The sequence below is a fragment of the Urocampus carinirostris genome, chromosome 6 (genome assembly GCF_059441175.1).
Source record: "Urocampus carinirostris isolate Australia breed hairy pipefish chromosome 6, RoL_Ucar_1.0, whole genome shotgun sequence".
Classification (NCBI taxonomy): Eukaryota; Metazoa; Chordata; class Actinopteri; order Syngnathiformes; family Syngnathidae; genus Urocampus; species Urocampus carinirostris.
In genome coordinates this window covers 34886536-35008431 of record NC_142354.1, presented here as the reverse complement: position 1 = coordinate 35008431, position 121896 = coordinate 34886536, and the positions used below count along the sequence as shown (strand labels likewise).

Here is a 121896-nt window from a genome sequence, read left to right as displayed (position 1 = left end):
TGACGTCAATTAAAGGTAAGATCCTAGGTCGGAGCCCGAGCCAGGCCCGACCAAGACCCAAAATCTGGGTCAGGGTCGGGGCTAAAATGACAACCATTGCGTTCGTGTTTGGGCCCGGCTTCTCTCTCGCTGACCTAAAAAAAAAATAATCATCCACCCGTCATTGTTCTCTGTTTCTGTGAAAATAGGAAAATTCAGGTTTGCTTCAGGCTTGGTCCCTCAAATCAAGTTAATTGGTCGGGCTCAGTCTGGGTTTGGTTTTAAGACTCACAGGCCCTGGCTGAGCGTATGGCTGGATTTTTATAGGCCCAATCTTACCTCTAATGCTCATGGCAAAATTGTCAGGTTATTTTATAATGCCTGGGTGAAATCTACCCACTGCCTTATTTCACTATTTCTGTGAAAATGAATTGAAAATAATGTGAATTGTTCTAAAAAGTAGATATAAAACTAAAACAACGTCTGAAACGTAACAAATACTGTACATTTGCAACATAGTAGTCACGTATCAAAATGGTCACCACTAAAACTTTTACAGAAAATCACGATACTTACAGAATTATCACCACTCAGCTACTTTTACGATTACCCACAAAGTATTAATGACACCTGCTGGAGACATACGACATTCAGCCTAAATAAAAAGGCGTTTAATAAGCCAAGTATGCAAATTTCGTGAGCGTGCAAATTCCAATGTAAGGTAGTAGCTGACATTTGAACCTGGAATGTCACATTTCTAAGCATAATACGACCAGTATGTAACCCACTTTTGTGCAGTACAGTATAGGCTTTTCTGCATGTTCTGCATCTTTTTAACACAGTAAACATGCCAGGGACAATCAGCAGTGGAGAAAATCTGTCAAAAAACAGTTGAGTCCTCAGTGGTGACATGACGACCAAGGTGATAAAGGGATCCATGAACCATGCAGCCAGAGTCGGCCCAAGGCATAAGCGAGCAAGGTGGCTGCTTAGGGCCCGCACAACCACTAGGGGGCCCCCAAGAGTGGCTAACCTTTTTGGTCCCCATTGTCACTTTGTGTCCACTCAAAAATACTTCTCTAGAAACACAACAAAAATACTGCTCAATAACTACAAAACTAAATATCAAAAATGTGGATGAAAACAGGGACCTCATTTATAATTTGGCTTACATTCTGAAAAATAAAAAAATAGTATAGACTTACTACAAAAATATTACTACAGTAATACTATATTACAAAATGCTGCTGGAGAATGATTTACTCCAAAAATACTATGAAAGGACAACTACACGAATATTACAAAAAAAACTGCTTTAGAAATACATCAATTATATTTCTACTGAAATACTGAAAAAAATACCAATACATAATAATATAATATATATAACTATGATATAAAAACTACTATAGAAATATAACAAGAATATACAAAAATACTAGAACAAGAGGATTACAACAGAAATACTTAAAATTACACCTTTAGCAATACAGTATTACAAAAAAATCTCAAATGGAAATATCACAAAAATACTAAAAAAATTACTTCAGAAATACTACAGATTTTAAACAAGAATTCTACTTTGGAAATACTACAAAAAATCTCAAATGGAAATATCACAAAAATACTACAAAAAATACTATATAAAAATACTACAGATTTTAAACGAAAATTCTACTTTGGAAATACTGCAAAATACAATATAGATAAAAGGCTAAAAAAATAATACTACAGTAATACTACAAAAATACAATAATTATAAAACTAATGTAATAATACATAAATACTAAGAAAATACAACAGATATACTGTACAACAAAAATATTGACTTTCAAAATACAACAAAAGTACTACAGAAATACTAAAAAAATACTAGTATGTAAATATTACATAAAAAACTACTTCAGAAATACTACAAAAATAGTGGCAAAATAAAACTACAGTAACGCTACAAAAAGCTATAAAAAAATCTGACTTCAGAAATACTAAAAAAAAACCTACAGTAATACTTCAAAACTAAATCACAAAAGTGCTTAAAACAGGAACCTAATTTACTATTTTGCTGAAATGAAAATGAAATGATCTGCATTTATATAGCGCTTTTCAAGTCAATGACTTCCCAAAGCGCTTTACAGTGTGCTTCACATTTCCCAATAGCGGCCGTGATCTGTGCAGCCATGTAAGGCGCTAACCTGCTTATTGGGGGTATTGGGGGTTCAGTGTCTTACCCAAGGACACTTCGACATGTAACACGGACAAGCCGGGATTCGAACTGGGATCCCTTAATCCTAAAACGATCGCTCTACCTCCTGAGCTACTCCCGCTCTAATTGTGGTCGTTTCAAAACCAATTTGATTAAACTAATATTGTTAAAAAGAAGTATAACATGTCACACGCGGCCCCCGACTCCAAATAGTTGCCCACCCCTGGAGTAGTACATGGGATGAGTTCTAGTATGTATAGAACATGGGTGTCAAACTCATTTTAACTCAGGGGCCACACGAGAGAACAAACATTCTGTCGGGAGCTGGACTAGTAGATTAAAGAGAAAGAAAAGGAGGGATAAAGAAATAAGAGAAAGAGGGAGGGAAAAGAATAGAGGGCGGGACAAAGAAAGAAAGAGAGAGAGACAGAGTCAGAGAAAAGGGGTGGAAAAGAGAGAGAGAGAGAGAGAGAGAGAGAGAGAGAGAGAGAGAGAGAGAGAGAGAGAGAGACAGAGAGAGAGAGAGAGAGAGAGAGAGAGAGAGAGAGAGAGAGAGAGAGAGAGAGAGAGAGAGAGAGAGAGAGAGAGAGAGAGAGAGAGAGAGAGAGAGAGAAATACAAGTACAGTGTCTTTGAGAGAGGCACCTGGCTTTGGCAACATCAAGTTGACATATTTTAACCTGCAGCTTGTTTTTCTCTTGCACCTCTCTGAGTGTTGTCTCGCGGGCCGAATTCAATCCCTTAGCGGGCCTGATCTGGCCCGCGGGCCGCCTGTTTGACACCTGTGGTATAGAAAGTAATAGAGGGCCCCTAATCTAATTTTGCTTGGAGCCCCATGAAGGCTTGGGGCGGTCCTGCATGCACCTTCTTAGTCATGTCCGTTTTGTATGTTCTCCAACTAAAAACATGTTAGTGTGGCCCTCTACTGGCAACTTTTTATTTTCTCTCAGCTATTATGCTGTTCACAATTGACTTGTTGGAGGCTAAATAAATGATGTCGTCGCACTGCATCAGTGGCTCATTTGCTGCTGCACCTATATAACATGTCAAATCCAAACTCTCAACCGTCCCTTCATTTTTCCCCCAGGTAGGATCACAAACACTTTTTTCCCCAAATCTGACAAGCAAAGACACCTTCAAAGGACACCAGGCCACATATTGTCACAATATATATGTAACCGCGGGGTACCCGTCCCACCAAAGATCCACATTCACGCTGGACTAGATGATGAGGTTTTTATTACAGTTGCTGCAAATGAATGAGTCACACACAACACGTGGTTAGCTCCTCTGCTGGCTTTCAACACGTTAGCAGCGCGCTGTAGACTGCCTTAAACATATCAAATAGCTTTCCTTTCTCTCTCATCTCATCTCATTAGCTACACCACTTATCCTCAGTAGGGCCGCGGGGGTGCTGGAGCCCATCCCAGCAATCATCGGGCAGTGGGCAGGGGACACCCCGAACTGGTTGCCAGCCAATCGCAGGGCACACGGGGACAGACAACTCACTCGCCCAGTCACACCTAGGGACAATTTGGACCGGCCAATTCAACTGAAATGCATGTCTTTGGAATGTGGGAGGAAACCGGAGTGCCCGGAGGAAACCCACGCAAGCACGGGGAGAACATACAAACTCCGCAGAGTAAGGCCGGGAGCTGGATTTGAACCCACGCAGGAGGTTCCCACGACCTCAGAACTGTGCCGCACACGCGCTAACCACCGCGCCGCCGTGCTGCCCCTAGCTTTCTTTTCAGTTTACATAAAATACATTTTAGAATATCAACCATAACAATACATTTTTACATCCATTTTAACAAGATATCGTATAGTGGTATTTTAACGTTTACAATGAATTCAACGTATTTTTCTTTGAACTGAATTTTAACCAACATCATCCTTTTTATATATATATATGAGAAAATAGAAATAATAACAATAACGAGTATAAAAATGGGTTCAATTTACCTGCAATTGAATGAGTCACACAAAACACGTGGTTAGCTCCTCTGCTGGCTTTCAACACTATAAGGGGAATTAGCATTTTAGCACAACATGCAAGTCCGGCAAAACTAACATAAATGGCGACAGAAACAAAACGAAAATAAATCCAAACAGCTTGACAACATTAATCACATTACTGTGCATGTTGGGAGATTTGTCAGCTGTGGTTTTAATGTTTAAAATTAACTTTTTGCGGAGCACCAAAAGATCGTGCCTTACCGTTAGCAGCGCGCTGTAGACTGCCAACGGCATCCGCCTTTCGGGCACAAGATCAAAAGCCAAACCAAACCTTACCCCATACCAGCATGTGGCACTGTTGGACTCATCAATTGCAGGACACTTACACAAAAACTATACAACATATTTCGGCAGGAATTTCAACAAAACAATAGCTATTATTACACCCGTTACACACAATATATATATATATATATATATATATATATATATATATATATATATATATATATATATATATATATATATATATATATATATATATATATATATATATATATATGTATATATATAAATAAATAAAAATAACCTGTACAGTGGGACCTCGCTACTTCGCGGTTCCACGTTCGCGGGTTCAGAGCTTCGCGGGTCTAAAAAATAATATTGATAAAATAAAATAATAATGTTTTATTCTTTTTTTTAAGCATTTTTGAAGGGGCGTCGCTACTTCGTGGTTCCACGTTCGCGGGTTCAGAGCTTCACAGGTCCCAAAAAATAATAATAATAAAATAAATAAAAACATTTAAAAAAAAGGTTTTTTTGAGCATATTTGAAGGGGCGTCGCTACTTCGCGGAGTTTCATTTTTAGTGGGTGGTTTTGGTCCCCATTAACCGCGATAACCGAGGGATTACTGTATTACATCTTGAGCTACGGTGACCACAATAACAAATCTCAATTTTGCCAGTATTACAAATAAATAAAACAACAAATTATCAATAATGACACTACCTATTTTTAATTAACAGTGTGCCTCGAGATATTTAAATGAAAAATATGTACTTTGGCTCAAAATGTTGAGATACAATGTTCCCGGAGCTCAAGAATGCCAAACAAAGGACTTCTACCAAATCCCAAGAGGCGGGATATATTGACTCCGCCCATATCTCCATTCCACCACAGATTCCATTGGTTTATTCTTCAATGTTCCGTATCGCTTATTGGCTAGCCTGTACGTCAGTTTAACGACACTTTCCATCCAGCTCCTGAGTTCCGCTCGCTTTAGAATCGAGAGAAAAAAGGTAGAGAAAAGTTCATGTCGGACTTTTTACTTTTTACCATGACCACATGAAGGTAAGTTGATGTTTGGATGTCGCCGCGTGTGCCAGCTGCGAGGGTTTTATCGTTTTGTTTCTTTCTGAAAAATTTTTTTGTAAAATGAAGAGAATGTGTGAAGTTGGCCACCCAAGCAGGCGGAATTCGTTTGTTTCTTTTTAAAAACACATTTTTCCCTAAACGCCTAAACTACTGTTTCACCGTTTGAGAACGTGTACCACGGACGTTTTAACTATATAGTTGTTTTTTTCCCATGGGGATGTTAACAAGTAGCCTCGGGAGTTTAAGTCAATTAATGTCTCAATCCAATTTGAGCAGGGAGATACAGTATCTGTGAAGGCCTGCTGCACGCAAACAACCGCAAAAACAACACAAAATGCATGAACACTTCTTGGTATGAGTTCAGTTTATAAGATAATAACTCCAGCGTTTCTCATTTCAACTTCCTGCTGGAATCAAAAGTCAGATGTAACTAATTATAGAGTAACAACTGCATACCTGTCTAACTGTCGTATTTTCCCGTACAAAATACAAAATAATCGTACACCATATATTTTTGGGGGGAATGATGCATGATGGGAAATCCCTAGGCGGCAGACGCATGCGCACAGGAGCATCAAACCGCTCGCTTCGTTTGCAACGAAAAAAAAAAGATACCGAGATAGAGGCTTCCGCGGCAAACTCCTTTGACTTGATGGATTTGCCGTTTCGTGATAGTTGGTGTATACCGACCGGATGGTACCCATAATTGACAAATTAGCATTTTTCTGTACAGATTTCCTTGTACGTCGTACTCGTCTTAAAATGCATAAAAATGTACTTTGTACGGCAAAACCGTACAGGTTGACAGGTATTCAACTGCATTGCATATGTAGATCCATCATATCCCTCAAGAGGGGTGACGGACAGCAAGACAAACTTTGGAAATAAAGTTGAATGGACAGGTGCTGGAAGAAGTTCAAAGCTGTAAAGTTTTTGGGTTGTGATGTGCCTGCAGTTGGTGGATTGGAGTGCGAGGTATTAAACAAAATGAATCAAGGAAGGAAGGTTTTGGATGCTCTGAGGAGAGTGATGAGCAACAAGAGTATGAGTATGGATGTTAAGAGGGGACTGTATGAGATTGTGATTATGCCGACTGTGTTGTATGGTGCAGAGACTTGGAGCCTGAACGCAGAATTGAGAAGGAATTTAAATGTTTTTAAAATGAAGTGTTAGAGGAGTAAGTTAAGAGTGACAAGATTAGATGGATTGAGAAATGAAATTGTGAGAGACAGAACTGGAGTAGTGGTGGAACTGAGCAAGCGTGCAAATAAGAGAGTACTCGTTTAGTTTGGACACATGGAGAGGATGGATGAAGAGCGAATGTTGAAGAGGATCTACATTGCATATGTACCTCCATAAGCACCAGAGTCCATTGCCAGTAGAAGATCATTGGTTACCTTAACCAGGGCTGTCTCAGTAGATTGATTAGCAGTGAATCCTGACTGCATACATTCAAAAAGATTATTCTCAGTCATAAAACAGTTCAACTGCTGTGCCACAACTTTTTCTAGTACTTTAGAAAGAAACGATAGGTTTGACACAGGTCTGTAATAACACAGGTGTTCCGAACTGTTCGGTTGGTTTGTTTAAGTGTTGGTTTAATGAGAGTGGACTTGCTGCTGGAACATCACCCGAGGACAGCAAAATGTTGATAATATTTGAAAATGAAGGTCCAAGGACCCCTAAAAGATCTTTAATCAGTGAGACCGCTAGTGCATCAAACAGGCAAGTAGTCGGTTTGGCCGTACTCACCAGCTATGTAAGATTATTAAGTGACAAATTACTAAAACAGGAAAAAAAACACCGGACAGCCACCATCCCGCAATCTACAATTTCCAGATCTTTGACATGTGACATATTTACATGGTCTTTACAAATCTCTTTCCCGTTGAATCTTCTTACTAAAGAGGACCCTAAAGTCATGAGTTGTGTTGGTAGAACCATCTGGGATAATCTGTTGCCTCCTTAGCAATGCTGCAGTGTCAAAGAAGATTTTGGGGTTATTTTTTGTGCAGCAATCACCTAAGAGAAATAAGCTGTTTTAGCATGGGCAAGGGCTGCTGTCGCACCAGGTCTTACGGAACACCTCAAGCTTGGTAGCGCGCCATTTTCGTTCAAATATCTGCAGTATTGTTTCAGTGATCTTTTTTTTTTTCAGTAAACCAAGGCGTGCACCTTTTTGAGATTTATTTTGTAAGGACGTCACAGAATGCAGGACACTAGCCAGAGCGGTATTAAAATCATTCATAAGTGAGTCAATAGAACCTTTACAACGTAACTACCCCTGGAAGAAGATCGGAGATGTCAAAAACTGTACCAGGGGAAAAATTGAAGCCGCTAAATCCTTTAATTTCTTTATAACAACATTTAGTCAGTACCTCAAATGTAACGAGATAATGCTAGTATATGTTAACGCCATCAGATTTAAGGTCGAAACTCCTCGAGTCAGAACCAAGTCTAGTGTGTTTCAATCCGTATGAGTTGGCATATCAATGAATTGATTTTAGCCAAATGTATCAACTAGAAACGGAAATATAACTAAGCGGGGACCTCATGTGAATGTTAAAATCCCCCATAATTATTATTTTGTTTACATAGATTACTAGATCACACCACAGTTCGGATGATTTATATAAGAACACCGAGTATGGTCTCTACAAAAATCAGCTGTGACGTTCAGATTTAATTGGCTAACCAATGTGTTAATCCTCATTTGAATCGGTGACTACTGGCTTAAGATATTCAGAGCTAAATAAGGTGATCTCTATAGGGGCCTGTATTGATAAAAGAGAACAGATAGTTACGCGGATAGATATTCACTGTATATTCAAATCATAGCCGGAAGTAATCGTGCGTAAATGCAACTCTGGAACCATTTTTATGCACTTTTTTATTATTACGCGCAAGTGTGAACATTAATTCATTGACTTCTGGGGGGAAAAAATCTAACATTTACAACTCTTTCAAAATGTCTAAAAATGGCCAAAGTAAAATGTACAGTTGCAGTTTTTTTTAATATCTTTAAACTTGTCATCTCCAAATGGGCACTTATGGAAACTCCTCAACCTACCCTTAGAAAACTGTGTGAAATACACTGTTTAATTTTTTAGATTGTAATGAAATTTGACATGGTACTAAGGAAGGCTTCATGTTCACTTTTTTTTCCAGTTAAGATGCCCGTGCTACACAGGAATTTGACTGAAAAATAATTAGTAAATCAGGAGAAAAGAAAAACTTTCTATTTCAGTGATATGTTCATAGTGTTAACAGGGATTTATTAAGTTTGGGAAAACTTTAAGAGACCAATACCATCCATATTCTCCAATTGGTTCAATCTACTTTGGGCACGTCTTGGATTAGGATTTTAGGTGAATTTTACAGGAAGGTTTAGCGGTTAAAGCAACAAATATTTCTGTGCAGAATATTCGTTGCATCACTAGTTTATTGAACTGATTTTCTGTTTTACACATATAGAATGACACAATCTTTTTTAGTTTATTGGGCTAATCAACAAAATAATTGACTACTGAACTGATTCTCAAAATAGAGGTTTGTTACAGCCAGGGTTGGGTAGGGTTACTTTAACTTGATTACTTTCAATTACCTTTGGATTACTCCAATACCAAATATGCTAATAAAAGACAAAAGAAACTAAATATGAATACAATTACTACATTTTGTGCAGGCTTGGGGAGTAACGGAATACATGGAATGGCAAAAATGATGAAAAATTTATTTTCATTTTGTTTCTGTCGCATTTTATGTTAGTTTTGCCAGAGATCAAAGAGATCAAAGCCAGGAGAGAAAGCTTACCACGTGTTGTGAGTCATAATTTTATTCATATTTAGTTTCTTTTGTCTTTTATTAGCATATTTGGTATTGGAGTAATCCAAAAGTTATTGAAAGTAATCAAGTTAAAGTAACCCTACCCAACCCTGGTTACAGCCCTAGTTTGTTGTCATTATTTAAGAGTTAGTGGCGACCAATCCAGGTTGCACAGCATCACAATTCTCTTCTTGGCTAAATAACAGAATGCTCATCCTTTAGAAAAAGCATTTGCATGTTTTTAGAAACTCCACGATGTGTCTTGAAAGCCATGATCAGGTACGCCAGTAAAAATAGCAAACGGGTCACAATTCCAGCCTAAGTAGCTGAGCTGATGTGCAAGTTTCCATCTTTTGCCCTGCGGTTGATCATGAGTGATGGCGAGAACACTGCGGGCCTTCTTCTCTTTTGATGTGTAAAAGACGACTCGCAGATGGAGTGTCACTCATCGCTTTAAAGCAACTTTATGCAGTCATCCGGGCTTAGACCAACAGCCTGCTAATCATCTCCATGCTACGGTTGTTTGTAGTTAGGTGCAGCTATGTCATTGCCATGTTGGTCACGGTTTGCTCAGAAAATAAATGTGTCAGCTGAGACGTCTCACACAGTCTTCTCCTAAATTTAGTTTGAAGTTTGAAGATTTTAAAGAAAAACAAAATATCTGTGGAGGATCTCACTAATGTGTGTTGAAATAGTGTACCAAAATGCAACTTGATTCCAGTTATAAATAAGTTTATAGATAAATAAAATGGCATGGAAAATGAAATAAATATTTGGAAAACAAGAAGGAAAATGATTGAGTCAAAGAAGTATTCCTACTATTTTTGATGAATAAGAACATCAATAAAAATGTGAGATATCAACAAATACTTCAACTTGAAATTTTCGAGAGAAAAAAGTTTGGGATTTTTTTATCGAGGAAAAACGGGGCTCAAAGATTTGAAGATCAAAAGGAATTACACTTTAAGCTTTGGGAGTGATTATTTTTTTAAAATCTTAAATTTTGTGATGAGATAAACTTAATTTTTCTGATTTGCTGGAAGTAAAAAACATTAATTTGTGTTTAATAAAAAAATAAATGACTGACTATAAATATGTAGACTTAAAGTGACAAAAGTGCACAATTTTAACCTACGTGTATATAAACCAATGAACTTTTATGTGATCATCATCAGTTCATTTATTTGCTTCTTATTCAATTTTTTTTCTTATTCAAATGATTTTTACCAGTAAGGTTGCTAAATCATACACATGGTCTCTTTAAGACTCTCTATAAAGCAGAGTTGTTGAACCAGGGTTGATATAAAATATGCCTGGGAACTCTTGCAGATTTGGTCTGATGCGGGCTTGATGGCCACTTCTGTCTCTCATTATACAACGCCCCCCTTTCCCCAGATGGCTTCATGATTTGTAAAGTTATGGAAAAGAGCTTCAGCTGCTTGTCAACCGCACCATTATGCGTCATAATCTGACTTTTTGAACTCGAGACACCTGTGTTACAGGTGTAATCCGCAGGCGGTCAAATTTTAGTCATCGGGAAATGGTTTTCTGCTCCTTAGATACACAAAAATGTGTTTGCCGGACTTGGAAGCGCGGCAGGACATTTGCCCTGCAGAAGCAACACAGCTGTGAGATTACAGCTCGGCTTTGCTACAAAGAGACCACACGGCATTTTCACAGACGCACGCAAAATTGTTACTTTAACCATAAGCGAGCAAGAAAGACTGAAATGATTTGATACACAATGTTTTAGCCTAGATGGTAGTGTGCCCGCTTTGAGACTGGGAGGTCGCTGGTTCGCGCCTCGACCGAGACATACCTAATTGGTATAATGGCGGCGCCCTCTGGCTGCGGCTGCATCGACTCGCTACAACGGGTCAGGTGTATCGACATTTCGTTCTGTGTACATTGTTACAAAGAATGACAATACAAAGGAAATTATTATTATTATTATTATTATTCTCGTACGATGGTTGAGAGCCGTTCATTTTCGCTAAAGCACCTTGTGCAGCCTTTTGGGGTAAGTTAGAGGATTGTTGTAATAGTTTGGTACTTTTAATAATGAATTACAGTATTTTCCGCACTATAAGGCGCACCTAAAAGCCTTTCTTTTTTTCAAAAGCTGACCATGCGCCTTATAATACAGTGCGCCTTATATATGGATCAATATTAAGTCGCAAAGTCTTGCAACTAAGGCAAGCAGCCGCCGACTAGATTTTCCCCCGATGGCGAAGTAGTCCGCGGTGTATGCTGAGATTTATATACCGGCGTTTCATTTCCTAACCAATGTGTCAATCATCATTTGAATCAGTCACTATTGGCTAAAGTTATTCGGAGGTAACGGGGGCGGATCATTTTTATCATGTACAGGCTCGCATAGACTAAAGGGGCGAAACAAAGCCTGCAATTGGCTGAAAAAGATGAATGTGAATCAAACGTTGGGTTGCACTACGGCATAGAGAAAACATTTTTTACTATTCTGTAGTTGTAAATATTTTACCCTCCTGGATTCACTACACTCACGGTTGTAAGAAGACCATGGTTACGTATTATTATTGAACGTGATGGCTGCAAGAGAACTTAGGTGAGCTATGCGGCTTTATATTTTCCCGGTATCTTGTTTTAGAACAATCTTGATGTTTCTGTGATGAGTCTATTTTTAAACTAAATCCAATTCAAAGTGTTTATCGTCATATGCACGGTAAAGAACCCCGTTTCCCTGCACAATACAATGCTTACTTTGCTGTCCACACAGTTGCCAGCAAAAAATAAAATGGAAACTAAGAATTGTTTGGCATTTTTTGAATCCCAAGACTTTAACCTTCCGAATGATATGTGGAACGATGCATTTAAGTGATTGGTGACATCGTACAGACACTGTTTCCGTACATGTATGAGACATGTATTTGCTTCTTTGCAAGCTTTCGGAATGTTAAGGGGGTAATAAGTTTGACTGAACCATCTGACTGTTTTGTCGACGTTCCCATTGTAGCGCCTTGTAATCCGGTGCGCCTTATGTATGGAAAATATAGGACCAAAAACTATTTTTTTGGGGGTGCTCCCTATAACCCGGTGCGCCTTATAGTGCGAAAACGGTAAATGTTTTGAGTGTGACTTGTTCGGCATTGTGTGTTGTAAAACTGATGGTCATAGATTGATTGTGGGGCTGTATTTTGATGTTTTTTAAACTCTTTCCCATTTTCCCACTTATTGAAGCGAGTTTCTTTACTCAACAGTCCAAACTGAACATGGAAAATTTGACCAAGCCAGAGCTGCTGATGCTCTTCAGCGTTCTGGAGGGAGAGCTGGAAGCCCGAGACATGGTCATTGATGCTCTCAAGGTACTTGCGCTCGCATTCCATAACATCTGAAATGAATGAATGAATGAATTTCTTGACTGAAATATGATTTTAATCAGAGATGCAACAATATCCATTCACATCAAGTTATGATACTGCTACGATATGAACATTACAATACCACAATTTTCTGGGTCTGGGGTGGTTGGCCGGATTGAAAAAGCAGTATAAAAACTTGAACTGATGTTGCTAAAGAAATAAAGCACCATATTGTGTTTTTGCACGTATCATTAGATACAAAGGATTCTGCTTGTTGGGTTGAGCAAATTTCCAATTCTTGGGACGTGAACGAATCTTAATTGTTTCATCTCTGTCTATATGTCAATTACTCAAATATCTTTTTGACATCAAATGTTTTTCTGCTGAAAACGACCAAAAGTATATTTTTAGTTTTTGTTGTGAAATCGGGCGACGCGGCTGATGAGCTCTTAAAATCTTTTACCAACATGACATTTTCCCAAAAGTTCATGTTTCCCTCTGCTTCCACGTTTTTGTTTACATGTTAGTACCAGCTAACCATCTACAGTTCAGCAGTTTTAATCCGTAAACAAGTACCTTATGTTTGACATTCAATCAGTTTGTCCCAAAATTTGATTGGCTGGGGCTAAGCTAGGTGCGAAGAGAATTTAATTTACTATTGTGACTAATTAACAATGTGAAATATGCGTGTGTGACTGTTGTATATGATAAGGTGTTAGAATGAACCTGCTTGTGTTATTTTTATTGTAGATCTCTCAGCATTTACTTCTTCCGTTGAACTATGTTGTCCGATCGTATTTTTTGAAGCACTCAAATGGTCTTTTTTTTTTTTTAACAAAAATATTTTAAATCGGCATGTAGTTAATAAGGTAGCACAGCGGCGCAGTGGTTAGCGCCTGTGCGACACAGTTTTGAGGTCATGAGATCAAACCTCCTGTGTGGAGTTTGCATGTTCTCCCCGTGCTTGCGTGGGTTTTCTTCCGGGCACTCTGGCTTCCTCCCACATTCCAAAAACATGCATGTCAGGTTAATTGGCCGGTCCAAATTGTCCTTAGATGTGAAAGAGAGAGTGAATTGTCTGTCCCTGTGTGCCCTGCGACTGGCTGGCAACCAGTTAGGGGTGTCCCCTGCCCACTGCCCGAAAGACAGCTGGGATGGGCGCCAGCACCCCCACGACCCTCCCAAGGATAAGCGGTGTAGATAATGGATGGATGTAGTTAATAACAAATAAATGCTTTTAATTGATATTTTTTGTGGAGGGTAATTTGTTTCTGTTACGCTGTTTCTGTATTTTGCCCATTTGACAGTTTCATTTCTGTGAATCCCTACATAGAATATGTTTTATTTTCGGTGTGTGACAGTTAAGTTCATTAAGCATAATGTTAATGGGCCTGTTTCAAAGGTTTCGAATGCTTGTTCAAATCTGTTTCAACACTTGCGTCCGGTTTATGCTCAGCTCGGGGCCAAGGCAATTAGGATAAGTAGCTGTATCTACTGCCCCACTTCCTGTTGTTCCCTGTCTATCTGTGCTTGTGTGCATCTTTGGGGATTTTTTTCTCATAACCGCAAAAGTCATCCTTCTTAGAGCTTTAATGTGGAGACGTGGGCCGGCCGAGTGCAACAAATCCTGTCATATTTGACACACAATGGCCCGCCCTGACCTTGCTGGGTTTTACTTGAGCGGGATTAATGCTGCGTTTCAATTAAAAGATTCTCTGGTTGTTTCCCACAGTCCGGTTCACACTCTTGCATACTTGAGGTGATGTTACCTAATACAAGGAGCAACACGGCGAGTATAGGAGAGGGATGGAAATTCCACCAAACTTGCCTGCACTTCTGCAGAAACGTTTCTTCTAATCTGCCGCCACGCTCTGCGAAAGTGTTTTGAACACTCTGGAGGCCTCTTGCAAAAGTGTCCAGTGTTATGTCTAGACCTCCATACCGCATTCTTGCCTCCCCGGTGACGTGGCCATCTAAGGCAAGAAGAGATCCAGCGCAGCGGGTGTCCGATGACTCCGAGCGAACAAATAAACATTGCAAAAACTGTTAACTCATTCAAAGCCTTGCTGGCATCAATGCACCACTGTTGACTCTATGAAGAGTCTAATCACTTCCAAGAAATGCTCTCTTGAGAAAAAGTAGTCAGCACTTAGCCTGTGGTATGCCGTGAGTGTGAAGCTAGGAGGGTCCTAGGGTTCATGTATATACTGTTAAGTTAACATCAAACAACTAAGCGTTGTTGTTCACGAAACGGAGCAGCGTTTACTTAAAGGCACAGTGTGTAATACTTCTAGTAGTAGGAAAGAACCTGAATTCATATAATCAAAGTACAATATTGATTTTAAAAATAAGCTAATTACATGAACTATCATGTAAATCTTTGTTATTGTTGTGTTTGTCTTGCTGTCGGTCACCCCTCTTGAGGGATTTGACCAAGGTAGATAGATAGATGAATAAATCATGTGAATGTCTATTTTCTGTAACTCGAGATTTTTTTTTGCATAAGACGATGCGCACTTCAATGCGGACATGATTGTCAGTCATCTTGCTGCTATGGGTACCAAAAGCAAAAACCTGTCTTTGTCTTACTTTTTTCTTTGTCATTATTTCTTTTTTTTTTTTTTCTGTTTTTTTTTAGCTATTTATTTTGCTTTTCCTCTTAATTGTTCCTCTTTTGTTTCTTTAATAATTTTTCCTTTCTTTTTTCCCCTTTTCTTCTTATTTTTTTCTTTTCTTGCTTTTTCCCTTTTCGTCTTTTTTTTCTTCCTTTTTCAATTTTTCTAGTCTTTTGTATCCTTTTTTTCCATCTCTTCTCCTTTTCTTTTTCTCATTTTTATTCTTTCTTAATGATGAAAGGCATTGCATTTTGGTCACTTTGAATCTTAATAGTTTGTATTCTTCCCTGTGCTTTTACACACCCGTGTTCGGTTTCATGACACAACACAGCCACATATCGTGGTCAAATATTACACACTGTCACTTTAAACACGGCTAAGGGCTCTTACACTATCTGCATTCACATTCAAGGTAGGATCAGGCCTAAAATATCTGACCTGGGCCCTGCGGGCATTAAAGCCAGAACCAGCCTGTGCCTGACCAAATTAACTTGATTTGACGGACCGAGCCCTCAAGCAAACCTGAATTTTCACATTTAATTTTGTGAGAACTAGGAGGAGGGGTCATTTTGGCCAGAATTCCGGCAGGGGCACAAGATTTTACCTTTAATTATCCTCTTTGTAATTGAATTACTTTTAATCTACTTTACTTGTGTGGTGATTTTTAAAAAAGTACTGCACAAACTTCCTTTCCTAGGAAGCTAGGTTCAGACTGCTGGGAAATCAGATTTTTCTGAAAGGACACCACCTGTATCCGATCTGTTAATGTCTGTCTGAAGGGCACGTATCCGTTTTTTTTTCACACTGCACCCAGGCCATCGTTAATACGTTGGTCCTAAATTCAATATTAATCAGATTATTTGGAATTCATCTGCTATGTGAACGGTCAAGGTGTATACATGCAACCCGCACGTCACTCTTCTGCCTTTAACCAGGCGGGAGAAAGTGGCGGACAAAAACACGAAGTAACATTAAATCAAACATTCATAGAAGATGAAAACTTGTTTATTTTGTCACTCACGGAACAGCCAGCATCGCGGATTCACAACATGTAGCTCGAGTTCATTCTTAAACCGATAGTATCCTCTCGTGGATATACCGTAAATTCCGGACTATAGAGCGCACCTGATTATAAGCCGCACCCACCACTTTTTAAGTGATTTTACACTTTTGTTCTTAAACAAGCCGCACCTGTGTATAAACTGCGTGCGGCCGCATTAAAACTTATGACACGATCACAAGTTTAACCCAGACCAGGCTGTAATTTCTACGATTGTGACTTTGTAGAGATTAATTGATCTATATTTTTTACCAATTATCTATCATCCGTCAAACCATGATACACTACAAAGCCAATAGGCCGAGACACTTGCTCCCAGCCAATAGACTGAGACGAGGTCCTAGCCTCCTACCGACACATTCTAAAAGTCAATAGTGCTCGATTCTAGACCCACAGTTGTCATCATGAATGGAAAATGATACCCGTAATTAACGTATGATGCAGACTTGTAAAGTCCGGGTCCCGTTGAAAGTAATCCAAGGAAACAAAATGTTTATTTCCAAAGTTAAGAGTGGGAAAAATATAAATCCACTATTGTCCGCTGCGACAACAGACAGATCTACCGGTAACTCATCTTTACCCCAATTCCCATCAGCCTGCGTTTGCTCCGCCCCTTCTTTTTGAATGGCCCGTAGAACACATAACAGAATAAATCTCTAAAATAAATACATTACAAAAATATACAGTTGCAAATATATATTATACATGGTTACACATATTTACGAAGAAAGACGGTACACCGAGAGTTTTCAAAGCTTTAATAATAATAATAATATTTTTAACTTTCATCCCAAACCGTGCCTTTGAAAGGTTCCAACACGCTAGTTGGATCACGCTCGCAATGCATCAAACGTGCCTGTCAAAAAAAAAGCATCCCGCAATTGTGAAATTCACGGTAGATCGTCCTCAACTTCCTCCTCATAACTATCGCCGTCAAGGGCGTCTTCCTCATTATCGGAACGTACCTTTACTTAACAGACAATGTATGCATGAACTTAAAGGTTGCAGTCTTTCTTGGCGCACATATTCTTAATCTTACCTTTTATACTCCAGCGCCGCTGGTGGCTGTTAGAAAAATTACATAAATTGGCCGCTTCTTAGAATAAGCCGCAGGGCTGAACATTTGGGAAAAACGTAGCGGCTTATAGTCCGGAATTTACGGTATTTAAATTCAAATCCCATCACACAGCCAGTATTCAATGGGGGGAAGCGAGGTTTGGGATTTGAATTATATTTGGGGGGACAACACCACTGTTGACATCCATGAGTACTTTTTCAAACATGAGTGAATTGCATGTGATATGTCCTCTTGTGCCCATGCAAGACATTGTGGCACATTCACGCAGGAATATCTGATTTCACTACAAAATTGGAATTAAGCATTAGGCTCTGCAGTGTGAACAGTGTGAATGTTCGCAGCTTGTTTGTACTCAAAGGATGAGTATCAGGAGAAAAAAATATTTTGGCCATACCACACAGTTAAGAAAAAAATCTGTAAAGGTAATCCCAGCCTAGGCCATGCATGGAATATAATCTTTAAATTGCAACAAAGACAAAAGCTCATTAAGTGCTTCTTTTCTTTGAACATAAAACGTTCAGTATTAAGTGAAAGTTATGGGGTTAATAGAAGCCCCTCTATTTCTAATATTTCATCTCAACTATCATTGGAATCGTAAAACTAACGCTGCATTTTCTTTTCCCCTTTTTCATGAGTCACTCCTGCAGCTGCTCTCCTTTGAAAGGGAAGTTGTTGGGTTTTTTTTTCATGCCTCCTGGCAACTCTCGTCTGTGGCCCACGAATCCACAGGAGCAAGAGGCCGGAATTTTGGACTCGTTTGTGCAGACGGCCAAACATGCATATGAAATTTAACGTGTTGGATATTGCGATGAGTGAGCCTCTGACCCTGAAACAGTTTTGTTGTGTTTTCAAACGAATATTTGTATTCAAACTTGACATCATAAATTAGTTTCTGAAAGTTTTTGAGTTGCAATCGAGCAGACCAAGCCATTTTTTTCTCACTTTTTATTCATGCTTAAATCATCCACCGCAGCAGTAATGTACACTGAGTGACTAAAATTGTCCTTGTGCAACACAAGCCTCCTTAATGGAAAGTCTGATCTAAGCTCTTTGCTAAAATGACATACACACACTGACAGGAATGAGAACAAAATGTAGGCTGCGTTTGCGAAAATAAAAACACTTTGAAATTAGTCATCTTCCTTTTTTTCCATCTTTGACTAATTGCAAGAAGAAATCAAAGGAAGCACTTTTGATGAATTTGTAGAAAGTGTGGTATGAAGTATGGATCGACCGATATGGGGTTTTCAGGGCCGATACAGATAAAAGGTAAATGGTCTGCATTTATATAGCGCTTTTCAAAAGGAGGCCGATAACCGATATTTTGACCCGATTTTCATTTGCTGTAAAAGCTTAAAAATTGGCGTAAATATTTTTTAATAATCCCAAAAGACATTAATAATATTGGTTATATATTCAGGGATCAGAATTTTCCGCGGATCCGCGGATTTCCGCTGTTTTTGAACCCCAAAGGCATTCCGACTTTTTCACTTTTTCTCTAGCGTAGCAAACAAATTCAAAATCCGACTGTCTCACTCTTTCCTTTATTGCTCTGGCGCACCCTGGCGGCCGTTAGAAAAATTGGCCGCATTGTTGGGGAGTTGGGGGGGGGGGGCTCCGCCCTGCTTTATTCCTGGACCCTGGCTATTTCAGCTGAAAATGAAAATCTCCATTCTGATCCCTGTATATTGAAATAAAACTTTAACAGTGCTCTGAAATGTTTTACAGTAAATACATTTGAAATTCAACACAACCAACAGGCCCAAGACGTCGTTGTTGTCATGTACTTTCTCGACAAATTTCCACATCTATCTTTTATTGATGTTTACTATGTTTTGTGTACTGTTAACCAATCCTAAATATGTTGCACCCTGGTCATTACTACTTGTGAGGCCCCTTCTCAAGGTTTCTTATTTCCTTGTGCTGAGGTTTTGAGTTTTTGCTTACCCGCATGTTCGTTTAAGATCAGGGAATTTTGTAATTGTAAACTGTGGATTCCTTTGAGACATTTTGTGATTAAGGGCTAAACAAATAAAAGTGACTTGACTTGAACATGATTAATAAGTGTGTTTTTTCTCTCTAGTCTCCCAAAACAACTCAACTCAATATGTTTGAAATGTGTTTCACTCTGCAAACAGTAGTCAGATTTTAAAATCAATTGAAACATTTATTTGCATGCGAAAGTCTAATGAAACCAGGGTCTCCTCACAATGGTTCTCTGGTTACAGCGATCAATGCACATTTACATTCAATAAAAATGCTTTACAAAAAGGCTACCAAAGCTCACTATAAACATGCTATATAAAGCCTACTTGTGTACAACGTGGTAGTAATTATTATAGCGTTTATCTATATTGGGTCACCTCCAATGTTGGTGACGTTTGCAGAAATCTCATTAACACATTATACAGAATACGATCATGACATTCATTCTTTCGGAAGAGCGACGCCCAGAAGCATAGGAAAATCAGAGTTTGCGTTCACGTGAATGGGAGTGATACACCGGTAGTGTCTGCTTCCATCTGTGCGTCCTTGTCAATTTTTTCCTGTCCTTGTCATTTCAGTCAAGGATAGTCATAAATAGGGATGGAGAGAAAAAGAGACAGTAAACGTGAATGTCAAAAATATTCGCAAATGTGAAATATATTCTCTAACCGGGTCCTCGGTGCACACTCGGTTCCGTTCCCAAGACACCTGGCAGTCTTGCCCTAGGCAACCTCTGTCCAATTGTATGTCCCTTTTCCAAAACACTGTACTGGTCTTCCTTGCCTCGCCTCGCCCAGCCTTTTTTGGTTATCCATTTTGAAAAAGTAACCGGTTCTTAGTTCCTGGGAGCCTTAAATACCCTCTCTTTTTAGGTTCTATACCCCGGACTGGGGACTCAAGCGTCACTGCTGTCCACTGATTGGTGCGCTACGTTGGTGCACTGCAGACCACTGATTGGTGCGCTACATTTGGGGCACTGCTGACCCATTGTCACTTGTTTGAGCGTGAATGTGCTTCCGGTTCGCGCCTAAAAATCCACCAAATATGTCACCGAAAGGATGTCAAGATGCAGTATCGATCTCAACTTTAAAAGGTACCTGGGGAGAGGCAAGGCGAGGTGAGGAAGGCCAGAACCGGTTCGTGGAAAAGGTGTTTTAGTCCAGGTTTGGCTTCGACCAGGTCGGGGGCCAGTCTCCCCTTGGTGCCACCGCGGTCCAGCCTCCCTTGCAAACTAATGTCAGCCTGCTGATTTGTGGGCCACAGACAAGGGTTGCCCGTTTTCCTAATTTAAAACAACACAAAGCAGATCAAAACCCTGGTTAGTTCATTTTAGATATGTACGTTTCTAACATGAAACAATACCATAGTCTTTTGATGTAGCAGTAAAAGAACAGCACCTGCAAGATCATCCTGACGGCATTTATCGAATAATCTGGCCATCAGTCATGGGGCGCACTGTCGTCACTCTGCCAAATTGGATGCCGTTCTCCTCTTTAATCTCTTGATCCTCTTTTGTCGAACCTCCCCAGCCTCACTCACCCTTTCCTTTTTATGCCGCCGAGCATCTTTGCGCTGCGTTACTCGCTCGGAGATATTTCCGCTGGCTGCCAGCCCAGAAAAGGACCTTCACCATCACTTCTTCTGTGCATCGCCACAGCCCTTTAATCATCACATCTTCTGTCATTATCAGGCTCAGCGCAAAGAGTTCTTCGTGCAAGAGCGCTATGGCCGCTACGACCTGAGCGATCCTTTCCTGGCCCTGCAGAGAGATGGTGAAGTCTTGGGGGCTCACCGGGGCAACGACCATCCAGCTACCTCCAACCCGCTAGTGGTGCTAAAGCTGGTGGTGAGCCATTGCAGAAGAATGCAGGAGAAGATGTTGGCCCAGCTGGCGGCCGCAGAGAGCAGGCACAGAATGGTGTGTGAGTCTGAGAAACGGTACACTACAACACAAGAGAATAAAGGAATCAGACGGGAAAAAATTGGCACATCCGCCTGTTGAAAAATAGTAATCAGTTAACAGTATTATTACTTAACCTCTTAATATCAGTCACTGAAATACGTCATTGGAAAGCTTAAACTCTTGGGATTCAAGCCAAAATGACCATTTTAAAATATACTCATCACAGATCAGTCTGAAACAAGATACCCGGAAACTATAAAAACTGGAAAGCTCACCCAAAGGCGCTGGGAACTTTTTCACATGACACGATTCCCCGCAAATAGTGTGTGGTTACATTCTCAAACTTCGGGGGCATTAGGGATTCAGTGTCTTGTCAAGACACGTAGACATATAACACAGAGGAGCCGGGAATCAACCCTGCGACCTCTGCCTCCTGACTGCCGCACTTCTACCCACATGCTGCCTACCATTCTCTACCGGTGACGCACAAACACATTAGTCCATTTAAGCTGACCCCTGGTTTTAGTTGTAAATACAGCTTAGATGCAAATATATATGGTAGGAAGAATATCAGTCGGGAGAAATTATTGTACCCTGTGCTTGAGATGGTGCCACCGTAACTGTATTCAGTGTGTTTGGTAGAACAGTTGAAACATGCCAACTCCACTTGGTTATTGTAACTAGTTGTGTGATGCTGGCGGACATAGGGTTAATTAAAATGTCCTGAGCGAAGAGGGGACAAATACCAATTTGATGGCGTTGAAGTGGAGTAACACCATGTTGTAACTAGCGTTACTGGGCTCATTACCGAGAACAGTAACCGCATTCCAGGAATGAGTTACAAAGTAACATGTTACTCTCAATCAGAGGTAGGTAGTAACAAGTTACATTTACTCAGTTACATTTACTTGACTAAGTTTTGGGATATTTGTACTCCTGGCAGTATTTTTAAATAATTATACTTTACTTTTACTTGATTTAAATTCGCGAAGAAGAAACTGTACTCTTACTCCGCTACTTTCAGCCTACATTGAGCCTGTTTCTATGTAAATTAAATCCCCTCCATGTAAGTCCGCACACTTTTACGAATCCCTCGCTTGCTTTTTTTCTCTCCGGTGAGAGCCATTGTGCGACCCAAGCCCTGCCCCTTTTAAAAAGACAGCATCACATACCAAGTCGGTGGCCGTTTCAACGCAAACCGGCGAGTATGATTGGCCATGGAGCCTACAGGTAAAAAGAGAAAAATAACTTCACAGAAGTCAGACTTAAACTGTATTAATGTGATTTCATTTACTTAACCTTTTCAAAAGGTTGCTATTTTATTTTTATAAATGCATGCTACGTTTTAACGCACTCTTTTCAGAAAAGGGGCACATTATACTGTTTTGCTGTTGATCTTCCCAATCTTAAAAATTAAACCAAAAAAAAATTGGATTCCTTGATTGCGTTTCTTTAATTTATCAAAACAATTAAACATTATGAAGTTTATCAATAAACTTGAGATCGTATCATACAACAGAGTATTCACATCGTTCTAAACAGAATGTGCTGCATCCAACATAGTAACTTTGACCATAGGCAGATATTGATACATACAGAATGTTTTGCGTTAATCATAAGGCTTATAAGACTTTTCCATCCCCTGAAAAATTTGTTTTTGTTTTTTTAGTCCAAAATGGGCTAGCATGTTGTTCTGCCTACAGAGCCTGTTAAAAAAAATACTTGAGCTTTAAATGTGCTACTTTTGCCTAGTTTATTTATTTGATTTATACTACTGTAATTGTATTGTTTATTCAAGTACTTGAAATTACCTTGATAACTTTGTGTATTTATTTTATTTGATCTATTTTTATATTCAATTTATTGTTGATTGGATCCATTTTGATGATTCGATGATCTTATTTAAATGATTGTTTAGAAAAAAATCAATAAATAAGAGTGCTTATATTCAAGTAATTTTTTTGTGTGACTACTTTTTACTTTTACTAGAGTCATATAATGCTGAAGTAGCAATAGATTTTACATTTCTGGCTACACTTCCTACCTCTGCTCTCAACACTGGTCGTCACGTGGTGTTGGTCTCACTGAATGAGTCAGGTATGCTGTTAAGAAGAGAGGTAGTCAAGCCTGCTTGATCGTTGTCTCCTCTTTTTTAGGTGATAATGGATCTGGAGGATGAGAAGAGAAAACATGCTGAGGACACAGCCGAGGGTGATGATGTCACCTACATCCTGGAAAAGGAGCGAGAGCGGTTACAACAGCAGGTCAGATGTCTATCCTTCTGTATTAAAGCACACAAGCTTTGTCCCGTTTCAAAACATCTCAAAGTGATTCTGAAATTCTCCTGTTCAAATAAAGATCATCTTTTGTGAAATGAATGACATTTTGTGAAATAATGAAGTTATGGCTTACCTTCACTGATTTTTAGAGGATATGTCCCAATCCAACATGATTTGTGGCATATCTAATCATTAGATGTCAAGCTACTGATCTGTTTTTATCCTTTTTGTTAGCTGTGCAATTATTTTTGGCTCTTGTCATTTTTCTCAGAAACAATGGTTTCACTGCCATTTAGTGGCCTGAGTTAGTGAGCACAATTGTAATAATTTAAATCATGAAAAAATACCTAAGAGCATACAGCTATCAACTGCACGCAATGCTCTGGGTGCTCCCTGCTGGCTAAATGACGTCAATGCCTTTGAAAATGTTAGTACAGTCGTACCTCTTCTTACGAATTCAATTTGTTCTGGGAGTAGATTTGTAACCTAAAAAAATTGTAAGTAGAGGCGCCTTTTCAATGTAAATTCGCTAATCCGTTCCAAGAAATGCAAAAGTATGATACATTTTTTAAAATAAATCATAAAAAAGCATCAGAACATGAAACGAATACATGTTAAAATTACAATACCCAACAAAAAACCTAAGACAAGAGGCGGACAATGTAAAAAAATAAAAGAATTAAGGAAATAATAAAGATATTCTCTTACTTTTTAGTAAGCCTCTTTGTTTACTGGTCCTCAGCATTGTTTTTTTGCGTCCTGTTTCTTGAAGATGCATTACGGCCATATATTTTGGCGACGTCACAAATACGCATCCCCTTTTCATACCGTTCAATTATTTCCTGCTTTGTTGCAATGTCCAGAAAAACTATTATCCGTTTCTCTTCTCATTCGGAGGTAGAGGTGTGGCTGTAATATAATATGATCAATATATTCCAATCCAGTACATTGATATACAGTGGATGCCTTCCTGCTCCTTAGTTCTTATGTAATTGAAATTCTGCAAAGTGCTATTGTGCTCGTATCTTTTTTTTAATTATTAAGTCTATGTATTATCTATTTATCTATTCTAGTTTAAAATATTGCATAAACCAACTGTACAGTACTGATACGTTTGATTTTCTTGACATAGTGTCTGCATAAAATGTCTTGTGTGCAAATACTCTGTATTGTTATAACAATAGACTCACTGTTCACGGATTCCTTAACCACATGTCATGGGCAAGTACAGCCTTGTTGGCACCCATTCGTCTCCAGACCAGTTTTTCGGGTAGGGATTTGCTCTTCCACATGAAACAGTACTGGTTTCTATGGTTACCAGTATCAGGAAAAGCCTCCTGATCTGACGCAAGTACAGCACCTTTATCCGAATATGTCTGTCAAAAAAGTAGGTTCCCTGCCACAAAACTGCAATCAGTAGAATTACTCACTTGCATGAAATACGAATGTGAATTGGACTTTTTAGTAGCTTTTGTGCATCAAATGCAGGGAAACGAACCTGGTTGTAATTGCGAGGAAATTCACACCTGCATTCTATGCCAGGTTATTCTTATGTGGCCGGCAGTTTTGGTCACAATACAATGCCACGTTACAAAGTGTGTCTAATTTAGTTTGACCCTAACCTCCCTCTCTGGCTTGAAGGAGAGTCATTTCGATGCAACTGGCATCAAAACACCGTTAAACCACTCATTACTTCACTCTGCAAAAGATCAAGTTGTGCAAACTTTTAATTTGCCCTGTATGAAAAAAGTGTACTCATTCATTAATGGTGACAGGCGGTATTAGCTGCAACTTCAAACTTGGCACTTAAACACTGCGGTAATTAGTAAAAACAGTTATCAGCCTGGGCATGTTCTTGATACAATAGACAAGAACAGTAATGTGTGTTTTTTTTTTATTATTGTTTTATATTTTGAGCAACCCACTAAAAACAACCGTTAGCATTTTTTTAAAAAAAAATCAATGTTCATTTATAGTAGTGATGGCAAAATAAAGCCCCATAAAGCAGTGAAGCCTTGGAGGGAATTGCCACACACACACACACACACACACACACACACACACACACACACACACGGGCTTCAAGATGACTATTTCCCTCAACTACGCCATCATGTGGACAAAAAAATACAGGATATGCTTGGTGCATGCAATGAGTGGCGTAATGGTAAGATCTTAAACCCGACCAGGCTCTGAAATCTCAATCATTTGTTCGGGCTGGGCTACGCTCTCGCTGCAAAATATACATTTAATATTATTTTGATTTAGATTTTTTTATCCAGCGCCTCTCTCGCTCTGTTTTTTTTTTTAATCCACAGCTGCTCTCCAGCTGCTTTTAATTTTATCCACCAATTTCGATTTTTTTTACATTTTAAATTTTGCGGCACACCACGAACCAAAAAGTTGCTGGCAGCTGCCTTTTTTTTTTTTTAAATTCACCTCTCCGTTCCTCTCTCTTGGCCATCCATCGTGCCCTGTGAAGCGCTCCCGGTTGTTGGAAGGCCACAATACACATCCAGAAACACAAGACACAGCTGCACAAACTTTCAATATTCATTTCAATTGTAGCCTATTACTTCTTTTGCGCACCTGACAAGTTCAGCATGTAACCAGCCCAGGAGTGGTTGCTCTGTGTTTCCAGTAATGTAGTGAGACCATTGGTTGCTCAATTGTGGCAACAAGTTCCAGTTCTTTCACTTATGCGAACAAGGTAAACTCTGGTGAGAGTAATGACTCGACCATCAGGGCTGTAGAAAACCACTTCAGGATAACCTCACCAATGTTGTGTTGACACCCAGACCAAAGCAGTGGTCGGCCCAGTGAGAGCTATATACCAATGCAGGTTGCTGTGAGATGGCCAGTGTTTCATGCAGTGGTGTCAAATGCCACATTGACAACCTGGTCAGCACAGCACCAGACCTGCAGCAACTTGCATGTCAACCACGAAACTACATAACACCTATGAATTTGACTACATTTCATTAAAAGTATGCAAACCTACAAATACACAACTACAAATATGGTAGAAATATGTACTAAGAGTCTACATAACACAAACACATAAAATCACCTGTGTTTCTGAGCTGCGATATATGCTTACCTGGATCTCAATGGCAACTGTGGTAAAAAAATATCGGAATAATATTTTGCATGTGTTGTTTAACAAATATTGGAACACTTTAAAAAATCACCCAGCCATATCAAAATTCAAGAATTGCGTTTTTTGCTGCACCCTAATTATATGTTTATGTATATGTGTGTATATATGTATGTCTGTGTGTGTGTGTGATTTGTTCGATCACCGAAATCATTTTTCCCATTAAAAATAATGTAAATCGTTTTAATCCGTTCCAACACACTGAATGTTTTTCAAATCAAACGTTTGCTTTATTCTGATTTTGAATTCTGCGTTCGGTTTGGAATTTTCAGAATTTCCGTTCGTTTAGCAATTTGCATACCCGGCAGCCGATCAGAAGACATCGAATAACTTCGTGCTTTTGGACTTTCCCGAGCGATATAAGGTCGCGCATTTGCATATCATTTTCCAAAGTTGTTCAGGATATATCAGAGTGTGCAGTTTCCTTATGTGTGAGAAGATAAGCAGGACATTGTGGTTCAACCTTTAAGCATATTTATTCCTCAACAGCAACCAAAACAAGAACACGGCTCCATTCAATACAACATGGCAATCCACAATAGCAAAACGAAATATGGTGCCTGCGTAATGACGTCACACAATGGAAAACGTCTTACCGCAATATCACGAGTAAAAGCCTTATTAAATTGACAAATCTTAACAAAAGTAGACGCACATAGAACACAAGAAAATTGGAGAAGTGGTTAGAAATCAAGCCAAAACCTCAGCCCCGGAATAAATATTCAAAGGAAGCCAAATGTATGACGCTACAAAACGTAAACATACATTAAAAGCATCGCGGAAAGAGGAGTTCACGTGGCTTGTAGCAACCGTTGCATGAATGAAGATGAGTAAACACAGGTACATACTGATGGCAGATGGAAAACAGCTTTGTCATATCCATGCAATGAATGTTATAAGTAGATTTATAATAAACTTGATTTTAAAGTGTTGTTCTGTTATATATTCTGATTATCCATCCTTAATACTTTGCAACAATGTTTTGTTTTGTTTTTAGATTAGTCGTCTTATTGTGTTTCAAGTTGTGAAAAATGGAGCAGGCAACTTTTCAGAGTTGTCTGCCCGGGTGTCCCGTAACCTTTTGTCACGGGTTTCAGACACTGCCATATCACTTGATTTTGATTGTAGCTCATTGTTGTATGAAGAATAGTTGAAGTCATGGATGTCTACAGGCCTTTCCACTCGTTATTTAAATTTAATTTTTTAGTTTATTGATGAACAACAATAGTGCTAGATAAATAGGTCAGTTATACGATTTCAATGTCTATCCATGTTGTATATTTGGACTGGTGCAAAATGACAGCTCTGTTGGGTATAAAAAAATAGTTGTGCGAGTCATTAATCTTGGTGTGGCACACTGATTTACAAGAAAATTTGAAAGTGGCACTCCACAAAGAAAAGGTTGCTGACCCCTGTTCTAGACCAACCTACTTGTCATTTACATTTTTCATGCCAATTGCAGGTTTGTTTTACCCTGCTTAAGCCTCTACAAGCCTGTAAATGCTAAAAAGGACGCACCTCCACCAAATAACTTCAGCTAATAGTGAGCTGTTCAAATGATGATTTACACATTGGTTAGGAAATGAAATGCTGGTTTATATATCCCAGCATGCACCGCACACTACTTCTACGTGGGGGAGATTGAGTCTGCGGCTGCTTACCGTTGTTGCTAGACCTGTTGCGACTCAATATGAATCCATTTGTAAGGCGCATGACCAGCTTCTAAAAAAATATGAAGGCCTTTAGGTGAACCTTTATAGTGTGGAAAATATGGTACTTATCGCTACTCCAACTAATCAGACGTTCCTTTAATTGACCCTTGTGTCCCCGTAGGTTGAATTTGAACGCTGCCAGGTGCGCCGCATGGAAAAAGAACAACGGCGTGTCACGGATCAGCTCGAGGAGGAGCGGTTGCAGCACAAGCAGCTCTCCTGTGCATTGGCCAAAGAGTGCAAGTGGGCCAGCGCCAGAGCCCTGGAGGAGGGCCAACGTCTCGCTGAGGTCGGCCGCAAACTGGAAAAGGTGACCGATCGCTGTTTTCTGCGAGTCGTCGAACGATATGAGCACTTTTCAAAGAATGCCGACTTCACGCTTGACTTAGGAGCGGGAGGCTTGCCAGGCACTGAAGGAGGAACTGGAGGAGGAGAGGAGGCGAGCACTGAGGATGGAGGCCAGGGTGGAGGAGCAGCTGGCGGAGTTTGACACGGAGCGAGAGCAGCTACGTTCGCGTCTCAAGAAGGAGGAGGCGCACTGCGCCAGACTGCAGAAACAGGTGTGACAGCATTTTCATACACAATGGCATTTCTACATACAATCTTAAGCCGTTCCAGAATCGCTGGTGTAATTAGCAAATATCCCAGATTAATAATAATTGAAAGACTAATTTATCAGTTCCAGCCTCCCAAAACCATTAAAGTTACCCTAAATAGCCATAAAACCCATCTTTCTGATCCCTCAAACCACATTCAAATTGTAATTAAACATAAAAAACAAGCATAAGTCATTATCTCATTTATTTACATAGCCCTTAATCACAAAAACGTCTCAAAGGACTGCACAGGATTACAATTACACAATCACCTGATCTTAAACCAACATGCGGGCAAGGAACAACTCAAAACCTCAGCGTCAGGAAAAAGAGAAACGTTGAGAAGTGACCTCACAAGTGGTAATCCCCCTTTCAGGATGAACAGGCTTAATTAGATTCTGCATTTCAGTACACAAACATCGTAAACGCTAGGTAAAATGTTGAAAGTTTGTCCGGAAAGTGCATGACCGCAACGACGCCCCCAGCCTGTAAACTAGTCCAGAAAGTATGACGGCCACGACGCAGCTTCCCATCTCTGCCAGCTGGTCAATGCAGGCGTTGACATGCTTCAGGTCAGACGCTATTCCGCTGACTCGTCTCAAATTGTCCTTGTCCTTCGTATCACTACCAGGCAGGCAGTCGGAAAAAGACAGGACAATACAAAATATGAGGTGGGCATCAATCATAAGCTTTGGAATAGAAGTGTGTATTAAGTCTTGATTTAAAAACTTCCATTGAGGTTGCGGATCTTATCTCCGGAGACAGGGCATTCCATAGCACCGGGGCCCGGATGGAGAACGTTCTCAAGCCTGCAGACTTCTTGGCTCTGGGAGTCACAAGTAGACCGGCATTTTCCGAGCGGGGACTCCGTGCAGGAAGATAGGGGGAAATCAATTCAGAGAGATAACAGGGTGCAAGTCTATGCAAACATTTGTATGTTAATAAGAGAACCTTAAAGTCACATCTTAAATGGACTGGGAGCCAGTGCAAGTTGGTCAATACAGGAGTAATATGCTAAAACTTTTTTGTCTTAGTCAAAAGTCTAGCTGCCGCATTCCGAACCAGCTGCAAACTTTTAAAGCGAGACATCAGGAGACCAGAAAGCAATTCATTACAGTAATCAAGCCGAGAAGTAATGAACCCATGAATTAAAACCTCTGCATCCGATTGGGACAGCATCGAACGAATCTTCGCAATATTACGGAGGTGGTAGAAAGCTATTCTAGTAATACTTTTCACGTGTGACTGAAACGACAGATTAGGATCAAATATAACACCTAGATTTTTGACCGAATATGTTGATGGTCCACAAGCGTTCACTGTACACTTAAAAAAACACAATTTTTTTTTAGAGTATACTGTCTTTTCTTTCTTTTATTTTGTTAAAGCGAAGCTCTGCGAAAATCTCTTATGCGACTTTGTAGCATGCGCTCACGTCTCACTAATGCCAAACCACAGTGCCACTGAGCCAGTCCTCTTCTTGAAGCTCTCTAACCAGCTAGGGCTGTTCTTGAAATCCATTAGGATTTTACCCAACGCTGCCTCCAGTTGTAGGTCCTAGAAAACAACTTCTGATCTCCATGACAGTATTTCCCGCTAGCCTCTTGTCGCGTACCCACCTCGTCATGAAAAGTGGTTAACAATTTTGAAAGAACGGTCATGCCCTGGTCGGTTTTAAAGCCTTGATGACGTCATTCTGATTTAATAGCGTACGAATAAATGTTGACCAATCGTACTTCTGAGCTAGGTCACTCACACAACAATCACGCTTTTGATTCCCTATCATTCCCCGTTTAGTTTCAAGTGAAATCATTCTTCTTTCTTTCTCGTCAAATACATTACCATTTCCCTTTCCGGAACTCATGGCTGGGGTCACAAAAAGGAGATTCAATATGATAAAAGTTCCTGCGTAATATAAGCAAGCCCGCTGGATCATGGGTCTGTTGGTAGTAGAGGTAAGATCCTAGGCCTGCAGCCCAAACACGACCCGAGACAATTAAAATATACAAATTTGGGTTTTTTTCAGGCTTGGTCGCTCAAATCAAGTTCATTTGTCGGGCTTTACTACCTGTGGGCCGGGCTGGGCTGGATTTCTTGATGCCTGATTTTACCTGTAGTTGCCAGGAGGCGCATGCTCATACTGAGATGATGCTGGCAGTGAGCAGTCTTGAGCGGTGAGCGGTTTCTCATAGCAGCCTCTGGGAATGCTTGTAGCTTGTATTTTCTCCCGTACGTTGAGCAAGATTTTTGTTCCAAATTCATCTCATCTCATTAGCTGTACCGCTTATCCTTATTAGGGTTGTGGGGGGGCTGGAGCCCATCCCAGCCATCTCCGGGCAGTGGGCAGGGGACACCCTGAACTGGTTACCAGCCAATCGCAGGGCACACGGGGACATACAACTCACTCGCTCAGTCACACCTAGGGACAATTTGGACCGGCCATTTCACCTGAAATGCATATCTTTGGAATGTGGGAGGAAACTGGAGTGCCCGGGGGAGAACATACAAACTCCGCACAGTAAGGCCGGAAGCTGGATTTGAACCCATGCAGGAGGTTCCCACGACCTCAGAACTGTGCCGCACACGCGCTAACCACTGCGCCGGGCTGCCCCCAAATTATTCTTGTTTATTGAAATTCTCTTGCCAAAAGGTGCTCGTATATAAAGGTATGAAGTCCAATGTAAAACTGCAAAGTATAACCTCCATATTGTCTTATTATAGGTGAAGGAGCTTCAACAAAAGCTGAGTGATGTCAGCGCTGTGTCGGACGTTCAAGAAGAGGTTGAAGAGTGGGCCACTAAAGTTCCTTCAAAGAATCCGAAAGAGGCCAAACTGGAAAAAGAGGACGAAGCTCCCCAGGAGGCTGTGGATACTAAAATCAACGGGCACCATTTCACAACAGAGGCCAATGATCTTCCTAATGGAAGACTCCAGGATGGAAACCTTCCAGCACAGCAGGCGCTGAGTTCCTCTCCGTGTGCTTCCCCTCTACTTACTAAAGGTCCCAATGCTCCCACTGCGAATAAGTCTTCCTACCAGACTGGAATCAACCAGCGCTTTCACGCAGCCCGCCATAAGTTTCAAGCAGCACCCCCTGAGCCAGAGACAACCCAACCCGCCCCAGGGACATCCCCAACTCCCCCTTTGGCCGAGTCCAGCAAGCAGATGGCCCGCAGCACTGTCACGCAAGCCCTGTCCCGCTTCACCACTACTCAGCAGACGCCAAAACTCTCCTCTGCCAACCACTCTCCTTTTGGGACTGACTACCGCTGCTTAGCGGGCCCCTCGTCCCCAGTGGCGGGCAGGGCGGGGGCCCCTCTGCCGGGTATCCGCTCTCCCATCATACCCAGGGTGGAAAGGGGGATCCCGCCACCTATCCCGCCCAAGAAACCTGGCCTGGCTCAAGGCCCAACTTCACCAGCCCCCGTTCCTAAGTCGGGTGGCCATTGTATAGAGGGCCCCTCCCTCTCTGCGAGCTGCGGGCTCACGTCCGCCCAAGACGGCGTCAAGGAGTTGGACGTGGTGCTTTCGTCCAATTGACATGTAACACTGTTTTATTACTTGCTTATTTATTAAATTTCTATTAAAAAAAATGCCTCGGGCTCACATGGTGGTCCGAAAGCAATACAATCATCCCTAGGGGACTAAAAGGGTTTGACGCCCGAATGACAAGCTGGAGTTAACAAATTGCCACAGATTTTTGGCAGAAAAATTGCCTTTCATGAATTTTAGGGTAAAAAAAGGTACACATGGACAATGCGTCATTCTCAGTGTAGTTTTCTCATTTTAACATGCGTTCTTGGGAACCTCCTGTGTGGGTGCAAATCCAGCTACCGGACTTACTGTGCGGAGTTTGTATGTTCTCCCCGTGCTTGCGTGGGTTTCCTCCGGGCACTCCGGTTTCCTCCCACATTCCAAAGACATGCATTTCAGGTAGATTGGCCGGTCCAAATTGTCCCTAGGTGTGAATGAGCGAGCGAGTTGTCTGTCCCTGTGTGCCCTGCGATTGGCTGGAAACCAGTTCAGGGTGTCCCCTGCCCACTGCCCGATGATTGCTGGGATGGGCTCCAGCACCCCCGCGACCCTACTGAGGATAAGCGGTGCAGCTAATGAGATGATATATATATATAATTAGAGCACAGACTATGATGTGTTTTTACATTTTAGGATTTTATAAGAACAGAAAAGGTTGATTTATTTGAATTATCAATTTGAGGGATTGCTGTTTTGTATACACTTGTAAAATGGCATCATGTACATTGATTGGTCTCTGTATTCTTCATACTAAATTTGAATTGTTACTTTTGTAATTGTGAAACTATGCAGTTTATTTTTTTGTTACTACCGTATTACCTAATACATTTTTTGTTATTATGTGAATTTAATGTACATTGAGTTAAGAAGATATCTCCCACAAGCACGGTATCATTTTTTATACAGTATGTATTTTTATCGACAGCAAAGTTGATATTTTTATCAATTCCTATATCACATTCCTCTTCTGTATATGCAGGAAGATTTTAATAAATGATGACACAAAATTTGGAAAAAGAGTTGTTGAGCATCTATTTTCTCAAGTCAATCGTGTAATATTCATACCTTTTTAAGAATGCAAAATGTTCTTTCATTTAAAACAATCCAAATAACTATACTTTATTCATCAAATGTAAAAACTTAAGATCCGATTTAACTTAAGAATATGTTATGTTTATGCATGTAAATCCAAACTCTACATATATTCAGGGTTGTGTAGGGTTACTTTAACTTGATTACTTTCAATTACTTTTGGATTACTCCAATACCAAATATGCTAATAAAAGACAAAAGAAAGTAAATATGAATAAGATTATGACTCACAACACGTGGTAAGCTTTCTCTCCTGGGTTTGATCTCCGGCAAAACTAACATAAAATGCGACAGAAACAAAATGAAAATAAATCCAAACAGCTTGCCAACATCATTTTTGCCGTTCCATGTGTTCCGTTACTCCCCAAGCCTGCACAAAATTTAGGAATTGTATTCATACTTAAAGTAACCCTACCCAACCCGGCATATATTCATATAATTTAGAAAATATAAGGGGGCTACTGCCTCTGGTTTTTATTCACTGTACCTCTAGAGAACGGCCTCTAGAGGTCAGTATTGCATTTGGTCAATCGGGCATCTTCAATACGGGCCTCAACAGAACTCTAGATTTCTATTCAGGGGGTCAAATGTTAGAAAGAGACAATCACAAGGGGCACGTACAATAAATACAATCATTCATTTCTGTAGACCAACTTTCAATACACGTTTTGCATGCACATGCATAATTCACTAATAGATCACATTATGAATGTGATAGGTCAATCTGAGTATACCCGCACTCTAATTTAGGAAACGGTTATTAAAGCTCGAAAAAGCACAATTAAGTTTCATTTCCCCTTCCCCTAAAAATCTTTTTAATAGATTGTTAAGGTTATAAATCACATTTACAGTGTTCTCGTTTGCCACAAAATTGTCATTATTACCCGATTACTTTTTTTTTAACAGATTTATCGGACTCCAAACTTTTCTTCAGGCAGTTCCACCATTGTTGTTTTGGTCTCGCGGTTCGAGTTTTCGTCTGCACCCGATCTCGGCCAACGAGATCTCGTGTAGTGAAAGGAAGTCCGTCTTTTTTTAGAGAATCGGCTTTTTTGGCTCAACTCATTAAAAAGAGCCGGCTTTCAAACGGCTCACTTTTGATGATTGATATATTATGTTGTATAAAGAAGTTAAGAAAAAAAATGAAGTATAAAAGGATAAAACAAAAAAAGACAGGTTTGTGGTTATCCCTTTAATCGGTATATGACCAACAATAATTTGATGCAGAAAATGAATTAATAATCTGATGATTAAAACTGATTTAATGTATAGATTTATATAATATATTTGTCGCCGATTTACGATTTCAACCTCGATAACACTAAATTTTGGGGACCCATAGATTTTTGAGCATGCCCATCACTTTTCACAGGTAAAATGAACACTGTATACCAGGGGTGTCAAACTCATTTTAACTTGGGGGCCACACGATAGAACAAACATTCTGTCGGGGGCCAGACTTGTAGATTAAAGAGAAAGAAAAAAAGAGATAAAGAAATAAGAGAAAGAGGGGTGGAAAAGAAGAGAGAGGGTGGGACAAAGAAAGAGAGAGAGGGAGAGAGCGTGAAAAAAAAGAGATAAAAAGATAAGTCGTGAGAAAGGGGGAAAGAAAGGGAGAGGAAGAAAGAAATCCAAAGAGAAATAGAAAGACAGAAGGAGAGAAAAGAGAAAAGAAAGCGCGAAGGGTAGGAAGAGAGAAAGAGAAAAGAGAGAAAAAGAAAAAATGAAGTTAGAGCAAAATAAGTTAAAAAGATACAGAGAGAGAAAGAGACAAAGAGCAACAAAGGAAGAGAAAAAGAGAGACACAGAGAGTGAAAGAGACAGAGACAGAGAGTGGGAGAAAAGGTGTGGAAGAGAGACAGAGAGAGAGAAATAAATACAAGTAGAGTGTCTTTGTGAGAGGCACCTGGCTTTGGCAACATCAAGTTGACATATTTTAACCTGCAGCTTGTTTTTCTCTTGCGCTTCTCTGAGTGTTGTCTCGCGGGCCGGATTCAATCCCTTAGCGGGCCTGATCTGGCCCGCGGGCCGCCTGTTTGACACCTGTGCTGTATACCCACACTCTAATTTAGGAAACCGTTATTAAAGCTCGAAAAGCACAATTAAGTTTTATTTCCCCTTCCCCTGAAAATTGTTTTTAATAGATTGTTAAGGTTGTAAATCACATTCATGTTCTGCTTTTTACTAAACTAAACTTTATCAAGGGCGTGTAGGATTTTTTCCACTGTAGAAAAAATCCCCATGCAATCATGGGAAGCACTGTTATAAATACAGAAGAGCAACACTGTCACCATTTTGCTTTATGACTTTGCACAATGAAGATACATGATAACACGGCGGCGAGTTCAAGGAGGGGCGGGTAGGGATGCTTGTCATTACCGCCCCCCCATCTTCTACCCCATCCGTCTAACATTCCCAGCATCCGACGAGTCTCCCTCCGCCCCCCAAATTTAGCTCAGGGCCATGAGAGCAGCCCAGAATAGGTGCTCCGGACCCCCCGCTTGCCTCTGGGAGCCCCTGGTAGAGCGCAGCTGGCCAGCAGGATGACACTAACATGATGTCGAGCACAGGTGTTAAACTCACGGCCCGCGGGCCACATCCGGCCCGGCGTACAATTATATCCGGCCCGTGAAATCCTTTTTTATATACATCTACTAGGGTTGGGTAGGGTTACTTTAACTGGATTACTTTCAATTACTTCTGGATTACTCCAATACCAAATGTGCTAATAAAAGACAAAATAAATTAAATATGAATAAAATTACTAAATTTTGTGCAGGCTTAGGGAGTAACGGAATACATGGAACGGCAAAAATGATGTTGGCAAGCTGTTTGGATTTATTTTCATTTTGTTTCTGTCGCATTTTATGTTAGTTTTGCCGGAGATCAAAGCCAGGAGAGAAAGCTTACCACGTGTTGTGAGACATAATTTTATTCATATTTAGTTTATTTTGCCTTTTATTGGCATATTTGGTAATGGAGTAATCCAAAGGTAATTGAAAGTAATCAAGTTAAAGTAACCCTACCCAACCCTGTCTACTATCATGGCCCGGGTCTATGAAACCCTGATAACTTTCAAATTATACTCGGATACTAAAAACCACAATGGCCGAGAAAATGATGTTAACTGACATTGCCGGTAAACCCGTGTGTCTTATTTTTGTGGCCGTAATTAAGGAATTTAATGTAAAACGGCACTACAAGACAAAACTTTGGAGTAAGATTAAAAACCTTGAATCCAGAGAAAAGACACAGAAAGTTGAAGAGTTAAAGAAGAATATGAAGATGTTTTTCACAAAAGCAAATTCCCAAAGTGAAAAGCACAAATTTTATTTATATTTTCCGTTTTTTCATATTTTCATTTTTTTAGTTTTGACAGGAGATCTTTTTATGGATAGCAACGATTTTTATTTCATGTAATGTTTAATGTATCCTGGAATAATATTTCTGACTGTTTTAAATTCATATCTATTCATTTATTTATTTTTAAAAAGGAAAGTGTATACAATGAATACCGTAAATTCCGGACTATAGAGCGCACCGGATTATAAGCCGCACCCACCACATTTTCAGAGGAAAACCGATTTTGTACTTACACGAGCCGCACCTGTATATAAGCCGCATGCGCCCATATTAAAAGAATGTATCACAAACACAAAATTAACCCAGACCGGACTGTAAGTCCCGCAATTGAAACTAAATGTCCTGCATTAAAGTACACAGTCCAAAAATCACAACCGGCAAATTGAATGGAAAATGATACCGGTACTTAAGGTTTGATGCAGACCGGCAGAGTCCGGGTCCCGTTGAAAGTAATCCAAGGAAAAAAGTGTATATTTCCAAAGCTAAGGGTGGGAAAAATATATATCCACTATTGTGCGCCGTGTCCACAAACACTCACCTTTACCGGTCCCCACTTCCCGTCACCCCTCGTTTGTTACGCCCCTTCTTTTTAATTGGCCCGTGCAAGACATATAAGAATAAGTGTCCAAAATAAATACAAATAAATACATTACAAACATATACAGTTGCAAATACATATTATACATGGTTACACATATTTACAAAGAAAGACGATACACCGAGAGAGTTTTCAAAGCTTTAATAATAATAATATAACTTTCATCCCAAACCGTGCCTGACAGGGCAGTTAATGGTAGCAACACGCTAGCAACAGGCTCGCAACACAGTAAAGGGGTCTGTTAAAAAAAACATACCGTACTTGTAAAAATCACGGTAAACCGTCCTCATCTTCCTCCTTAGAACTGAAGCCATCAAAGTCGTCTTCCTCAGTGTCAGAAAGAAACAGTGTGATATAGACGTCGTCCCACGCAGTTTTAGTGAAAGATTTCTCGCCGCTAGTCAAGCCAAGAAGTTGCAGTCTTCCTCGGCGCATATATTCCACCGGTCTAAATCTTACCTTTGGTACTCGAGTGCCGCTGGCGGCCATTAGAAAATTCACATAAATTGGCCGCATCACTGAATAAGCCGCAGGGTTGAAAGTTTGGGGAAAAAGTAGCGGCTTATAGTCCGGAATTTACGGTATTTATCCTGTTCCGCCCGCGACCTAAGGTGTGGTTTGAGATCTAGCCCTCTGTATAATTGAGTTTGACACCCCTGTTCTATCGTGTGGCCCCTGAGTTAAAAGGAGTTTGACACCTCTGCCTGAGAAGCAGGTGGATAAGCATGTCAGCTCTCTGTAGGTGAGTCTATTTTTTTGTAAAATAAATATATATTTGTTAACCTACAAGTACTTAAAAACATGCACAGTTTATATGGTTATGGTTCAAATCAATATTGTTCTTTTTTCAATGACTATATTTTTTTACCGCTAGGAGGTGCTAAACAGTACACAATGTCCCTTTAAGTCTTTTCAAATCATGAGATAAAACGAGGTGATGGTTGGTGGGCTCGGTTGCAATGTGGGGAGGGTGCAGGGGGGCGGGGACGGTGAAAGGGTGTGTCACGTCCAATCTCGCACGTTTGGGGTGCAAGAGACTTGTGCGCGCGTGTACTCTGAATGTTTGCGCATCCTCCACTGCGCACGCCAGATTTACGTGTGTTTATTATTATTTTTAAAGAAAAGTCCAGAGACATATCTTAGAAATGAGGATTTCACTCATTTGAATGGATCGATGATATTTTAATTCAAAATTAGAGGTTATATTGGTGGAATCCTACCTGAGCTTTATACATTTACAGGACGGGTGCTGTGCAGGACGTGGGGACTCGCATTTGGAGCTCGGAACCTTTTTGGATGCGTTTTGCTTTTTGGGTTCTTAAGGATGGGCGTCGAACGAACCCCGATCCGCGACCAAACATGAGGGTGCAATCTCCGGACTGGACCATGGGCAGAAGGACTCGGCGCGCAAACTCCAAAGCCAAAGTTTATATCCTCACTTGGCTTCTGCTCGTCTGCACACCGAGAGTCGATTCGTCCTGGTGGTGAGCGGAACACGACGTTTTCTGCACGTCCATTACACTCTTCAGCCTATTATCATTATTATTTCTAATCAGGGTTGGGTAGGGTTACTTTAACTTGATTACTTTCAATTACTTTTGGATTACTCCAATACCAAATATGCTAATAAAAGACAAAATAAACTAAATATGAATAAAGTTACTAAATTCTGTGCAGACTTGGGGAGTAACGGAATACATGGAACAGCAAAAATGATGTTGGCAAGCTGTCGCATTTTATGTTAGTTTTGCTGGAGATCAAAGAGATCAAAGCCAGGAGAGAAAGCTTACCACGTGTTGTGAGTCATCATTTTATTCATATTTGGGGCGGCAGTAGCTCAGGAGGTAGAGCGCTCGTCTTGGGATCAAGGGATCCCAGTTCGAACCCCGGCTCGTCCGTGTTACATGTCGAAGTGTCCTTGGGTAAGACACTGAACCCCTAATACCCTCAATAAGCAGGTTAGCGCCTTACATGGCTGCAAGGCCGCTATTGGGAAATGTGGAGCACATTGTAAAGCGCTTTGGGAAGTCATTGACTTGAAAAGCGCTATATAAATGCAAATCATTTCATTTTCATTTCATTTAGTTTCTTTTGTCTTTTATTAGCATATTTGGTATCGGAGTAATCCAAGAGTAATTGAAAGTAATCCAGTTAAAGTAACCCTACCCAACCCTGTTTCTAATGCATTTGGTCACGAGAGATACAAATACATAACTATTTCAGTTTGTTCAATTGTTCAATAATATTGCAGAAATCAAGGTGACAAAATACGACACAAACCAACCCAATACATACCTCTACTGCACTAGAACCTTAAATTGCAAAATTGGAACACTGACGTCATCTTATATACAGGCTGATAAGTCAACTACAGTTGAAAAAACGAGAGTGAATTAGATGAAATCCTTGTTATTTACCATATTGTGAAGGGATACTGAAAAAATGTACTAAATATAGGGTTACTTTAACTTGATTACTTTCAATTACTTTTGGATTACTCCAATACCAAATATACTAAAAAAGACAAAAGAAACTAAATATGAATAAAATCACTAAATTTTGTGCAGGCTTGGGGAGTAACAGAATACATGGAACGGAAAAAATGATGTTGGGAAGCTGTTTTTATTTTGTTTCTGTTGCATTTTATGTTAGTTTTGCCGGAGATCAAAGAGATCAAAGCCAGGAGAGAAAGCTTACCACGTGTTGTGAGTCATCATTTTATTCATATTTAGTTTATTTTGTCTTTTATTAGCATCTTTGGTATCGGAGTAATCCAAAAGTAATTGAAAGTAATCAAGTTAAAGTAATCCTACCCAACCCTGCTGATAAGTCAACTACAGTTGAAAAAAACAGAGTGAATTAAATGACATCATCGTTATTTACCATATTGTGAAGGGATACTGAAAAAAAATGTACTAAATATAGCACTGCTACTAAAACAACAATGTACTCCAAGGGTGTCAAAGTCAAATAAATGGAAGGCTGAGACTGATATCATGTTAAGAATGTTTTAAAAGTATGCATTTAGTCATGAATAAAATTATGACTCACAACACGTGGTAAGCTTTCTCTCCTGGCTTTGATCTCTTTGATCTCCGGCAAAACTAACATAAAATGCGACAGAAAGAAAATGAAAATACATTTTTGCCGTTCAATGTTTTTCATTACTCCCCAAGCCTGCACAAAATTTAGTCATTTTATTCATATTTAGTTTCTTTTGTCTTTTATTAGCATATTTGGTATTGAAGTAATCCAAAAGTAATTGAAAGTAATCAAGTTAAAGTAACCCTACCCAACCCTGCATATAGTCTAGTCAGTGAACCCATTGAAATCCCAACTGTAAAGTTAATACTTTAGTAGATACTCAAAATAAGGAGAGAAGAGGTTAATTGATTTTGGACATGCAAGGAGGGACGGGAGAGAAACCTTCAGATGAGAGAATTCCATGCCGTCCAAAATACCAACTTAAAGCCCCCTCTTTTTATTAAATTTCGAAGGTTACAAAAACAGATCAGTCCTAAAGGGTTACCAAAGAACAGCAACGAACAATAGTGGACAATAATAGTCAAAATAAAACTGGGATCCTATTAAATTATTCTCAACATTTGTCCAATTTTAAAAACAATAAACATATCACAGACATATGTATTCCAATATGCTCAGATAAATAAAGCATTGTTATCCCCTGCCTCTGACAGTCATTTTTAATTCTCAAATGGTACAAAAGTAGATTTCCCTCGATATGAAAATCCCCTTAATATTATGAGCATGGAATAAAAGTGAGTGCTACTGTTCAGGCACCATCAGTAGTAAAAAGTTTCTATTTTAGCAAAAGTGGGCTAAATTGACTTCAAAAAAGAAAAAAAAGGTAATTTTCTATCATTCATTCAACTGATTTTTATTTTTGAATAGAAACGGATTGATTTACAAAAAATAAAGTGCAAACATTTATTAACTCAAAAACAACTTTCTTCAAGGAGAATTAAAGTCCAGTAGGAATAAAAAGAAATGAAACAATAATTCTTGTGTTTTAATACAATAGTTTACAGTGTTATTGTTACTTTACAGTGTTATTGTTACTACAGTGTTATTGTTATTTACAGTGTTATTGTTACTGTTTACCTGACTTGTTTACCTGACTGCCCATTTTGCACATAATAATAATAATAATTTCCTTGTATTGTCATTCTGTGTAACAATGTACACAGAACGAAATGTCGATTGCACCTGACCCGTTGTAGCGAGCCGATGCAGCCGCAGCCAACAGAGGGCGCCGCCGACCACTTTTTAAGTCTTAGGAATGACTCGGCCGGGGCGCGAACCCGAACCTCCCAGTCTCAAAGCGGGCGCCTTACCATCTAGGCTACTGAGCTGGTTATCTGGTTAGCTGCTCCTCTTGCACTATTTGCGCTACTGTAAAATACTATACATAGCCATAATTATTTAGTATATTATTAGTACTCAATACTCCAACTCAATACAACATTTTATTTATATCTGTACATTCAAGGAAACTGTGCGGGTCAGATGTATCGACATTTCGTTCTGTATACACGTGTACAAGAATGACAATAAAGTAGATCTGAATCTGAATCTGAATCTGAATCAAGAAAAACATCTTGTGGGCCAAATGTGGCACGGGACTTGATTTTGGCCATAGTGATGTACTGAATGGTAATAAAAACATCCCCAACCTTAAATAAACATATACATTTTATATATATGAATAACAAAAAAGCAAACATTAATTTAAAAAGTTGCATTTATTGTTGTTATTATAAAAACAGACACATATAAAAGATAAGTTAATACACCCTTAGAAAGTGTTGTGTCAAAAATAACCCAATTTGGGTCAAGCATTGACCGATTCTGATCAGTTGACCCAATTTCCTGCGTTTTTGTGAAAAATATATACATTTTTAATCAGGGAAAAAAAAAATATATGTATCTATTTAAAACGTGTCACTCCAACTTAGTTTTTTAAAAAAAGAAAAAAAAATTGGGGTTACATTGTGCAAAAATGGGATCATTTTATCAACAAATAGATCGATCGTTGTCAAAGCAACCAGGATGTTTTGTACACAAGCACCGAACAAAAACTGGCTTTTCAGTTTGTCTGTTTTTTAATTGTTATTGTTATATGAACAAACAGTTGTGAAATAGTTTCTTAAAGTTGGAGTTTTAAATCAAGGTAAAGGTTTAATGTATTATTAATCCTAGAAAAAAAGGCAAAAAGAAAAAAAATGAATAAGAAGGAGAGTGTAAGAAAGCAATTTAGAGAGAGGCTGGCTATCTGCACGATAGCAATTTTTTTTTTTTTAAATTAAAAGAGCTTTTTTTTGGAAGTGTTTGGCCAATCACTGAACACACCCGTATTCAAAAAACGCGGGCCAAAGAAGAGACTGGCCAATAAATTGGTGCACCACTAAGACAAAAACCAATGTATATGTTTTCTTAAAAATAAAAACACACCCTAAGACACAGGTGTCAAACAGGCGGCCGCGGGCCAGATCAGGCCCGCTAAGGGATTGAATCCGGCCCGCGAGACCACACTCAGAGAAGCGCAAGAGAAAAAACAAGCTGCAGGTTGAAATATGTCCACTTGATGTTGCCAAAGAAAGGTGCCTTGACAAAGACACTGTACTTATATTTTATTTCTCTCTCTCTCTCTCTCTCTCTCTCTCTCTCTCTCTCTCTCTCTCTCTCTCTCTCTCTCTCTCTCTCTCTTTCTTTCTTTTCCACCCCTTTTCTCCCACTCTCTGTCTCTGTCTCTTTCACTCTCTGTGTCTCTCTTTTTCTCTTCCTTTGTTGCACTTTGTCTCTTTTCTCTCTTTTTAACTCATTTAGCTCTAACTTCCTTTTTTTTCCTTTTCTCTCTTTTCTCTTTCTCTTTTCTACCTTTCGCGCTTTTTTTTCCGTCTCTCTCCTTCTGTCTTTCTATTTCTCTTTGGATTTATTTCTTCCTCTCCCTTTCTTTTCCCCCTCCTCACGACTTTTTATCTCTTTTGTTTCTCAACCCGTCACCCACTCTCTCTTTTTCTTTCTTTGTCCCGCCCTCTCTCCTTTTCCCTCCCTCTTTCTCTTATTTCTTTATCTCTCTTTTTCTTTCTCTTTAATCTACTAGTCCGGCCCCCGAGAGAATGTTTGTTCTATCGTGTGGCCCCCGAGTTAAAATGAGTTGACACCCCTGCCCTAAGATAACAAATAGAAACAAAATCAAATACTGTAGATGAATACAGGATACATTCTTAACTATTACCGTAAATAGATATATACACACACACACACACACAAAACAACAGAAAAAGATGTTATTGAAACGGACAAAAAAGAATGATTAAAGAATGTCTAGTATTTGTATTCAGCTTGAAGTTGACACTCACACATAACAAACACATTCATAATCCTCAAAGCGCTTTCAGCCTATGGAATATTTTGACCCGAACCTTGATGAAGATGGATGCTTTGGGTGGGGGTAGATGACCTCTGTTCATCATTTCCCCCATCTTGCCTCATCCATCATGACCTGGGACTCAAGTGTCAGGTGTGCGCAAACAAATGAGCCTTGATTTCTTTTTTTTTCAAAGGGACAGTGCGTATTATTTAGCGCCTGTAAGTGGTAAAAAAACCCATGATTCATTCATCAAAGACAATATGGATTTATATGATGAGGAAAACACACAAACTATCATATAAACATGCATTTTTTAAAATATAGAGATGTAGCAAAGAAAAGCTCCCAAAGGGTTAAACTAACCTCAAGATCACAGGTGTCAAACAGGCGGCCCGCGGGCCAGATCAGTTCCGCTAAGGGATTGAATCCGGCCCGTGAGACAACACTCAGAGAAGCGCAAGAGAAAAACAAGTTGCAGGTTGAAATATGTCGACTTGATGTTGCCAAAGCCCCGTGCCTCTCACAAAGACACTGTACTTGTATTTATTTATATCTCTCTCTCTCTCTCTCTCTCTCTCTCTCTCTCTCTCTCTCTCTCTCTCTCTCTCTCTCTCTCTCTCTCTCTCTCTCTCTCTCTCTCTCTCTCTCTCTCTCTCTCTCTCTCTCTCCTCTCTCTCCTCTCTCTCTTCTTTTCCACTCTTTTCTCCCACTCTGTCTCTTTCACTCTCTGTGTCTCTCTTTTTTCTCTTCTTTTGTTGCTTTGTCTCTTTCTCTCTCTGTGTCTTTTAACCTCTTTTGCTCTAACTTCCTTTTTTCTTTTTCTCTCTTTTCTCTCTTTTCTCTTTCTCTCTTCATACCCCTTGCGCTTTCTTTTCTCTTTTCTCTCCTTTTGTCTTTCTATTTCTCTTTGGATTTCTTTCCTCCTCTCCTTTTCTTTTCCCCCCTCTCTCATAACTTTTTATCTTTTTTTCTCACGCTCGCTCTCTCTCTCACTTTTTTCTTTTTTTGTCCCGCCCTCTCTCCTTTCCCCTCCCTCTTTCTCTTATTTCTTTATCTCTTTTTCTTTCCCTTTAATCTACTAGTCCGGCCCCCGACAGAATGTTTGTTCTATCGTGTGGCCCCCGAGTTAAAATGAATTTGACACCCCTGCTCAAGATGAAGTCATTACCGACTCAGAGTATACAACAAAATCACAATTATACATCTACAAATACTAACGCACGACACATAATTGCAGTTTAATAATTGGTTAATTGTATTACAAAAGTAAAACGAAATTTGATGGCTTTTTCTTTCAGTGTAAGAAAGCAATTTAGATAGAGGCTGGCTATCTGCACGATAGCATTAAGTGTCCTCGAATTGAGCCAGATCTTCGCGATGATTAAAATAACACTGTCCCAAATCTAGCGGGTTGTTGTTCCAAGGCATTGGTTTCATGTGTAATGGACATGGCATTGGAAAGACACAGGGTCCGCAGCGATGGCTTAGCAGATTTGTTAGCCAAGCTGTTAGCAGTAGGCCAGACCTGCAGCTAGGCTATTGTTTTGTCTTTTGACGCTGCCTCAGTGGATTCCCAAACGCGATAACAATCCACATAGCACCCGCTGGCGTCTCTTAGCCCTGTTCAGACTTTTCCTTGGAGTCCAATTTGATTTAATTTATTTTCAATGTAACGAGGCGGTAAAAGTTAGGGGTCGCAATGCTTCCCAGATTGTTCATAGCGGCAGTTTTCTTGACACTATCACAGTCGCGGACACGGTCACACCCACCCAAACATATCGCCCTGCAAAATCAGTCACTGCTGTCTGCAAAACACAATCTGTTGGTACCAATAACATCCATCCATCCATCCATTATCCGCACTGCTTATCCTCAGTAGGGTCGCTGGTGTGCTGGAGCCCATCCAAGCTATCTTCGGGCAGTGGGAAGGGGACACCCTGAACTGGTTGCCAGCCAGTCGCAGGGCACACAGACAACTCACTCGCTCATTCACGCCTAGGGACAATTTGGACCGTCCCATCAACCTGACATGCATGTTTTTGGAATGTGGAAGGAAAAACCCACGCCAGCACAGAGAGAACATGCAAACTCTGCACAGAAAGGCTGGTAGCTGGATTAGTTCCATGACCTCAGAACTTTGCCGCGGACGCACTAACCACTCATTAAATTCAATATTTGCAAATGATTGAACCAGCAATAACTGAAGCACAAAGTATCGAGGGAACTGTGTACTTCATAGTTTGAAAAAAGTTTGCCTCTATTTTACATAACATGAGCCTCACCTAAAAGGAGCTGACATAATTGTCCAACATCTTGCTGCAACAGGTGCCCAAAAGCGTGGGACCATTACTCTGGGCAGAAAAAGGAAATAAACCCAACAAAATCACAATAAAATGAGAGGTTGTCCCTCACAATTGGGACAGCACTGATTGACTGAACAGTAAGAAGAAATCGTCATTATCGTCATGTACTGTGTAATTGAACCTCAGTTTTTTTTTCAAGTCAAGTCAAATGCATCCTTAATCACAAAATGTTTCTAAAGACTGCACAGGTTATAATTACAACATCCCCTGATCTTAAACCAACATGCGGGCAAGGAAAAATTCAAAACCTTAGCACAAAGAAATAAGAAATCTTGAGAAGGAGCCTCCCGGAGGATTTACCACTTCTGCAAAAGATTTAGCATTGGGTAAAAGTACAGAAAACAAAGAACATCAATAAAATAAAACAATAGGTAATATCTTGAAATTTGTCCAGGAAGTGCATGACAGCAACAACGCATCAAGCCTGGAAAATAGTCCTTTAAAGTCCCTGACAACAGCGAAACGTCGAGCCTGAAAAAAATTCCCCAAAATTATATGTCAGCAACGACGCAGCTACCCATTTTTGCCGGTTGGTCGATGCAGGCATTGACATTTTATATAAACAAAATCTGTGACCCCCTAAAACGGATCCACAACCCACTTTTGGGTCCCGACCCACCAGTTAAGAAACTCTGCTAGGGTATGTCAAGAAGTTTAAAGCATCTTCCCCTGCTGGTGGCATGGTGGGTTCTCAAGAAACTCCAAATTGAAAATCTTGTTCATAATGTAGGTTCTTCAAGCTTTTCACGTTTGTGTACAACTTAGAACGCAATGTTATTGACGATCAGGCAAACACAAGCAGAAAAGGGGCGGGGCGAGAGTTTAGCCTATCAGAATGTAGAACACAATGCACAATGAAAGTAGAGAAACCACGAAGAGTAAACCGCGATACAGCGAAGGATTCTTGTACTGCGATAACCCAGCGGCCAGGGTTGGGTAGGGTTACTTTAACTTGATTACTTTCAATTACTTTTAGATTACTCCAATACCAAATATGATAATAAAAGACAAAAGAAACTAAATATGAATAAAGTGACAAAATTTTGTGCAGGCTTGGGGAGTAACGGAATACATGGAACGGCAAAAATGATGTTGGCAAGCTGTTTGGATTTATTTTCATTTTGTTTCTGTCGCATTTTATGTTAGTTTTGCCGGAGATCAAAGAGATCAAAGCCAGGAGAGAAAGCTTACCACATGTTGTGAGGCATCATTTTATTCATACAGTGAAACCTCGGTTTTCGAACGCCTCTCAGTTCGAACAAATCGGTTCTCGACCAAAAATTTTGAGAAATTCTTGCTTCACTTTTCGTTCAAAAAATCGGAGTTCGAACGCCGGTACGCTAGGGGCGATGCTGAGCGGCGTACGAGTGTAGATTGCCCCCACCCCTTGTGAAGAACTGTTGTCACGTGAGCGCGCACTTCTTTTTGCTTTCGTTTTTAATATCGGTGAACGGAGTGTTTTAACCCCTAATTATGCCTCGGAAGAAGGTCACTGCAAGCAGCAAAGTTGCTACAGGTGAAAAAAGAAGAGTAGTGCAAACTAAAGTGAAACTAAATGTCCTTCATTAAAGTACACAGTCCAAAAATCACAGCCGGCAAAATGAACGGAAAATGATAATCGGTACTTAAGGTTTGATGCAGACCTGCAGAGTCCGGGGTTCTGTTGAAAGTAATCCAAGAAAAAAAGTGTACATTTCCAAAGGTAAGCGTGGGAAAAATATATATATACAATTGTCCGCCGCGACCACAAACAGGTCTTACCTTTTCCCCACTTCCCGTCACCCCGCGTTTGTTTCACCCCTTCTTTTTCATTCGCCCGTGCAAAACATATCAGAATAAATACATTACAAAAATATACAGTTGCACATACCTATTATACATGGTTACACATATTTACGAAAGACGGTACACCGAGAGAGTTTTCAAAGCTTTAATAATAATAATATAACTTCCATCCCAAACGGTGCCTGTGACAGGGCAGTTAATGGTAGCAACATGCTAGCAACACGCTCGCAACACAGTAAACGGGTCTGTTAAAAAAATATACCGTACTTGTAAAAATCACGGTAAAGCGTCCTCATCTTCCTCATGTGCCGTAATTTCTTTTTGCATTTTGCATGATGAGGGTATGTTTACGCTAATTCAATTTATACACAAGCCAAGAAGTTGCAGTCTTCCTCGGCGCATATATTCCACCGGTCTAAATCTTACATTTTGTACTCGAGCGCCGCTGTCGGCCGTTAGAAAAATACATAAATTGGCCGCATCACGGAATAAGCCGCAGGGTTGAAATTTTGGGAAAAAAGTAGCGGCTTATAGTCCAGAATTTAGGGTCATTTTACACTCGGACTGTGGGCTCGTATACGACCCGTGTACAAGCCCTCCGTTCCCTCGATTGCCTCCACCATTAGACGTTTTGAGTGCTCTTCCTCAAGTATCTTCTGGCTCAGCTGCCAAAGGCGAGAAAATAAACACAAGTAGCGGGCTCAGTATTTCGCACTCGGCCACACGGTTGCGCTCCGAGGAGCCAACGCCATAACGGGAGTGGAAACTGGCCCAAGAGCGGCGATTAAAGGTGCTCTTGTCAGGACTTACAAACGGTATCGTATGGAGTAGAATATAATAGAACTGTCACTAGCAAGTAGGAACTTTTACACTCAAAAGGAGGGATTGCGCAATCTCACCTTCATCCTGTTTTCAGCATCTTTCATGGCCATTTGAAGGTCACCAACAAGGACAAAATCTTATTAGTTGCTAGTTACTTCTTTCAAAAGTAATTCATTTAGGTCCCCAAATTTCTGATTCCAAAAAGTGTTGCTTTACTCTGAAAGCAACTATCTAGTTACAAATTACCGTGTATATTTGCATCGGAGCTAACTCCCTTAACCTGATTTAAAATAAACACCTAATAAAATTGAAGAAGATAGGTATACGGTGGAACCTCGGTTCTCGACCATAATCCGTTCCAGAACCCTGTTCAAAAACCGATTTGTTCGATCACCGAAATCATTTTTCCCATTAAAAATAATGTAAATCGTTTTAATCCGTTCCAACACCCTGAATGTTTACCTTGAATGTTCAACGTAAACATAAAGCTAACCCAGGCTAATCGTACGTTCGCGTTATCGTAATCTTCCGCACGAAAGATTACGCTAACATGAACGTGTAAAAATTAAAAAAAGGCTAAAGAAAAGAATTATGAATAGGATTTCTTACCTTTGTGGTGGTCAGCAGAAGGCGCAGGTGGACGGTGGAGCTATTATTTCTTTCTTAAATGCAATAGTTGTATGCACTACTTTTCTTTTTTCACTTGTAGCAACTTTGCTGCTTGCACTGACTTTCTTCTGAGGCATAATTAGGGGCTAAAACACTTCGTACACCTATATTAAAAGTGAAAGCAAAACGAAGTACGTCCGCACGCGATAACAGTCGGTCACGAAAAGAGAGATCTACACCCGTACGCCGCTCAGCATCGCACCCTAGCGTACGCTCTCACGCATTACCGCCGTTCGAACTCCGATTTTTTGACCGAACAGCGAAGGAAGAATTTCTCGAAATTTTTGGTCGGACTCCGATTTGTTCGAACTGAGAGGCGTTCGAAAACCGAGGTTTCACTGTATATAGGTTTACAGACAGACAGACAGACAGACAGACAGATAGATAGATATTCAACCAAATCGCAACATTTTTCTTCTCTCTTTGTCTTTGCCTAGCCTTTCACAAGACTTTGGAGGTACCCATAGCAGCAAGATGGCGGACAATCATGTCATCTCCCTCTAGATGAGCCAAATGTTAAGTAAGATAAATACAAATTTCTTAACCATTTAACAATAATTTACATTTATACAATAATTCGTGTATTAATATTCAAAACATATATCTCATCTCATCTCATTAGCTGCACCGCTTATCCTCAGTAGGGTTGCGGGGGTGCTGGAGCCCATCCCAGCTATCATTGGGCAGTGGGCCGGGGACACCCTGAACTGGTTGCCAGCCAATCGCAGTCAAAACATATATATATATATATATATATATATATATATATATATATATATATATATATATATATATATATATATATATATATATATATATAAACTTTTTTTTTTTTTTTTTTTTAATCAAGTTATTTTTTTCACTCACAGCTCACAGATTTCTTAACCGCCAGGGTAGTAGGGGCACCATTTCTTGTGGTGTGTCTTGGGAAAGTCCAGCACCCATTCTTCTCCAAGCCAGTTTTTTGTATAGGGGTTTGCTCCCCCACATGAAACAAATACTACATGTTTAAATGGTTACCAGTAGCAGGAGAACCCCCTTGATCTGACTCAGATGCAGCACCTTCATCATCTGGTCGCTGTTGTATTTAGCTGTACAGCGTCATCCTACTCTTCAGAGATGAGCTGGACCTCGGCATACATGGGCAGCGACGATTGTGTGACAATACTAATACTAGATTTTAAATCACTCGGGGGGGAAAACATTGAGTTCCTAAAATTTTGAATATCCATACCAGTCAACTTGTACGTTTTTGCCGTACAAAGTACGTTTTTTTACGCATTTTAAGACGAGTATGACGTACAAGGAAATTTGTACGGAAAAGCGCACATTTGTAAATTATGGCTACCATCCGGTGAACACTGACTATCACGAAACGGCAAATGAATCAAGTCAAAGGAGTTCGCCGCGGAAGCCTCTATCTCGGTATAGTTTTTTTTCGTTGCAAACGAAGCGAGCGGTTTGATGCTACTGTGCGCATGCGTCTGCCGCCTGGGGATTTCCCATCATGCATCATTCCGAAAGAAAAAAAATATATAATGTACGATTATTTTGTATTTTGTAAGGGAAAATACGACAGTTTGTACGGGCATGGAGCCATGGAGGTTGACAGGTATGAGTATCATTGTTTGATTGAAAAATAATCTTTGTAGTGATGACATTACATCTTTTATTAAAGACCCAGGTACGTGTCTTTAATTCCTGCACTTTATTTCAGCTCATTTACTGTTATAGTCGAATCAATACTAATGAAGTCCTTCAATCGTTGGTTTTTGAAAGGAAAACGGTCTAGAATACTTCTAGTCCATAACTGGGTTCAAATGGCTTCACATGTGAGCCAACTCTTGACACATTTCAAGGATAGTCTAAAAAAATATTGCAAGATATCCTCAGCTCAGACAACCCACAGGAGGCAAACGGGATAACAGTAAGAAAAACACGACCTACTTTTATTAACTCATCTGTTTTGCATAGGTGTGTTGTGTTTATCTCTTTGAAGCTTTCTTGGCTAAGCACACTTTCAGGTACAGAATCTGGTGGCAATAAATAATACACAAGGTCCCTTTAGGCAAAAAACACTGAAGAAGTAAAGGACAGGGAAATCAAATACAATTCCTGGTGTAGGATGAAATAATTTATCAAGATCATCTCAGGGGCTGAAGAAAAACTTCTCGGCAGCAGGATGTGGCTCGTTGGTCTTGACTTTGACACATGCAGGGTTGGGTAGGGTTACTTTAACTTGATTACTTTCAATTACGTTTGGATTACTCCAATACCAAATACGCTAATAAAAGACAAAAGAAACTAAATATGAATAAAATTGCTAAATTGCGTGCAGGCTTGGGGAGTAACGGAATACATGGAACGGCAAAAATGATTTGGGCAAGCTGTTTGGATTTATTTTTATTTTGTTTCTGTCGCATTTTATGTTAGTTTTGCCGGAGATCAAAGAGATCAAAGCCAGGGGAGAAAGCTTACCACGTGTTGTGAGTCATCATTTTATTCATATTTAGTTTCTTTTGTCTTTTATTAGCATGTTTGGTATTGGAGTAATCCAAAAGTAATTGAAAGTACAGTGGAACCTCGGTTCTCGACCATAATCCGTTCCAGAACCCTGTTCGAAAACTGATTTGTTCGAAAATCGTTTTTCCCATTAAAAGTAATGTAAAATCGTTTTAATCCGTTCCAACACCCTGAAAGCTTACCATGAACGTAAACATGAAACTAACCCAGGCTAATCGTACGTTCGCGTTAGCGTAATCTTCCGTACGAAAGATTACGCTAACATGAACGTGTACAACTAAAAAGATCAGGTCGTTTACACGTCATTTAGCACCCGGGTCTCCACAAAAAGTGGTGAGCGGTTAAAGTATAAAGAAAAGAATTATGAATAGGATTTCTTACCTTTGTGAAGGTCTGCAGAGGCCATGCTCTATTCCCTCGAAAGAAGGGAAACTCGCACACCTTCTTCATATTTTGCTATTATTTCTTTCTTAAATGCAATATTCGTACGCACTACTCTTCTTTCTTCACCTGTAGCAACTTTGCTGCTTGCACCGACCTTCTTCCGAGGCATAATTAGGGGTTAAAACACTCCGTTCACCGATATCTAAAGCGAAAGCAAAAAGAAGTGCGTGCGCACGTCATAACAGTTCTTCACGAGGGTTGGGGGCAATCTACACCCGTACGCCACTCAGCATCGCACCCTAGCGTACCGGCGTTCGAACTCCGATTTTTTTGAACGAAAAGCGAAGCAAGAATTCCTCGAAATCTTTGGTCGAGAACCGATTTGTTCGAACTGAGAGGCGTTCGAAAACCGAGGTTCCGCTGTAATCAAGTTAAAGTAACCCTACCCAACCCTGGACATATGTGATCCATCCCTTTCGGCCCTTTCGCCAAAATATAACAGATGCCAAACTCTCCGCAGGTACATCGGGACGCTGGGCGCTCGTGTGATTTGCGACAACATCCCGGGCCTGGTCAACAAGCAGCGTCAGCTTTGCCAGCGCCACCCCGACCTGATGCAGACGATCGGCGAGGGCACCAAGGAATGGATCAAGGAGTGCCAGCACCAGTTCCGTCACCAGCGCTGGAACTGCAGCACGCTGGAGCACGACCACACCGTGTTTGGACGCGTGATGCTGCGAAGTGAGTCGGGACGACCGGGATGGGGAATGTGGCTCCTTCCCAACGTGTGTGAGACACTCCACTTAATCACCCTTGTAAATGTCTCCGCCGCCATCAGATAAGAGCATAATGAATGAACGTCTCATGAATAATTCCGCCGCGCAAACACAAAAGTGTTTTTTTTCCCCCTCCTTCTCGGGGAATAAGGGAAAGTGGGAAAGTAGATTTTCTCTCGGAAAAAAACAAGCAGCGCGATTGAGAGATCCACACTGGTGATGTATAAACAGAAATAGGAGATGTAAATATTTGGGGAGATGTTTCTGGCAGCCGGACAAAGCTTGACGGCCTGACATATTGCCTGTGTTCTGCTTGGTTGCGTGAGCGGGAATGAGGACAGGAGGTTGAGGTGCTGGTGTGTGTGTGGCGGGGGCCCTAATAACCTCCCAAATCTCTCAAATGAAAACAAAGGCCAGTGACTGAGAAAATCTCCACATGTGAACGGGGAAAAGGTGAAAGCGGAGGCAGCCGGGCTGTGATGTCACGGCTGACATGTCGCCATGACACCTACGATGATGCACTGGACAGGGACTACTTTCCCTTTGTACAGCTGCTAAGAGGGGCTATAGAAAATAATCCACCATTTGATCTGTGAATTATGATTGGTTCATATAACATAGATTCAGATTCAGATATACTTTATTGTCATTCTTGTACACGTGTATACAGAACGAAATGTCGATACATCTGACCCGCACAGTTACCTTGAATGTACAGATATAAATAAAATGTTGTATTGAGTTGGAGTATTAAGGTACTCATAATATACTAAATAATTATAGCTATCTATAGTATTATACAGTAGTGCAAAGAGTGCAAGAGGAGCAGCTAACCAGATGTGCAAAATGGGGCAGTCAGGTAAACAAGTATACAATACTAATAACACTGGAGTACGAGAGTGCAGAGGAGAACAGATGTGCAAAGGAGTGGCTAGGTATAAGAGAACTGCCAGTAGTGCGAAAAGACAAAACAAACAGATTTACAGATTAGCAGCTGTGTAGGCTTACTATGTGTGTGATTGGAGTGAACGTATAGTACCGTTTAGGCTCGAACGGGTTTTGGACCAGGTGAGCCTTTACCAATTCAGCTACCGGGGGTGTGAATTTGGCAGAGCAGATGCATACTTGTATGAAACAGTAGAAAAGAGCTTTTATTTGTTGAGGCCATTAACCTGGATATAAATGATTCCATATGCAAAGTCACATTTATTTGTATAGCCGAAAAGTAATGCACGGACCACCAATCCAACATGCCCTTATCTAAAACCTACATGTGGGCAAGGAAAAACTCAATAAGAAAATTAAAAAACCTTGGTAATGGGCTGCAAATGAGGTTATCCCCAATTCCAGAATGAAGAGGCTACCCTGGGTGTTGCAAGGGCATCAAGAGACAATACACAAACATTAAATATACCGTAAATTCCGGACTATAGAGCGCACCTGATTATAAGCCGCACCCACCACATTATAAGAGGAAAACCGATTTTGAACTTACACAAGCCGCACCTGTATATAAGCCGCATGAGCCCACATTAAAAAATGTAACACAAACACAAAATTAACCCAAACCCGACTTCAAGTCCCGTGATTGAAACTGAATGTCCTGCATTAAAGTACACGGTCCAAAAATCACACCTGGCAAAATGAACGGATAATGATACCAGTACTTAAGGTTTGATGCAGACCTGCAGAGTCCGGGTCCCGTTGAAAGTAATCCAAGGAAAAAAGTGTATATTTCCAAAGCTAAGGGTGGGAAAATATATATATCCGCTATTGTCTGCCGCGCCCAAAACACGTCTCACCACTTCCCGTCAGCCCCCGTTTGTTTCGCCCCTTCTTTTTGATTCGCCCGTGCAAAACATATCAGAATAAGTCTCTAAAATAAATACATTACAAAAATATACAGTTGCAAATACATATTATACATGGTTACACATATTTACAAAGAAAGACGGTACACCGAGAGAGTTTTCAAAGCTTTAATAATATAACTCTTATCCCAAACGGTGCCTGTGACAGGGCAGTTAATAGTAGCAACACGCTAGCAACACGCTCGCAACACAGTAAACGGGTCTGTTAAAAAAACATACCGTACTTGTAAAAATCACGGTAAACCGTCCTCATCTTCCTCCTTAGAACTGAAGCCATCAAAGTCGTCTTCCTCACTTTGTCATATAGACGTCGTCCCACACTCCCGCAGCCGGACTCGCGCTGTCACTGTCGCTCGAACTCTAATCCACTCCTGATTCTGTGCCCTCCTTTCCGTCACTCAGCAGACCAGCTTTTCGGAACCCGTTGGTGATGGTGGATTTTTTCATGTGCCTTTCTTTTTGCATTTTGCATGATGAGGGTATGTTTACTCTAATTTAATTTGTGCACAAGCCAAGAAGTTGCAGTCTTCTTCGGCGCATATATTCCACCGGTCTAAATCTTACCTTTTGTACTCGAGCGCCGCTGGCGGCCGTTAAAAAAATTACACAAATTGGCCGCATCACTGAATAAGCCGCAGGGTTGAACGTTTGGGAAATAAGTAGCGGCTTATAGTCCGGAATTTACGGTAAGTAATAACAGACATCATGCAAAAGTCCAGTGGACAGCAATGACAAATGTCCTGTCCCAAAATCTCGAACAATGCAGCAGGCTCTGGATGACAGGTCCAGGTGCTGGTAAGATGGCTCAGAACAAGATCCAGCCATGTCCTTCCCTCCCAAGTACAAAAAAATAAAAGTACGAGGTCAAAATCACTCATAAGCTATGGAAAAAAGTGGGTCTTAAATCTAGATTTAATCTTTTCTACTGAACTTGCAAATCTTATCTTAGAGAGCACAGAATTCTACAGCCCCGCGGCCCGATAGGAGAACACACTTGACACTGCAGATTTCGTCTAGACTTCTAGACCAGCATTTTCCGGTCAGGAAAATAAGGAGCACTCAAATCAGAAAGATAAGATACAAAACTTTTTATGATAGCAACAGAACCTTGAAATCACATCTTAAACTGACAGGAAGCCAGTTCAGGTGAGCCAAATATGGGGTAAGATGACCAAGTCAAAAGTCTCACTGCAGCATTTTGTAACAGCTATTAGCTTTTGATGCTAGACATCAGGAGACCAGAGAGATGAGAAGTAACAAATTAATGAATTATAATCTCAGTGTGAAATTGAACAGACTCGGGCAAAAAAATTGTCGCGAAGATGGAAAAAAAGATTACGTAGTAATGTTTTCACGTGTAACTGAAAACTGTCAGAACCCGAACAGACGGTGGACCCAGACGCGTAACGTTTTCACACAAGCTTTATTTTACGGAACACAAACGCCAGTTATTCGCCGATCGCTGGGCGGAAGAAGTGAGACAGAAAAGTCAGGCGCAGGAAAACAGGAAGCCAGACAGGACAGGACAGACGGGATCGATACCAGATACAGGATACACGAGCAAGATACCGGACAGGACGGAACAGACGGGATAGATACTGGATACTGGAGCAAGATACCGGACAGGACGGGACCGAAGGGATCGATACTGGATACACGAGCAGGATACCAGACAGAGTCGAAAAACACATCTTGCAAGTGCAGAGGTTCGTTGACAGACTGACAATGAGTGCATGGGAGCACTGATTTTAGATAGGAGGGTAGGAGGCAATGAGCAGCAGCTAGCGCCAAACCAGCGGGCCCAGGTGAGGGGAATGGGCAATCGTGACAGTAAACTGTTTTAAGTAAGTGTACATGCATGTGAGTTTCTTTGATGCCCCCGTATATACTGTATTTGGAAAGTACAGTTCTGGGTAAGATTTGAACTGGTGACTTCTGGGTTTGGAGTCAATCAACTAAACCAACTGCACCAACGGGCAGTATCACCTGTTGAAACTGGCATTATATAGATTAGAGGGAATAGAAAGTTGGATGGATGAGACCAGGGTTGGGTGGGGTTATTTTAACTGGATTACTTTCAATTACTTTTGGATTACTCCAATACCAAATATGCTAATAAAAGACAAAAGAAACTAAATATGAATACATTTATGACTCACAACACGTGGTAAGCTTTCTCTCCTGGCTTTGATCTCTTTGATCTCCGGCAAAATTAACATAAAATGCGACAGAAACAAAACGAAAATAAATCCAAACAGCTTGCCAACATCATTTTTGCCGTTCCATGTGTTCCGTTACTCCCCAAGCCTGCACAAAATGTAGTCATTTTATTCATATTTAGTTTCTTTTGTCTTTCATTAGCATATTTGGTATTGGAGTAATCCAAAAGTAATTGAAAGTAATCCAGTTAAAGTAACCCTACCCAACCCTGAATGAGACATGTGATGGCCATAGCATGATTGTGCGAGGATTGTAAGTATGTCCTTCAAAAGCTATAATAACTTTACTAACCATGAATTTTTGCAACAAAATACAATTCCAACGGTGTTAATCGAATGTTGTATGTGGGAGAAGATACATCTTGAAGATTTCAATTTTGTTCTTTCAATGTAAGTCAATGGGAGATAATGAACATTCCTTGTTTTATTTCCTCCTTACTGACTGCCAGTCAGTCACACAATTTCCCCCTTAGCACATGTGCAGTTCGAGAAGTGCATACCAAAAATTGGTCACTCCATGGCACCTGTCTCATTAGGAATGTCTATAAATTCCAGTTTCATCACAGATGCGCTACCTTTTTGTCTGCTCGTGTGGCACGGACATCCTGATACCTTCCGCTTTAAGTCAAGTCATTTTTATTTGTATAGCCCTTAATAACAAAGAGTCTCAAAGGGCTTCACAGGTTATTACACAGACTATTTTTTCAGACTATTATTACATCATGAGACCCTGATCTGGAACCAACATGAGGGCAAGGAAAAACTCAAAGACCTCAACATGAGGAAAATGAAGAAACCTTGAAAAGGGACCGCACATGTGGCATCCGCCTTTCAGGATTACCAGACAGCAAAGGATGTTGCAATTACAAATAATACAGAGATATTGTCCACGAAAAGTATAGGTTATTCATATGCTATAGAGTAGAGGTGTGTTTTAAGCTTAAATTTAAACATTTCCACTGAGGTTGTAGATCGGATCTCAGGGGGGAAGAGCATTCCACAGCACCGGTGCCCGGATGGAGAACGCTCTCGAACACTTCTTGGCTCTTGGGATCACCAGAAGACCGGTGCTCTCAGAACGAAGGTTTCGGACCGGAACACAGGGGGAAATCAGATCTGAAAGATATGAGGGAGCAGGTCCACGTATAATTTTGTATAATACTAAGAAAACCCTGAAATCACATCTATGGCTAACTGGGAGCCAAAGCAGGTTAGCCAAAATCGGTGTTATGTGATCGTACTTTTTTGTCCTAGTTAAAAGCCTCGCTGCAGCATTTTGTACCAGCTGAAGACTCTTGATTCTGGACTTTGGGAGACAGACACGTGGAAAATTACAGGGCACATTGCTGATCACTCCGGGGCGAGGACCCACCGTGGTCCTTCGGACCTGGTTACGCTGGACACGCCCAGTCGCGGGGTCTCATATTTGCATTCCCCCTGTTGCCTCTCCTTTGGTCAGCACTCCGAGGTGTTCTTCAGGTGGGCTTCACGATGTTGCGAAAAGTTACATACGTAACTAAGGTTCTTTGAGTTTGTACAACCGCCAGAGCAACTTATCACTCAGAATCCTCGTGTCAAAGCGAGAAGAGTCTGAAAGTAAGGCAAGGCAAGGCAAGTTTATTTTTATAGCACAATTCATACACAAGGCAATTCAAAGTGCTTTACAGACACTTAAACAATGTCAGAGTAGACGCCTGTCTGACGTCATCAGGAAGACTATTCCAGAGTTTAGCTGCATGGAACTGAAACGCAGCTTCACCCTGTTTAGTCCTGTCCCTGAGGTTCTCAGGGTCCGAGATGGTTCATATGGGACCAACATGTCACAGATGTACTTTGGTGCTAGACCATGAAGAGACTTATACACCAGCAGAGCTGTTTTAAAATCTATTCTCTGAGCGACAGGAAGCCAATGCAGAGACTTGAGCACAGGACTAACACAGGTCGTACTTCCTGGTTCTAGTCAGGACCCGAGCAGCAGCGTTCTGGATGTTCCGCAGCTGTCTTACAGCTCGTTTAGAAAGTCTTGTCAGAAGACCGTTCCAGTATTCTAACCTCCTAGAGATAAATGCATGGATAATTTTCTTTAAGTCTGGTTTAGACAGTAAACCTTTGATTCTGGTAATGTTTTTGAGATGGTAAAAGGCTGATGATGTTATGGATTTAATGTAGTGCCCCTTGTGGCGAGATTGGAAATTAAAGACTTTCCTAATGAGACGGGTGCGATGAAATAACAAAACTTTGGTATGAATTTCTTAAACTGTGCAGCTGGTACCTAAAATGCCTTGCTTGAAGCACCGCCTCTGGCAGTCGTTCCCTGTCGAACTGTAGTTCCATCCGTAACTATCCCTTAATTGTATGGAAATTGCAACTATGGTAAAAATAAGCTCTAGGAGCTTTTATGTCAGGAATATTTCCAACATAGAGAATTTGCAACAGTCTGAATCAGTTGATGGAAATCAAAGAGAACCAGTGAAAATTAACATTAATACTCATCTCATTAGCTGCACCACTTATCCTCAGTAGGGTCGCGGGGGTGCTGGAGCCCATCCCAGCAATAATCGGGCAGGGGACACCCCAAACTGGTTGCCAGCCAATCGCAGGGCACACAGGGACAGACAACTCGCTCCCCTCATTCACACCTAGGGACAATTCGCACCGGCCAATCCACCTGAAATGCATGTTTTTGGAATGTGGGAGAAAACCGGAGTGCCCGGAGGAAACCCACGCAAGCACGGGGAGAACATACAAACTCCGCACAGGGAGTCCGGTAGCTGGATTTGAACCCACACAGGAGGTTCCCAAGACCTTAGAACTCTGCCGGACACATGCTAACCACTGCCCCACCGTGCTAACATAAATACTGTATAAGCATAAATTTTTGCTAAAAACACATAAACATTTTAAAGGGATTCGAAAATGAATGGTTTTAATTTGTTACTATGTGCAAAATTTAGTTATCTTGTTCTATTGTTCAAAATGTTATTGCTATTGATATGGTTGATTTCTATTTCTCAGTTTTCAAGTTTAATATATTTTTTCATTTTCATTTTCAAGTAAAATAATAAAAGTTATTTCCCTTATGGTAGTATATTTGACCTTTTTTAGTAATTTTATGCAACAGTGTGTCCTTTTTAATGCTTCCTATTGGTAAGTGTGTAGGTAAAACTGGAGTGTCATGCCCAATTTCGTTGTCACAATATGTTAACCCATTTTGTAACAATGACAATAAAGGTATATTCTATTCTATTCTATTCTATTCTATTCTATTCTATTCTATTCTATTCTAAAAACACGTGAACCTGAATATAAACATACATTTTAAAAACACTCAGTCAAGGAATTTGCATATATTTTCCACCGCATGTGCCTCAACTGGAAGGAGATGAGTTATTTGTTTGCCATCTTGCTGTTTCGTGTACTCCCAGAAAACTAAAACTTTGTGAAAGGTTGGGCAAAAATATCGGAAGAAATGATGCAGTCCGGCCACTTTAAGTTTTTTGTATTCTTTCTTTTGCTTTTCAGAACTCATTTTTGGTTGCATTACAGCCCCATCTAGTGGTCAAATCATGCACAAAGTCCCTTTAAGAAGCACAATATTTTATTATATTTCCTCTTATTATTCTAGTAAAATAAAAGAAAACAATTTGTTTTTTCCCTGCATTGTGTTGTTCGACGGGACGCATGAGAGTATGCTAATATTTTACTACTTTCTCAAATACACCTTAAAGTACTTTGAAATAATTTTGAGGAGAAAAATATGGTCAAATTTTTTTTTGACAACATCGGTGACCATTCATTTCTTGGGCGACTATGGAGTAATATGTTCAGCAAAAAAAAAAGGATTTAAAGATGAGAAACAGTCACAAAATGAATTATGAATTTGACATTAATTATGGAGACACTTAATTTAGAAATGGGATCTTAAACTCGAGCCTGATTCTAAATTTGGGTGGGGCCTAAAATGTCAATATTAGCGTTTGGATACTGAATCCATCGCGTGGATTCTCAAAGAAAAAGAAACAAAGAACAATGACGGGTGGATGGTTAACTTAGGTGCACTTGTTCTTCTCACCAGGCAGCAGGGAAGCAGCATTCGTGTACGCCATTTCCTCAGCCGGTGTGGTTTACGCCATCACGCGGGCGTGCAGTCAGGGGGACGTGAAGATCTGCAACTGTGACGGGCAAAAACGCGGACCGGCCAGCGACCACCGGGGCAACTTTGATTGGGGAGGATGCAGCGACAACGTCAAATTCGGCATCAAATTCGGCAAAGCTTTTGTGGACGCCCGAGAAATGATGGTGAAGGACGCACGGGCGCATATGAACCTTCACAACAATCATTGCGGAAGAATGGTGAGCAAATGGTCAAAAGGTCCTAATAAACTGCTTTTTAACCAGAACCATTTTTAGGGTCTGCCAAATTTCTGTGTCTGAATTCAAGGGATACATCCAATGTTCCCTGTAATTTTCCACGGGTCTGAGCGTTCACACAAAGTCGGTGAGCGGCGCTTGAAACAACAGTGAGCAACCATAACGTGGCAAGATAATTAATTATCAAACATGTCCAAAACTTGACATCAAGTTACATTTTGCATAATATTAACATTTTTGTTGGTGGTAAGATACAGAACTGTACTTAATCACATTTTTTAGTGGAAGTACAATGTTGGCAACACGATTCACTTGAAATAATTGGAAATTATTTGAATGCAACACAAACTTTTTCTTCTTTTTTTTGGTGTTTTTTTTTCCACTTTTTTTAATTTCCTTTAAAAAAAATCTCATTGTGTTTATTTTTTCCGAGCTGTTACTTTTTTCTTTTGTTCTCTATTTACTTTTTTCCTTTGTTTCTTTCTTTTCTTTTTCTGGCTTTTTTTCAAAATTTTTCCTTCTTTTTTTCTCTTCCTTTTGTTTCTTTTTTCTCAGCTTTTCACTACTTTTTCATTTTGGTATTTTTTTCTTTTTTGTTCTATTCCCCCCTTCCTTTAAGTCATTTTGTGCATAAGTTTACTTAATATTTGGTCATGTTGGGATTAAAGAAGCAAAAACAACCAGAAGAGCCGTTTAAGACCCTTTTTAGTGAGCCGAGCCGAAGAAGCCGGTTCTCGACAAACTACTAACTTTACTCAACTTCGTTATACTTCGACTCGCTGGCTAGATTTTCTTGTGCGCCGAGAATGTGCGAGCAGTGCGCAATTGCGCACGTGCGCAGCTTAGGGGGAACACTGGATACATCCATAATGCACCAGTGTGTATTATATAGCATGAATACGTCTTTTTCGACTAGTGTGCTCTTTGACTTTGTCTTGTGTGCAGCAGAAAATTGCTCAATATTATCCTTGCAAAAAAAAGCAGGCAATGTTTGAGCATCTTAACTTTCTTCCAGTGTTCAGACGGATTGCTTTAACATTCATCCATATGAGTAGGTAGCAGCAGAATACTATTTTTCTACGTTTTTATATATTACAAGTAATTACCTGCTGAAGAAGTAGCACCGTACAGTGATACCTCTACTTACGAATTAAATTGGTTCTGGGAGCAGCTTCGTAACCTGAAACATTTGTATAGGCACCTATTGAATGTAAATGTGCTAATCCGTTCCAAGCCCCACAAAAGTATGACATTTTTTGTTTTAAAATCATAAAAAGCATCAGAATATGTAACAAAAACATGTTAAAATGAGATTACTGCAAAGCAAACATAAAACGAGACGCACAATGGGAGTTTAAGACTGTATAATTATAATATGTAAATAAGCATTCCTGTTTTTGACTAATGTAGAGAGAATCGGAGAAAACTACGGAGAGTTAGCACCTATTCAACCAGCAGGAAACACGCTTCACCGGCACGAACGAGACGGAGACTCCGGTAAAAACAGGGGTGGGGGACTATGCGCTACAATAACAGCCGAATCATTGACACAGACTGCTCACTCGATATAGAGTTTCTAGCAGTATCGTGTAGACTTTTCTAGGGATAACTGTGGTCATTGTGCTTGCTGTTAACGTTCCACCGGATGCTAATGTTCCACCGGATACTAACATTAGCATAGCGCTAAATCTCCTGCCCGCTGCTATCAATAAACAGCAGCTTGCACACCCCGACGGAGCGTTTATCGTCGCCGGCGACTTTAATCAGACATGTTCAAAGACTGTACTTCCCAAATCCATTCAATACGTGGACTGAGAAATTAGGGAAAAAAACACTGGACCGTGTGTACAGTAAGATCAAACATCTAGTTGGATATGCCCATCTCTGTCAGTCCCTCACCCCCTCATACACCTCTCCCTCCAGAGGAAAACAAAGCCTATACAACAAGGACAGTACAAACATCTTCTTTGTTCCTTTATCTCTTTGTTTTCCTTATCCTCACCGTAAAATGTGGAACTGGAGTGCCACGTCCAATTTCGTTGTCACAATATATCCCATGTTGTAACAATGACAATAAAGGTATATTCTATTCTATTCTATCTTCAGAAAAAGACCAAGTACTGTTAATGTTATGACTAGAACTTGGCAGGAAAAACAAATATCCCAACTGACAAGTTACGTTAAGTTACCGGTTTACCCAGAAGATAGTCAACAAAAATATGACGTAGTTTTTCATTCTAAAATTTTTGCAAACTACCGTGTGCAAAATGTTCAGAAAACTCTCCCATACGGATACGATTTGGACGAAGAAATGACGTCTTATACCTTTCACTTTCAAACAGCTTATAACATAAAAGTGTAAACCCATTTTAACTTTAAACCGCAACTGCTCGACCCATCCAGTATGGCCGATTGTCTACACATGACAATGACATCACATAAAAACGATCTATTATGACCAATGTTCCCTGTAATTTTCCACGGGTCTGAGCGTTCACACAAAGTCGGTGAGCAACGCTTGAAACAACAGTGAGCAACCATAATCCCAAGTGTGGCAAGATAATTCATTATCAAACATGTCCAAAACTTGACATCAAGTTACATTTTGCTGAGTTTCCGGCAATGCAAAATTATTTTTCTCTTTTGAATGAATTGACTCATGTACTATTGCAAAGGTTTTAGGGCCTACAAACGTTGTTTGTTCTTACAATTCTTTCACAAGATATCCATTTCTTTTTATTTCCTGATGTATTTTGTCGCATAATGTTAACATTTTTGGGGGCTTATTTAGTCAGTTGTAAGATGCAGAACTGTACTTAATCACATTTTTAGTGGAAGTACAATGTTAGCAACAAGGTTGACTTGATATGATTGGGAATTATTTGAATGCAACACAAACTTTTTCTTCTTTTTTCCGTGTTTTTTTCTACTTTTTTAAAAATTCCTTTAAAAAAAATCTCATTGTGTTTATTTTTTTCAGATCTGTTACTTTTTTCTTTTTGTTCTCTATTTACTTTTTTCCCACATTTCTTTCTTTTCTTTTTTTTTCTGGCTTTTTTCAAAATTTTTCCTTCTTTGTTTCTCTTCTTTTTTTCTCAGCTTTTCACTACTTTTCATTTTGGTAATTTTTTCTTTTTTGTTCTATTCCCCCCTTCCTTTAAGTCATTATGTGCATAATTTTACATAATATTTGGTCATGTTGGGATTAAAGAAGCAAAAACAACCTGAAGAGCCGTTTAGGACCCGAAAGAGCCGGTTCCTTTTAGTGAGCCGAGCCGAAGAAGCCGGTTCTCGACAAACTCTACTGACTTTACTTTTTTACATCAGGGGAACCCGTGTATTTTTACCTTCATGCACTGTAACTTTGACTTAAATCGCTTCTTAATTAGTAATTTTGAGCCCTCATTTTTGTGCGCTGGCTAGATTTTCTGAGAATCTGAGAATGTGCGAGCAGTGCGCAATTGCGCACGCGCGCAGCTTAGAGGGAGCTCTGATTATGACCCTCAACTACTACTAATAATAGTTTGCTGTATTTACATTAAATAGCATTAGAATTTCTGATAATATTATGGTCCCACAAAAAAGCTTGAGTAGTTAAAGAGAAATGTTGCACACTGACCGTTATTCAACGTGTTCTCACGTTTAGTGAAGTTCTTGGAGTTCCTGGTCCCTTTTGACCTCACACTCTTGCCTATATGTCCCAAAGACCATAATTCCCCCTTGAAAGAGGATCTCCTAAAGAAAGGGCTCGTTCACACCTTGGCCACAGGCCAACACAGCAGGCTTAACCCAGGTTAAACTTTGACCTCTGCTGCAGGCCGTCAAGCGCTTCCTGAAACTGGAGTGCAAGTGTCATGGCGTTAGCGGCTCCTGCTCTGCGAGGACCTGCTGGTTGGCGATGTCCGACTTCAGGCGGACGGGAGACTACCTACGCAAGAAATATAACACGGCCGTGGAGGTGACAATGAACCAAGACGGCACCGGTTTCACGGTGGCTGAGCGCGACTTCAAAGGGAGCGCCAAAAATGAGCTGGTTTACGTGGAGAACTCGCCGGACTACTGCCTCATGGACCGGGCGGCAGGTATCCGAAACACTCTCGCTTAAACCCAGGAGGCATATTAATTAAGGGCGGCTGTGGCCCAGGAGGTCTTGTTATCAAGCGATCCCAGTTCGAATCCCGGCTCGTACGTGTTACATGTCAAAGTGTCCTTGGGTAAGACACTGAAACCCTAATACCCCAATAAGCAGGTTAGCGCCTTACATGGACAAGGCCGCTATTGGCAAATGTGGAGCACATTGTAAAGCGCTTTGGGAGGTCATTGACTTAAAAAGCGCTATATAAATGCAGATCATTTCATATCCATGTGCAGGGTTGGGTAGGGTTACTTTAACTTGATTACTTTCAATTACTTTTGGATTACTCCTATACCAAATATGCTAATAAAAGATAAAAGAATAGAATAGAATAAAATAGAATTTACTTTTACTGTCATTCTTTGTAACAATGCACACAGAACGAAATGTCGATACACCTGACCCGTACAGTTAAACTGTAGCGAGCCGATGCAGCCGCAGCCAAACAAGGCGCAGCCATTTTAGTCATTAGGTCACCAAAATGACTAAATTTTGTGCAGGCTTGGGGAGTAACGAAATACATGGAACGGAAAAAATGATGTTGGCAAGCTGTTTGGATTTATTTTCATTTTGTTTCTGTCGCATTTTATGTTAGTTTTGCCGGAAATCAAAGAGATCAAAGCCAGGAGAGAAAGCTTACCACGTGTTGTGAGTCATCATTTTATTCATATTTAGTTTCTTTTGTATTTTATTAGTATATTTGATATTGGAGTAATCCAAAAGTAATTGAAAGTAATCAAGTTAAAGTAACCCTACCCAACCCCGTCCATTTAAGGCTGGTGTTTCTAATAAACAAGGAGTAGCGGCTTCAGAGTTGAGGTGAAAATTTTGTGCTTGAGAAGCGTAACCGATGTGGATGGTCCATAACAGTGGTTCTCAACAGGTTGCGACCCAAATCAAGAGAAAAATCCCACTTTTCGAATTTATCAAATGTATTCCCGAATAACAAAATGACCAGCAAAAGCCAGACTGTAAAAAGTACCTTGTATCCCATAAGATTCGGACTATAAGCCGTGATTGTTTTCCCAAGGTTTCAACCCTGCGGTTGATGTGGTTGATGCAATGATGCGGCTAATGTATGCAATTTTTTTCTAAGGGCCGCCAGGGGCACCTGAGCAATAAGTGTGAGAGTCAGAATTTAGAATTAGAATTGACTTTTATTGTCATTCTTTGTAACAATGCACACAGAACGAAATGTCGATACACATGACCCGTACAGTTAAACTGCAGTGAGCTGACGCAGCCGCAGCCAAACAGGGCGCCGCCATTTTAGACCCAACTGCTGTGTTGGAAGTCATTAGGTGACCACCCCCCAGTTCCAACCCTTAATACCGAGCGCCAAGCAGGGAGGCAATGAGTACCAATTTTGTAAGTCTTAGGTATGACTCGACCGAGGCTTGAACCAGCGACCTCCCAGTCTCAGAGCGGGCTCCCTACCATCTAGGCTACCGAGCTGGTTACAGGTGGAATATATGTGTCGAGAAAGACGTGAGTTTAATGTAACTTCGTGCTTTGTGCATGAATAAAACTAGCATGAATAGACCCTCATCGTGGAAAAGGTATCAATCGAAAGGGGAGCGCTCACTACCATATCGGGAATAACTTTACAAGTCTGTTAATGTGTAAACAGAAATGATGTGGCGAAACAAACAGATAACAAGAAGCAACATCCAACGAAGCAGAAATGTGTAAGGCGGATTTCTAATAAACTGACGTCATTATCCTTTTGGAGTCAATATTTTAGACGGTTGTATTCTATGGATTGTCATTGGTGTAACAAAGCCATGTTCGTGGACATTCAAAGTACCGTATTTTCCGCACTATAAGGCGCACCTAAAAGCCTTTATTTTTTTCAAAAGCTGACCATGCGCCTAATAATACAGTGCGCCTTATTTATGGATCAATATTAAGTCGCAAAGTCTTGCAACTAAAGCAAGCGGCCGCCGACTAGATTTTCCCCGGAACGCCAAGTAGTACGCGGTGTATGCTGGGATTTATATACCGGCGTTTCATTTCCCAGCCAATGTGTCAATCATCATTTGAATCAGTCACTATTGGCTAAAGTTATTCGGAGGTAAAGGGGGCGGATCCTTTTTATCATTTACAGGCTCGCATAGGCTAAAGGGGCGAAACAAAGCCTGCAATTGGCTGAATAAGATGAATGTGAATCAAACGTTGGGTTGCACTACGGCATAGAGAAAACATTTTTTACTATTCTGTATTTGTAAATATTTTACTCTCCTGGATTTACTACACTCACGGTTGTAAGAAGACCATGGTTACGTATCATTATTGAACGTGATGGCTGCAAGAGAACTTAGGTGAGCTATGCGGCTTTATATTTTCCCGGTATCTTGTTTTAGAACGATCTTGATGTTTCTGTGACTAAATTCAATTCAAAGTGTTTATTGTCATATGCACAGTAAAGAACCCTGTTTCCCTGCACAATGCGTCTTATAGTGCGGAAAATACGGTAGTTGAAGACGGCCCGCGGGACGTAATGGTGAAGTGGTTCTTTCAGACTGATTGTGATGTTTCTCTGATTAGAATAATTGGAAATGATATCTTGAATCTTAAGAGTTTAAGCTTTTCAATGATATGCGGCATGACGTATTTCATTGACTGGTGACATTGACAGACACAAATTTGTTTCGCAAAATCGAATTTTTAGGAAGCGAGGTTGTCGGGCCGGGCTAACCGCTAGGCTAAAGGCTAAACCCTTCGAAACGCCTCTCCGATCCATTTTCCTCTCCAACGTTTGCTCTCTGGACAATAAACTGGACCATTTAACAACTGGAAGTGGCATCGAACCGCGAGATGACGAACTGCTGCGCTAAAATTCTGACAAAGACATGGTTAATCTAATCTATCCTGGCTGACGCTCAAGGAAACTGTGCGGGTCAGATGTATAGACATTTCGTTCTGTATACATGTGTACACGAATGACAATAAAGTAAATCTGAATCTGAATCTTGTTGCCAACATTGTACCTCCCCTAAAAAATGTGATTAAGTACAGTTCTGTATCTTACCACCGACTAAATAAGCCCCCAAAAATGTTAATATTATGTGACAAAATATATCAGGAAATAAAAAGAAATGGATATCTTGTGAAAGAATTGTAAGAAGAAACGCCGTTTGTAGGCCGTACAACCTTTGCAATAGTACATGAGTCAAATCATTCAAAAGAGAAAAATAATTTTGCATTGACGGAAACTCAGCAAAATGTAACTTGATGTCAAGTTTTGGACATGTTTGATAATTAATTGTCTTGCCACACTTGGGATTATGGCTGCTCACTGTTGTTTCAAGCGTTGCTCACCGACTTCGTGTGAACGCTCAGACCCGTGGAAAATTACAGGGAACATTGGTCCAAAGCCACTCTAGGCCTTTTAAACCGGTCATTTAGCCATAAATTGGTGAAAAATGTTGGCTTTCAGATAAAAGGTTTCAACGTGTATGGATCTCGGTATATGGAGCTATTTTTCCCAGGTCTGCATCCTTCAAACAGACGTTTTGTCGTTTGAGGCCGCCTCACCTTGAAAAACAAAATGAAAACCAGAGGCGTCAAGTGAAGCTTCGCATTCCATCACAGCTTAAAGTCCACCCGTTTGCCCTTTCCCATCCGCTTTAATTCCTGCCGTTTGCTTTGCCTTGTTAAGGATCCGTCTCCCTGCTCACATCCAGTCTCTTCAACAGAGCGTAAAGGTTCTTTGGGTGCGCTGAATACCTCGGTTACTCCTTGGCTTTGGGCTGATACCTGTTGTAATGACTCAAAGGACAGGTTGTTAAAAAGTGATCTGAAAAGGAGCTTATGATGCCTTCACACTGCTAATCTCTATTGTTTAGGAATTCAAGGCCCGGGGATATGTGCCCGGCTTATTTTTCAAATCCTTCCTTTGGTCACTTTTAAGCTGGGGTCCCTCTTAGCCTGGGGAAAATATCTTCTCTGATCCCTTCTCGTTACATCACGGATGCTCGGTCATTATGAGTGGCATCTGATCTTCACACCTGAGCTCAGCTATGGAGAATATTCCAATGACCTGTCTGGGAATGTAACCTCTGTGGGAAGGCTGATATTTCACTTTGGTCTCGGGTTCGACTTTTACAAACAATAACATCTTCTTTGGAAGGAAGAATGTTTTATTGTTCTATTTTAGATTCTGCGAGAGGTTGGCTGATGTCCAGGATGTCTCATCTCATCTCATCTCATTAGCCGTACCGCTTATCCTCATTAGGGTCGCGGGGGGGCTGGAGCCCATCCCAGCCATCTCCGGGCAGTGGGCAGGGGACACCCTGAACTGGTTGCCAGCCAATCGCAGGGCACACAGGGACAGACAACTCATTCGCTCATTCACACCTAGGGACAATTTGGACCGGCCAATTCACCTGAAATGCATGTTTTTGGAACGTGGGAGGAAACCGGAGTGCCCGGAGGAAACCCACGCAAGCACGGGGAGAACATACAAACTCCGCACAGGAAGTCTGGAGCTGGATTTGAACCCACGACAGGTTCCCATGACATGAACTGTGCCGCACAAGCGCTAACCGCTGCGCCTCCGTGCTGCCCATCCAGGATGTATATACTGTATGCATAAAATACAAACACGTACCAGCCTTGACTTCCGTAAATTCCGGACTATAAGCCGCTACTTTTTTCCCAAACTTTTAACCCTGCGGCTTATTCAGTGATGCGGCCAATTTATGTGATTTTTCTAACGGCCGCCAGCGGCGCTCGAGTACAAAAGGTAAGATTTAGACTGCAACTTCTTAGTTTGTGCACAAATTAATTTAGCATAGACATATCCCCATATCCCCATCATGTAAATTGCACAGAGAAAGGCACATGACGCAACTTTCAAGCTAATTGCAATCGAGCTGTCCGATATAGAAGGAAACAGAGCTACCGCGCGTAAATATTACTTGGCGAGCGTGATGCTAGCGTGTTTTAGAATGAGGGAGCGTGGGACGACGTCTATGTGACAAAGTCTCTTTTCCATACTGAAGGAAGACGACTTTGATGACCTCAGTTATAAGGAGGAAGATGAGGACGGTTCACCGTGCTTACTGTAAGCACGTTATGTTTTCTTAACAGTGCTTTTTACTATATTGCGAGCGTGTTGCTAGTAGCGTTTTGCTACCCTTCACAGGCACGGTTTGGGATGAAAGTTATAATATTATTATTAGAGCTTTGAAAACTCTCTCGGTGTACCCTCTTTCTTTGTAAATATGTGTAACCATGTATAATATGTATTTTCAACTGTATATTTTTGTAATGTATTTATTTTAGAAACTTATTCTGATATGTTTTGTACGAGCAAATGAGAAAGAGGGGGCGGGGCAAACGCGGGCTGACGGGAAGTGGAGTAAAGGTGAGACGTGTTTGTGGAGGCGGCCGACAATAGTGGATATATATTTTTCCCACCCTTACCTTTGGAAATGTACACCTTTTTCCTTGGATTACTTTCAATGGGCACCCGGACTCTGCAGGTCTGCATTAAATCTTAAGTACCGGTATCATTTTTCGTTCATTTTACCGGCGGTGTTTTTTGGACTGTATCGGGTATGGGTTAATTTTGTGTTTGTATTGCGTTTTTTCAATGTGGGCGCATGCGGCTAACATACAGGTGCGGCTGGTGTATGTACAAAATCGGTTTTCCTCCCGAAATGTGATGGGTGCGGTCTATAGTCCGGAATTTAGGTTACCTTATTTACTCATGTATAACGCACAATTTTGTTTTCCTGGAAAAAACTTGGCTGCAATGGAAATCAAACCCATATCGCAGAGGTGAGAGTGCCGAATCTTAACTACTAGATCACAAGTGGTATAGCTGCTATGAGAAAAGGCATTGGGTTTTATTTCAATATCACACTATTTTTTTTTTCAGTACCAGAGATGAATGTAAGAGAATGGAGAAAACAGAAAGTTGTCCTGAAAGATATAAATAAATGCAAAAGCACAAAGAGGCAAAGAGCTGTTTGGTGTATCTGATTATGTATCGGACTTTGAAGGACATTAAATAATCATATTGTAAATTTAATGTTGTCAATAAATGATTTAATCATGGCCCTACATATTCAACATTTATCACTTCACACTGCTTAAAATAGAATAGAAGAATAGAATGTAATTTATTGTCATTGTAACATGTGAAATGCACAGCAAAATTGAGATTTGTCTCTGGTACTGTGAAGAAAAATGGTGTAATGATGAGGTCAAATCTAATGCCTTATATATCATCTATATCATTGTTGTGTTCTCACCGCCACAACCCGGGTTCAATTCCCGTTGTGTCTTAGAAAAGATTGAGCTGAGAAAACATAAAAAAAATAGAAAGATTTTTAAGCAAATATTAGGGGTGCAAGTTATACATGAGTATAAATATGATATTTTGAAATCTCCTTTTTCTTCAGAATCACAATATCAAGTTTTAAGGGAGCGTTTAAGTAAAGGTAATCAATTTGTCATATGACTTTTACAGCAAACTACCCCTTCCCCCCAAATTGAATTCCCGCTGATCAGATTGTTATCGTGAATTGTGGATTCATGTTCTCGTTATCAAAATGGTTCTAACTAGGTTGAATCTTCTTTTTTGGGGGGTAGATTATTTTAAACTGACATTTGGTAAAATTGAAAATTGTTTTTGTTGGTGATAGAAAGGAGTGGAGAGGCGTTGTCAAAGGATAGTGGGATTGTGGATGCGTTCTTAAGGATGGGCTGGGCACCCGTATGATGCGGCAGGGGTAAACCAGTGAAAGCTGTCGGGCCCTGCTGTTGTGTCACCCTGACCCGAGTGACATGGCCGCTTTCTGGTGTCCCGTTTCATCTGGAGGGACGAAAGCATGACCCACTTGGGTGCCGAGGTGCCTAACTTGTTTGGGTGTTTGGGCAATTGGGTTGGCCATGGTCCAAAAATTAGTTTTTGTTATTTTTTCCCTTTTATTTTTTTGTTATTGTATGTGTTGTCTTGCTGTCGGTCACCCCTCTTGAGGGATATGACCAAGGTAGATAGATAGATAGATAGATAGATAGATAGATAGATAGATAGATAGATAGATAGATAGATAGATAGATAGATAGATAGATAGATAGATAGATAGATAGATAGATAGATAGATAGATAGATAGATAGATAGATAGATAGATAGATAGATAGATAGATAGATAGATAGATAGATAGATAGATAGATAGATAGATAGATAGATAGATAGATAGGACGACTTTGACCAAGGTAGATAGATAGATAGAAAAACAAAGACCATTACGCTGTTCTAACTAGGTTGAATCTTCTTTTTTGGGGGGTAGATTATTTTAAACTGACATTTGGTAAAATTGAAAAACAAAGACCATTAAGCAGTGTCTTGATTCGGCAAAGACAATTTGACGAACCTTTAAGGAAAAAAATAGGAAGACCAACAAACAAAAAAAGTATTATTTTTGGACTATCTAGTGCGAATAGTCTTGAAATGGAAATAAAAGGCAGTAGCTCAGGAGGTAGTGCGCTCGTCTTGGGATCAAGGGATCCCAGTTCGAATCCCGGCTTGTCCGCGTTACATGTCGAAGTGTCTTTGGGTAAGACACTGAACCCCTAATACCCCCAATAAGCAGGTTAGCGCCTTACATGGCTGCACGGCCGCTATTGGGAAATGTAAAGCACACTGTAAAGCGCTTTGGAAAGTCTTGATTTGAAAAGCGCTATATAAATGCAAATCATTTCATTTCATCTTAGTTCGACAGTAAGTAGTTCCACAAAACGGAGAAGGAAAATCATTTGAAACCTGTGACTCATAAAAGTGCCAATTACTAAAACAATGCATGAAACAGTCAATTGACAAATCTGTCTGTTAAAGCTCTGAAAACCTGAACTCCTCAACCTTGGACTGTCACTCATAATAAGGCTTTCAGAAATGAGGAGATTCCTGCGATGACAGAAAGATAAAGTAATTCAATTTAAGTCTTAAGGAGATAGGCTAAGAATTCTGACTTTTGGAGCACATGCTTTGACTGTTGACCTCAACTATTTATCGCGTATTCCAGTATAAATACGATTCTTGGTTCGACAATTCCATCCGAGACTAGTGGCTGGCAAAGTGCCGCGAGCAAACACTCACTGAAGCAGTGTTCATTTTACCTCTGAAAAGTGATGGGTCCCGGGGACTCGCATGCTCAAAAATCTATGGGTCCCAACCAATGTTCCCTCTAATTTTCCACGGGTCTAAGCGTTCACACAAAGTCGGTGAGCAACGCTTGAAACAACGGTGAGCAACAGCAACTCCAAGTGTGGCAACTAAATCATTATCAAACATGTCCAAAACTTGACATCAAGTTACATTTTGCTGAGTTTCCGGCAATGCAAAATTATTTTTCTCTTTTGAATGAATTGACTCATGTACTATTGCAAAGGTTGTACGGCCTACAAACGTCGTTTGTTCTTACAATTCTTTCACAAGATTTCCATTTCTTTTATTCCTGGTATCTTTTGACACATAATACTAACATTTTTGGGGGCTTATTTAGTTGGTTGCACGGTACATGTATTTAATTACCGTATTTTCCGCACTATAAGGCACACCAGGTTATAGGGCGCACCCCGAAAAAATAGTTTTTGGTCCTATTTTTGACATACATAAGACGCACCGGATTATAAGGCGCTACAATGGGAATGTCGACAAAACAGCCAGATAGTTCAGTCCAACTTATCACCCCCTTAACATTCCGAAAGCTTGCAAAGACGCAAATACATGTCGAGAACACGTGCGGATGCGGTGTCCGTACGATGTCACTCAAATGCATCGTTCCATCATTCGGAAGGTTAAAGTCTTGGGATTCAAGAAATGCCAACCGTTCCTTAGTTTCTATTTTCTTTTTCGCTCGCAACTTTACTGTGCATATGACAATAAACACTTGGAATTGAGTTTAATTTAAAAATAGACACTCCGTTCCATCCATTATCTGCACCGCTTATCACAGAAACATCGAGTTCAGTCTGAAACAAGATACAGAGATAATATATAGCCGGAGTAGCTCACCGAAGTCGTTAATAATAATTTGCAGCCTCTTATATCCGTGAGTGTAGTAAATCCAGGAGAATAAAATATTTACAAATACAGAATCGAAAAAATGCTTTCTGTATGCCGTCAACCACGTGCTATACACATTCATCTTTTTCGGCCAATTGCAGGCTTTGTTTTGCCGTTTAAGCCTATGCCAGCCTGTAAATGATAAAAAGGATCCGCCCCTTGACCTCCGAATAACTTTAGCCATTAGTGATCGATTCAACTGATGATTGACACATCTTTTTTGGCCAATTGCAGGCTTTGTTTTGCCGTTCAAGCCTATGCCAGCCTACAAATGATAAAAAGGTTCCGCCCCTTGACCTCCGAATAACTTTAGCCAATAGTGATCGATTCAAATGATGATTGACACATTGGTTAGCCAATGAAACGCCGGTAAATAAATCCCAGCATACACCGCGGACGACTTCGCCTTCGGGGGAAAATCTAGTCGGCGGCTCCAAGTTAGTTGGAAGACTTTGCGACTTAATATCGATCCATAAATAAGGCGCACTGTATTATAAGGCGCATGGTCAGCTTTTGAAAAAAATAAAGGCTTGCAAGATACAGAACTGTACTTAATCACATTTTTTAGTGGAAGTACAATGTTGGCAACAAGATTCACTTGATATGATTGGGAATTATTTGAATGCAACACAAACTTTTTCTTCTTTTTTCCGTGTTTTTTTCCTACTTTTTTTAAAATTCCTTTAAAAAAAACCTCATTGTGTTTATTTTTTCCGAGCTGTTACTTTTTTATTTTTGTTCTCTGTTTACTTTTTCCCAACATTTCTTTCTTTTCTTTTTTACTGGCTTTTTTCTAAATTGTTCCTTCTTTTTTTTCTCTTCCTTTTGTTTTTTTTCTTCTCAGCTTTTCACGACTTTTTCATTTTGGTATTTTTTTCTTTTTTGTTCTATTCCCCCCTTCCTCTAAGTCTTTTTGTGCATATTTTTACATAATATTTGGTCATGTTGGGATTAAAGAAGCAAAAACAACCTGAAGAGCCGTTTAGGACCCGAAAGAGCCGGTTCCTTTTAGTGAGCCGAGCCGAAGAAGCCGGTTCTCGGCAAACTCTACTAACTTTACTCAACTTCGTTCTACTTCGACTCGACTTCAAAATACCGCATTTAGGACCCAACGTCAGGGGAACCTGTGTATTTTTACCTTCATGCACTGTAACTTTGACTTAAGTCACTTCTTAATTAGTAACTTTGAGCCCTCATTTTTGTGCGCTGGCTAGATTTTCTTGTGCGCTGAAAATGTGCGAGCAGTGCGCAATTGCGCAGGCGCGCAGCTTAGAGATCTATGGGTCCCCAAAATTTAGTGTGCTCCATGCCCTTACAAACTGTCGTATTTTCCCTTACAAAATCCCCCAAAATCTTTTTTTTTTTTCAAACATGTTTATTTATGTAGTTTAACATGTTATATTGTACATGTGTTTCCTTATATCATATATATTGTTAATGAACATTTTGTTGTGAGACACTGAGTTGCTCAACATGAATGAGGTTTATTATAAAAAAGTTCAAAAATGAAGTCGCTTGGACGTTCACTGTAGAAGGAAAAAATACATGCAAATATAATTAAGTAGAATAATATATTTTCTTTTTCAAATTAATAATTCATTCTCTGCATTAAATTACTGTTGGTAATATACTGATTAAAGGGATAACAACAAACCTGTCTTTTTTCATTTTCTCCTTTTATACTTCCTTTTTTTCTTAACTTCTTTATACAACATAATCATTCGTAATATAATGCATCAAAGCAAGTGAGCCGCTTGAGAGCCGGCTCTTTAATGAGTTGAGCCGAAAAAGCCGGTTCTCTAAAAAGAGACGGACTTTCACCTACACACCTCGAACTCGAGATCGGCGTGCAGACGAAAACTCGAACCGCGAGACCAAAACAACAATGGCGGATCTGCCTGACAAAAGTTTGGAGTGCGGTAAATCTTTGTTAAAAAATGATAATGACAATTTTGTGTCAAAAAAGTTGCGTCCCAGGGACGCACGTTAATTTGACACGATGCGTCCCCAGCAAAAATAATGCGTCTAGGACGCAGGGACGCGGGCAAACGATGGTTATTAGGAAAAAGTCAAGCTGGAAATTAGAAGACGCGACACCCCGCTTTTATCAACAGCTTTTTCTATGGTCTCGGCAGGGTCCCTGGGCACGGCGGGTCGCGTTTGCAACAAGTCATCCCGGGGCACGGACGGCTGCGAGGTCATGTGCTGCGGCAGAGGTTACGATACCATGCGCGTCAAACGGCTGAGCCAGTGCGACTGCAAGTTCCAATGGTGCTGCAAAGTCCAGTGCAATGACTGCGTGGACACGGTGGACGTTCACACGTGCAAGCCCCACAAGCGACCCGACTGGCTGGACCCGACCTAAGACGTGTGGTACACGAGCGGATTTCTTCACAATTAACATTTGTTCGAGGATTTTCTTTTTTTTTTTACAGACTGTTGCTAAAACTGGAATATATGTCCAGTGGTTGATCATGCGCTTTGGAAACATCTACTACAGTAAGTACCCAGTAGCAGGGTTGGGTAGGGTTACTTTAACTGGATTACTTTCAATTACTTTTGGATTACTCCAATAACAAATATGCTAATAAAAGACAAAAGAAACTAAATATGAATAAAATTATGACTCACAACTGATGAAGTTAAAACTTATATGAACTCTATGTTGGCAAACAAATAAAAACAAGCATTAAGGTAAATAAAATGTATTAGCATTGGTGATGGCCCCGGCTGGGCTCCCGGCCACACTGCGCGCCCCCGTGTGTCTAGTTAACTTTAGTCACACAGGAAACAGATAAATACACCGGAAATGCAACTTCAAAATAAAAGAGTACAAAAATGATAAACGTACAAGACACGCAATTAGACTGATTATTGAACCATTACTTCTTGTGTGTGTGTGTGTGTGTGAAAGATTGTTTTTATATTTAGGAATATAAAAACAAGTTATATTCACACAGTGAATTCTGAGAAATGTTACAACCAAAACGACCACCCTTTCAACAACACGTGGTAAGCTTTCTCTCCTGGCTTTGATCTCTTTGATCTCCGGCAAAACTAACATAAAATGCAACAGAAACAAAATGAAAATAAATCCAAACAGCTTGCCGACATCATTTTTGCCGTTCCATGTATTACGTTACTCCCCAAGCCTGCACAAAATTTAATCATTTTATTCATATTTAGTTTCTTTTGTCTTTTATTAGCATATTTGGTATTGGAGTAATCCAAAAGTAATTGAAAGTAATCCAGTTAAAGTAACCCTACCCAACCCTGCCCAGTAGACAGTAGACCTCCAGGTTACGGCATCCCTTACAATGTTTGCACATATAAATTATATAAGTTATGGTACTTTCGCTACCATACCACATGAATAACTATTTCCCATGCCCAAAAATGTACACAATTCAAATTTTGCGAGGTTCGTGTGTATAACTGTATGTCAAGTTCCTCGTCCGTCTCTAAAATAGCCACCAGCTATTGGTCGGTATCATACACGACGCTAGTCCGCAATTGGTTTGCGTCGCAGTTTCATGTAGCTCAGAAGGTAGTATGCTAGGCTCGGAACCAAAAGGTTGCAGGTTTTTTTCTGAGTTGAAGGTCAAAGTGTCCTTGGGCGAGACACTGAACCCCTAATGCCCCCCAAAATGCATGGCTGACACTATTGGTGTGTAAGAATGGGTAAGTGTGAAGAACATTGTAAAAGTGATTTCTACCGTAAGAGGTTCTATAGAAAGACAGTTCATTTACCATGAAAATGCCAATAGCTATTGGCTGAACTCCATCCCACAATGCTTCATGTCTCTCTCTTTGTTCAACTTAGAATCTCGCCTAACAATAAAGGGACAGTGTGTATCATTCACTAGATGTTCCTGTACTGTGTAGTGCAACCGAAACTGAGTGCAACAAATCACAAGGGAGAATACAAGATGCAGGGACTCATGGTGACCAAAACAAAGTGTTTTTCTATAAAAAATAAATACTCAACCGTTTTCAAGCTTTTTGGGTTCCCGTAGCAGCAAGATGGTGGACAATATGTCAGCACCCCCTGAGGATTATGATATGTAAAATAAAAGCAAATGTCTTAACCTACAAGTATTATAAAAATGCATGTTTGTATTATTGTGAATGTACTTTTCAAGTTAACATTGTTTTTTTAATGAAGTTTTTTTGGCACTAAGAGGCAATAACTAATACATACTGTCCCTTTAATGTGTTCAATTATGGTTCCCTAGACATGAAGTGTTGGTAAAAGAATAGGTAAGAATGTGATAACAATGGAAAAAAAATCCCGAGATATGAAAAAAATACAAATACCACACACCCTCACTAAAAATATTTAATTGACAATTGGGACAATTAAATCAAGAAAGTCTTCTAAGGGCATTAAAAAACAAGTGGAAGTTATCAAATCAGTTCGAATTCTAATCGGCAATGTCCTCTCCGACTGCATCCTCCCACTACTCCACTATACCAGCTCGAGTCACGTCCAAAGATAAAATAAAAATCATTTTTCCCTTACATGTATATTTATTTAGAATGGTATTTAATCATGTACTCATATATTACAGTATATATCAGAGGTACTTACTGTCTACTTTTTTGTTATTTAACTGTTTTTAACCAAGGTCCCGGATGCTTTTAACTCATTAAATAATTAAAATAGGTTTCCATCTCCAGTCACATGTCTATTTTCACCTCAGAAAGGATGTCAAATCCCGGGGGTCTATTGAACATTTTTGATACAAAAGTAGGTAGTTTATAATCCAGTCTAGTTAAACAGAGTAACAAACTACGCAAATTATCCAGAAATAAGGAAAAATAACTGCCACTAAACATGGTATCATACAATATATTACAAACTGTTTTTAACTGTAACTAGCAGTTAGCAGCTGGTAAATTCAATTGGACACATTCTAGCCCAATGTTCCCTGTAATTTTCCACGGGTCTGAGCGTTCACACAAAGTCGGTGAGCAACGCTTGAAACAACAGTGAGCAACCATAATTCCAAGTGTTGCAAGATAATTAATTATCAAACATGTCCAAAACTTGACATCAAGTTACATTTTGCTGAGTTTCTGGCAATGCAAAAAAAAAAAAAAAATCACTTTTGAATGAATTGACTAATGTATTATTGCAAAGGTTGTACGGCCTACAAACGTCATTTGTTTTTACAATAATTCTTTCACAAGATTTCCATGTCTTTTTTTTCCTGGTATCTTTTGCCGCATAATACTAACATTTTTGGGGGGCTTATTTAGTCGGTTGCACAAGATTGACTTGGTATAGTTGGAAATTATTTGAATGCAACACAAACTTTTTCTTCTTTTTCCCCGTTTTTTTTCTTTTTTTTTTTTTAATTCCTTTAAAAAAAAACCTCATTGTGTTTTTTTTTCCTAGCTGTTACTTTTTTCTTTTTGTTCTCTATTTAATTTTTTTCGTTTGTTCCTTTCTTTTCTTTCTTTCTTTTTTTTCTGATTTTTTCCTTCTTTTTTCTCTTCCTATTGTTTCTTTTTTTCCCAGCTTTTCACTACTTTTTCATTTTAGAATTTTTTTTTTCTTTTTTGTTCTATTCCCCCTTCCTTTGAGTCATTTTGTGCATAATTTTACATAATATTTGGTCGTATAGGGATGAAAGAAGCAAAAACAACCTGAAAAGCCGTCTAGGACCCGAAAGAGCCGGTTCCTTTTAGTGAGCCGAGCCGAAGAAGCCAACTCTACTGTCTTTACTCAACTTCGTTCTACTTCGACCTTGACTTCAAAATACCGCATTTAGAACACAACGTCACGGGAACCCGTGTATTTTTACCTTCATGCACTGTAACTTTAACTTACTTCGCATCTTAATTAGCAATTTCGAGTCCTGATTTTTCTGAGCTTGCTAGATTTTCTTGTGCGCGGAAAAGCTCTGGGTAGTGCGCAATTGCGCACACACGCAGCTTAGAGGGAACATTGCGCTGGATAGATTTTCTTGTGCGCTGAGAATAGTGCGGGCAGTGCGAACATTGTTCAACCCTGGTAGGCATCAATTATCAACTAAATATGGATTTCAGCCCAATTTTTGGTTTTGTAAAGGGGAGAAAATACAGTAAGTGACTCCAGGATGAGCAAGGTGGTAGTCTAGTATTAATGGACATTATGTTTAAGAAATCTAAACACTGACAGTCTTTCTATTTAATAAGTCAAGTCATTTTTATTTGTATAGCCCTTAATCACAAAGAGTATGAAAGGGCTTCACAGGTTATTGCACAGGCTATTATTTCAGACTATTATTACACCATCCCCTGATCTGGAACCAACATGAGGGCAAGGAAAAACTCAAAAACCTCAACATGAGGAAAATGAAGAAACCTTGAGAAGGGACCGCACATGTGGCATCCGCCTTTCAGGATTACCAGACAGCAAATGATGTTGCAATCACAAATAATACAGAGATATTGTCCACGAAAAGTATAGGTTATTCATATGCTATACTCACTAGAGTAGAGGTGTGTTTTAAGCTTAAATTTAAACATTTCCACTGAGGTTGTAGATCGGATCTCAGGGGGGAAGAGCATTCCACAGCACCGGTGCCCGGATGGAGAACGCTCTCGAACCAGCGGAACACTTCTTGGCTCTTGGGATCACCAGAAGACCGGCGCTCTCAGAACGAAGGCTTAGGACCTGAACATAGGTGGATATCAGATCTAGTCAAGTCAAGTCATTTTTATTTGTATAGCAAATCAAAAAGGTCTCAAAGGGCTGCACAGGTTATTGCACAGACTATTATTTCAGACTATTATTACACCATCCCCTGATCTGGAACCAACATGAGGGCAAGGAAAAACTCAAAAACCTCAACATGAGGAAAATGAAGAAACCTTGAGAAGGGACCGCACATGTGGCATCCCCTTTCAGGATTACCAGACAGCAAAGGATGTTGCAATCACAAATAATACAGAGATATTGTCCACGAAAAGTATAGGTTATTCATATGCTATACTGCAGGGGTGGCCAACCCGGTCCTCAAGAGCCGCATGTCCTGCATGTTTTTGGAGTTTCTCTGTTCAAATACAGGTGATCCCAATCACCTGGGTCATTATCAAGCTCCCGCACAGCTTGCAAACAATCTTAAAATTTGCATCACCTGAGAAACCTCCAAAACATGCAGGACATGCGGCTCTTGAGGACCGGGTTGGCCACCCCTGCGCTATAGAGTAGAGGTGTGTTTTAAGCTTAAATTTAAACATTTCCACTGAGGTTGTAGATCGGATCTCAGGGGGGAAGAGCATTCCACAGCACCGGTGCCCGGATGGAGAACGCTCTCGAACCAGCGGAACACTTCTTGGCTCTTGGGATCACCAGAAGACCGGCGCTCTCAGAACGAAGGCTTCGGACCGGAACATAGGGGGAAATCAGATCTAGTCAAGTCAAGTCATTTTTATTTGTATAGCCCTTAATCACAAATAGTCTCAAAGGGCTTCACAAGTTATTACATATAAGAAGTTTAGGTTATTCGTATGCTATAGAATAGAAGTGAGTTTTAAGCTTAGATTTAAACATTTCCACTGAGGTTGTAGATCGGATCTCAGGGGGAAGAGCATTCCACAACACCGGTGCCCGGATGGAGAACGCTCTCGAACCAGCGGAACACTTCTTGGCTCTTGGGATCACCAGAAGACCGGCGCTCTCAGAACGAAGGCTTCGGACCGGAACATAGAGGGAAATCAGATCTGAAAGATATGAGGGAGCAAGTCCACGTATGATTTTGTATAATACTCAGAGAACCTTGAAATCACATCTTAGGCTAACAGGGAGCCAATGCAGGTTAGCCAAAATCGGCGTGATGTAATTGGACTTTTTTGTCCTAGTTAAAAGCCTCGCTGCGGCATTTTGTACCAGCTAAAGACTCTTGATTCTGGACTTTGGGAGACCGGAGAGTAGTGCATTACAGTAATCGGGATGGGAGGTAACAAACGCGTGAATTATAATCTCTGCATTTGACTGAGACAGTATAGGACGAATTTTAGCAATGTTGCAAAGATGGAAGAAAGTATGATAATAATAATATAATAAGAAATAAACACTTTCTGAAAATGACAAACTGTATCTCCAACAAGCAGGGAAGGTTCTTGCCAAAAAAGAGAGGATGAAAAACAAAACAAAAAAAAGCACTGTCCTGTGTTGATGTTGGACACTTGTTGTTTTCGAACATTCACTTCTGACGCCTCATTGAAAACATTCATTTCTACCTCGGGTCCCTTGTCTTTGTTTCCATCCTCGCTTGTTTTGATTTACACACACAACCTCAAACCCAATTATTTTTTTGCTCGGCTGTTTTCGTTGCGGTCGTCGTAAAATTCTCCAAATATTCAAAGTATTTAGGTTAAGAAAAACTGCAAAGCCTTGGCAAGAGGCTACGAAATATGTCAGCCCTGCAACACAATGGCTGTGCAATTCTGTTAACGGTAAAGAGTCGGTAAGCTAGAGTGAAATAAAAACCCAACTGCAGTCACTGAAATTGTTTCGAACCGACAAAAGAGAAATTTGACAAAACGCAGCTCGATAAACCACAATGTTTCAGAGAGTTTGTTCTTTGAACAGCTGGGCCGAAAGCAGAACATTTGGGAAAATTGCTCAAGTTCTGGGGCTGCTTTGCTACATCTGGCACGTGTCTTGAAACTGTTCATAGTACAATGACATCTGAAGACCACCAAAGCATACTGAAACAAAAATGGCGGAATTATTGATCTTGGTTATGCTCTAATACAGTGTTTCCCAGCCTTTTTTAAGCCAAGGCACACGTTTTTGATTAAAAAAACTCGAGGCACACCGTCCGTCAAAATTACCGTATTTTCCGCACTATAAGGCGCACCCAAAAGCCTTTATTTTTTTCAAAAGCTGACCATGCGCCTTATAATACAGTGCGCCTTATTTATGGATCAAATTTTAAAATTGCAAAGTTTTCCAACTAACTTGCAGCCGCCGACTAGATTTTCCCCCGAACGCCAAGTAGTACGCGGTGTATGCTGGGATTTATTTACCGGCGTTTCATTGGCTAACCAGTGTGTCAATCATCATTCGAATCGATCACTATTGGCTAAAGTTATTCGGAGGTCAAGGGGCGGATCCTTTTTATCATTTACAGACTGGCATTGGCTTAAACGGCAAAACAAAGCCTGCAATTGGCCGAAAAAGATGTGTCAATCATCAGTTGAATCGATCACTATTGGCTAAAGTTATTCGGAGGTCAAGGGGCGGATCCTTTTTATCATTTACAGGCTGGCATTGGCTTAAACGGCGAAACAAAGCCTGCCATTGGCCGAAAAAGATGAATGTGTATAGCACGTGGCTGACGGCATAGAGAAAGCATTTTTTTCTATTCTGTATTTGTAAATATTGTATTCTCCTGGATTTACCACCCTCACGGATATAAGAGGCTGCACATTATTATTAACGACTTCGGTGAGCTACTCCGGCTATATATTATCCCTGTATCTTGTTTCAGACTGAACTCGATTTCTGTGATAAGCGGTGCAGATAATGGATGGAATGGAGTGTCTATTTTTAAATTAAACTCAATTCCAAGTGTTTATTGTCATATGCACAGTAAAGTTGCGAGCGAAAAAGAAAATAGAAACTAAGGAATGGTTGGCATTTCTTGAATCCCAAGACTTTAACCTTCCGAATGATGGAACGATGCATTTGAGTGACATCGTACGGACACCGCATCCGCACGTGTTCTCCACACGTATTTGCGTCTTTGCAAGCTTTCGGAATGTTGAGGGGGTAATAAGTTTGACTGAACTATCTGACTGTTTTGTCCACGTTCCCGTTGTAGCGCCTTATAATCCGGTGTGTCTTATGTACGTCAAAAATAGGACCAAAAACGATTTTTTCGGGGTGCGCCCTATAACCCGGTGCGCCTTATAGTGCGGAAAATAAGGTATATAAAAAAAATATTGTATTTATCTGTGTATAACACACACTCGTAGAGCACATACTCCTAATGTCTGATTAAAAATCGGGATCCAATTTCCTTTCACTTTTTCTCAGCTCAAACTAAGCATTGTTAGGATGTTGGATATGTGCGATCATGATAGAAATCATTTATTGAGAACTATAGAATAGACTAGAATAGAATATGCCTTTATTGTCATTGTTACAACATGGGATATACTGTGACAACGAAATTGGACGACTCCAGTTCCACATTTACAGTGAGGATAAGGAAACAAAGAGACAAAGGAACAAAGAACTAACTGACTTTGTTGTAAGTAGGCTTGAACGCAATACAAGCATAAAATTTACAATGTATCGATTTTGTTAGGACCAGAACAGAAGGAGGACCCAGATGCGTAACGTTCCTCACAAGTTTATTGAAATATAGAGGAAAGTCAGCGCCGGCGATCCAGTGCTCGCTGGACGCGGGAAGCAAGCCGCTCACGGGATTGGAGCGTGTTCTGAATTGCGGAATCGGATCTTCCGGAGCGGGGGGTTGTAGCGTAATTAGACAGAAAAAACAGGTCTGGGTCAAAAAACGGGTCGTTAGCCGGGACAAGATACTAAAACGTGGTTGGGGTAAAAAACGGATCGTAGCAGGAGACAAACGGGGAAATCAGTAATGGACGAGTGGAAAACGGGTGACAAAACGGGACCGACTGGAGTCAGAGTCAAAAGTGCTTGCCTTGTGAAAACAGAGGTTTGCTGACGGACTGACAACAGGCGAGTGAAAGGACTGAGCTTATATGGGACGGGGAACCAATCAGGTAACCGGCAATGAGTAATCATGACAGATTTAATGTCCTTCAAAGTCCGATTCGTGCTTTCTGTGTTTTCTCCATTTTCCTAACATTCGTCCCTGGTACCAAAACTAAAAATAGTGTGATACAGAGATTACATCTAATGCCCTTTCATATGTCATCTACATCACTAGTGAATAGGATTCATTATTCTCACTGCTACGACGTGCGGTTGATTCCCATTGTACCCAACATTTTGCGATTGTGGTCAGAGATATTACTTGACTGATAATCATTGCACAAATACGGTGATACACTCCTCGCACCCAAACTTTAAGTTATTTTAGGTAAAAAAAAAAAAAAAACACGCGCGTTAAACACCAATTTCCTGTTTGTGTTCTTTTAAATTTCCACATCTTACAGGGCACCTTTCTGTTTTCTCTATTCTCTAACATTTTTTTCTGGCACCGTAAAAAAAATAGTGCGATCGGGACAAAAAATCTAATGCCTTTACGGTTAGGTGCCACCGCAACCTGGGTTTGATTCCTGTTGCACTCATTATCGTGCAACTTTAGTCAGCGTCATTTTTTGACTGATCATTTCACTAATATATACCCTAAGTCAGGCATGTCCAAAGTCCGGCCCGGGGGCCACTTACGGCCCGCGGTCAAATTTGTATTGGCCCTCGGCCTCTCTCATAAAATTAATAATATGTGGCTCGCCAGTAATGTTGAAAGCACTATAAAATCATTTGGCCACTTTGCCTTTGGCTTTCTGTGAGAATATAAGCCCACCCCTATTTACAACATGTGGAAATAAAAAAGAAAACTGAGAGAAAATTCGGGTAGTATTTTCCCCCAAATCCGAAACAAATCCTAATTTGCCAAGAGACTGTTTTGAAAAAAGTAATTTCAAGAGGCACTGCCAGCCCAAACGTGCTACAAAAACCTAATTGTAAACGAACGCTGTGAAAAGGGGAAGCAAATGGAAGCTGTTTTAACGGCACTGCTGCATTTTTTTATGGGACCCTGCGAGTCAAATGAAAATGGTACAAAGGAGAGCTGCGAGACCGTGCCGCTGAACGCCAAGCACTGAAAACTATTCACTGAGGATGAATTTATTAAAAACTGTTCAAAGAATGCAAGGCTGAATAGTCGGCCCTCATACATTTTCACTTTACCAAATCTGGCCCGCTTTCTGAAAAGTTTGGACACCCTTGCCCTAAGTGTATAAAATGTGCGACGGTTATACATGAATAAATACGGTAGCCCTTCCCATCGTTTCAATTCCATGCGACTCATACAGACTGTATGTAGAATATATGAAAAAAATACTAATGTTTGGGGTGCGCCTTATAGTGCTGAAAATACGGTAACATTAAAAAAGATAATTATGACTCACTATTTGCCAGAATGGCTTCCAGACTGCGCATTCCTCTTGGATTAGTTTGGCTAAATGTGACTGCTCAACTGGCAAAGGAGTTGACATCTGAACAAGTTCCTGTCATGCTGGAAAATATTTTAGATGAGCTTGCTTTAAGACTTTGACAACAAGCAAGTCTTTTATATCGAAATCTATACATATATGGAGTAAAATTGCTTACAATAGAGAATCTTCATGGCAAATTCTAGCTTTTTTAATGGCTTATCGTAAGATTTTCATCAAAAAATTGATATTCAGGATAAAAAAGTGGGAAAAGTATTGTTTTCTGCCATATTGTTATCTTTAATGATGCATAAACTTCATTTTTCTGATATAGCATTATTGGGAAATCAAGCTGTCCAACAAGGTTCAATTTTCTTGGCTCAATCTACCCGTTTTTGTGAGAACTGTCATTTTTCTTACTAGATGCAAGTGTTTATTAAAGCGCTTAGTTCTCAATTGTGGCAGATTTAGGACATACCTCAAGCTGCAAATAGTCTGCAGAAATGATGTATCTACTGAGATTGAGCCAAGATGGAGCCTCAAATTTTGAGACTTTGGACATCTGGTTAATGCAGCCAGAAGTCACGTTAAGCCCAACGGAGAACTTTTCAAGGGTGCTTTGACAAGAGCCTACTAAATGAATGTGACAAAAAGCGTAGAAACTCGGAGCGTCGACATATTTTCCCCGAGGAATGAAATACAATGTGCAGTGTCTGTTTCTTCCTAATTTTGTAAGGGGGCCCAAATGACAGGCAAAAAATATAGTGAAGTCAATGTGCAGAGTTTGGTATGTATTTATAATTTGTAAACAGGGCTGGTAGGGTTACTTTAACTGGATTACTTTCAATTACTTCTGGATTACTCCAATACCAAATATGCTAATAAAAGACAAAAAAAACTAAATATGTGTCAGGGAGGACCAGAACAGAGCAGGAGACCCCAGAGCGTTCGTTACAAGTCTTTTATTTGGGGAAGCGTACAGGGTTAGCGGGAGACGCGATGACCGTCGAACGTCAGCAGCAACGCCGTGAAGACAACTTCGGGACACGTAGCCAATCGTAGCGTGGGACGGAAGCAGGTCGAGTTTACCGGGACTGGAGAGAAGATCGTAGCGTGGAACGGAAGCAGGTCGGATCGGAGGCAGGCAGAATCAGGTAAACAAGTCAAAAATACACAGGAAAATCAGGCGAATCAAACGGGGTAAAAAGTAATCCTCCGACCAAAAGGGAGCATTAACAAATCAGGAAGCACATTCCAGCGCGCCACATGATTACCCCAGGTGGCTCCACTTGGGTAATCATGACAATATGAATAAAATGATGACGCACAACACGTGGTAAGCTTTATCTCCTGGCTTTGATCTCTTTGATCTCCGGCAAAACTAACATAAAATGCGACAGAAACAAAATGAAAATAAATCCAAACAGCTTTGCCGTTCCATGTATTCCGTTACTCCTCAAGCCTGCACAAAATGTAGTCATTTTATTCATATTTAGTTTCTTTTGTCTTTTATTAGCATATTTGGTATTGGAGTAATCCAAAAGTCATTGAAAGTAATCCAGTTAAAGTAACCCTACCCAACCCTGTATACGAATAAGTGCGGTATTTCATGTTGGCCTTTTTGTTAGTAACAATTTATTAATAGTATAGGCCATCAAAATTAACATTAGAAGCGGGCTTCTTTCTTGGAAATGCACATGGACTTTAAGTTGTCACCTCAATTGCAGCAGCCATGCTTTCCCAATTTCTGAAATATTTAAGCCCAGAAAGACTTCAAAACTGCACATTCTTAACGCTGAATAAGCTTGAGATGTTGATGGCATGACTCAGGCTGCCGTGCCTGGCCGCCGCCCTGCAAGGCATTTTCACCTCTGTAATGCAGACCTTCCTGCGTCTATATTAAACTCGGTTGATCCATCCTATGTCACTCCTATTGAGAGGGTCCGCTGCCCTCCCTTCACTTGGCGATGACATGCCATGAATGGGATGGAGACAATGCGAACACCTACAGTAGTTGCTGCTCAGCTAAAAAAGTTCAGTGGGTTCAGTGTCAGGTGACTGTCCAGCGCCGCATAGCAACAGTGCGGCAAAGTCAACTGAAAGACTGGCCCCTTTAGTACTTACCCAATACACGGGTCTCAAAAAAAAGGAAACTTCAAATGAATACATCAGACAAGAAAAACTATACTTATTCATCCTTGGGGCTTTTGACGGTTTGATTTTTGCAGTAGACTGCGGCTTATTCAGTGAAGCGGCCAATTTATGTAATTTTTCTAACGGCCACCAGCGGCGCTGGAGAATAGAAGGTGAGATCAAGACCAGTAGAATATGTGCACCAAGAAAGACTGCAACCTCTAAGTTTACGCATACATTGTCTGTAAAGCTAAGGTATGTTCCGATAATGGCGAAGACGCCCTTGGTGACGGTAGTTGTGAGGAGGAAGTTGAGAACGATCTTCTGTTAATTTCACAATTGCAGGATGCTTTTTTTTTTTTAGCAGGCACGCTTGATACATTGTGAGCGTGATCCTACTAGCGTGTTGGTACCTTTCAAAGGCACGGTTTGGGATGAAAGTCATGTTATTATTAAAGCTTTGAAAACTTTCTCGGTGTACCGTCTTTCTTCGTAAATATGTGTAACCATGTATAATATGTATTTGCAACTGTATATTTTTGTAAAGTATTTTTTTTAGAGATTTATTCTGTTATGTGTTCTACGGACGAATCAAAAAGAAGGGGCGGAGCAAACGCAGGCAGATGGGAATTGGGGTAAAGCTGAGTTACCGGTAGATCTGTCTGTTGTCGCAGCGGACAATAGTGGATATATATTTTTCCCACCCTTAACTTTGGAAATATACATTTTGTTTAATTGGATTACTTTCAACGGGACTCGGACTTTACAAGTCTGCATCATACGTTAATTACGGGAACAATAACCCTTAAAAAATCCCCCCCCCACAATCGAGAAAGGTTAAACTTATTGCTGTTAAAAGTGTCGATAAAAACTCATATTGTTGGGATATGATATAATGAAATTGTGTGTTTAATTGCTGTTAAGAATATCGAAAAAATTGTTAAAACGTCATATTGTCAGATATAACGAAATTGTGAATAGGCTTAATTGCTGTTAAGATTGTCGAGAAAAAATGTTCAAACCTCATATTGTTTATTTGCTGTTAATAGTGTCAATAAAATTGTTCAAACCAAAATGTCACAAGTTTTGATGCGGGTGCACGCAGCTTGTACATGGTTGCAGCTAGTGTAAGAACAAAAGTGTCAAATTACCTAAAAAGTAGTGGGTGCGGCTTATAATCAGGTGCTCTCTATAGTCCGGAGTTTAGTGCGTTCTATAGTCCGGAGTTTAGTGCGCTCTATAGTCCGGAATTTACTGAAAAGTCGGAACCAAATTAAATATAGTCATACATGATGCATTGTTCATTTTACCTCTGAAAAGTGATGGGTCCCGGGGACTCGCATGCTCAAAAATCTATGGGTCCCAACAGAGATCTATGGGTCCCCAAAATGTAGTGTTATCGAGGTTGAAATCGTAAATCGGCGACAAATATATAAATAAATCTATTCATTCATTCAGTTTTAATCATCACACTTAATTGGTAATACAAAGCAGTTATCACTTCAGATTTTTCAGTTCACAAAAGTATTGTACATTATACAAAATAATATTGCTGAAATATTAGTCTATATATTCATGCAGTTTTAATCACTTCAGATTTTTCAGTTCATATATTCTTCGTGGTTTGCTGTCCCGCCACAATTGTAAGGCCTTCTTAAGGTCCTATTGCAGCAACGGAATTTCCATAGCTAATTTGTGGTTTTCATTGTCGTTGTGTCGATCCAATATGCTTTTCTGAACGTTCGTATTGCGAAATGATTTATGCAATCCAGTTTTTTTGTCATGCTGGGTGCACGCATCACAGAACATGTAGCCTCCATTATCATCCTCCTCATAGCGTAACCAGGAATATAATTGAGTCAATTTTGGCAGAAAAGTCCTTTTCTTGCTAGGAGTATTCTTTTGTTTATCTTTCGTCGAATCGTTCGCTTCAAAACACGTGTTTTCCTTGCCTTCGTAGTCTTCTGAAGAATTTCTCCGCCGTTTTTTCGTGCCGGAATTATTGCCGTTGTTACCACTTTCTGTATTATGTTTCGACTTATTACCGACACTGAAGAAATTGCCAATTTTTTTGTTGATTTGCACCTAATACCAACTGTTTTTACGGAGGCATACTTCTCTTTCACTCGAAAACCACCAAAACAATGACGTCATCTCGGAGAGGCGAAATCTCGAAGCAGTGAGATCTCGTTTGCCGAGATCGGCGCGAGACTAAAACAACAGTGGCGGATTGGCCTGACGAAAAGTTTGGAGTGCGGTAAATCTTTGTTAAAAAAAAAAAAAAGGAATCGGTTAGTAATGACAATTTGGTGTCAAAAAAGTTGCGTCCAGGGGACGCACGGTGATTTGACACAGTACGTCCCCAGCAAAAATGATGCGTCTAGGACGCAGGCAAACGAGAACACTGATGATGTATGAAATCTCCTTACTCTTGGTGGGGTGGTCTTTGTGTTATCCTGACTCGGGTTCCCTACCAGAGGCACGGGAGTTTGAGGGCTCTGTGCAGTACCTTAGCTGTTCATAGGGCTGCGCTCTTCTGAACTGAAGCTTTAGATGTTGTTCCTGGGATCTGTTGGAGCCACTCTTCTACAACTGTTTCAGCAGTTCTTTCAACCCTTGGTACTTTTCCAGTTTCTCATGTTTTTTTCATGATGTTGGCATCAGCAGAGAACGCCACATCTATTATCACCACTTTCCTCTGCTCCTTGTACACCAAACCAGGAGCTGCCTTGTCAGTCTGGAAACTGAAGTCCCTCAGGATCTTGGCCCTGTTGTTCTCAGCGACCTTCTGTGGTATGGCCTATAAGGATTTGGGTACTTCTATACCATACTGGTAGCAGATGTTTCTGTATACTATCCCAGCTACTAGGTTATGGCTCTCCATGTAAGCTGACTCACCTAGCATCTTACACCCTGCCACGATGTTCTGCACTGTTTCAGGGGGTCTTTGCACAGTCCACAGCAGTGTGGACTTGTAGAACAGAAGAGAATGATACGTGCCAACTCCAGCTTAAAAAGGCACACATCTTGGTTGGATTTCCCAGAGACATTTCAATATTATTTTCTGCCCCCACAGCGAAAATGGCAAATTTGTATCCATCCATATATAGTGTAAGTCCATGCTTCTAGCCAGCCAAGTATGAGCGAAACTTTTAAACATATAGAACACTTGAGAGCGAAGAGCAAAACAGCATGGTGCTTTGTTAATTTTGGTGAATTCCAGGAACGAAATCATTCTTTGTATAATGTCAAATTTAATGCAAATAACGCCAACTATGCGTATTGACATTGCTTGTGTTTGCATCTCACCGATCGGATTGCTTGCAAACGGAATGTTTACGAAATGAATGGTGGCGTACGCAGCTATAAACATCCAGCAAGAAGGATGCTTAGCTAGGTTTGTGTGCATTGGCGCTTGTGAAACTGATGCCGTCGTTCCGTAGCCATTAATAAACAAAATCCGCAAAGCGCCGAGGACACGAAAGTTAAACCGCGAAATATCGATGAAATACCTTCTAACACGAGTCCTATTGTACTTAGCAGCCAGAGTACTCATTTTAGTATGAAAAAAGGTTGTTTTAATCAGTCCCTAAAATGTAAAAAATATCGGAATAAAGAAGAAAAACAAAATATACTATTCATTTTAATCAAAATAACCCCAAAATGAATTGCTTTGGGTTGGAAGCCCCAAAAAATTAGGCCATCTTTCACACATCCCAAAAATGTCACGGACCAGGAACGGAGCCGGGACCCAATAGCGCTCGTTTTCTCAGTTTTTATTGATAAGGGGGAGAGAAAAGCTTGCTTCCACGATCCGCGGATCGACGAACACGGGTAGCAGTTGGCGGGAACGCGGAAGTGGCACTTCCGTGTCGAGCGAGGAGGATCGGAGACAGGCGGTAATAGCAAGTCGTTGGCCGGGGCTGGAGATCAAAAGCGGTGGCGAGTTCGTAAGCGAGGTCAGCAGCAGGAGGCAGGCATGTAACGGGGTAAAGCAGGTCAGGTAACAGGCAGGCAGAACGGGGAGTAATCAGGTCCGGAAACAGGTTGGCAACAAAGATCACGCAGAAACAGAGTCGGACGAAAAGGCTTACCGAGCTGAAAGCAACAGTTCACATAACGATCTGACGGCTTCCCCTTGGCAGCCGGGGGTTTAAAAAGAGTGTCAGCCAATCAGCTGTCCGGGCTGTTGGCGCCAAATAAGCCGCTGCAGCTGCGCTCAATCGGCAATCATGACAAGAAAATGTATGGCTTTTTTCGGCAAAACACCTCCATAATGTCTGATCAAATTAATCCATTTAGTAGATAGGTCCACTTTTAGCCCAATTTGGGTTATTCTTTATCCAGAAATGTTTTAAAAGTGAGCGTTCAGTGGAAGTGTTAGTGGATGAAAAGCTAAACCAATCCACGTGATTTTGTTAATGCATAAATGCATCTTTTGAAGGCACGTTTTCCCAGAAAATATTGGATGCTCTAAGTTTTAAAAGTCCTGCTGTAGTAATGTTAAAATTAAATCGCTTTGAATGGTGCTGCAAAGCATTATAACAAAATCCATAAATCCATTTTTTTTAGGGAACACAGTGATTTAAGTGATGGGGGTGTGATGTCATGGGTGTCTGAAAGTTTAACAAAACTAATAAGAATCCCAGTAGAATTTACAAAATATCTGAATTATTTCTTATCGCTCCGAAAAAAGGCTTAAAAAATGATTTAGCAGTCAGAGAATTTTACAATGCTAAGACGTGCATATCTGAAGAACCTCAAAAGCAACTTGATTACATGATAAATATCTAGACTAAACGCCAACTGGGAACTGGTGTTGCATATACAACGGAGTGTGTAAAAAATAAATGGAGACATCAGGATATAATTAGTCAAAAATGTATTGTGTTCGTGGGGTGCAACCCATAAAACCTCATTCCTGCTTGGAATGCAGTTATTCTTGTAACTGATCAGAGATATCGAGTATTCATTTTCAGTCAACCTATGACACAGAATAAATGACTATTGAGTTTATCTCAATTTAGAAAAAAAAAATGCATTGTCTCAGCATTGTATTTATGTACATGCAATATTTTTTTGCTGCAAGTCAATTCATTGTGGTCCTCCATATTGACTTCGGTCACCTGGAGGCAAATTAATACTGTACAATCATACTGTCGACTTACTAGCAATAGATAAATATATGAACCAGTACCTCCAGCACAGTGTTTCCCAAACGTTTTTAAGCCAAGGCACACTATTTTTCATTCAAAGAATCTCGAGGCACACGACTCGTCGAAAGTGTTTTAAAGCAACTCCTGGCAACAGTTTCATGGTTTGTTTTTAAATCTTAAATTATCATGTTGCCTGGATTGACATCAATTTATTTGACTAATGTCTAACATTTTTCCCCAAATAAAATAACAAAATAATCATTAAAATCAGCAAAATGATGAATTCTAGATTTTACAACAGTTTTGAAGCTTTATTCTTATCTTTCCAAAAATAATACCTAAGATTCGCTAAAATGCTCTTCCAGTGGAACATGTTTCCTACGTTCTAACTTTTTGAAGTATTTTATCAAAATAAGAAAATGATTTAAATCAGCAAAAGTACATGCAAGACTTTTTTTTTTTACAGCGCAATCCTAAACGAAACAAGCTATTAAATATACTGTGCTACCTTATGGGCAGATAACTAGTACACAAAAAAGAAGCAATTGAATAGTTTTGCAATAATTTGGGATTGTACTAAAATATTTGACCAGTTTTTCAGGCTTTATTATATTTTCATTTTAACAAAAATATTATTTAAAATGAGCAAAATGACCTACCAGTGTAAAGTTTTTTTTCCTTTTTAAATATTTTGGGTAAGATTTTTACAGAATTTTTTCAGTGAAATCAACAGCCTCATTCAATATAAGATATTGAATATACTGTGCTACCTCATGGGCAGATAATTAGTTTAAAAATAATAATATCTGCTGCCACCTATTGATATGGATGAATGTCAGTTACTGAAAGGAAGCAAAGATACTGAACAATGACAAGCTTTTTTCCGCAAAGATACTTTTTAGGAATTTCCTGCGGCTGTTCATTTTACCTCTGAAAAGTGATGGGTCCCGGGGACTCGCATGCTCAAAAATCTATGGGTCCCAACAGAGGTCTATGGGTCCCCAAAATTTTGTGTTATCGAGGTTCAAATTGTAAATCGGTGACAAATAAAAAACTATATATTCATTCAGTTTTAATCATCAAATTATTAATTCATTTTCTGCATCAAATTATTGTTGGTAATATACCGATTCAAGGGATAACCACAAACTTGTATTTTTTTAGTTTTCTCCTTTTACACTTCCTTTTTTTCTTAACTTCTTTATACAACATCATAATTCGTAATATAATGCATCAAAGCAAATGAGCCGTTTGAGAGCTGGCTCTCTTGAATGAGTTGAGCCAAAAAAGCCGGTTCTCTAAAAAGAAACAAACTTTTCACCACACAACTCGAGATCGGCGAGCAGACGAAAACTCGAACCGCGAGACCAAAACAACATCTGCCGGATCTGCCTGACGAAAAGTTTGGAGTGCGGTAAATCTTTGTTTAAAAAAAATGTAATCGGGTAATAATGACAATTGTGTGTCAAAAAAGTTGCGTCCCGGGAACGCACGTTGATTTGAGACTATGCGTCCCCAGCAAAAATGATGCGTCTAGGACGCAAGGACGCGGGCAAACGAGAACACTGACTACGGAAGATTTGACGGCACACTAGTGTACCCTGGCAGACTGCTTGACAAACACGCCTCTAGCAGGTTATTGTCCTCGAGCTTGTTTGTGACTATCTTGAACCTTGGAGGTGATCAAGTGGCAGGTATTTCACACCGTGAGGCAACAAGCGCAAACACTCAAGCAGCCCCTCAAGACACGAGTGTACCCGATGTGAACACGGCACCGATGAGTCGTCCTGATAGCATTTGCTCATGCCTTTGAAGTGGCATGATCTCCATGTCGACTCGGCGCTAAAACGGAGATCGGACCCCGCTGGAATTGTGATAAACACGACCGAACCCCCTTCAGGACAGATTTGACACTTCTGACGGGTAGATAAATGTGGCGTCATGTGGATGAAAAACAAAAGGAAGCCCAGCATAATAGCAACATAATAGAAACAGCCCAAAGCAAATACTCGACTTACACAGGAGTCATTTTATTAGGAGTTGTGTTTCAAGCGCTTTTCAAACATGAGACAAGTCTCCTGTCTTCAGCATAAACATTTACATTTCTGCTTTGTCTTCTGCATGAGTAAGGTGGGAAGGAAAGGCCTTTTTCTTAATTCCAAACTGTTGTAAACAGTTATCGACTAAAATTTAAGAGAAACTGTGTCCCCATGAGATCAATCAATGTTGCAATGGTTTTAGGATGGATTTAAAAAAGGCACTTTACCCCATTTGATTGTAACCAGCTATGAAATGGAACAATCGTAATTAGGCCATTGACTCTTACAAAACGTGATTCGCAGACACCAGGAGCAAAACTTGCCGACAGTTTGGGAACTTGTGTTAAGGTCTGATGAAGAAAAGGTGAGAATTTGGAAGACCGAGTAATAAGTAGCAGTTTTAGATGCAAGCAAGAGTAGTTCTCGGTATCTTTGTTTAATTTTGGGCATGTTGGTAGACAGCTACGGGTCCTTCAGCATGTCTTTTTTAGGCAGGCAGGATATTGGACAAGCTATGGGTCCTTAAAAGTGGCAGGGAAGCATAAATATCAATAATAATATCAACTGGACTAAGACCTTATCACTGCATAGTTCCATTATGTTTTCGTCCAATCACATTTTTTACTTGGATACTCTGGTGGACCAAGAACAGGCTGCTCCAATGTCTTAGAAACTAATCAATAATCCAATAATACTTGCTCTGTCCATCACTTACAAAATTCCCATTTTAATAACGAATTATTCGTTGAAGGAACGATTGGATCGACTGCTAAACACACGTATACATTTACCTGCAGGGGATAGTTGGATTTAGATGAGAATACAGGTTTCTGGACCAATCGGAATAATTTGATAATAGCGTTTGGGAACAATTGGAAGGGACAAGTGATTGACTACGTCATTACGCAAATAGACATTGTTTTTCAGATCATTTAAGACAATTTTCTTATTGTCACTTACCATAATCAATGTTATTTCCTCCTTTCTCCTTAAGTGTGCAATATTTCTTTTGTTTACACATCACCAGAAGTACATACTTACACTACATGGGTATAGATACAACTTTTTAGCGGGATAAAGTAAGGAAAATTTAAGCGAGGCATGCTTAGCTGAATAGCCAAACGTTAGCATGTAGAACATGTTTCTGTACCTCAAAACCAAATTTCTTTGCAGCAATAATGAAGAAAATATCAAACATGCACATGATGCATGAAGGTACGAGTTGTCAATTTATGCGATTATTTACCCAACTCTTTAATCAGACTATTAACATTCCGAATAGGAGCATAGTCAAATGTCTTTGCACGTTTACATGGCTTTCCTAAACCCAGACTTTGCAATATTCCTTTCTTATTCCAAATATTCCCTGCATGTAAAATGTACTGAATGACGCATATCCACTTCGATGAAAGAGGATAGTTAGATGACTCCAGAGAGCTTCAGCTTGGGATATTGACAGATGCAGAGTGAGGGATGCTCACGATTCAATGACGTGCTTATCCTCTTGTATGTCAGTTTAAAAAAAGTTGAAAAAGGTTCTCCCTTTCTGCTCTATGCCTAATGCAGATGACATTGGTAAGTGCTGAGCCAAATCAATTTGGCATTGTGTGATTACACAAATCATAGTGTAAAACAATTCTGATACTACAAGTTGAAAATCCATTTGGAGTATTTCATATTCCCCTTGTGCCGGATAAATGTAAATGTCAAGTTTTTGGACACGCTGCAGGCAGCTGTGAAAGCGAGCGCCTTAAGAGTGGTACTGGATGCTTTGTTGATACGACCCAGGCCAATATAATCAGTAACAAAGCAGCAAGTAGACAGTAATGCTGAGGACAGGAAAGCAACATGTTTTTTCCCAGTGTGTGTGTGTCTGTTTAAGTTGGGGTCAAATCCGAGTAAGTTGGTGCCAAAAACTGGACGGCATGAAGCTTTCCATCTTGTCCGCGAAGAAGCCGAGTGGTGCAAAGAGTGTGCTGAAAAACTGCAGAGAAGAGAAGTTGAGTGCCACCAATACACTTTGGAAAAACAAATAGATAGGATTCATACACCATGTCCCGGTAGCCCAGGCTAATATAGTAATTTCACAAACGTGTGCTCCAGTGTCTAATGATTATATGTTGCTGAAAAGGAAACGCTTAAAGGAACAGTGTGTATTATTTAGCGCTTTCCAGTGGTTAAAAAACAAAAACATTTTCTATATGAAAAAATATTGTTGATTATGTTGTTAAACAGTAAGCCAAATTATATAACCAAAACTTCAAAAAGGCCGCAAGGAAAATGACAGGTAGAATGGTGCGTTTTGGTGTCTTTGAGTCTCCGTAGTTATTATTCTTCAGAGTCCTGAAAAGCACTTATTTTCATTTGCACTCAACCATAAATTGACTTCTAGTGATCAAAAAAAAAAAAAAAAAACCATTTCAATGTTCACTTTTTTGCAAGGAGGATGTTCAAGACCATTTGGGCAAACTGGGCCAAATATGTTCACTTTCTCATTTTTTTTTCCATAGGTTTTTATGGCGTCATGTTTACATGTTTTCAAGTCACAATACTTTAAATTACTCGTAAGACCAGTGGGACCAAGTTTTTGTTATTTCAAAATTGTTGTTGTTTCCAAACTATATAATTACATTAAAATGATAAATGTACACTGACATGTCTTTCTTAAGGTTTTGTTTTTGTAGAGTATGCCATCTGAATAGGCCAAATTTGTATGACTTTTAGAATTTGCTGTCACGAATTAAAAAAACACTTTTAGCCAAAACAAATGAGCTTGATTAGCGCTAATTGTATGTGCCTTCATTTCTTACGACATTCTAGTAGAATTTGATGGTTTTTGTACAGAACCCAATTAAACTGTAAGACTGTAAAAGTATGGGATAAAATTCAGTTAGATTCACTTACAGAAAAGAAGAGGACAGTTGTATTTGAAAATGTTTCATGATTCAAGTATATGACAATATTAATACATTTAATGCAAATGTGACCCATCAATGGCATGTATAATCCCGGTAATTGCAATGGAACGTTTACTACCTTTCGTTTTTAAGAAAAATAAAAGTAAAATAAGTGTTTCTCCACCAAAAAGGGAAACAAAATCTTCTTTTGAACACTTTGGACTCCATTTTGACAATTTAGCCCAAACCCAGTGTGTCAGAACTTCAAATCCCATCTGCAACCTATCTTTTCGCAAAACAACAAAAACACGGAGTACTCAATGTTCCGGGGAACATGTTTCGGTCTTGTGTCAGTCGGACAAATAAACATGACAGCCGTGACGTGAGACGCTCGCCAAACAACACCTAAGCTGTAAATAAACAGCACACGGAAGTCCTGCATGTTGTCTTTTATAAGGCTGTGTTTGCATCGGGCGGCTAGTGATCCCTTTGCCTGGAATCAAGCTTGTGTTGGCAGGGGAAACCCTTTACGCTTTAAGGGCCGACGAATCCCATGCGCCTGACAGTAAAGCGAGGTGGTAATTACTGCAGGAGTCTCACATTGCAAATAAGATTAGTTAAATTTAAAGAAAAGTGCAAAGGTGGGAGGGGGTGCTGGGTCAAGCGGCGATAATCTGAAGTAGTGGGGAGTAGCTGTGGAGCAGCCTTTTAAGGCCAAGAACATGTGAGGCGTGCAGATACTTACAGCTTTGGCGAAGACACCCATGAGCTCTGGAAACTGATGTGTGAGCATGGCCAGCATGGCGGTGAACGAGCAAAGGCCCGCGGTGAAGAGGATGAAGAAAGGAAGCTCTTTCTTTGGGTACACCGACACCTCATGGAAAGCTGCATGGTGACAAAAGGCAACCGTGGTGCACAGAAATCAGGGTTTGTTAGAACATTAACTTTATATCGAGCTTGTAAAATGCCTCATTTGTCCAATTCATTTTCAATATTTTGAGAATGAATTGAATTACAATGCCAGCAATTGCATTCATACCTTACGAAATGGAAAGTGTGTATTATTTATTGTCTCCTAGTGGTAAAAAAAGACAATATTGATTGAAAAAAATAAGTAAAAATACATAACATTTTATATAAATGTGCATTATTAAAAATGCTCATAGGATGACAAGTTTGTATTTACATTAAATCACATGAGTTTTACCAAGAGGGAGATGACATACCATATTTATTTGTGTATATTTGCACCCTTCATTTTTAATTAAAAACCTGTATCCAATTTTGTTTCACTTTTTCTCAGCTCAAATTATGCATTCTATGTTAGTAAATATGAGTGACCATGATTCAATTCATATATGGAAAGTGATTTATTGAAATAAAAAGTGATTTATTGAAATAAATCACTTTCAATATATGAAGCTATGGAAACTATGGACACAATACCAACATAAAATTACAATGTATTTATATAATCTCCTTTAAAGTTTGATTCATCAACAGATACACCAAAGAGTTGTTTCCATCATTATGCTTTTTTTGCATTTATTAATATTAATATTAATATATTTTCTTTTACATTCGTCTCTGGTAGAGAGATCAAATCGAATGCCTTTTTGTATGTCATCTATATAATAATAATAATAATTTCCTTTGTATTGTCATTCTTTGTAACAATGTACACAGAACGAAATGTCGATACACCTGACCCGTTGTAGCGAGTCGATGCAGCCGCAGCCAACAGAGGGCGCCGCCATTATACCAATTAGGTATGTCTCGGCCGAGGTAAACCGTAAAACCTTGTGTATAACGCAAATCCAAACTTTGAGGGTTTTGTTTGCTGTTATTGGTACCGAAAGAAAAAACATTTTGAAAAAGGCTGGGCAAAAAATCAAAAGAAAAATGGTGCGGTTTGGTAACTTTCAGTCTCCATAATTTGTTTTCTTCCTTGTGCTTTTTAGCTCTTGTTTTCAGTTGCAGTACAGCAACATCGATTCGTCAAATAATACACACTGTCCCTTAAAGAAATACAATTTTTGTTTCGAATTGTAATCAAGAAAGAATATCATCAAACTGCATGATATGAGTCACAATGTACCTGCAAAAGTCCTGAATGAGCAATTTAGAAAATGACCGCTATTAGACCTAGACATGTTTTTGTTCCAAAATAAACTTGTTTTGCACTTGTACTTACATGGTAGCAGCTCTCGATCTGCCGTTTCTGTGCATCCTGGGTAAGGGTAGAACAGGTGTCCCTTCTCCAGTGGGTAGGGAATTATCCGGAAGGCTGAAAATACGTACAGTTTCAAAAAACCACGTCTCATCAATGCACTACAACTGGACCATTTTTTAGGATGAAAGAAAGAAAATGTGTACATATATGGTACAAAATGATTCTTATCATGGTGTAAGATATGATTAAGTGTTTAAATAATTGATAGAAGCGTTAGTAGTTATTTTGGGGACTGGTCTATCAGCCTTTGTTGCAACGTGATAGAAAATAATAAAATCCATGAGAGAAAAAAAAAACATTTAAAACAATTGCAGCAATTGGTAGACTTCGGAGGAACTATAAACAGTACTTACTGCCCTCCCAAGTGCAATGGAGAAGATTTAAGGCACCTTCGGCCCTCTTCCAATGTTGCAAGTGGAAGAATGCGTATGCCACCGCTTCGCTGTCACCCCTCTTCAAGATGTGCTCTGGCGGTAGGATTAAGCTCTTCATTTCTAATAAGTACTAAACAAAAAGATGATATCAAAACATAGAATTGAATCTGCTGTCATTCTAAGATCTTACATGCACAAGAAATGTTAAAAGTGCCACCCTGATGCAGCAATTTACACATTAAAATACCACTGTGTTTAGATTTAAAAAAAACCTAATTGAATCCTTGTTATTATTTCACAATCTCGCTCTAAGCACGGTTAAATAGTGTTTTATATTGCACTATTGAGTTTAGATATTGCCTTTGGGTAGAATCTATTTTTCAATATATTAGTTGTTGACTGGATAGTCATGAATCTTCTACCTGAGGGTATAAAATAATATAATAAACACCCACTACCCAGCACAGATCTTGAGGACAACTACTCATCTGAATGTGTCCTCATGTGGTGCTTCATTTTAATAAACAAAGCATGGTCTTCGGATCAAGAGATCGTAGGTTTGATTCCCGGCTCCTCCGTGTTATATATCGAAGTGTCCTTGGGCAAGACACTGAATCCCTAATGCCCCCAATAAGCAGATTGGCGCCTTGCATGGCTGCATTGCCGCTATTGGTGTGTGAGTGTGTATGTGAACGGGTAAGTGTGAAGCACATTGTAAAGCTTCATTGACTTAAAAAAGCGCTATATAAATGTAGACCATTTACTTTCCAGTTGTTTCACAATGCAAATACCAAATTTAGATGGCCTTTGATAACACACCAATCGGATTTAGCTTTAAAAAGGAACAAAGATTATTTCCCTTTGTGGTCAAATCAATTTCACAACTTTTTCTCTCCCGCATCCCTCACAATATCCTATTGTGCAATTCTCTCAGGCAAACTCCCAGCAGACTAAAAACATACTTTGCACATGTGAGATATTTAGCAAGAGCCTCCTCTTTTGGGAGGCGGGAGGGAAAGCTTCCCAAAGAGATCTGTTATTGTTGCACTACAGTGCTGTGAATCTGTGCATGTATAACCCAGCACACACCCACTTTGCTGTAACTTTGTCTTAGTGACTCAGTCAGCTGAAAAACATGAACCCCATTCCACGTGAAGAACTTTAGCCGTCTGCATTAGACTTTGAAGAACACGCCAACGTCATCTATCATTTCTGTGGTTTCCAGTGTGGCAGGACTCCATGTCAGACAAAGCCCACCATGCACGACCCCACCTCAGTCCCTCCTTGCGCCAAGATTCAGGGATGGCCAGCTTCACAGCAATCAGAATCTCAGACACTTTGGGAAGGTTACCCCTTTCGCCCCTTCCCGAGCTAATCCCATCTAATCTTATTCCATGGTCACGGGCTCATCCAGCCAAGCAACCAGTCCGGGCAACCACGTGGCCATCTCCTCCTGTTTTCCATCTGACTCTCATTCATCCATGCCAGGTGCGTCCTTCCGCATTTGAATCCAGAGAACACTTGTGATATAGAAGAGCCGCTAACATCCTTCCAAACAGCACCAACAGCACTTCAACTATTTAAGTGGAAATTGAAAAGACTTGCAACAAGATTTCTACAAGTTAAGGCAATAAAATCTGCAGATCTTGGCAGACTGTTTTGCTCATTTGGAATATATTTTTCCATTTTTTTCCCCCGTTTATCTTAAGAATGTCAAAGTAGAATTTGAATAATAGACCATGGTGTCCTCTGCCCCAGTTGGCAGGGATGATATCCAACACCCCTTCAACTGTCGTGAGGAGAAGCGGTTGGATAATGAATGAATGAATAAATGAATATGGAATTTAAAAAAAACGCCAATATCATCAGTTGTTTAACCAGATACTTGCCTTTGTACCTGCTATTATTTTACAATGTTTAAATTTTGCTATTTAGAATTGTAACGATGATTACCAGGTTTAATGATTCTAAATGCCTTTTTTAATAACACTGATCTTTTACAACCTCTACATGATGGCGAATAGAATAAATAATGAAGCTTTTTTTTTTTTTTAGAAAAGACCAAAATAATCTGTGTGTGATGAAAGATAATTTTATGGATTTTTAGCAGATTCAACAAGAAAATAAACCCTGGTTCAACGATACAAAAACAAGGTAAAATACAATGAAAGGAAAAACTGATTTTGTTTTTTTTTCTATAATGGAAAAATATAAAAAATGAACAAAATGATGTAATCAGTTAAGGGAAAATATAATATTGTTTTTATTCATTTAGTCATTGATAACAATATAGTGAAAATTGTTCGCAGCGAGATTAGACGTGGCTCTCAGGATAAACAAGATAAACACGGAATAAAGACTTAAAAGAGAAATATCAGATAATAGAATATCAGGATAAATAGGTAAATATTTAGTCTCTGGTAAAAAAAAAATGACAATGCTTAAAATGAGCTAAATGCTTTGGCTATAGAAAAGACCTTTTTTCATCAAGGCCACCACCTCATTGGCCTGTTGCCTTCTGATCGGTGCTACAGGTCCCTCAAAACAAGGACAGTTTCTTCCCCAGGGCCATCACCATCAAAAACAAGCGTTCGAAAATGTAAAGAAAAAGAAAAACATATATCTTGCGACTTTTTTGGGAAATTGTGTTGCTGCTAAATGTTATCGCACTACTTTTCATAGCACTATTGTTACATTGCTCTATTTCTTTTTTTTTCATTACACTATTATTATAACTTAAACTCTCTAAGCACTACGCTGTAAATATTTTTGCCTATTTACCCTGACAGTCTTTTATCCGATTTTTCTCTTTAAAGGTGGCGTCGGTAACTTCAAAATATTCTACGTGCTGATGCAAACTTCTGGATGGAATTATTATTGCAGTCTCTGTCAAGCTCCCTATGTTGTGCATGATGTGAAATTCACATATGTGCTCAAAAAAATTCTCCCTTGTATATCTTTTTGAGTTAGTGTTGACATTTGGACTGTATTTTAAATAGTCCTTTTCTTAGTTTCACCATTTCCATCGTAGAATAAAATAAAACCAAGAGCATGCATGTGAAATCATTCTCCTCCTCCGCTTTCTGTCGTCCAGCGTAATGCGCTTTGTGGCCCGAACACCGAGGGTAAAAGTAAGATCAACCCAGATAGGCTCTTTGAACTGAGTTGGGCATTGTCAACACATATTGAAGAAAGAAAATATTTCACTTTCAACTTTTTAAGTACACCTCAAACTACACACCCCAGTCTTCATTACGTGTTAACTGAGGAGGTATATGTATCATTATATACAAGAACAATAAAGACATTTTGGCTACATCGGCTCGCTACAGTTTTTTACACTTCGGTCATAAAACCCAGTCTTCGACTCAGTTTTGACGGCGCACAAAGTCAACTCAAACTGCAGATTAATATACGATCGCAGTTTTTTGCTGGATATGCGATCATCCAGAAATCAAGCGCTCGGTGCTACGACCACTCGGGAGCGTTTATTTAGCCACGGACTGCTACGTCAACAAGACCCAGCAGCCTACAAAGCAGCGAAGCAGAGTGGCAAGAGAGCGGTGTGACCGGAGGAGGAAGCGAGGTTGTCGGGCCGGGCTAACCGCTAGGCTAATGGCTAAACCCTTCAAAACGCCTCTCCCATCCATTTTCCTCTCCAACGTTTGCTCTCTGGACAATAAACTGGACCATTTACAACTGGAACTAACAAGGAACCGATGACGAACTGCTGCGCTAAAATTCTGACGACGACATGGTTAAACTTATATATCCCGGCTGACGCGCAAGGAAACTGTGGGGGTCAGAAGTATGGACAATTCGTTCTCTATACACGTGTACACGAATGACAATAAAGTATATCTGAATCTGATTCTAATACACAGACAACAATTTAAAATCAGCAAAATTATCTGGCAGTGGAGGGTTTGTGGAAAAGGATCACAGTCTCAAAATCACCAACCCTAGCGAAAACGCACGGAATCCCCCTTTACGCTCAATGCATATGGCTCCAAGATTGATCATTGAGTAAGGCTCAGCTGTCCCTGCTTGCATACCGCGGCCTTAAACCTGGTGACACCTCAGTTCTTTGCGCTGGGCTGCACCGCCACCCTCCCTTGCTTCTCTTGTTCTCAGATCTGCCTCTCCGCTGCCTGTCGCCTCTTTGATGAAGGGATTGAGTTTCATGTGCTCTCCTTTTATCCCGGGGCACTTCTAAGCCAAGAGCATAACTCATAAACCGCCTTCTGACTCTAATCTGCAGCCTCTTTTACAATGGCACCCTGAGGAACAATGCACCCGCGGCCTTTAATTGCCTTTTTATGTCCCATAATATACACACAAAATCTCGCGAGTTGGGTAAACACAGCAGAGAAGTATGATAAAGCAAAGCCCTTTCGCCATCTCATTCCAAGCACCGGCCTATTTGTCCATGTCCATCTACAAGTGGAGAAAAAGCCAATCTTTTGAAAGCAAACACATCTGATCCCCACAACCCTGCCGCAAAGAAGTGAGAAGACGACTTGTCAACCAAAAGTGGAGCACACTAGCAAGACGTGGGCCGGATTGCGACAGCTTTAGAGGCCAATCTAAATGTAAAACGCATTGGCCTCCCCGGAACATTTTATCAGCTAAACCAACAAACCGCAGAAAGTAAGCTCTCAAACTACACTGACAAACAGTGGCTGACTGAAACGGATGGAAGTGAGAAAAGACGACTGGAATTTGGAGAAGGCAGAACACATTATAGAAGACGAGCACATTCTGTGGTGTGACCCGAATAAGGCGGTCATTTGGCGTTGAGGCTCTTGGTAAAATCCTCAATATTCTCGTTTCGACATCAAACAGTTATTGACATATGAAAACAGATTAAGTCGGAGTTAAATTTCAAGAGGGTTCAACCGGGACCTTCAATACTCTCCAGAATTTAATCCCAAATTTCATATTGACAATATTTTTCAAGGACCAATAGTGTCACTGACAACAAAAGCAACAACAACAAAAAATCTTTAGCGGGCATGTCCACAGCCCAATGGATAATTTAATACGACCTGCCATACATTTCCGAGTATTTCAAAATAAGAAGCAAGTTTCTCGGTCATTTCAATCAAAAGCTATGATTTCTAAAAATAAATGCAAACCAAATGCTCCCACTGGCCGCTAGAGTTAGTTAGTTAGTTCTTTGTTCCTTTATCTCTTTGTTTCCTTATCCTCACTGTAAATGTGGAACTGGAGTCGTCAAATTTCGTTGTCACAGCATATCCCATGTTGTAACACTGACAATAAAGGCATATTCTATTCTATCTATTCTATTCTATTCTAGAGGGCGGGATAGGAAATACTCTCAGCTTTAGTAGGCCTAGTAGTTTAATCTGATGTAGTCTTGTCTAATCCGGCAAACTTTACTTTACATTTATTTTGTAATTAATTTTGAACCAGTATGATAATCATGGCAAAATTGACTTTTTCTTCTGAGCACCTACTTGAGTTTTACACAGTGTGGTGACTTGGTTTGGGTGTAAAACTGCATTCACTTATCGATTGAAATAAACAATTTAACGCATTCAATGCTAAACATGAAAATAATTTGTTTCTATTGTTTGTGAATAAATATGTCATGCTTGGAAACTATCCCTTGTCATCCATGGTTACAAGAATAATATGTAGAGTAGGCTGAATAATTAAGCATGAAAAAAACATGGTAAGCGAAAATTTTCAAGTTAACATTCTTTTAACGATCCGGCTCGCCTGAGAACAGAAAGTCTGGGTCTTACATGGATTAATTATTAGGCTTTTCTGGCCTTTAAATAGAGGCAAAATATGACAGGTACCTTAATAAAAGGTTCATTTCTAAGTGTAAAAGACTCCTGTTTGCATATTATTCAGCACAAAAGTGCTATTTTATACATCTAAGCAAAAATAAAGCGAGTTCACTCAATCAATATTTCATTCACTATCATCATTATTGCTGTTGTTAATATTTTTACTTTTATTTTGAGAATAATTATTAATATAATTATATTCAAAACACATATTCTAGTACACTTAAATTGAATTTTACCAATTGTTCAGCCCTTCGATCCCTAGTTTACGTTTTCCATAAATGCATGCATTCTATTATGCATGCCCAGCAGCTAATGGGGGTCATTTTGTAAAGCCGACACGGTTTGGGTGTTTTCAGCTCCTCATGCGATTTTGCAGGTGACGAGGGCAATGAGGGAACATGAGAGGCTAAGTAAGAAGATGAGGGTGTCTGGTGCGATGCTTGTGGGCTCGCAGTGCAGATGTAGATAAGGGCTCTTACACTCAAATCACTTGTTGGATCAAAGGAGAGAATTGACGAACCAAAATTCCCCGAAAGTCACACAAATAGACCGATTGCCTTTTCTCCCCCGAAGATATGACATAAAGAAGCAGAACTGTGCTTAAGTTTATCGTAAATATCCAGTTTAATGACTCATGTATATGCCTAATAAAAGTGTATTAAGGCTTTGAGAAGTGGGTTATGTTGCAATGCGTAAAACATTGTTTTAACACTCAACGGATTTAGGGCTGTTCTGTAATGACCGTAAATTGTGTGACAGCGCTCTCTGCTGGAGGAAAGATATATTTGGTTAAATCGAAAATTAGTTTTCCTACACAAAATTCGAAAATAATGGATTTTAAAAATCCTTTAAAACCATAGGCCTTTTAACGTTGCTTCTTATAAAATATATATATATATGGGTAAAATGTTTCTAAAGAAAAAACTACCGATATTTAAAAAACAGGGTTTTTAGTTCTTCTCAGACAACTATGATACAAAAGCTTCGCAATGGACATTATTTATCAGTAAATTGCTTTTAGTGAACACATTTTTAATGACAGTACATGCACGACATTTTGTCAGACTACACAAGGCATTCCAGACTTTTAATTGCTTTTCTGATCATTATACAGTATATTGTTTTCAAAACTGCCTGTAACTATAACTTTACTACAACATTGACCATCTATGGTTATGTTCTCACCATTAGAACAAAACTCGTTTTCAAATTGAACAATATGCAAAATGCGAAAACTGGTCTATATCTCACGGTGGACCACTGACCTTTGGGACATGCGGATTGAACTCCACAGCTCTGTGTATGGCCTCCACTGCGTTCATTTCGGCGGTGCTGAGCCCTCGCCGTGATGCTGCTTCTGGAGAGAACCTGATGAGAAACAAAAGCACTGAAATGACAAAAGTTTTCTAACATCACTTTACGAGTTTCCGAAACATACTTATCTGATACGGCCCGTGCTTTCAGCAGGGCTGATGTGTAGCATATTGTAGCTGATTTTGGCAAGCTGATGTCTATGGTGCAAGCAAAATGTGCACAAAAGGACGTAAGTGATGGACAATGCCAGATTATGATACAATAAGGTCATACCGTCGTATTTGGCTAAAACAGCCTGGACATCAGCGTAGGCTTGCAGCTCAAGAAGCGCCTCAAGAAGGTTTTCATGTATATTTAACATCCCTAATAATGGGAACTCCTTCATCAACTATCAGGGGAAAAAAATCAAATCAAAACAGGGATGCAGAGCGAGTATCTGATTTCTTTTACGTCTCTTCTTACGTCTCTCATCATTTTCACAGCTTCTTTGATCCGTCCGAGCTTGCGTGCGCACATGGCCAGTCGCCGCTTAATGTAAACCAGCAGGTTGATGTCTTTGCCTGCTGCAAAACACACACAAAAGTAATCAACTGTTTTTGATTGGTGTTAAATGACATATTTTTGCAACTACTTGCAAGGAACAAAGTCATGGAAGACTGTATAAAAATAGCCATGCCGAGGGGATTTATTTCTCTGAATTCTTGTTCAAAAATCGAACAATGAATTTGTGATTTTTGTTTAGCTGGAGTCTTGCACGCGATCGTGGGTCAATTTCTACTTTATCAGATTAATGCGTGAGATATTCAATCATCTGATATTCAAAATGACATTGTGATCCAGATCATTATACAGTAATGTATTTCTCTGTTGTTTACGGAACAAATAATAAAAATAAATGGCCCAAAATAGTGTTGTTTTATTTTTCGAATTGTTGCAGGAATATATATATATATATATATATATATATATATATATATATATTTTAATATTTTTTTTACAATTCACACTTCCACATTATTGTGAACCACAGTATTTCAACACTTGTAAAAGGCTGGCATGTTCAATACTGTTGGCTGGCCACTGACGCTAATGTCAGCAGGGAAATTGTAGAAACATATTTTCAGCCAAAATCACTGGGAGACAGCTATCTGGCCGCTACCAACTTCATTGAGGTCTGAAATGAACCCCATTCCTCAAGGTCACTAAAGAACATGGTGAAACCCTGCTCCTCTAGAGCCACTGTTGTACGGGTTTCTACCCCAGCTGATTAAAGTAATTAGCTAATCAGGAAGCACTGAATAAGCATGATATATAAACTTTTCATTGAATCAACTGTACTGTTGGAGGAAGATTTTGAAAAAGGTATTGGATAAGCAGAAGAGAACTTGTATGAAACAGAACTGTTACCTGAAAACCAACTGATTTCATATTTGTTGTGGTATTGAATACAGACAATTGACAAAAAGACAATCCATTCAAAAACCATCCATCCATCTATTATCTGCACCGCTTATCCGCAGTAGGGTCGCGGGGGTGCTCACTACCCAGCTATCCTCGGGCAGTGGGCACGGGACACCCTGAACGGGTTGCCAGCCAGTCGCAGGGCAGACATAGACAGACAACTCACTCGCTAATTCACACCTAGGGACAATTTGGACCGGTCAATTAACCTAACATGCATGTTTTTGGAATGTGGGAGGAAACCCACGCAAGCACGGGGAGAACATGCAAACTCCACAAGGAGGTTCGATCTCATGACCTTAGAACTGTGCCGCACACGCGCTAACCACTGCCGCTCCCATTCAAATACTGATGAATAAAATTGAAATGTAATCACATATGCGGGCTCATTTCTTACCAATGCTCAGAGCTTTTTTAAAAAGGCGCTCAGCTTCCGTGATTGTCGTTGCTTCTTCCTCAGCGAGAAGCACGTAAGCTGCCGCACATCTGTAGACAAAAATCGGTGTACCAGTTTCAATGTTACTGTGTTGAAATTTGTGAAATTAAAAGAAAAAGCAAAAAATAATGGTAATAATAATAAAGGAATGAACAATTGTTATATAAGAACGACCGCAGCTTGAAGTATTGACGATTCAAAACAATTAAAAGAGGAAAAGTTCCCTCGTACTCGCCACGAAATATAACACAAACAGGGATCAGAATGGAGATTTTCATTTTCAGCTGAAATAGCCAGGGTCCAGGAATAAAGCAGGGCAGAGCAGGGTGCGCCAGAGCAATAAAGGAAAGAGTGAGACAGTCGGATTTTGAATTTGTTTGCTACGCAAGAGAAAAAGTAAAAAAGTCGGAATGCCTTTGGGGTTCAAAAACAGCGGAAATCCGCGGATCCGCGGAAAATTCTGATCCCTGCACAAAGAAGAAAGATAAAGAGTGGAAAGGTAAAAGAGAAAGTTATGGGATTGAGACAAAAAGGCACTTGCTTAAGAAAAAGAAACACATTTCTTTCCAGGAAAAGAAGTTTAACGGAAACTATTTTATCCTTATTATTGCATCAAAGCACCTCACATTTTTAGACACGGACTTCAAAACGAGACTCTAAACCAGGGGTCAGGAACCTTTTTGACCCAAAGAGCCATAAAAACAAAAACAATTTTGAAAATAAATTGAGAGAGCCACATCATATATTTTCAGACAAAAAACTGCCAAACACGCTCTCTAGACAAAAGCTAATTCTTCAGCACGTTTTATTTCACTGTGTGTCATTTGATGCTTTAATCAAATGTATGAAATGAAAATAATGCCAAATCCAGTGTCCCAGTATGGAGATTTGCCTTTTATATCCTACTAGTCAATTTTAAATACTTTTCAGCTCAGCTTGTACTTGACTTGTGATTTGATTTGCTGGTAAAAATGCTTCGTATAAAAATGTCAAAGTATTATTTAAAAAAATAAAAATAAAAAAAAATAACGATTTTAGAGTAGGACTTACTCATGATTCAACTCTATGGCCTGGTAGGCTGCTCTTATCCTGGCTTGGGGGTTTCTTTCCCTCCAGGCCTTCTGCATGACTGTAAGGACAAAAATAAATCCATATTGTAAAGCATTTACTCAAGTGTGTCCAGGGCAGCAACTGACGATTATTTTAATTATCGATGGTTTCGTTGATCATTTTTTCGATAAATAGGATCTTTTAAAAACGGATTTTTAAGTTCCTCTTTATTTAAATATTGAAGCTTTGGACAGATAGAAATAACACGCAGAAAAAAACTGAATATTATATGATATAAAACAATGAAAAAATTTAAGTGTTTGTCAAATAGCTTAACAATAAAGAAACATACATACAAATGTATGCTATAAGCCTGCAAAAATGTAATAGGCATTTTTATAAAGTGGAAAAAAAGAGGCAACATCGGAGGGAATGAGAGTGCCCTAAGGGAGTGGGCTGAAGCCAAAGGTTTTAAGTGCCTATCCTTATTCCATTATTTCTTAAGAGGGAAGACATATTCAAAATCAAATCACAAAAAACCCCATAATGGAAAATTAGAAAACAAATAAACTTATAATATTATTGCTAGTGACTCGTATAACATTTAATATCAAGAGAAACTCTTGCTCTATTCATCTTCTTTAGTATATGTATGGAAAATACATTAAGTAAATGGTTTTCTTTTTAATAGGTCATCATCTAAATCGTTCCATAAAAAAAATTGCTCTTCAATGTTGTGAGAGAATATTGGACCTCAAAGTTCTGGATTCCTCTGAGATATTAAGTGTCTGCTCTGTAGAGAAACAACTGTTGAATATTTGTTGCTTACTTGCTTTGTATACTAATAATAGGGATTCAAGTTACAATATATCTTCAAATTATAATATGTTGTTTTTTTATAAACTGTATGTTTTCATATCTACTGTTATGTACAATATATTTTTCTATATTTGAATCAAAATTCTATATTGCCCTTATATGCATTTCCCCAAATCTCTATACAATAAATTAAGTAAGGCAAATAAACTGTATATTATATGAAGGTTTTTTTGGTCAAGTATATGTCCTCATCTACTTAAATCTGTAATGTCTGCATCTAATTGTACAGTCATGTTTTTTATATAGCAGTTGAATTTCAGTATCTGAAAAGTGCTATATAAATAAAATTGGATTTGGCTGTAAATGACCTGGTGCAAAACACGTTCTTAGGGGGCATTTTGCCAGACGAAACGGGCACTACAAGCATGCAGTCTTATTTGCATTGAATTGATGTGCTAGGCGATGAATAAATCGACGATCGAAGTCGTTGCCAACGTTTTAAATAGTTGATTTTAATCGATTGTATTGATTTGTTGTTGCAGCCCTACTTGTAATTGAAGGTAATCTGATCATATTTCACCTGAATCCTCAGGCCGGAATTGCTGCGTGTCGCCTGTGAAAAATGTCTGATGGTCTTGAGCCGACAAATTCATGTCGTAGTACGTGAGCGGTTCTTTTCCCGTCACCCATGTGTACCTGAATACCAGATTACAATAAATATATACATACAAATTAAATAAAAAGAGCAAAATCAAATAATCCTTTTCCCTTACCTGTTATACTCAGCTCCCCGGAACAGGTTCAAAGGATTTCTCCAGACTTTACACTCTAAGAAACGAAACAAATGTTACTAAGATACAACTGTTGAAAATGTTTAGGTTTTTTACCTGACACACTGGGTCGAGGCTCTGCCTCTCCGTTGACGGACGAGAAGAGGCCACTAGTGGAACTGTTCTCCACTCCACCAAGGAGAGGGCGCAGGTGGCTCACAGAGACCTGCTCGATGAAGGAGGTGCCGTACTTCCGAAAGTACCACCACTCGAATATCTGCAAAATTTGGGGAATATTCCAATTAAGGGCCATTCTGTGATTACCTCACTGACTAAATCATTAACCTCATCAGGCTTTGTTAAACAACTGATGGAAATAGCCGTAGATGTAAAAGGAACCTTAAAAAGACTGACACACGGCTCTTCTTGGTGGTCAATCTCATGGTTTCAACAAGGTCCAAAAAATGGTGAAAAAATAATAGAGGAGATCATGTTACTTCAGAAGCAATGATATTGAAATCAAAGGATTAGAAAAGTGGGTAAACATTTTAAGTGACACAACCAAGAGTTTAGTCAGCAAGTTTGAAGCTAAAAACACCGTGGAAACACGACCTGGGCGTGGTAGAAAGAGGCTACTGTATGCAACCCCTGTGTGATACCTCAGGCAAAAGAAAGAGAAAAATCCCCGGGTGACAAATGAGGAACTATGACAGGATATGTCAGAGTGAGGTATTCAAGTTTCATCACAGACAATAAATGCGAATGATGGCTTCCATGAAAGAACGCCCAGGTGCATCCCGCTACTGACTTCAAAGCACAAGAGGAGTCGACTCCAGTGTGCCAAAAAACATGTGGACGAACCACAAAGGTTCAGGGATATGGTTCTCTGAAGTGATGAGACCAAATTGGAATTTCGTTGGCCAAGGGATTAACGGTTCTTAGCAGGTGAAAGAATGAGGCCGATAAACAAAAACACCCTGCCAACCACTCTTCCCTCTAATTTTCCACGGGTCTGAGCGTTCACACAAAGTCGGTGAGCAACGCTTGAAACAACAGTTAGCAACCATAATCCCAAGTGTGGCAAGATAATTGATTATCAAACATGTCCAAAACTTGACATCAAGTTACATTTTGCTTATTTTTCTCTTTTGAATAAATTGACTCATGTACTATTGCAAAGGTTGTACGGCCTACAAACGTCGTTTGTTCTTACAATTCTTTCACAAGATATCCATTTCTTTTTATTTCCTGATATATTTTGTCGCATAATAGTAACATTTTGGAGGGCTTATTTAGTCAGTTGCAAGATACAGAACTGTACTTAATCACATTTTTTAGTGGAAGTACAATGTTGGCAACACGATTCACTTGATATAATTGGAAATTATTTGAATGCAACACAAACTTTTTCTTCTTTTATCTGTGTTTTTTTCTACTTTTTTTAAAATTCCTTTAAAAGATATATCTTTGTGTTTATTTTTTCCGAGCTGTTACTTTTTTCTTTTTGTTCTCTGTTTACTTTTTTCCTACATTTCTTTCTTTTCTTTTTTTCTGGCTTTTTTCTAAATTTTTCCTTCTTTTTTTCTCTTCCTTTTGTTTCTTTTTTTCTAAGCTTTTCACTTCTTTTTCATTTTGGTATTTATTTCTTTTATGTTCTATTCCCCCCTTCATTTAAGTCATTTTGTGCATAGTTTTACATAATATTTGGTCATGTTGGGATTAAAGAAGCAAAAACAACCTGAAGAGCCGTTTAGGACCCGGAAGAGTTCGGTCCAGTTCCTTTTAGTGAGCCGAGCCGAAGAAGCCGGTTCCCGACAAACTCTACTGACTTTACTCAACTTCGTTCTACTCTGACTGAACTTCAAAATACCACATTTAGGACACAACGTCAGGGGAACTCGTGTATTTTTACCTTCATGCACTGTAACTTTGACTTAAGTCGCTTCTTAATTAGTAAATTTGAGCCCTAATTTTGTGCGCCGGCTAGATTTTCTTGTGCGCAGAGAATGTGCGAGCAGTGCGCAATTGCGCACGCACGCAGCTTAGAGGGAACACTGCTGCCAACTGAGAAGCACGGTGGGAAGAATCAGTTGTTGTTTTCATACTTCATGTAACGGGAATCTTTAGCAAATGTAAGAAATTGTGTATTTAGTTCGCTACCAGGAGATCATGGATTCAAATTTAATGCAGTCATTGACAAAGCCGAGGCTTGGGAGACATCGGGCTGTGCAACAGGTACATGGATCTCTTAACCGCCTGTGTCGTAGGGGCACACCTCCCTGTGATGTCTTGGGAAATTACAGCCTCGTGGCGCCCATCCCTCCCCAGGCTGGTTTCTAGAGTAAGGTTCATATCCCCCACATGAAAGAGGACAAATATCCTAAGCATGCCTAAAAATATACCACAATTAGGTTGCAAAAGAAGGCCTGGAAGGTTAGGGATTGGCAATCACGATCACCAGACTTGAATCCCTGGTGGCACTTGGAGATGACAGTTGCAGCATGCAAACCAAAATCTTGATGAACTGGATGGTGACCTTAGCTGATTAATCATGTGCATCAAATTTTGCTCCAAAATATGTTATTGTTACAAAATGATGTTGTACTTGTACATACATAAGAGGGTCAGTATATTTGTCAACCAAGTCATACCAGAAAGATATGATTATAAACAAGGTGAGAAATAAATTTATAACGTGCAAAACACTATTATGGGCTTTGAATACAATTTAACACCACTTTATCTATATTTAACTGGGAAGAAAATTTCATAACAATATTTAACTCACAAGGATGAGTCCCGAGATGAGAGAAGAGGTGCCAGTGAGGGCCACGTAGAATTTGGGGGTCAGCGTGTTCAAAAACAGCGACGCTGAAAGAGAAAGTTTAGATAATTAGTTGAGAAAAATAGCACACACACAGCAGGACAAAATGGAAATTTGGCAGAATGGGGTTCCTACAGGTTAAGGCAAGTTAAATTTAAGACTTTTGAATAGCTTTTAAAATCAAATTTAAAACCAAGTCGGGGAAAAACCACAATTGAAAACTTTTTTTTAATCAAAAAGATGAGTCACATTTTGGTCCAGTTGAAAACTTTCCATCTAAAAATGTTGCACTTTCCAAAGTTTTATTCATGGAAAAAAAGAAAAAAAAGAATGTTCCTTGGTCCAACCTGTACTTAGATAACTGCGAATTCTAAGTAACTCTTCTGCTACATTTACGAAGCATTTTTATCATGATGCATGAAAAATTTAAGTTTTACTGAATATTTTTAGTTAAACAAAATATAAATCGTATTAGATGGGGTCCAGCACCCCCGCGACCCTACTGGGGATAAACGGAGGAGATAATGGATGGATGGGTAAATCATATTATGTGTTCAATTTTTTAAGACTTTTAAAAATCGGATATAAAGTATTTAAGAAATTAATTAAATGCCCTTTAAAACTTGTCAAGGTTCTGCAGGAACCTTGGGCAGATGAAAAACAGATATAGTAACTCCCATTTTATGTTGAATTTTCAAAAGTGTATTCTGAAGAGCCAAAATTATTATAATAACACAGCTTGCCATTTTCATTCAAAAAAAATACACACAAAAATCTGTGTTAAAAAAATCAAAGCGAAACATTTTTTTTAAAAAATCGAACACGTGAAATAAATCAACTACATGTTAAAGAGGGAAAACCCTGCAACATCTCTGTTTGATGATAGATAGCACAGGCTAGCAGAAGGCTAACGAATGCAAACAAGCACAGAAGTCCATTCACCCGAAGTAAGGCTCTCCTGCAGTTTTAGCGGACTCCACAGTACGTAGATCATGATGAGTACCATGCCAAACCACACGAAGCACACGTACGTCCACGACCACGAAAGCCACGATTTTAATTTATCTGTGAAACTGAGAGATTGGGGATTATTGCTAGTGGAGTCCTCCATGTTTTATCCCCCCCCTCCCCGGATGTCTGTAAACACACCACCCACGTGACCAGAAAGGAGTACCGCACGTTTTATTTTTTTTATTTTATTCTATATTTTGTTTACATTTTTAGTCTTTTTTATTTATTAAAATAGCAATGGACACAAATAAAATGTAATCATTCGATTGCTTTCTGTTGAATTATGAAAAACATATACAGTATATGCAGGTTTGGGTAAGGTTACTTTAACTTGATTACTTTCAATTACTTTTGGATTGCTCCAATACCAAATATGCTAATAAAAGACAAAATGAACTAAATATGAATAAAATTATGACTCACAACACGTGGTAAGCTTTCTCTCCTGGCTTTGATCTCTTTGATCTCCGGCAAAACTAACATAAAATGCGACAGAAACAAAATGAAAATTAATCCAAACAGCTTGCCAACGTCATTTTTGCCGTTCCATGTATTCTGTTACTCCCCAAGCCTGCACAAAATTTAGTCATTTTATTCATATTTAGTTTCTTTTGTCTTTTATTGGCATATTTGGTTTTGGAGTAATCCAAAAGTAATTGAAAGTAATCAAGTTAAAGTAACCCTACCCGACCCTGAGTATATGTATATTTCCTGATGCCTTGTGATTTTTTTAATGATTATTTGTAAACGTTATTTTACATTTTTTTCTATACGAAATGATAGTGAGTAATTGATTCATGATAAAAACGTAATTGAATTATTTGATTAAAACATAAAGTGTCAAATAATGTGCAGTGACAGATCATAAAGTGTTTTATTGTAATACTATATTGTTTTAATAACAAGGTGTTCTTAGTTTTGAACACATCACCAACCACATCACTTGTAATCTACATAAATACAAAAATGAATTGATTTATTATAATTAAATGATAAAATATATATTTTACCTGACTGTACTTTAAATGTAGTGTTTTTTTTTGTAAAGTATTTGTCATAACCCAAATAAGATATCAGGGTGGTATAGAGCAATAGAAAGTATTTAGTTTTTTTACGTCCTTCTCTCTTTTCAATCAGATTTTATTTTTTAACCAAAACGGCCAATTAAATGTCATTACAGCCATTTTAGATATTTAGACTATTTTACGTGTATGACAGTCTACATCTACGGTATATCTATTTTCCTCGTTCTTTTTTAATAAAACCGTTACTAAAAAAATAAAAATATGATTTACAAATATTGCATGAGTTTTCAGTACATCAAACACATTGGAACAATTTAATGAATTGATTATGATTTTAAAAGAATTCTGAACAATCCATCTGCAATGCAGATAGTCCAAAATATTAACCTAGAAATAAAAGGTGGGAGAAAAAAATAACATAATTGCACCCCAGGATGTGTTCTTATTTCTAACCACTTGACGGTGCTAAAGCATCTACAATGCGCAAACTCAAATTTGAATTGTTTGAATAACAGCTTGGGGATTGTGAGAGCCCATCTCTGTTTTTTTGTCGAAGTAAAGTATTTTGTTTTCCTTTTATTTTTTTCCTAATAGACTGAAGGGAAGTTTGTAGTAATTATGTAATTCTTGCTTTAGTGCAAAAAGTCGTCTTCTCCATCTCACCAAGTATTTTGCTGATGGGATTTTGGACATACTGTATTGTATTTTTCTTGATGTCCCTGACATGGGATTTGTATTATACTTAATTTACATAAATTGAAGGGGATGTGAGATCTTCAAGTCATTTTTTTGTGGAATATGAATGCAGCAGCAAAATTGCCCAGAAAAAAAAACCTTCAATTAACAGCCATTTTGTACTTGGCTGTCTGCCGAAAATGACACCACAATTGCCTATGAGGTTCAGATAAAACTTCTATTCGTATATTAGTAGTATTAACTAATATTCCGTGCAACATAGTGATTTATTACCAATTCATCCATTAGAAAAGTACAGGACTTATTTTGATAATATGCAAAAGTAGCTTACTTTAAACGCTTCTCCGACTAGGATGATTAAATTTATGTGACGAAAATGTGCAAACGTCAAGCTAAAAATAAACCTTTTTTTTACCGCCCAATATTTTTCTTTCTTATTTATTTTTTTAGTTGACAAACTATTAATCATTTTTTTGACGTTTTAATCAAAAGGCCAAATTATATTTACAAGGACCTTTTACACAATATTTCAAAAAATACAAAGTGAAAAGAAGCCCAAGAAACTTCAGATTTTTTTTCCCAAGAAAATAAATGACAGAGCGATAAATGAAGAACTAGCATACTTACAATATACAGTAGTCTGAGACAGTAGCGTTATCTTTTAAAGGTACAGCATGCTTAAGAGCAGGGAAATAAATCATATTTTAATTGAAAATCATATTCATTTCTGATTACGATTGCATTAAAGTATTGACGGGTTCTTTCTTGTAGTTTACAGCTTTTTTTCTGCTAATGCTAGCTCCTGCTTTCTTCTGCTCTCTTCCTCGATCACTCCAATCGGTAGTCATTGATTGATTTTTAGTGTTAAAAATAACACCATTTACAGTAGATCATAAGACAAATCATGCGCTACAAAGGACAAAAGGCAAACTTTTGAAGCATGTGATTGCTGAAAGCTATGTTGAATAAATGATAAGATACTACCGGAGCAAACTGCCTGGTCACAGTCACAAGTAATGAGCTCAACAGTTCCGCACTCACCTGTGTGCTTAAGGTTCATTTACGATTTTCACATCTGGTTTCTATCTGGCAGTTTATGTCGTTTCTCATAGCTTTTAAGAGTCCTCGTCTAATCATTTATAATTGATCAGGCTTTGCACTTAAATGCATTTACGGCTTAAGAGGCCTGCTTTTTACGGTGCAAAAAAAGTGAGGCGCCATTGTCAGAAGAATATGTGTGCATAAATACATGGAAATGTCATCTGACTCAAGCATTGATGTCACCACTTTAGGTCCATTTTGATGAAATGACAGCCCAAGTGTTCATGCACATGCTCATTCAATTGCCAGTCCACTGAAGATGAGCGTGGATTGAATTCAAACCTTCTGAAACGTCTCCTCGTCTCTGACAAGATTTCCACTCAGCAAGTTTACATGACTGGTCCCACCCAGGACCCGCACCCCGCCGTCAATACCTCCACCACAAGACTCATTTCTCTCAAAACACTTCATTAAAAAGAAAGAAAAAATGTGTGTGTTTTTTCGATATTCCCCCATTTTTATTTTTGACCACATCTGAGTGAAATAGTGCAGCAGAGAAATTATTTCACCCCAGGGCCTTTTTCTCTTGAAAAGGGTAGGATTGGTTTGTTTCTGGGCAAGAATTGTTACTATTTGTGTATTTTTTTGCATGTTTCTTTATTACAATAAGAAAAAAATGAGCAAACTATCTGTATTAAAATTTTGAATTTACATAATCCTCAGGTCGCTGGTTCATATCTGGCTCAAAAGACCAATTGATAAATTTATTGTTTAGTAGACACTCAAAATAAAGAGAAGATACATAAATGAGTTGCAAGAATTTAGGAAAAAAAAACTTACAATGCCAAATTTTGAATCTGTTCTAAAAGCCCTCTGCTGACTCCTCTCATCAAACACTTTTGAAAAAGCGGCAGAGAGCAACTATGGAGCTCCAAAAAAACATACGGCTCCAGGGCCGCCTGATGCTGGCCTCCATCCTAGAAGAACAGCAACATTATTGTTCAATAGTAAAAATGATGTAAACAGTCCATAATAGTCAAAAAAATGAACGACATTGAGGTTTAATAGTCAGATTACGGAACTGGCTTCCTATTCCATCTCCTTTGTAGGTGTCCCACATGACAATTAAAAACAGATTAAACGTATCAAAATATATTTCTTTAAAAAAAAAAAAAAAAGTTAAAAGGAGCAAATGTGTATGCTCATTTTATTAATTTGTCGAATTAATTAAGAGAAGCTACTTACAAATACAGCAAAATCTGAAAAATGATACTTAAAATGAGCAACGTTATCGACCAATTGGGATAAAGTTATTAAAATAGGCTCTTATGTTAACCCAGTTGATAGATGGCACATTTTTACCCTTCCTTTTACACTCTACAGTTAAAAAAACATATTTAACGAGGCCACATCTGCCTTGTAGGGACAAATTCCACTCGAGGTAGCAGTAGTCCCAAACAAGCACCAATTATATTTCAACAACAGTTATTAATGCATTCAATGGCATAGACATCCAAGGTTGTCAATCCTCCATTTTCCATTTAATTAGTCTAGCGGTGAACGGGGTTACGCAAATAACATGTATGGTATCTATATAGCTATAG

The 121896-nt window shown here is 39.5% G+C and overlaps 3 protein-coding genes across 3 annotated transcripts; 2 read left to right on the top strand and 1 right to left on the bottom strand.

Moving 5' to 3' along the window:
- The first annotated feature begins 5377 nt into the window (after positions 1 to 5377).
- On the top strand, positions 5378 to 32606 carry LOC148364666 (CTTNBP2 N-terminal-like protein). The gene is made up of 7 exons (XM_088338847.1): positions 5378 to 5491; positions 12577 to 12681; positions 21108 to 21335; positions 23477 to 23584; positions 28590 to 28778; positions 28858 to 29028; positions 31786 to 32606. Exons 1-7 carry the CDS (start codon positions 5486 to 5488, stop codon positions 32602 to 32604), a joined length of 1626 nt encoding a protein of 541 aa, XP_088194973.1. The 5' UTR covers positions 5378 to 5485; the 3' UTR covers positions 32605 to 32606.
- A 6129-nt stretch (positions 32607 to 38735) lies between these two features.
- Positions 38736 to 79829, top strand: LOC148364665 (protein Wnt-2b-A-like). Its single transcript, XM_088338846.1, has 5 exons — positions 38736 to 39135; positions 53112 to 53332; positions 61533 to 61810; positions 65646 to 65910; positions 77180 to 79829. The coding sequence occupies exons 1-5, from the start codon at positions 38948 to 38950 to the stop codon at positions 77407 to 77409; spliced, it is 1182 nt and encodes a 393-aa protein (XP_088194972.1). The 5' UTR covers positions 38736 to 38947; the 3' UTR covers positions 77410 to 79829.
- An 18421-nt stretch (positions 79830 to 98250) lies between these two features.
- Positions 98251 to 117644, bottom strand: st7l (suppression of tumorigenicity 7 like). The gene is made up of 15 exons (XM_088338844.1): positions 117462 to 117644; positions 116484 to 116566; positions 113813 to 113972; positions 113699 to 113753; positions 113506 to 113621; positions 112107 to 112185; positions 111018 to 111106; positions 109622 to 109722; positions 109433 to 109547; positions 109284 to 109356; positions 109111 to 109213; positions 102003 to 102153; positions 101611 to 101703; positions 100162 to 100301; positions 98251 to 98503 (listed from the first exon to the last, which is right to left on the bottom strand). The coding sequence occupies exons 1-15, from the start codon at positions 117628 to 117630 to the stop codon at positions 98408 to 98410; spliced, it is 1623 nt and encodes a 540-aa protein (XP_088194970.1). The 5' UTR covers positions 117631 to 117644; the 3' UTR covers positions 98251 to 98407.
- Between the last annotated feature and the right edge of the window lie 4252 nt (positions 117645 to 121896).

Bases quoted from the DNA above. Each gene is read 5' to 3' on its own strand.
- st7l (XM_088338844.1), bottom strand. From the start codon at position 117,630: ATGGAGGACTCCACTAGCAATAATCCCCAATCTCTCAGTTTCACAGAT. The intron at 109,723-111,017 runs GTAAGAAATGAG...TGTGTTTTGCAG, and splicing joins TAAAAAAGCTCTGAGCATTG to CAGGCAAAGACATCAACCTG. The intron at 101,704-102,002 runs GTAAGTACTGTT...ACGTATTTTCAG, and splicing joins CCATTGCACTTGGGAGGGCA to CCTTCCGGATAATTCCCTAC.
- LOC148364666 (XM_088338847.1), top strand. The intron at 21,336-23,476 runs GTGTGTGAGTCT...CCTCTTTTTTAG, and splicing joins CAGAGAGCAGGCACAGAATG to GTGATAATGGATCTGGAGGA. The intron at 28,779-28,857 runs GTGACCGATCGC...CGCTTGACTTAG, and splicing joins TCGGCCGCAAACTGGAAAAG to GAGCGGGAGGCTTGCCAGGC.
- LOC148364665 (XM_088338846.1), top strand. From the start codon at position 38,948: ATGCGTTTTGCTTTTTGGGTTCTTAAGGATGGGCGTCGAACGAACCCC. The intron at 39,136-53,111 runs GTGAGCGGAACA...AACTCTCCGCAG, and splicing joins AGAGTCGATTCGTCCTGGTG to GTACATCGGGACGCTGGGCG. The intron at 65,911-77,179 runs GTATCCGAAACA...TGGTCTCGGCAG, and splicing joins CCTCATGGACCGGGCGGCAG to GGTCCCTGGGCACGGCGGGT.